The sequence below is a fragment of the Oncorhynchus keta genome, chromosome 3 (assembly GCF_023373465.1).
Source record: "Oncorhynchus keta strain PuntledgeMale-10-30-2019 chromosome 3, Oket_V2, whole genome shotgun sequence".
NCBI classification, from domain to species: Eukaryota; Metazoa; Chordata; class Actinopteri; order Salmoniformes; family Salmonidae; genus Oncorhynchus; species Oncorhynchus keta.
In genome coordinates, this window is record NC_068423.1 from 32887819 (window position 1) to 33031997 (window position 144179).

General features: G+C 48.0%; 1 protein-coding gene and 1 pseudogene across 1 annotated transcript; both read right to left on the reverse strand.

Moving 5' to 3' along the window:
* Positions 1-2996: 2996 nt before the first annotated feature.
* On the reverse strand, positions 2997-7243 carry LOC127915910 (interferon regulatory factor 2-binding protein 2-A-like; annotated as a pseudogene).
* A 28716-nt stretch (positions 7244-35959) lies between these two features.
* LOC127915974 (salivary glue protein Sgs-4-like) lies at positions 35960-107183 on the reverse strand. The gene is made up of 5 exons (XM_052497066.1): positions 107148-107183; positions 106904-106978; positions 106155-106256; positions 36926-37526; positions 35960-36792 (listed from the first exon to the last, which is right to left on the reverse strand). Exons 1-5 carry the CDS (start codon positions 107181-107183, stop codon positions 36749-36751), a joined length of 858 nt encoding a protein of 285 aa, XP_052353026.1. The 3' UTR covers positions 35960-36748.
* Between the last annotated feature and the right edge of the window lie 36996 nt (positions 107184-144179).

Genomic DNA, 144179 nt, shown 5'->3' on the forward strand with positions numbered 1-144179 from the left:
CCGACTCCACCCCCTTCTCTCTGACCGACTCCACCCCCTTCTCTCTGACCGACTCACTGACTGAATAACTTGCATGCTTCCTCCGTATACTGTACATGTCTGCATCCCAAATGGTACCATATCCCCTATATAACGCACTACTTTTGACCAGGACCCAATGGTTGAGCACTACAGGAAATAAGGTCCCATTGGGGACATATCAGACCATGTGCTGCTGACTGCTGAACACACAAACATCAGATCAGACCACAGATAGACGACAAAACAGGGACACGTGGTTGCATTGTAGACGAACAGACATACTGCCTAGGCTATTATCAAGCACGTGCGCCACAAAAGAAGGTCATTGCTCAAGGCATATGAGGAAACAAGCTGCATTATCAGCAAATACCAACTGAAAGATAGTTAGAACAGGATGTCAGAGAGAGAGATCTCTACTGAGAGAATCGGTGTAGTTGGAGCAGGATGTCAGAGAGAGAGAGAGATCTCTACTGAGAGGATCTCTGAAGTTGGAGCAGGATTTCAGAGAGAGAGAGAGATCTCTACTGAGAGGATTGGTGTAGTTAGAGCAGGATTTCAGAGAGAGAGAGAGAGATCTCTACCGAGAGGATCTCTGAAGTTGGAGCAGGATTTCAGAGAGAGAGAGAGATCTCTACTGAGAGGATTGGTGTAGTTAGAGCAGGATTTCAGAGAGAGAGAGAGAGATCTCTACCAAGAGGATCTCTGAAGTTGGAGCAGGATTTCAGAGAGAGAGAGAGAGATCTCTACCGAGAGGATCTCTGAAGTTGGAGCAGGATTTCAGAGAGAGAGAGAGAGAGATCTCTACCGAGAGGATCTCTGAAGTTGGAGCAGGATTTCAGAGAGAGAGATCTCTACCGAGAGGATCTCTGAAGTTGGAGCAGGATTTCAGAGAGAGAGAGAGAGAGAGAGAGATTCTCGAGAGGATCTCTGAAGTTGGAGCAGGATTTCAGAGAGAGAGAGAGAGAGAGATCTCTACTGAGAGGATCTCTGAAGTTGGAGCAGGATTTCAGAGAGAGAGAGAGAGAGATCTATACTGAGAGGATTGGTGTAGTTAGAGCAGGATTTCAGAGAGAGAGAGAGATCTCTACTGAGAGGATCTCTGAAGTTGGAGCAGGATTTCAGAGAGAGAGAGAGAGAGAGAGATCTCTACTGAGGGGATCTCTGAAGTTGGAGCAGGATTTCAGAGAGAGAGAGAGAGAGATCTCTACTGAGAGGATCTCTGAAGTTGGAGCAGGATTTCAGAGAGAGAGAGAGAGATCTCTACTGAGAGGATTGGTGTAGTTAGAGCAGGATTTCAGAGAGAGAGAGAGAGATCTCTACTGAGAGGATCTCTGAAGTTGGAGCAGGATTTCAGAGAGAGAGAGAGAGAGAGATCTCTACTGAGAGGATCTCTGAAGTTGGAGCAGGATTTCAGAGAGAGAGAGAGAGATCTCTACTGAGAGGATCTCTGAAGTTGGAGCAGGATTTCAGAGAGAGAGAGAGAGAGATCTCTACTGAGAGGATCTCTGAAGTTGGAGCAGGATTTCAGAGAGAGAGAGAGAGAGATATCTCTACTGAGAGGATCTCTGAAGTTGGAGCAGGATTTCAGAGAGAGAGAGAGAGAGATCTCTACTGAGAGGATCTCTGAAGTTGGAGCAGGATTTCAGAGAGAGAGAGAGAGATCTCTACCGAGAGGATCGGTGTAGTTAGAGCAGGAGGTCAGGGAGAGAGATCTCTACTGAGAGGATTGGTGTAGTTAGAGCAGGAGGTCAGGGAGAGAGATCTCTACTGAGAGGATTGGTGTAGTTAGAGCAGGAGGTCAGGGAGATAGATCTCTACCGAGAGGATCTCTGAAGTTAGAGCAGGAGGTCAGGGAGAGAGATGTGTACTTGTCTGCTCTGTTATCTCGACTTTAGTATGAACAAGTTTGTCCTTGTGCAGAATACAGAAAACATGCCGCGTTGCAATTCTAGTTTGGCAGCGGTGTGACTGACAACCCAGATCAGTGTGTCATTACACTTGAATGTAAATTGTGGGACTTTATATAAGAATAAGGTGCCATTTATCCACTTCACAAAGTGGTTTCTCAACGGTAACCCTTTAAAGAAAGCAGACACTTAGTTCTTCATACAAGATCACAAATTGTATTTTGGCAATTTTTTTTTTTTTTTTTAAACAAGTGCATATACACATTACAGTTAAATGATTTCAGTTGGATGCTAAGTGTTCACAGACAGAGAGAGGGAGAGGGAGAGAGAGAGAGAGAGAGAGAGAGAGAGAGAGAGAGAGAGAGAGAGAGAGAGAGAGAGAGAGAGAGAGAGAGAGAGAGAGAGAGAGAGAGAGAGAGAGAGAGAGAGAGAGAGGCTAGTCATCATCAGTCACATTCTAACGTTTTGAAAAGGAACTGCTGTCAGACAGGTCACGTCCCAAACAACCACCCTGTGACCTTACATAGAGCACTAGTCTTGACCAGAGAGCCCTATGGGTTTTCCCCTAGGGGGATTCTGGTTAAAAAGTAGTGCATTGCAATAGGGAATAGGGTGCCATTTGAGATGTAAACTTAGAAGTACATCAACAAAGAGGGACCAAGAAGAGTCCTATTTTATTATGATTACATACCTTCATCTTCAAAAATATACAAACACAATGTATTCCCAAAAAAATCTAAAAACATTACAGTCATGTTTTACTGAAGTATGCAGTCGTCCCTTCGGTTTGGGTCCACTATGTACATAGTCCATTAGTTTGCTTGGATGGTATACAGTCGTCCCTTCGGTTTGGGTCCACTATGTACATAGTCCATTAGTTTGCTTGGATGGTATGCAGTCCTCCCTTCGGTTTGGGTCCACTATGTACATAGTCCATTAGTTTGCTTGGATGGTATGCAGTCCTCCTTCGGTTTGGGTCCACTATGTACATAGTCCATGAGTTTGCTTGGATGGTATGCAGTAGGTATGTGGTATTTGTATATTTATATAGCTGTATTTAACCCCCACAACAATCCCTTCCCCATGTTGAAAATGGAAATCAAGTATCCCTCTCTTTTTTTACTTTGACTTCCCCTGCAAGGATGGTAGCGATTTCTCCTTGCATGAAAGCCCACGGTACGTTAGAGCCGACCAACGGGCACTTCTCCCCGCTGGGACAGTACACCTCCCCGGTGGATCCTTGTTGTTTGATGCTCTGCCGCGAACACGGGAAGCAGAACTTGTGCGAGGGAACCGACGGACACTGAACAAAGTGCGTGTCCTCTAACCTCTCGTGACAGAGCGTGCAGCAGAGGGGTACGCTCTCCCGGGTACTGACGGGTCCGGAATGCTTTGAGGTCCGTGCCCTTGGTCCACGCCTCCTCCTGACACATGAGTTGTCCCCGCGCCACCAGTACCATCTCTCCCCTGTCCAAGCCGCGGTTCTGGTTCATGGAGGAGGGCGAGAGCGGGCTGCTGCTGTTGCGCCGCGTGGTGGAATGGACCTGGTTCCCGTCTTTGGGCGAGCTGTTCCCGCCACCTCCGGCGTTGTCTGCCGCGAGGATCAGCGCCGCCATGGGGGACTGGCCGTTCTGCGCAGCTTCCGGTGGGGTGGTGCGTGAGTGGGGGGATATGGTGGGGACGGAGGAGAAGCTTGGTGGTGGTCCCGGGGGCATTTTATGTCCGTCACGGTCAGACAGTGGACCCGGTAACCACTGCTGTCTGTCTCTCCGTTATGCTTGGCGGCGGTTCCCCTCTCTCTCCCTCCGGTTCCGGCGATGCTTTCCTCTTCATGGTCCGCGGGTGTTTTCCCTGTCTGGAGGAAGGAAAGGGTTAAACGTGAAGAAGGCTGAGTTAGAGACACAACATGCTGATCAATACTGAGAATAAACACTTCCCTTGTTGCACAAACACTAAATAATACAAACAACAACACCATATTATTCAGTAGTAGGAGAGTCATTCTTCTATGATTAAAAAAAAAAAAATATGAACCTTTATTTAACCAGGCGAACCTAGATAAATAAAGGCACATAAAATAAACACACACACAGAGACACGTAAAAAGGCACTCGTATGCGTGTTAAAATGGACTCGTGGCTGAGTTTGTGTCATGAGACATGGAAATGTAATCTATCTACTTCAGTGTCTAAATCTCTGACACGTGAAACACTTTCCATCGGCTGAAGCATATCAGGCGACGCACGACTTGTGTCATGACAAAATGCTACATGTAATTCTACATCACGTATAATAAGTAAGTTGCAAAACGTTCGTTAATTAACAGGCAGAATTCTCTCTCGGCTGTATGCAGGCTAGGTTACTGTACTGCTCCATTTAATAGAAAAACAACCCCAGCCATCCAGCCAGCCATCCAGTCAGCCAGCCATCCAGCCATCCAGCCAGTCAGCCAGCCAGCCATCCAGCCATCCATCCATCCATCCATCCAGCCAGCCATCCAGCCAGCCAGCCAGCCAGCCATCCAGCCAGCCAGCCAGCCAGCCAGCCAGCCATCCATCCATCCATCCATCCATCCAGCCATCCAGCCAGCCAGCCAGCCAGCCATCCAGTCAGCAATCCAGCCAGCCAGTCAGCTATCCAGTCAGTCAGCAATCCAGCCAGTCATCCAGCCATTCACCCATCCAGCCAGTCAGTCAGTCAGTCAGCCAGCCAGTCAGTCATCCATCCATCCATCCATCCATCCATCCATCCAGTCAGTCAGCCAGCCAGCCAGCCATCCAGCCATTCATCCATCCAGCCAGCCATTCATCCATCCATCCAGCCAGCCAGCCAGCCAGCCAGCCAGCCAGCCAGCCAGCCATTCATCCATCCATCCATCCAGCCAGCCAGCCAGCCATCCATCCAGCCAGCCAGCCAGCCAGCCAGCCAGCCAGCCAGCCAGCCATTCATCCATCCAGCCAGTCAGTCAGCCAGCCAGCCATCCAGCCATTCATCCATCCAGCCAGTCAGTCAGCCAGCCAGCCAGCCATTCATCCATCCAGCCAGTCAGTCAGCCAGCCAGCCATCCAGCCATTCATCCATCCATCCAGCCAGTCAGTCAGTCAGTCAGTCAGTCAGTCAGTCAGTCAGTCAGCCAGCCATCCATCCATCCAGCCAGCCAGCCAGCCAGCCAGCCAGCCAGCCATTCATCCATCCAGCCAGTCAGTCAGCCAGCCAGCCATCCAGCCATCCATCCATCCATCCAGCCAGTCAGTCAGTCAGTCAGCCAGCCAGCCATCCATCCAGCCATTCATCCATCCATCCATCCATCCATCCAGCCAGCCAGTCAGTCAGTCAGTCATCCAGCCATTCATCCATTCACCCAGTCAGTCAGTCAGCCAGCCAGCCATTCATCCATCCATCCAGTCAGTCAGTCAGTCAGTCAGCCAGTCAATCAGCCAGCCAGCCATCCAGCCATTCATCCATCCATCCGGCCAGCCAGTCAGTCAGTCATCCAGCCATCCAGCCATTCATCCATCCAGCCAGTCAGTCAGTCAGTCAGTCAGTCAGTCAGTCAGTCAGTCAGCCAGTACCAACCTGATTTAGAAGCTGCGGCGTTCTGTTGTTGCTCATAGCCCATCACCCTCTGTTGCATGGAGACAGGATCCTTCTTGAACCTGTTGTCGAAGGTATGGAGAGCCATCAAGTCCCTGACCGTTTTCCCCTTGTTCATCCAGTCATCCGTCCTTTGTTTGTGGTTCTCCATCTCCGGCGTCAGGCTGTCCGGTCTGTGCTTATCCTTCTCGTGTTGCTCGATGCTGGAGAACGAGGCCGGGCGCTTACCGCCGTGCCCGTTGGGGCTACCAGCCATCAAACCTGACCCCGGGTGCCCCATCGGTCGGCCGTTAACGGCGTGCACGGAGGACATGTTCCCGTTCACCAAAGGCACTAGATTAGGGGGAACCGTGTTATTCCTGCGCGGGTTTGGGCTCTGCCGGTTAAGCTCTGGTGGATCGTCCGGTTTAGGAAATCCATTAGGTACCGGAATGCCGTTAGCCTGTCTCCCAGACTGGTACTCCGGCCCCAGCCGCGGAGGACGGTCCGAGGTGGAGAGGGGGTAGCGGTCAAGGGGCTGAGGTGGTCGGGAACCGTTGTCTCCTCCAGACCCGTGGTGATTAGCATGGATTTCTTTCCCCGAGCTGCTGCTGTTTAGCGGGCCCCGGAGATCTCCCCTCCTGTAAACCGTGAGCCCGCTTCAGCTGCCGGGCTGTCTCAATCACAAACTCGATCCGGTCAGCTCCTTCGTAGTTGACACATCCCCTGCAGATGGACTCGGTAAAATCCCAGATCATAGCCCAGGCATGCGGGGCAGGTCGCATAAATAACAAGACTGCCTTCTTGAAGCAGCTACCGTCGCGGACGACATAGCTTCCCTTTCACCGAAAAACGACGTTAAATCTCTCTCTAACCCAGGTCTCTGTGTGTGGATATCTCCTAGTCCTTTTTAGAAATCAGACACAGGTCCTTCCGTCTCTCAAAAGAATAATACGTCCTCTACTCCTCTCCGTCGGTCTCCTGACTATAGCAACAAACAATTAAGTTACAAATAGAAGTGCATGACAGCAGGGAGGATGTTTTTAGACTACTACGACTGACGCGTCCTCTATCTGTCTCTCTTACTGCCTCGCCTACAGCCTCCGCTCAGCCCAGTCCCGGTGTGGAGAGGTGACGTCACCGCCCGGGCACCGACAACATTCTATTTACTTCATTCTTCGACGGCAGCCCCCTCAAGCGCATGCTCAGTCACGCCAGTCTCCGTCGCCCCCATTTTTATTTTATTTAATTTAATCACTACTTGAACCTTTGCCAAGAAGGTTACAACCAACCAGCCACTGCCAGATCGGGGGTGGGAGAGACGGGAACAGTGTGGTTTTTGCCTTCTGCTTCAATTTAAAACGGAAAAGATATCCACGATAAATATCCTCTTTTCTCCTCTCTTTTCTAAAGAATATTCGAGTCGAAATATGCTGGATATTGTGGCAGAGAGGCCAGTGTGTTTTGTGCATTAGAGATATGTCTAAAAGATACCATTCTGCACTCTGTTTAGGCTCTATTAGAACCCAACAGTGTGTTACAACACAACATTTTCTTCAATATCAACATAATTTGGATGATAAATATAATAGAAAAGGCTACTATTGGAATGTTGGAAATATTCGAAGGTGTATTTTTCACAATAAATATATATATATTTTTTTATGCGTTTGTAATGTGGTATAGGAAATCACCTTTCCCCGATTACAGCAACTACAGCCAGACCCTTTCGATGCGTAAAATGTTCCTAAATCCCGACTATTAGGCACAATCGTTCAGTAGCTGCAACAAAGTAACACGTCCACATTTCATCCGTAGGCGCTCCGCGTCATACCAAACCCGTAGCCTCGTCGTTACCGCAGCCTAATTCTACTCATGAATATTCACGAGCATGCAAAAGGTTGAAAGGGTTTCATTTTCGTCAGCTTTCAGTGTGCAAATGTCATATTCTAACCGTTGATCTTTCGCATAGGCTACAGTAAAAAACAGGGCGGTTGTTTACTGTCCTCTGCACAGCGTACAGGCTGTTCCAGTAAACGCTATACTGTAGATGTGGGGATTTCCAGACTTGCGAAATTGGACCATAACCGGATAGCCCACTTTATCCAAGTAGGTTATAACAGGCACTGCGACATCACGTCACATCTGATGCATTTTGATGCTAACTATTGGTAAGTGGGTGGGTAAGCTACGGAAATAAACGATTAATGAACCGTCAACTACACCAGTCACTCAATAAACCTAAATATTAAATATTATAATAATTTGCCTATTCGAATATGTCTGAAAAGCTTATCACTGAATACACTCCTGTGTAAAAGTCAAGAACATGTGCATAAAAGGTTCTTAAAAGGACAGTAAAGTTTCATGAATTCAAAAGTAGAATTCCAGTGCTCTCCAGCAGTTGAAGAAGTGGGTGGCAGGAGGGGAGGAGTATTTTGTTTTGTCATTCCACATGAGGCAGGGTTGAATCCATTCCAACAGATGCTTAGCTGGAGGGTGAGGCAATAAGCAACTGACTGAAGCCTAGCAGCTGCCAACACAGTGTGTGTGTGTGTGTGTGTGTGTGTGTGTGTGTGTGTGTGTGTGTGTGTGTGTGTGTGTGTGTGTGTGTGTGTGTGTGTGTGTGTGTGTGTGTGTGTGTGTGTGTGTGTGTGTGTGTGTGTAGACAAAAAAGCAGGATATATTTGTGCCACCGTGACGTTCCAAAGAGGAACTAAGATGTTTAGTCACGTACTGACCTTAAATCAAATCAAATCAAATCAAATGTATTTATAAAGCCCTTCGTACATCAGCTGATATCTCAAAGTGCTGTACAGAAACCCAGCCTAAAACCCCAAACAGCAAGCAATGCAGCTGTAGAAACACGGTGGCTAGGAAAAACTCCAGAGAAAGGCCAAAACCTAGGAAGAAACCTAGAGAGGAACCAGGCTATGTGGGGTGGCCAGTCCTCTTCTGGCTGTGCCGGGTGGAGATTATAACAGAACATGGCCAAGATGTTCAAATGTTCATAAATGACCAGCATGGTCGAATAATAATAAGGCAGAAAAGTTGAAACTGGAGCAGCAGCACGGCCAGGTGGACTGGGGACAGCAAGGAGTCATCATGTCAGGTCGTCCTGGGGCATGGTCCTAGGGCTCAGGTCCTCCGAGAGAGAGAAAGAAAGAAGGAGAGAATTAGAGAACGCACACTTAGATTCACACAGGACACAGAATAGGACAGGAGAAGTACTCCAGATATAACAAACTGACCCTAGCCCCCCGACACAAACTACTGCAGCATAAATAATGGAGGCTGAGACAGGAGGGGTCAGGAGACACTGTGACCCCATCCGAGGACACCCCCGGACAGGGCCAAACAGGAAGGATATAACCCCACCCACTTTGCCAAAGCACAGCCCCCACACCACTAGAGGGATATCTTCAACCACCAACTTACCATCCTGAGACAAGGCTGAGTATAGCCCACAAAGATCTCCGCCACGGCACAAACCAAGGGGCGCCAACCCAGACAGGATGACCACAACAGTGAATCAACCCACTCAGGTGACGCACCCCCTGCAGGGACGGCATGAGAGAGCCCCAGTAAGCCAGTGACTCAGCCCCTGTAATAGGGTTAGAGGCAGAGAATCCCAGTGGAAAGAGGGGAACCGGCCAGGCAGAGACAGCAAGGGCTGACTCGAATATTCTTTTTTGGTTCGTTGCTCCAGAGCCTTTCCGTTCACCTTCCCACTCCTGGGCCAGACTACACTCAATCATATGACCCACTGAAGAGATGAGTCTTCAGTAAAGACTTAAAGGTTGAGACCGAGTTTGCGTCTCTGACATGGGTAGGCAGACCGTTCCATAAAAATGGAGCTCTATAGGAGAAAGCCCTGCCTCCAGCTGTTTGCTTAGAAATTCTAGGGACAATTAGGAGGCCTGCGTCTTGTGACCGTAGCGTACGTGTAGGTATGTACGGCAGGACCAAATCAGAGAGATAGGTAGGAGCAAGCCCATGTAATGCTTTGTAGGTTAGCAGTAAAACCTTGAAATCAGCCCTTGCTTTGACAGGAAGCCAGTGTAGAGAGGCGAGCACTGGAGTAATATGATCAAATTCTTTGGTTCTAGTCAGGATTCTAGCAGCCGTATTTAGCACTAACTGAAGTTTATTTAGTGCTTTATCCGGGTAGCCGGAAAGTAGAGCATTGCAGTAGTCTAACCTAGAAGTGACAAAAGCATGGATTAATTTTTCTGCATCATTTTTTGGACAGAAAGTTTCTGATTTTTGCAATATTACGTAGATGCAAAAAGCTGTCCTCGAAATGGTCTTGATATGTTCTTCAAAAGAGAGATCAGGGTCCAGAGTAACACCGAGGTCCTTCACAGTTTTATTTGAGACGACTGTACAACCATTAAGCTTAATTGTCAAATTCAACAGAAGATCTCTTTGTTTCTTGGGACCTAGAACAAGCATCTCTGTTTTGTCTGAGTTTAATAGTAGAAAGTTTGCAGCCATCCATTTACATTTACATTTACATTTAAGTCATTTAGCAGACGCTCTTATCCAGAGCGACTTACAAATTGGTGCATACACCTTATGACAACCAGTGGAACAGCCACTTGCATCTAAATCTTGTTGGGGGGAGAGAAGGATTACTTACCCTTACTTACCCTGTCCTAGGTATTCCTTGAAGAGGTGGGGTTTCAGGTGTCTCCGGAAGGTGGTGATTGACTCCGCTGTCCTGGCGTCGTGAGGGAGTTTGTTCCACCATTGGGGGCCAGAGCAGCGAACAGTTTTGACTGGGCTGAGCGGGAACTGTACTTCCTCAGTGGTAGGGAGGCGAGCAGGCCAGAGGTGGATGAACGCAGTGCCCTTGTTTGGGTGTAGGGCCTGATCAGAGCCTGGAGGTACTGAGGTGCCGTTCCCCTCACAGCCCGTAGGCGAGCACCATGGTCTTGTAGCGGATGCGAGCTTCAACTGGAAGCCAGTGGAGAGAGCGGAGGAGCGGGGTGACGTGAGAGAACTTGGGAAGGTTGAACACCAGACGGGCTGCGGCGTTCTGGATGAGTTGTAGGGGTTTAATGGCACAGGCAGGGAGCCCAGCCAACAGCGAGTTGCAGTAATCAAGACGGGAGATGACAAGTGCCTGGATTAGGACCTGCGCCGCTTCCTGTGTGAGGCAGGGTCGTACTCTGCGGATGTTGTAGAGCATGAACCTACAGGAACGGGACACCGCCTTGATGTTAGTTGAGAACGTCAGGGTGTTGTCCAGGATCACGCCAAGGTTCTTAGCGCTCTGGGAGGAGGACACAATGGAGTTGTCAACCGTGATGGCGAGATCATGGAACGGGCAGTCCTTCCCGGGAGGAAGAGGAGCTCCGTCTTGCTGAGGTTCAGCTTGAGGTGGTGATCCGTCATCCACACTGATATGTCTGCCAGACATGCAGAGATGCGATTCGCCACCTGGTCATCAGAAGGGGAAAGGAGAAGATTAATTGTGTGTCGTCTGCATAGCAATGATAGGAGAGACCATGTGAGGTTATGACAGAGCCAAGTGACTTGGTGTATAGCGAGAATAAGAGAGGGCCTAGAACAGAGCCCTGGGGACACCAGTGGTGAGAGCGCGTGGTGAGGAGACAGATTCTCGCCACGCCACCTGGTAGGAGCGACCTGTCAGGTAGGACGCAATCCAAGCGTGGGCCGCGCCGGAGATGCCCAACTCGGAGAGGGTGGGAGAGGAGGATCTGATGGTTCACAGTATCGAAGGCAGCCGATAGGTCTAGAAGGATGAGAGCAGAGGAGAGAGAGTTAGCTTTAGCAGTGCGGAGCGCCTCCGTGATACAGAGAAGAGCAGTCTCAGTTGAATGACTAGTCTTGAAACCTGACTGATTTGGATCAAGAAGGTCATTCTGAGAGAGATAGCGGTAGAGCTGGCCAAGGACGGCACGCTCAAGAGTTTTGGAGAGAAAAGAGAGAAGGGATACTGGTCTGTAGTTGTTGACATCGGAGGGATCGAGTGTAGGTTTTTTCAGAAGGGGTGCAACTCTCGCTCTCTTGAAGACGGGAGGGACGTAGCCAGCGGTCAGGGATGAGTTGATGAGCGAGGTGAGGTAAGGGAGAAGGTCTCCGGAAATGGTCTGGAGAAGAGAGGAGGGGATAGGGTCAAGCGGGCAGGTTGTTGGGTGGCCGGCCGTCACAAGACGCGAGATTTCATCTGAGAGAGAGGGGAGAAAGAGGTCAGAGCATAGGGTAGGGCAGTGTGGGCAGAACCAGCAGTGTCGTTTGACTTAGCAAACGAGGATCGGATGTCATCGACCTTCTTTTCAAAATGGTTGACGAAGTCATCTGCAGAGAGGGAGGAGGGAGGGGGGAGGATTCAGGAGGGAGGAGAAGGTGGCAAAGAGCTTCCTAGGGTTAGAGGCAGATGCTTGGAATTTAGAATGGTAGAAAGTGGCTTTAGCAGCAGAGACAGAGGAGGAAAATGTAGAGAGGAGGGAGTGAAAGGATGCCAGGTCCGCAGGGAGGCGAGTTTTCCTCCATTTCCGCTCGGCTGCCCGGAGCCCTGTTCTGTGAGCTCGCAATGAGTCGTCGAGCCACGGAGCGGGGGGGAGGACCGAGCCGGCCTGGAGGATAGGGGACATAGGGAGTCAAAGGATGCAGTAAGGGAGGAGAGGAGGGTTGAGGAGGCAGAATCAGGAGATAGGTTGGAGAAAGTTTGAGCAGAGGGAAGAGAAGATAGGATGGAAGAGGAGAGAGTAGCGGGGAGAGAGAGCGAAGGTTGGGACGGCGCGATACCATCCAGTAGGGGCAGTGTGGGAAGTGTTGGATGAGAGCGAGAGGGAAAAGGATACAAGGTAGTGGTCGGAGACTTGGAGGGAGTTGCAATGAGGTTAGTGGAAGAACAGCATCTAGTAAAGATGAGGTCAAGCGTATTGCCTGCCTTGTGAGTAGGGGGAAGGTGAGAGGGTGAGGTCAAAAGAGGAGAGGAGTGGAAAGAAGGAGGCAGAGAGGAATGAGTCAAAGGTAGACGTGGGGAGGTTAAAGTCGCCCAGAACTGTGAGAGGTGAGCCGTCCTCAGGAAAGGAGCTTATCAAGGCATCAAGCTCATTGATGAACTCTCCGAGGAACCTGGAGGGCGATAAATGATAAGGATGTTAAGCTTGAAAGGGCTGGTAACTGTGACAGCATGGAATTCAAAGGAGGCAATGGACAGATGGGTAAGGGGAGAAAGAGAGAAAGACCACTTGGGAGAGATGAGGATCCGGTGCCACCACCCCGCTGACCAGAAGCTCTCGGGGTGTGCGAGAACACGTGGGCGGACGAGGAGAGAGCAGTAGGAGTAGCAGTGTTATCTGTGGTGATCCATGTTTCCGTCAGTGCCAAGAAGTCAAGGACTGGAGGGAGGCATAGGCTGAGATGAACTCTGCCTTGTTGGCCGCAGATTGGCAGTTCCAGAGGCTACCAGAGACCTGGAACTCCACGTGGGTCGTACGCGCTGGGACCACCAGGTTAGGTGGTCGCGGCCACGCGGTGTGGAGCGTTTGTATGGTCTGTGCAGAGAGGAGAGAACAGGGATAGACAGACACATAGTTGACAGGCTACAGAAAAGGCTACGCTAATGCAAGGAAATTGGAATGACAAGCGGACTACACGTCTCGAATGTTCAGAAAGTTAAGCTTACGTAGCAAGAATCTTATTGACTAAAATGATTAAAATGATACAGTACTGCTAAAGTAGGCTAGCTGGCAGTAGCTGCGTTGTTGACACTACACTAATCAAGTCGTTCCGTTGAGTGTAATAATTTCTACAGTGCTGCTATTCGGGGCTAGCTGGCTAGCTAGCAGTGTTGTTTACGTTACGTTGAGTTAAAGAACGACAATAGCTGGCTAGCTAACCTAGGAAATCGGTCTAGACTACACAATTATCTTTGAAACAAAGACGGCTATGTAGGTAGCTACGATCAAACAAATCAAACCGTTGTACTGTAATGAAATGAAAATGTGATACTACCTGTGAATGCGACCGGTTGTTGAGTTCTATTCAGTAGACGTTGGCTAGCTGTTAGCTGTTGGCTAGCTAGCAGAGTCTCCTACGTTAAGGACGACAAATAGCTGGCTAGCGAACCTCAGTGAATTAAGATAATCACTCCAAGGCTACACACACTAAACTACACAATTATCTTGGAAACAAAGACAGCTATGTAGCTAGCTAACACTGAACTAATCAAGTCGTACAGTTGAGTGAATGGCACTACAGTGATGCTAATCTGTGTGCGTTAGCTAGCGTTGCTAGCTCCTGGGCGAATAGCAGTGAAGGCTACGTTAGGGCGACGAAATACGAAATACGATAATTAATGCAATTATCTCTGATACAAGGACGGCTATGTAGCTAGCTAAGAAGAATGGCTAAGATTATGTAGCTAGCTAACAGTAAACTAATCAAGTCGTACAGTTGAGTGAATAGCACTACAGTGATGCTAATCTGTGTGCGTTAGCTAGCGTTTGCTAGCTCCTGGGCGAATAGCAGTGAAGGCTACGTTAGGGCGACGAAATACGATAATTATGCAATTATCTCTGATACAAGGACGGCTATGTAGCTAGCTAAGAAGAATTGCTAAGATTAGACAAATCAACCGTTGTACTATAATGAAATGTAATGAAAAAGTTATACAACCTGCAGAGCGAAGTGCGAATGCGACCGCCGCTCCAACCGGAACCGGAAGACCATCCACTTCCTTATGTCTGAAACACATTCTTCTAGCGAGGGCAATTTTGGGGCTTCACCATGTTTCATTGAAATGTACAGCTGTGTGTCATCCGCATAGCAGTGAAAGTTAACATGTTTTCGAATAACATCCCAAGAGGTAAAATGTATAGTGAAAACAATAGTGGTCCTAAAACGGAACCTTGAGGAACACGGAAATTTACAGTTGATTTGTCAGAGGACAAACCATTCACAGAGACAAACTGATATCTTTCCGACAGATAAGATCTAAACCAGGCCAGAACATGTCCGTGTAGACCAATTTGGGTTTCCAATCTCTCCAAAAGAATGTGGTGATCGATGGTATCAAAAGCAGCACTAAGGTCTAGGAGCACGAGGACAGATGCAGAGCCTCGGTCCGATGCCATTAAAATGTCATGTACCACCTTCACAACCTTACACCTCGGCTCTACCCGCCAACCAATCCGCCTTGTGCCCCGCCCGGCCCTACCCGCCAACCAATCCGCCGTGCGCCCTGCCTCGGCCCTCCCAGCAACCAATCCGCCTACGCCCGCCTCGGCCCTGCCCGCCAACCAATCCGCTTTGCGCCCCTCCCCTCCCCGCCAACCAATCTGCCTTGCCCCCTCCCCTCCCCGCCAACCAATCTGCCTTGCCCCCTCCTCGGCCCTACCTGCCAACCAATCCGCCTACGCCCCGCCTCGGCCCTGCCCGCCAACCAATCTGCCTTGCCCCCTCCTCGGCCCTACCTGCCAACCAATCCGCCTTGCGCCCCTCCCCTCCCCGCCAACCAATCTGCCTTGCCCCCTCCTCGGCCCTACCTGCCAACCAATCCGCCTTGCACCCCTCCCTCGTCCTGCCACTACCCGCCAACCATCCACCTTGTGCCCCACCTCGTCTCACCCATCCAGGAACCCTGGTTCCCAGCCAGCCTGCTGTGGAAATTGATGGTCTGTAGAGGACATTATGATGGTCTGACATTATGATGGCCTGTAGAGGACATTATGATGGTCTGACATTATGATGGTCTGACATTATGATGGTCTATAGAGGACATATGATGTTCTGACATTATGATGTTCTGTAGAGGACATTATGATGGTCTATAGAGGACATTATGATGGTCTGTAGAGGACATTATGATGGTCTATAGAGGACATTATGATGGTCTATAGAGGACATTATGATGGTCTATAGAGGACATTATGATGTTCTGTAGAGGACATTATGATGGTCTGTAGAGGACATTATGATGCTCTATAGAGGACATTATGATGGTCTATAGAGGACATTATGATGGTCTATAGAGGACATTATGATGTTCTGTAGAGGACATTATGATGGTCTGTAGAGGACATTATGATGGTCTATAGAGGACATTATGATGGTCTGTAGAGGACATTATGATGGTCTGACATTATGATGGTCTGACATTATGATGGTCTATAGAGGACATTATGATGGTCTGACATTATGATGGTCTATAGAGGACATTATGATGGTCTATAGAGGACATTATGATGGTCTGACATTATGATGGTATATAGAGGACATTATGATGGTCTGTAGAGGACATTATGATGGTCTGAAATTATGATGGTCTATAGAGGACATTATGATGATCTGACATTATGATGGTCTGTAGAGGACATTATGATGGTCTATAGAGGACATTATGATGGTCTGTAGAGGACATTGTGATGGTCTATAGAGGACATTGTGATGGTCTATAGAGGACATTATGATGGTCTATAGAGGACATTATGATGGTCTGTAGAGGACATTATGATGGTCTATAGAGGACATTATGATGGTCTGTAGAGGACATTATGATGGTCTATAGAGGACATTATGATGGTCTATAGAGGACATTATGATGGTCTGTAGAGGACATTATGATGGTCTATAGAGGACATTATGATGGTCTATAGAGGACATTATGATGGTCTGTAGAGGACATTATGATGGTCTATAGAGGACATTATGATGGTCTATAGAGGACATTATGATGGTCTATAGAGGACATTATGATGGTCTATAGAGGACATTATGATGGTCTATAGAGGACATTATGAAGGTCTGACATTATGATGGTCTATAGAGGACATTATGAAGGTCTGACATTATGATGGTCTGTAGAGGACATTATGATGGTCTGTAGAGGACATTATGATGGTCTATAGAGGACATTATGATGGTCTATAGAGGACATTATGATGGTCTATAGAGGACATTATGATGGTCTGACATTATGATGGTCTATAGAGGACATTATGATGGTCTGACATTATGATGGTCTGTAGAGGACATTATGATGGTCTATAGAGGACATTATGATGGTCTATAGAGGACATTATGATGGTCTATAGAGGACATTATGATGGTCTGACATTATGATGGTCTATAGAGGACATCATGATGGTCTGTAGAGGACATTATGGTGGTCTATAGAGGACATTATGATGGTCTGACATTATGATGGTCTATAGAGGACATTATGATGGTCTGACATTATGTTGGTCTATAGAGGACATTATGATGGTCTATAGAGGACATTATGATGGTCTGACATTATGATGGTCTGTAGAGGACATTATGATGGTCTGTAGAGGACATTATGATGGTCTATAGAGGACATTATGATGGTCTATAGAGGACATTATGATGGTCTGTAGAGGACATTATGATGGTCTGTAGAGGACATCATGATGGTCTGACATTATGATGGTCTATAGAGGACATTATGATGGTCTGACATTATGATGGTCTGTAGAGGACATTATGATGGTCTATAGAGGACATTATGATGGTCTGTAGAGGACATTATGATGGTCTATAGAGACATTATGATGGTCTGACATTATGATGGTCTATAGAGGACATTATGATTGTCTATAGAGACATTATGATGGTCTGACATTATGTTGGTCTATAGAGGACATTATGATGGTCTATAGAGGACATTATGATGGTCTGACATTATGATGGTCTGTAGAGGACATTATGATGGTCTGTAGAGGACATTATGATGGTCTATAGAGGACATTATGATGGTCTATAGAGGACATTATGATGGTCTGTAGAGGACATTATGATGGTCTGTAGAGGACATTATGATGGTCTATAGAGGACATTATGATGGTCTATAGAGGACATTATGATGGTCTGACATTATGATGGTCTGTAGAGGACATTATGATGGTCTATAGAGGACATTATGATGGTCTATAGAGGACATTATGATGGTCTGACATTATGATGGTCTGTAGAGGACATTATGATGGTCTATAGAGGACATTATGATGGTCTATAGAGGACATTATGATGGTCTGACATTATGATGGTCTATAGAGGACATTATGATGGTCTGACATTATGTTGGTCTATAGAGGACATTATGATGGTCTGACATTATGATGGTCTGTAGAGGACATTATGATGGTCTATAGAGGACATTATGATGGTCTATAGAGGACATTATGATGGTCTGACATTATGATGGTCTATAGAGGACATTATGATGGTCTGACATTATGATGGTCTGTAGAGGACATTATGATGGTCTATAGAGGACATTATGATGGTCTGTAGAGGACATTATGATGGTCTATAGAGGACATTATGATGGTCTGACATTATGATGGTCTATAGAGGACATTATGATGGTCTGACATTATGATGGTCTGTAGAGGACATTATGATGGTCTATAGAGGACATTATGATGGTCTGTAGAGGACATTATGGTGGTCTATAGAGGACATTATGATGGTCTGACATTATGATTGTCTATAGAGGACATTATGATGGTCTGTAGAGGACATTATGATGGTCTATAGAGGACATTATGATGTTCTGACATTATGATGGTCTGTAGAGGACATTATGATGGTCTATAGAGGACATTATGATGGTCTGACATTATGATGGTCTATAGAGGACATTATGATGGTCTATAGAGGACATTATGATGGTCTATAGAGGACATTATGATGGTCTGACATTATGATGGTCTGTAGAGGACATTATGATGGTCTATAGAGGACATTATGATGGTCTATAGAGGACATTATGATGGTCTATAGAGGACATTATGATGGTCTATAGAGGACATTATGATGGTCTATAGAGGACATTATGATGGTCTATAGAGGACATTATGATGGTCTGTAGAGGACATTATGATGGTCTATAGAGGACATTATGATGGTCTATAGAGGACATTATGATGGTCTGTAGAGGACATTATGATGGTCTATAGAGGACATTATGATGGTCTGACATTATGATGGTCTATAGAGGACATTATGATGGTCTGTAGAGGACATTATGATGGTCTGACATTATGATGGTCTGTAGAGGACATTATGATGGTCTGTAGAGGACATTATGGTGGTCTATAGAGGACATTATGATGGTCTGACATTATGATGGTCTATAGAGGACATTATGATGGTCTGTAGAGGACATTATGATGGTCTATAGAGGACATTATGATGGTCTATAGGAGGACATTATGATGGTCTGACATTATGATGGTCTGACATTATGATGGTCTGTAGAGGACATTATGATGGTCTATAGAGGACATTATGATGGTCTATAGAGGACATTATGATGGTCTATAGAGGACATTATGATGGTCTGACATTATGATGGTCTGTAGAGGACATTATGATTGTCTATAGAGGACATTATGATGGTCTATAGAGGACATTATGATGGTCTGTAGAGGACATTATGATGGTCTATAGAGGACATTATGATGGTCTGTAGAGGACATTTATGATGGTCTATAGAGGACATTATGATGGTCTATAGAGACATTATGATGTTCTGTAGAGGACATTATGATGGTCTGTAGAGGACATTATGATGGTCTATAGAGGACATTATGATGGTCTGTAGAGGACATTATGATGGTCTGTAGAGGACATTATGATGGTCTATAGAGGAATTATGATGGTCTATAGAGGACATTATGATGGTCTGACATTATGATGGTCTATAGAGGACATTCTGATGGTCTATAGAGGACATTATGATGGTTTGACATTATGATGGTCTATATAGGACATTATGATGGTCTGTAGAGGACATTATGATGGTCTATAGAGGACATTATGATGGTCTATAGAGGACATTATGATGGTCTGTAGAGGACATTATGATGGTCTGTAGAGGACATTATGATGGTCTATAGAGGACATTATGATGGTCTGACATTATGTTGGTCTATAGAGGACATTATGATGGTCTGACATTATGATGGTCTATAGAGGACATTATGATGGTCTGTAGAGGACATTATGATGGTCTATAGAGGACATTATGATGGTCTATAGAGGACATTATGATGGTCTGTAGAGGACATTATGATGGTCTGACATTATGATGGTCTATAGAGGACATTATGATGGTCTATAGAGGACATTATGATGGTCTGTAGAGGACATTATGATGGTCTATAGAGGACATTATGATGGTCTATAGAGGACATTATGATGGTCTGACATTATGATGGTCTGTAGAGGACATTATGATGGTCTGACATTATGATGGTCTATAGAGGACATTATGATGGTCTGACATTATGATGGTCTATAGAGGACATTATGATGGTCTGTAGAGGATATTTAACCACAGCAAGGTGGTTGAATACTAACAGTATAATTTTTCCCTCTGCAACCAAACAGAGACAAAGTGGTGTCGTAATTCAACGGCTCAGACAGGAGGCATATGTGGTCTACAGACAATCACAGATTATAGAGGGAAAACCAGCCATGTCGCGGACACTGACTTCTTGCTCCCAGACAAGCTAAACACCTTCTTCGCTCGCTTTGAGGAAAACACAGTGCCAACGACATGGCTCGCTACCAAGGACTGTGGGTTCTCGTTCTCCATGGCCGACGTGAGTAAGACATTTAAGCTTGTTATTAACCCTCGCAAGGTTGCTGGCCCAGATGGCATCCCTATCCGTGTCCTCAGAGCATGCGCAGACCAGCTGGCTGGAGTGTTTACCAACATATTCAATCTCTCCCTGTCCCAGTCTGCTGTCCCCACATGCTTCAAGATGGCCACCATTGTCCCTGTACCCAAGAATGGAAAGGTAACTGAACTAAATGACTATCGCCACCTGGCACTCACTTCTGTCATCATGAAGTGCTTTGAGAGGATCATATCACCTCCACCTCCCCATGTCACCCTAGACCCACTCCAATTTGCATACCGCCCCAATATATCCACAGACGATGCAATCGCCATCGCACTGCACACTGCCCTATCCCACCTGGACAAGAGGAATGCCTACGTGAGAATGCTGTTCATTGACTATTGCTCAGCCTTCAACACCATAGTACCCTCCAAACACATCATTGAGCTCGGGGCCCTGGGAACTGAACCCCTCCCCCCTCCCCCCGTGCAACTGGATCCTGGGCTTCCTGACCCCCCCACTACAATACCTCCACTACGCTGATGCTCGACACCTACAACAACCCGATGTCACAGGAAGGTCAACAAGATCATCGAGGACAGCGACCACCCGAGCCACTGCCTGTTCACCCCGCTATCATCCAGAAGGCGAGGTCAGTAGTGGTGCATCTTAGCTGGGACTGAGAGACTGAAAAACAGCTTCTATCTCAAGGCCATCAGACTGTTAAACAGCCACCACTAACATACCACTTTAAACAATGCTAGTGGTGCATCTTAGCTGGGACCGAGAGACTGAAAAACAGATTCAATCTCAAGACCACCAGGTTATATTATTTAAAACCTCTATTACAGAGACATAATACTAGGCCAGTAGGTAGCCTAGTGGCTAGAGGGGAGGGCCAGTAGGTAGCCTAGTGGCTAGAGGGGAGGGTCGGCAGGTAGCCTAGTGGCTAGAGGGGAGGGGCGGCAGGTAGCCTAGTGGCTAGAGGGGAGGGGCGGCAGGTTATATCCTTATTTAAAACCTCTATTACAGAGACATTAATACTAGGCCAGTAGGTAGCCTAGTGGCTAGAGGGGAGGGCCAGTAGGTAGCCTAGTGGCTAGAGGGGAGGGCCAGTAGGTAGCCTAGTGGCTAGAGGGGAGGGCCAGTAGGTAGCCTAGTGGTTAGAGGGGAGGGCCAGTAGGTAGCCTAGTGGCTAGAGGGGAGGGCCAGTAGGTAGCCTAGTGGCTAGAGGGGAGGGGTGGCAGGTAGCCTAGTGGCTAGAGGGGAGGGGCGGCAGGTAGCCTAGTGGTTAGAGGGGAGGGGCGGCAGGTAGCCTAGTGGCTAGAGTGTAGGGACGGTAGGTAGCCTAGTGGTTAGAGGGGAGGGGCGGCAGGTAGCCTAGTGGTTAGAGGGGAGGGCCAGTAGGTAGCCTAGTGGCTAGAGGGGAGGGCCAGTAGGTAGCCTAGTGGTTAGAGGGGAGGGCCAGTAGGTAGCCTAGTGGCTAGAGGGGAGGGGCGGCAGGTAGCCTAGTGGTTAGAGTGTAGGGCCAGTAGGTAGCCTAGTGGTTAGAGGGGAGGGGCGGCAGGTAGCCTAGTGGTTAGAGTGTAGGGCCAGTAGGTAGCCTAGTGGTTAGAGGGGAGGGGCGGCAGGTAGCCTAGTGGCTAGAGGGGAGGGGCAGTAGGTAGCCTAGTGGTTAGAGGGGAGGGGCGGCAGGTAGCCTAGTGGTTAGAGGGGAGGGCCAGTAGGTAGCCTAGTGGTTAGAGGGGAGGGGCGGCAGGTAGCCTAGTGGCTAGAGGGGAGGGGCGGCAGGTAGCCTAGTGGTTAGAGGGGAGGGCCGGCAGGTAGCCTAGTGGTTAGAGGGGAGGGGCGGCAGGTAGCCTAGTGGTTAGAGAGTTGGCCAGTAGGTAGCCTAGTGGTTAGAGGGGAGGGGCGGCAGGTAGCCTAGTGGTTAGAGTGTAGGGCCAGTAGGTAGCCTAGTGGCTAGAGGGGAGGGGCTGCAGGTAGCCTAGTGGTTAGAGGGGAGGGCCAGTAGGTAGCCTAGTGGTTAGAGGAGGGAGGTAGCCAGTGGTAGAGGTAGCCTAGTAGGTGGTTAGAGGAGGGCGGCAGGTAGCCTAGTGGTTAGAGTGAGGGCCAGTAGGTAGCCCAGTGGTTAGAGGGGAGGGGCGGCAGGTAGCCTAGTGGTTAGAGGGGAGGGCCAGTAGGTAGCCTAGTGGCTAGAGGGGAGGGCCAGCAGGTAGCCTAGTGGTTAGAGGGGAGGGGTGGCAGGTAGCCTAGTGGCTAGAGGGGAGGGCGGCAGGTAGCCTAGTGGTTAGAGGGGAGGGGCGGCAGGTAGCCTAGTGGCTAGAGTGTAGGGACGGTAGGTAGCCTAGTGGTTAGAGGGGAGGGGCGGCAGGTAGCCTAGTGGTTAGAGGGGAGGGCCAGTAGGTAGCCTAGTGGCTAGAGGGGAGGGCGGCAGTAGGTAGCCTAGTGGTTAGAGGGGAGGGCCAGTAGGTAGCCTAGTGGTTAGAGGGGAGGGCGGCAGGTAGCCTAGTGGTTAGAGTGTAGGGCCAGTAGGTAGCCTAGTGGTTAGAGGGGAGGGGCGGCAGGTAGCCTAGTGGTTAGAGTGTAGGGCCAGTAGGTAGCCTAGTGGTTAGAGGGGAGGGGCGGCAGGTAGCCTAGTGGCTAGAGGGGAGGGGCAGTAGGTAGCCTAGTGGTTAGAGGGGAGGGGCGGCAGGTAGCCTAGTGGTTAGAGGGGAGGGCCAGTAGGTAGCCTAGTGGTTAGACGGGAGGGGCGGCAGGTAGCCTAGTGGCTAGAGGGGAGGGGCGGCAGGTAGCCTAGTGGTTAGAGGGAGGGCCGACAGGTAGCCTAGTGGTTAGAGGGGAGGGCGGCAGGTAGCCTAGTGGTTAGAGAGTTGGCCAGTAGGTAGCCTAGTGGTTAGAGGGGAGGGCGGCAGGTAGCCTAGTGGTTAGAGTGTAGGGCGGTAGGTAGCCTAGTGGCTAGAGGGGAGGGGCGGCAGGTAGCCTAGTGGTTAGAGGGAGGGCCAGTAGGTAGCCTAGTGGTTAGAGGAGGGCGGCAGGTAGCCAGTGGCTAGGTAGCCTAGTGGTTAGAGGAGGGGGCGGCAGGTAGCCTAGTGGTTAGAGTGGAGGGCAGTAGGTAGCCTAGTGGTTAGAGGGGGGCGGCAGGTAGCCTAGTGGCTAGAGGGGAGGGGCAGTAGGTAGCCTAGTGGTTAGAGGGGAGGGGCGGCAGGTAGCCTAGTGGTTAGAGGGGAGGGCCAGCAGGTAGCCTAGTGGTTAGAGGAGGGCGGCAGGTAGCCTAGTGGCTAGAGGAGGGGCGGCAGGTAGCCTAGTGGTTAGAGAGGGCCGGCAGGTAGCCTAGTGGTTAGAGGAGGGGCGGCAGGTAGCCTAGTGGTTAGAGTGTAGGGGCAGCAGGTAGCCTAGTGGTTAGAGGGGAGGGGCGGCAGGTAGCCTAGTGGTTAGAGAGTTGGCCAGTAGGTAGCCTAGTGGCTAGAGGGGAGGGGCGGCAGGTAGCCTAGTGGTTAGAGTGTAGGGGCGGCAGGTAGCCTAGTGGTTAGAGCGTTGGCCGGCAGGTAGCCTAGTGGTTAGAGTGTGGGGCGGCAGGTAACCTAGTGGTTAGAGTGTTGGGACGGTAGGTAACCTAGTGGTTAGAGTGTAGGGCGGCAGGTAGCCTAGTGGCTAGAGGTTGGGGCGGCAGGTAGCCTAGTGGTTAGAGTGTAGGGGCGGCAGGTAGCCTAGTGGCTAGAGGGGAGGGGCGGCAGGTAGCCTAGTGGTTAGAGAGTTGGGGCGGCAGGTAGCCTAGTGGCTAGAGCGTTGGGCGGCAGGTAGCCTAGTGGTTAGAGGGGTGGGGCGGCAGGTAGCCTAGTGGCTAGAGGGGAGGGGCGGCAGGTAGCCTAGTGGTTAGAGTGTAGGGACGGCAGGTAGCCTAGTGGCTAGAGCGTTGGGGCGGCAGGTAGCCTAGTGGTTAGAGAGTGGTTAGAGTGGGCAGGTAGCTGGCAGGTAGCCTAGTGGTTAGAGGGGGAGGGCGGCAGGTAGCCTAGTGGTTAGAGTGTAGGGGCGGCAGGTAGCCTAGTGGCTAGAGCGTTGGGGCGGCAGGTAGCCTAGTGGTTAGAGAGTTGGCTGGCAGGTAGCCTAGTGGTTAGAGGGGAGGGGCGGCAGGTAGCCTAGTGGTTAGAGTGTTGGGGCGGCAGGTAGCCTAGTGGCTAGAGCGTTGGGGCGGCAGGTAGCCTAGTGGTTAGAGAGTTGGGGCGGCAGGTAGCCTAGTGTCTAGAGCGTAGGCCGGTAGGTAGCCTAGTGGTTAGAGCGTTGGGGGCGGCAGGTAGCCTAGTGGTTAGAGAGTTGGGGCGGCAGGTAGCCTAGTGGTTAGAGAGTTGGGGCGGCAGGTAGCCTAGTGGCTAGAGCGTTGGGGCGGCAGGTAGCCTAGTGGTTAGAGCAGGTAGCCTAGTGGCTAGAGCGTTGGGCGGCAGGTAGCCTAGTGGTTAGAGAGTTGGGGCGGCAGGTAGCCTAGTGGCTAGAGCGTTGGGCGGCAGGTAGCCTAGTGGTTAGAGGGGAGGGGCGGCAGGTAGCCTAGTGGTTAGAGAGTTGGGGCGGCAGGTAGCCTAGTGGTTAGAGTGTAGGGACGGCAGGTAGCCTAGTGGCTAGAGCGTTGGGGCGGCAGGTAGCCTAGTGGTTAGAGGGGAGGGGCGGCAGGTAGCCTAGTGGTTAGAGAGTTGGGGCGGCAGGTAGCCTAGTGGTTAGAGTGTAGGGACGGCAGGTAGCCTAGTGGCTAGAGCGTTGGGGCGGCAGGTAGCCTAGTGGTTAGAGAGTTGGGGCGGCAGGTAGCCTAGTGGCTAGAGCGTTGGGCGGCAGGTAGCCTAGTGGTTAGAGGGGAGGGGCGGCAGGTAGCCTAGTGGTTAGAGCGTTGGGGCGGCAGGTAGCCTAGTGGTTAGAGAGTTGGGGCGGCAGGTAGCCTAGTGTCTAGAGCGTAGGCGGTAGGTAGCCTAGTGGCTAGAGCGTTGGGCGGCAGGTAGCCTAGTGGTTAGAGAGTTGGGCGGCAGGTAGCCTAGTGGTTAGAGAGTTGGGGCGGCAGGTAGCCTAGTGGCTAGAGAGTTGGGCGGCAGGTAGCCTAGTGGTGGTTAGAGAGTTGGGGGCGGCAGGTAGCCTAGTGGTTAGAGTGTAGGGACGGCAGGTAGCCTAGTGGCTAGAGCGTTGGGCGGCAGGTAGCCTAGTGGTTAGAGAGTTGGGCGGCAGGTAGCCTAGTGGTTAGAGCGTTGGGCGGCAGGTAGCCTAGTGGTTAGAGGGGAGTGGGGCGGCAGGTAGCCTAGTGGTTAGAGAGTTGGGGCGGCAGGTAGCCTAGTGGTTAGAGTGTAGGGGCGGCAGGTAGCCTAGTGGCTAGAGCGTTGGGGCGGCAGGTAGCCTAGTGGCTAGAGCGTTGGGCGGCAGGTAGCCTAGTGGTTAGAGAGTTGGGGCGGCAGGTAGCCTAGTGGTTAGAGAGTTGGGGCGGCAGGTAGCCTAGTGGCTAGAGAGTTGGGCGGCAGGTAGCCTAGTGGTTAGAGAGTTGGGGCGGCAGGTAGCCTAGTGGCTAGAGCGTTGGGCGGCAGGTAGCCTAGTGGTTAGAGAGTTGGGGCGGCAGGCAGCCTAGTGGTTAGAGCGTTGGGCGGCAGGTAGCCTAGTGGTTAGAGAGTTGGGGCGGCAGGTAGCCTAGTGGCTAGAGCGTTGGCTGGCAGGTAGCCTAGTGGTTAGAGAGTTGGGGCGGCAGGTAGCCTAGTGGCTAGAGCGTTGGGCGGCAGGTAGCCTAGTGGTTAGAGAGTTGGGGCGGCAGGTAGCCTAGTGGCTAGAGCGTTGGCCGGCAGGTAGCCTAGTGGTTAGAGAGTTGGGGCGGCAGGTAGCCTAGTGGCTAGAGCGTTGGGCGGCAGGTAGCCTAGTGGTTAGAGGGGAGGGGCGGCAGGTAGCCTAGTGGTTAGAGCGTTGGGGCGGCAGGTAGCCTAGTGGTTAGAGAGTTGGGGCGGCAGGTAGCCTAGTGTCTAGAGCGTAGGCCAGTAGGTAGCCTAGTGGCTAGAGCGTTGGGCGGCAGGTAGCCTAGTGGTTAGAGAGTTGGGGCGGCAGGTAGCCTAGTGGTTAGAGAGTTGGGGTGGCAGGTAGCCTAGTGGCTAGAGAGTTGGGCGGCAGGTAGCCTAGTGGTTAGAGAGTTGGGGCGGCAGGTAGCCTAGTGGTTAGAGTGTAGGGGCGGCAGGTAGCCTAGTGGCTAGAGCGTTGGGGCGGCAGGTAGCCTAGTGGTTAGAGAGTTGGGGCGGCAGGTAGCCTAGTGGCTAGAGCGTTGGGCGGCAGGTAGCCTAGTGGTTAGAGGGGAGGGGCGGCAGGTAGCCTAGTGGTTAGAGCGTTGGGGCGGCAGGTAGCCTAGTGGTTAGAGAGTTGGGGCGGCAGGTAGCCTAGTGTCTAGAGCGTAGGCCAGTAGGTAGCCTAGTGGCTAGAGCGTTGGGCGGCAGGTAGCCTAGTGGTTAGAGAGTTGGGGCGGCAGGTAGCCTAGTGGTTAGAGAGTTGGGGCGGCAGGTAGCCTAGTGGCTAGAGAGTTGGGCGGCAGGTAGCCTAGTGGTTAGAGAGTTGGGGCGGCAGGTAGCCTAGTGGCTAGAGCGTTGGGCGGCAGGTAGCCTAGTGGTTAGAGAGTTGGGGCGGCAGGTAGCCCAGTGGCTAGAGAGCGTTGGGCGGCAGGTAGCCTAGTGGTTAGAGAGTTGGGCGGCAGGTAGCCTAGTGGTTAGAGTTGGGGCGGCAGGTAGCCTAGTGGCTAGAGCGTTGGGCGGCAGGTAGCCTAGTGGTTAGAGAGTTGGGGGCGGCAGGTAGCCTAGTGGTTAGAGCGTTGGGCGGCAGGTAGCCTAGTGGTTAGAGAGCGTTGGGCGGCAGGTAGCCTAGTGGTTAGAGAGTTGGGGCGGCAGGTAGCCTAGTGGTTAGAGCGTTGGGCGGCAGGTAGCCAGTGGTTAGTGGTTAGGTAGCCTAGTGGTTAGAGAGTTGGGGCGGCAGGTAGCCTAGTGGCTAGAGCGTTGGGCGGCAGGTAGCCTAGTGGTTAGAGAGTTGGGGCGGCAGGTAGCCTAGTGGCTAGAGCGTTGGGCGGCAGGTAGCCTAGTGGTTAGAGAGTTGGGGCGGCAGGTAGCCTAGTGGCTAGAGCGTTGGGCGGCAGGTAGCCTAGTGGTTAGAGAGTTGGGGCGGCAGGTAGCCTAGTGGCTAGAGCGTTGGGCGGCAGGTAGCCTAGTGGTTAGAGGGGAGGGGCGGCAGGTAGCCTAGTGGTTAGAGCGTTGGGGCGGCAGGTAGCCTAGTGGTTAGAGAAGGGGGCGGCAGGTAGCCAGTAGCCTAGTGGCGTAGTTGGGGGCAGCAGGTAGCCTAGTGGCTAGAGCGTTGGGCGGCAGGTAGCCTAGTGGTTAGAGAGTGGGGCGGCAGGTAGCCTAGTGGTTAGAGAGTTGGGCGGGGGCAGTGGCAGGTAGCCTAGTGGCTAGAGAGTTGGGCGGCAGGTAGCCTAGTGGTTAGAGAGTTGGGGGCGGCAGGTAGCCTAGTGGTTAGAGTGTTAGGGCGGCAGGTAGCCTAGTGGCTAGAGTGTTGGGCGGCAGGTAGCCTAGTGGTTAGAGAGTTGGGGGCGGCAGGTAGCCTAGTGGCTAGAGCGTTGGGCGGCAGGTAGCCTAGTGGTTAGAGAGTTGGGGTGGTTAGAGGGAGGGGCGGCAGGTAGCCTAGTGGTTAGAGCGTTGGGGGCGGCAGGTAGCCCAGTGGTTAGAGAGTTGGGGCGGCAGGTAGCCTAGTGTTAGAGCGTAGGGCGGCAGGTAGCCCAGTGGCTAGAGCGTTGGGCGGCAGGTAGCCTAGTGGTTAGAGAGTTGGGGCGGCAGGTAGCCTAGTGGTTAGAGAGTTGGGGCGGCAGGTAGCCTAGTGGTTAGAGAGGGGCAGGGCGGCAGGTAGCCTAGTGGTTAGAGCGTTGGGGCGGCAGGTAGCCTAGTGGTTAGAGCGTTGGGCGGCAGGTAGCCTAGTGGTTAGAGAGTTGGGGCGGCAGGTAGCCTAGTGGTTAGAGCGTTGGGCGGCAGGTAGCCCAGTGGTTAGAGAGTTGGGGCGGCAGGTAGCCTAGTGGTTAGAGTTGGGGGCGGCAGGTAGCCTAGTGGCTGGGGCAGGTAGCCTAGTGGTTAGAGTAGTGGGGCGGCAGGTAGCCTAGTGGCTAGAGCGTGGGGCGGCAGGTAGCCTAGTGGTTAGAGAGTTGGGGCGGCAGGTAGCCCAGTGGCTAGAGCGTTGGGCGGCAGGTAGCCTAGTGGTTAGAGAGTTGGGGCGGCAGGTAGGTAGCCAGTGGTTAGAGCGTTGGGCGGCAGGTAGCCTAGTGGTTAGAGAGTTGGGGCGGCAGGTAGCCTAGTGGTTAGAGCGTTAGGAGTTGGGCGGCAGGCAGTGGTTAGAGAGTTGGGTGCGGCAGATAGCCTAGTGGTTAGAGAGTTGGGCGGCAGGTAGCTTAGTGGTTAGAGAGTTGGGCGGCAGGTAGCCTAGTGGTTAGAACCTAGTGGTTAGAGTGTTGGGACGGCAGGTAGCCTAGTGGTTAGAGTGTTGGGCGGCAGGTAGCCTAGTGGTTAGAACCTAGTGGTTAGAGTGTTGGGACGGCAGGTAGCCTAGTGGCTAGAGCGTTGGGCGGCAGGTAGCCTAGTGGTTAGAGAGTTGGGCGGCAGGTAGCCTAGTGGTTAGAGTTGGCGGGATACGGCAGTGGGTAGAGAGTGGTTAGGTAGCTTAGTGGTTAGTTGGGCGGCAGGTAGCCTAGTGGTTAGAGTGTTAGTGTTGGGCGGCAGGTAGCCTAGTGGTTAGAGTGTTGGGCGGCAGGTAGCCTAGTGGTTAGAACCTAGTGGTTTGAGTGTAGGGACGGCAGGTAGCCTAGTGGTTAGAGTGTTGGGGCGGCAGGTAGCCTAGTGGTTAGAGTGTTGGGAGGCAGGTAGCCTAGTGGTTAGAGTGTTGGGCGGCAGGTAGCCTAGTGGTTAGAGTGTTGGGAGGCAGGTAGCCTAGTGGTTAGAGTGTTGGGCGGCAGGTAGCCTCGTGGTTAGTGGTTAGAGTGTTGGGGCGGCAGGTAGCCTAGTGGTTAGAGTGTTGGGAGGCAGGTAGCCTAGTGGTTAGAGTGTTGGGCGGCAGGTAGCCTAGTGGTTAGAGTGTTGGGGCGGCAGGTAGCCTAGTGGTTAGAGTGTTGGGCTAGTAACTGAAAGGTTGCTGGATCAAATCCCCGAGCTGACAAGGTACAAATCTGTCATTCTGCCCCTGAACAAGGCAGTTAACCCACTGTTCCTAGACCATTGTAAATAAGAATATGTTCTTAACTGACTTGCCTAGTTAAATAAAATAAAAAAATAAAAAATATAATATATATATATATATAAAACCTGAACATAATACTGTGGAGATATCCTCATGCGAAACCTCTCGTACAGAGACATGGTAGTTTCAGTAGGTGTTTAGTGGTTGAAATGTATGTGAAGAGTTGTTCTGAGTCAGACTGAGGCAGGAAAGAATATATAGACTGACTGTGATCATGATGTGTGTTGTTAAGGCGCTTGGGAAATACCCAGCATGTGATTTTCTTCTCTCTAGATGAGCTGACGTCATGTCTGTTTCAACACATTCTGAGCCAGCCTGTTCATTTTTTTGATTGTGTCGGCCCATAGGGCTCTGGTCGACAGTAGTGCACTATATAGGGAATAAGGCTCTGGTCAACAGTAGTGTTCTATATAGGGAATAGGGCCCTGGTCAACAGTAGTGTTCTATATAGGGAATAGGGCTCTGGTCAACAGTAGTGTTCTATATAGGGAATAAGGTCTGGTCAACAGTAGTGCACTATATAGGGAATAAGGCTCTGGTCAACAGTAGTGTTCTATATAGGGAATAGGGCCCTGGTCGACAGTAGTGCACTATATAGGGAATACGGCTCTGGTCAACAGTAGTGTTCTATATAGGGAATAGGGCTCTGGTCAACAGTAGTGTTCTATATAGGGAATAGGGCTCTGGTCAACAGTAGTGTTCTATATAGGGAATAAGGCTCTGGTCAACAGTAGTGTTCTATATAGGGAATAGGGCTCTGGTCAACAGTAGTGTTCTATATAAGGAATAGGGCTCTGGTTAACAGTAGTGTTCTATATAGGGAATAAGGCTCTGGTCAACAGTAGTGCACTATATAGGGAATAAGGCTCTGGTCAACAGTAGTGTTCTATATAGGGAATAGGGCCCTGGTCGACAGTAGTGCACTATATAGGGAATACGGCTCTGGTCAACAGTAGTGTTCTATATAGGGAATACGGCTCTAGTCAACAGTAGTGTTCTATATAGGGAATAGGGCTCTGGTCAACAGTAGTGTTCTATATAGGGAATAGGGCTCTGGTCAACAGTAGTGTTCTATATAGGGAATAGGGCTCTGGTCAACAGTAGTGTTTTATATAGGGAATAGGGCCCTGGTCGACAGTAGTGTACTATATAGGGAATAGGGCCCTGGTCGACAGTAGTGCACTATATAGGGAATAGGGCCCTGGTCGACAGTAGTGCACTATATAGGGAATAGGGCCCTGGTCAACAGTAGTGCATTATATATGGAATAGGGCCCTGGTCAACAGTAGTGCACTATATAGGGAATAGGGCTCTGGTCAACAGTAGTGCATTATATATGGAATAGGGCTCTGGTCAACAGTAGTGCATTATATATGGAATAGGGCTCTGGTCAACAGTAGTGCATTATATATGGAATAGGGCCCTGGTCAACAGTAGTGCACTATATAGGGAATAGGGCTCTGGTCAATAGTAGTGTACTAGGTAGGGTATAGGGTGCCATTTGGGGTGTTGCCTGGGAATGATATTTGATTCAGCCTGAGATCCACATTCCCTCTGAAGGCAGATTGGCGATTATGTTTTATTTTCTCGTTCCCACGATAACAACAGATGTAGTTGTTACGTAACCCTGCTATTACAACCGCTGCAGAAGAGAGGGAGAATAAAGACTACCATAAAGGAGATTACTATCCAGATATTAATTTTTACATCATTTTTATGAAAATAAATAAATAAATACACAGTTGTTTAAACTCACGCATAGTTTAGATGAACGTTATGGCGACTGGAATAAAATAGACTGTCCAATCAGTCAACAACATGATGGTTATAATCAGTCAACAACATGATGGTTATAATCAGTCAACAACATGATGGTTATAATCAGTCAACAACATGATGGTTATAATCAGTCAACAATCAGTCAACAATGGTTATAATCAGTCAACACGATGGTTATAAACACGATGGTTATAATCAGTCAACAACATGATGGTTATAATCAGTTAACAACATGATGGTTATAATCAGTCAACAACATGATGGTTATAATCAGTCAACAACACATGATGGTTATAATCAGTCAACAACATGATGGTTATAATCAGTCAACAACATGATGGTTATAATCAGTCAACAACATGATGGTTATAATCAGTTAACAACATGATGGTTCTAATCAGTCAACAACACGATGGTTATAATCAGTCAACAACATGATGGTTATAATCAGTCAACAACACGATGGTTATAATCAGTCAACAACATGATGGTTATAATCAGTCAACAACATGATGGTTATAATCAGTCAACAACATGATGGTTATAATCAGTCAACAACATGATGGTTATAATCAGTCAACAACATGATGGTTATAATCAGTTAACAACATGATGGTTATAATCAGTCAACAACATGATGGTTATAATCAGTCAACAACATGATGGTTATAATCAGTCAACAACATGATGGTTATAATCAGTCAACAACATGATGGTTATAATCAGTCAACAACATGATGGTTATAATCAGTCAACAACATGATGGTTATAATCAGTTAACAACATGATGGTTATAATCAGTCAACAACATGATGGTTATAATCAGTCAACAACATGATGGTTATAATCAGTCAACAACATGATGGTTATAATCAGTCAACAACATGATGGTTATAATCAGTCAACAACACGATGGTTATAATCAGTCAACAACATGATGGTTATAATCAGTCGATGGTTATAATCAGTCAACAACATGATGGTTATAATCAGTCAACAACATGATGGTTATAATCAGTCAACAACACGATGGTTATAATCAGTCAACAACATGATGGTTATAATCAGTCAACAACACGATGGTTATAATCAGTCAACAACACGATGGTTATAATCAGTCAACAACACGATGGTTATAATCAGTCAACAACATGATGGTTATAATCAGTCAACAACACGATGGTTATAATCAGTCAACAACACGATGGTTATAATCAGTCAACAACATGATGGTTATAATCAGTCAACAACATGATGGTTCTAATCAGTCAACAACACGATGGTTATAATCAGTCAACAACATGATGGTTATAATCAGTCAACAACATGATGGTTATAATCAGTCAACAACATGATGGTTCTAATCAGTCAACAACATGATGGTTATAATCAGTCAACAACATGATGGTTATAATCAGTCAACAACATGATGGTTATAATCAGTCAACAACATGATGGTTATAATCAGTCAACAACATGATGGTTATAATCAGTCAACAACATGATGGTTATAATCAGTCAACAACACGATGGTTATAATCAGTCAACAACACGATGGTTATAATCAGTCAACAACATGATGGTTATAATCAGTCAACAACATGATGGTTATAATCAGTCAACAACATGATGGTTATAATCAGTCAACAACATGATGGTTATAATCAGTCAACAACATGATGGTTATAATCAGTCAACAACATGATGGTTATAATCAGTCAACAACACGATGGTTATAATCAGTCAACAACATGATGGTTATAATCAGTCAACAACACGATGGTTATAATCAGTCAACAACACGATGGTTATAATCAGTCAACAACACGATGGTTATAATCAGTCAACAACATGATGGTTATAATCAGTCAACAACATGATGGTTATAATCAGTCAACAACATGATGGTTATAATCAGTCAACAACATGATGGTTATAATCAGTCAACAACATGATGGTTATAATCAGTCAACAACATGATGGTTATAATCAGTCAACAACATGATGGTTATAATCAGTCAACAACATGATGGTTATAATCAGTCAACAACATGATGGTTATAATCAGTCAACAACATGATGGTTATAATCAGTCAACAACATGATGGTTATAATCAGTCAACAACATGATGGTTATAATCAGTCAACAACATGATGGTTATAATCAGTCAACAACATGATGGTTATAATCAGTCAACAACACGATGGTTATAATCAGTCAACAACATGATGGTTATAATCAGTCAACAACATGATGGTTATAATCAGTCAACAACATGATGGTTATAATCAGTCAACAACACGATGGTTATAATCAGTCAACAACACGATGGTTATAATCAGTCAACAACACGATGGTTATAATCAGTCAACAACATGATGGTTATAATCAGTCAACAACATGATGGTTATAATCAGTCAACAACACAACATGATGGTTATAATCAGTCAACAACACGATGGTTATAATCAGTCAACAACATGATGGTTATAATCAGTCAACAACATGATGGTTATAATCAGTCAACAACATGATGGTTATAATCAGTCAACAACATGATGGTTATAATCAGTCAACAACACGATGGTTATAATCAGTCAACAACATGATGGTTATAATCAGTCAACAACATGATGGTTATAATCAGTCAACAACATGATGGTTATAATCAGTCAACAACACGATGGTTATAATCAGTCAACAACATGATGGTTATAATCAGTCAACAACATGATGGTTATAATCAGTCAACAACATGATGGTTATAATCAGTCAACAACATGATGGTTATAATCAGTCAACAACATGATGGTTATAATCAGTCAACAACATGATGGTTATAATCAGTCAACAACATGATGGTTATAATCAGTCAACAACATGATGGTTATAATCAGTCAACAACATGATGGTTATAATCAGTCAACAACATGATGGTTCTAATCAGTCAACAACACGATGGTTATAATCAGTCAACAACATGATGGTTATAATCAGTCAACAACATGATGGTTATAATCAGTCAACAACATGATGGTTATAATCAGTCAACAACATGATGGTTATAATCAGTCAACAACATGATGGTTATAATCAGTCAACAACATGATGGTTATAATCAGTCAACAACATGATGGTTATAATCAGTCAACAACATGATGGTTATAATCAGTCAACAACATGATGGTTATAATCAGTCAACAACATGATGGTTATAATCAGTCAACAACACGATGGTTATAATCAGTCAACAACACGATGGTTATAATCAGTCAACAACATGATGGTTATAATCAGTCAACAACATGATGGTTATAATCAGTCAACAACATGATGGTTATAATCAGTCAACAACAACGATGGTTATAATCAGTCAACACGATGGTTATAATCAGTCAACAACACGATGGTTATAATCAGTCAACAACACGATGGTTATAATCAGTCAACAACATGATGGTTATAATCAGTCAACAACATGATGGTTATAATCAGTCAACAACATGATGGTTCTAATCAGTCAACAACATGATGGTTCTAATCAGTCAACAACATGATGGTTCTAATCAGTCAACAACATGATGGTTATAATCAGTCAACAACATGATGGTTATAATCAGTCAACAACATGATGGTTCTAATCAGTCAACAACATGATGGTTATAATCAGTCAACAACACGATGGTTATAATCAGTCAACAACACGATGGTTATAATCAGTCAACAACATGATGGTTATAATCAGTCAACAACATGATGGTTATAATCAGTCAACAACATGATGGTTATAATCAGTCAACAACATGATGGTTATAATCAGTCAACAACATGATGGTTATAATCAGTCAACAACATGATGGTTATAATCAGTCAACAACATGATGGTTCTAATCAGTCAACAACATGATGGTTATAATCAGTCAACAACATGATGGTTATAATCAGTCAACAACATGATGGTTATAATCAGTCAACAACATGATGGTTATAATCAGTTAACAACATGATGGTTATAATCAGTCAACAACATGATGGTTCTAATCAGTCAACAACATGATGGTTATAATCAGTCAACAACATGATGGTTATAATCAGTCAACAACACGATGGTTATAATCAGTCAACAACACGATGGTTATAATCAGTCAACAACATGATGGTTATAATCAGTCAACAACATGATGGTTATAATCAGTCAACAACATGATGGTTATAATCAGTCAACAACACGATGGTTATAATCAGTTAACAACATGATGGTTATAATCAGTCAACAACACGATGGTTATAATCAGTCAACAACACGATGGTTATAATCAGTCAACAACATGATGGTTCTAATCAGTCAACAACATGATGGGGTCATGTTATAATATTGACTAGACGGGATGAGGTGGAGGTAAACAGCGTTGTTGGCTCAGAGACAGACAGTTGTCGGTAATATATGACCTTTTTTTCTCCCTCTTCATTGGTTGTGTTTCATACAGGAAACAGTAACCGTGGCAACCACCCACAGTACCCAGGATCACCCCTGTGACCAGTCACTTCCTGTTTCCTGTTTACACTGTTCTACAATCTATTTTCACATATTTTATTTGGTGGGGGGGGCTCTGGTTTCTGGTGGGGGGGCTCTGGTTTCTGGTGGGGGGGGCTCTGGTTTCTGGTGGGGGGGCTCTGGTTTCTGGTGGGGGGGCTCTGGCTCTGGTTTCTGGTGGGGGCTCTGGTTTCTGGTGGGGGGGGCTCTGGTTTCTGGTGGGGGGGCTCTAGTTTCTGGTGGGGGGGCTCTGGTTTCTGGTGTGAAGAGCTACGTAGCGGCGGAGAACACTGGACAGCTGGAAAATATTATTTACCAATCTTTTGAAAATAGCTTTTACTTCTTTTTTTTTTAAACAACTTCCTTGTTTGACTCACTCCCATTTATTTAGCTTTTTCACTGATTGACAAATAGCTTTAAAAGGCATTGCACTGAGACTAAGTGTAGTAAATAGCATTTTCGGGCTTATATTATACAGATGGGTCTCTTTATGCAGTGCATGACTCTGAGTCCATAATAAGTGTCCTCGTATGAATCCGTCATATTCCTCCTGTATTGGACGTGAATCACCATGGCAACAATGTTTTACAACTCAATGTCGTTCCTCTGCCTTGACCCCTTCTTTTAGCTTCACGTCTTTCACGAGAAACTGTGTGTAAAGATAACCAACGTGAGGAAATTAACAACTATTAAACAGATGTGCTGAATTGTCACGTTCTGACCTTTATTTCCTGTGTTTTGTATTTAGTTAGTATGGTCAGGGCGTGAGTTGGGTGGGCAGTCTATGTTTGTTTTTCTATGATTTGGGTATTTCTATGTTTCGGCCTAGTATGGTTCTCAATCAGAGGCAGGTGTCATTAGTTGTCTCTGATTGAGAATCATACTTAGGTAGCCTGGGTTTCACTGTGTGTTTGTGGGTGATTGTTCCTGTCTCTGTCTTTGTACCAGATAGGACTGTTTTGAGTTTTCACATTTCTTGTTTTTTGTAGTCAGTTGTTCATGTGTACCTTAACGTATTAAAAAGAACCATGGACACTTACCACGCCGCGTATTGGTCCTCTGATCCGTTTCGCCTCTCCTCTTCGGAAGAAGAGGAGGAAATTCATTGCATGAATTCAGATTCGTTGTTGTGTAGTATTAGTATTTAGTATTTTCTGTTTGGCTTTATGGATCGTCTTTAATTAATCGACTTTCTACAAACACAGCAATTTACGTTTCAAGTCAAGCAACCTCTCTGGAATCTGGTGGCTGGAATCTGATGGCTGGAATCTGGTGGCTGGAATCTGGTGGCTGGAATCTGGTGGCTGGAATCTGGTGGCTGGAATCTGGTGGCTGGAATCTGGTGGCTGGAATCTGATGGCTGGAATCTGATGGCTGGAATCTGATGGCTGGAATCTGGTGGCTGGAATCTGGTGGCTGGAATCTGGTGGCTGGAATCTGGTGGCTGGAATCTGATGGCTGGAATCTGATGGCTGGAATCTGGTGGCTGGAATCTGGTGGCTGGAATCTGGTGGCTGGAATCTGGTGGCTGGAATCTGATGGCTGGAATCTGATGGCTGGAATCTGATGGCTGGAATCTGGTGGCTGGAATCTGATGGCTGGAATCTGGTGGCTGGAATCTGGTGGCTGGAATCTGGTGGCTGGAATCTGGTGGCTGGAATCTGGTGGCTGGAATCTGGTGGCTGGAATCTGATGGCTGGAATCTGATGGCTGGAGGCTGCAGAGGTGATGTCATTGGACCAGAACAGCAGAGAGTCGACCGACTGACCGACCCAGAGAAAAACAAGCCTCTGGGATGCGTACCAAATGCCACCCTATTCCCTATATAGTGCACTACTAAGTGGACCCATAGGCCTCTTCCTCAATAGGTCTCTGGTCAAAAACAGTGGCCTATATAGTGAAACGGGTGACATTTGGGATGCTTAAATTTCTTTATCCTGATCCTCTTTGCAGCCCCAGCGTGTGTGTGTGTGTGTGTGTGTGTGTGTGTGTGTGTGTGTGTGTGTGTGTGTGTGTGTGTGTGTGTGTGTGTGTGTGTGTGTGTGTGTGTGTGTGTGTGTGTGTGTGTGTGTGTGTGTGTGTGTTTTTCTGTGAGTGTGTGTGTGTGTGTTTTTCTGTGAGTGTGCTAGCTGACCTGGTGGGCTGCCAAAGCGGAGGCTGCTGGGAATTGGTGCTTCATGCCAAGCGGGCAGGGCAGCAGGGAGGTTCGGCGGCCAACATTAGAAGCTCACATCTTTGTTCCCTGAAAGCTGGTGTTCTGCCAGAGGCCTCATTTCAGCTCTGTGGCATGATTACACTGGATTGAAGCCAACTACTGAGAGCAAAGATTGCTCTGCTCTCACTCTCTCTCTCCCACTCTCTCTCCCTGTCTTTCCCTCTCTCTTTCTGTCTCTGTCTCTCTGTCGCTCTCTCCCTCCATCTCTCTCTCCCTCTCTGTCTTACTCTCTGTCTTTCTCCCTGTCTCTCTCTCTGTCTCTCTCTCTGTCTCTCTCTCTCTCTCTCTCTCTCTCTCTCTCTCTCTCTCTCTCGGTCTCTCTCTCTCTCTTTTTCCACTGCCCTCAAAGGCATTATGCCAAACATGCAGCAGTTGCCATGGCTGCAGAGAGTAACTACAACAGTAGAGAGAGGGGGGAGGGGGAGAGTAGTGAGTCAGACGAGAACAGAGATGTGCCACATGTGCATTGAGCGGTTTAGACAAACAAGATGGTAGCTAGAACATCCCCTTAATCTGCCCTGCCTGTCGGAGAAGAAGAGAGGGGGAGGGAGGAGAGATTACAAAACAACAAGGGAAAATAAGTTGAAAACAATCTGGAATTACCCAGCCTGTACATAATGTGAAAGTAGAACATAGTTGTATTATTTACCAGTTATAAAAAAATAAAATAAAATTATATTTGAAGAGGCAGAGAATATGGTTACTTTAGTACATGGTTAGTTTAGTACATGGTTAGTTTAGTACAGGGTTAGTTTAGTACAGGGTTAGTTTAGTACATGGTTAGTTTAGTACAGGGTTAGTTTAGTACAGGGTTAGTTTATAACAGGGTTAGTTTAGTAGATGGTTAGTTTAGTACAGGGTTAGTTTAGTACATGGTTAGTTTAGTACAGGGTTAGTTTAGTACAGGGTTAGTTTAGTACATGGTTAGTTTAGTACAGGGTTAGTTTAGTACAGGGTTAGTTTATAACAGGGTTAGTTTAGTACATGGTTAGTTTAGTACAGGGTTAGTTTAGTACAGGGTTAGTTTATAACAGGGTTAGTTTAGTACATGGTTAGTTTAGTACAGGGTTAGTTTAGTACAGGGTTAGTTTAGTACATGGTTAGTTTAGTAGATGGTTAGTTTAGTACATGGTTAGTTTAGTACAGGGTTAGTTTAGTACAGGGTTAGTTTAGTACAGGGTTAGTTTAGTACAGGGTTAGTTTAGTACAGGGTTAGTTTAGTACAGGGTTAGTTTAGTACATGGTTAGTTTAGTACAGGGTTAGTTTAGTACAGGGTTAGTTTATAACAGGGTTAGTTTAGTACATGGTTAGTTTAGTACAGGGTTAGTTTAGTACAGGGTTAGTTTAGTACATGGTTAGTTTAGTACATGGTTAGTTTAGTACAGGGTTAGTTTAGTACAGGGTTAGTTTAGTACAGGGTTAGTTTAGTACAGGGTTAGTTTAGTACATGGTTAGTTTAGTACAGGGTTAGTTTAGTACAGGGTTAGTTTATAACAGGGTTAGTTTAGTACATGGTTAGTTTAGTACAGGGTTAGTTTAGTACAGGGTTAGTTTATAACAGGGTTAGTTTAGTACATGGTTAGTTTAGTACAGGGTTAGTTTAGTACAGGGTTAGTTTAGTACATGGTTAGTTTAGTAGATGGTTAGTTTAGTACATGGTTAGTTTAGTACAGGGTTAGTTTAGTACAGGGTTAGTTTAGTACATGGTTAGTTTAGTACAGGGTTAGTTTAGTACAGGGTTAGTTTATAACAGGGTTAGTTTAGTACATGGTTAGTTTTATTTAGTACAGGGTTAGTTTAGTACAGGGTTAGTTTAGTACATGGTTAGTTTAGTAGATGGTTAGTTTAGTACAGGGTTAGTTTAGTACAGGGTTAGTTTAGTACAGGGTTAGTTTAGTACATGGTTAGTTTAGTAGATGGTTAGTTTAGTACAGGGTTAGTTTAGTACAGGGTTAGTTTAGTACATGGTTAGTTTAGTAGATGGTTAGTTTAGTACGGGGTTAGTTTAGTACAGGGTTAGTTTAGTACATGGTTAGTTTAGTAGATGGTTAGTTTAGTACAGGGTTAGTTTAGTACAGGGTTAGTTTAGTACATGGTTAGTTTAGTAGATGGTTAGTTTAGTACAGGGTTAGTTTAGTACAGGGTTAGTTTAGTACAGGGTTAGTTTAGTACATGGTTAGTTTAGTAGATGGTTAGTTTAGTACAGGGTTAGTTTAGTACAGGGTTAGTTTAGTACATGGTTAGTTTAGTAGATGGTTAGTTTAGTACGGGGTTAGTTTAGTACAGGGTTAGTTTAGTACATGGTTAGTTTAGTAGATGGTTAGTTTAGTACAGGGTTAGTTTAGTACAGGGTTAGTTTAGTACATGGTTAGTTTAGTACAGGGTTAGTTCAGTAGATGGTTAGTTTAGTACAGGGTTAGTTTAGTACAGGGTTAGTTTAGTACAGGGTTAGTTTAGTACATGGTTAGTTTAGTACATGGTTAGTTTAGTAAAGGGTTAGTTTAGTACAGGGTTAGTTTAGTACAGGGTTAGTTTAGTACATGGTTAGTTTAGTAGATGGTTAGTTTAGTAGATGGTTAGTTTAGTACAGGGTTAGTTTAGTACAGGGTTAGTTTAGTACAGGGTTAGTTTAGTAGATGGTTAGTTTAGTAGATGGTTAGTTTAGTACAGGGTTAGTTTAGTACATGGTTAGTTTAGTAGATGGTTAGTTTAGTACGGGGTTAGTTTAGTACAGGGTTAGTTTAGTACAGGGTTAGTTTAGTACATGGTTAGTTTAGTACATGGTTAGTTTAGTAAAGGGTTAGTTTAGTACAGGGTTAGTTTAGTACAGGGTTAGTTTAGTACATGGTTAGTTTAGTAGATGGTTAGTTTAGTAGATGGTTAGTTTAGTACAGGGTTAGTTTAGTAGATGGTTCGTTTTGTACATGGTTAGTTTAGTACAGGACCCGCTTTGGAATGCGGATACAGATTGGAAAAGGACCCGCTTTGGAATGCGGATACAGATTGGAAAAGGACCCGCTTTGGAATGCGGATACAGATACCCGCTTTGGAAGGATACAGATTGGAAAAGGACCGCTTTGGAATGCGGATACAGATTGGTTTAAAAGGACCCGCTTTGGAATGCGGATACAGTTTGAGGAAAAGGACCCGCTTTGGAATGCGGATACAGAGAGGAAAAGGACCCGCTTTGGAATGCGGATACAGATGGACAGGACCCGCTTTGGAATGGATAAGAGAGGAAAAGGACCCGCTTTGGAATGCGGATACAGAGAGGAAAAGGACCCGCTTTGGAATGCGGATACAGAGAGGAAAAGGACCCGCTTTGGAATGCGGATACAGAGAGGAAAAGGACCCGCTTTGGAATGCGGATACAGAGAGGAAAAGGACCCGCTTTGGAATGCGGATACAGAGAGGAAAAGGACCCGCTTTGGAATGCGGATACAGAGAGGAAAAGACCCGCTTTGGAATGCGGATACAGAGAGGGACCCCTTTGGAACGTGGATACAGAGAGGAAAAGGACCCGCTTTGGAATGCGGATACAGAGAGGAAAAGGACTTTGGAATGCGGATACAGAGGAAAAGGACCCGCTTTGGAATGCGGATACAGATTGAAAAAGGACCCGCTTTGGAATGCGGATACAGAGAGGTACTTTGGAACGTGGATACAGAGAGGAAAAGGAGTTTGGAATGCGGATACAGAGGAAAAGGACCCGCTTTGGAATGCGGATACAGAGAGGAAAAGGACCCGCTTTGGAATGCGGATACAGAGAGAAAAGGACCCGCTTTGGAATGCGGATACAGAGAGGAAAAGGACCCGCTTTGGAATGCGGATACAGAGAGGAAAAGGACCCGCTTTGGAATGCGGATACAGATTGGAAAAGGACCCGCTTTGGAATGCGGATACAGATTGGAAAAGGACCCGCTTTGGAATGCGGATACAGAGAGGAAAAGGACCCGCTTTTTGGAATGCTTTGGAATACAGATTGGAAAAGGACCCGCTTTGGAATGCAGATACAGAGAGGAAAAGGACCCGCTTTGGAATGCGGATACAGAGATTAGGAAAAGGACCCGCTTTGGAATGCGGATACAGAGAGGAAAAGGACCCGCTTTGGAATGCGGATACAGAGAGGAAAAGGACCCGCTTTGGAATGCGGAAAAGGACCCAGAATGCGGATACAGATTGGAAAAGGACCCGCTTTGGAATGCGGATACAGATTGGAAAAGGACCCGCTTTGGAATGTGGATACAGGAAAAGGACCCGCTTTGGAATGCGGATACAGAGAGGAAAAGGACCCGGATACTTGGAATGCGGATACAGGTGGAAAAGGACCCGCTTTGGAATGCGGATACAGATTGGAAAAGGACCCGCTTTGGAATGCGGATACAGAGAGGAAAAGGACCCGCTTTGGAATATGTGGATACACAGAGGAAAAGGACCCGCTTTGGAATGCGGATACAGAGAGGAAAAGGACCCGCTTTGGAATGCGGATACAGAGAGGAAAAGGACCCGCTTTGGAATGCGGATACAGAGAGGAAAAGGACCCGCTTTGGAATGCGGATACAGAGAGGAAAAGGACCCGCTTTGGAATGCGGATACAGAGAGGAAAAGGACCCGCTTTGGAATGCGGATACAGAGAGGAAAAGGACCCGCTTTGGAATGCGGATACAGAGAGGAAAAGGACCCGCTTTGGAAAGGAAAAGGACCCGCTTTGGAATGCGGATACAGAGAGGAAAAGGACCCGCTTTGGAATGCGGATACAGAGAGGAAAAGGACCCGCTTTGGAATGCGGATACAGAGAGGAAAAGGACCCGCTTTGGAATGCGGATACAGAGAGGAAAAGGACCCGCTTTGGAATGCGGATACAGATTGGAAAAGGACCCGCTTTGGAATGCGGATACAGAGAGGAAAAGGACCCGCTTTGGAATGCGGATACAGAGAGGAAAAGGACCCGCTTTGGAATGCGGATACAGAGAGGAAAAGGACCCGCTTTGGAATGCGGATACAGAGAGGAAAAGGACCCGCTTTGGAATGCGGATACAGAGAGGAAAAGGACCCGCTTTGGAATGCGGATACAGAGAGGAAAAGGACCCGCTTTGGAATGCGGATACAGAGAGGAAAAGGACCCGCTTTGGAATGCGGATACAGATTGGAAAAGGACCCGCTTTGGAATGCGGATACAGAGAGGAAAAGGACCCGCTTTGGAATGCGGATACAGAGAGGAAAAGGACCCGCTTTGGAATGTGGATACAGAGAGGAAAAGGACCCGCTTTGGAATGCGGATACAGAGAGGAAAAGGACCCGCTTTGGAATGCGGATACAGAGAGGAAAAGGACCCGCTTTGGAATGCGGATACAGAGAGGAAAAGGACCCGCTTTGGAATGCGGATACAGAGAGGAAAAGGACCCGCTTTGGAATGCGGATACAGAGAGGAAAAGGACCCGCTTTGGAATGCGGATACAGAGAGGAAAAGGACCCGCTTTGGAATGCGGATACAGAGAGGAAAAGGACCCGCTTTGGAATGCGGATACAGAGAGGAAAGGAAGGATACAGAGAGGAAAAGGACCCGCTTTGGAATGCGGATACAGAGAGGAAAAGGACCCGCTTTGGAATGCGGATACAGAGAGGAAAAGGACCCGCTTTGGAATGCGGATGGAAAAGGACCCGCTTTGGAATGCGGATACAGACCCGCTTTGGAATGGAAAAGGACCCGCTTTGGAATGCGGATACAGAGAGGAAAAGGACCCGCTTTGGAATGCGGATACAGAGAGGAAAAGGACCCGCTTTGGAATGCGGATACAGAGAGGAAAAGGACCCGCTTTGGAATGCGGATACAGAGAGGAAAAGGACCCGCTTTGGAATGCGGATACAGAGAGGAAAAGGACCCGCTTTGGAATGCGGATACAGAGAGGAAAAGGACCCGCTTTGGAATGCGGATACAGAGAGGAAAAGGACCCGCTTTGGAATGCGGATACAGAGAGGAAAAGGACCCGCTTTGGAATGCGGATACAGATTGGAAAAGGACCCGCTTTGGAATGCGGATACAGAGAGGAAAAGGACCCGCTTTGGAATGCGGATACAGAGAGGAAAAGGACCCGCTTTGGAATGCGGATACAGAGAGGAAAAGGACCCGCTTTGGAATGCGGATACAGATTGGAAAAGGACCCGCTTTGGAATGCGGATACAGAGAGGAAAAGGACCCGCTTTGGAATGCGGATACAGAGAGGAAAAGGACCCGCTTTGGAATGCGGATACAGAGAGGAAAAGGACCCGCTTTGGAATGCGGATACAGATTGGAAAAGGACCCGCTTTGGAATGCGGATACAGAGAGGAAAAGGACCCGCTTTGGAATGCGGATACAGAGAGGAAAAGGACCCGCTTTGGAATGCGGATACAGATTGGAAAAGGACCCGCTTTGGAATGCGGATACAGAGAAAAAGGAAAAGGACCCGCTTTGGAATGCGGATACAGAGAGGAAAAGGACCCGCTTTGGAATGCGGATACAGAGAGGAAAAGGACCCGCTTTGGAATGCGGATACAGAGAGGAAAAGGACCCGCTTTGGTATGCGGATACAGAGAGGAAAAGGACCCGCTTTGGAATGTGGATACAGAGAGGAAAAGGACCCGCTTTGGAATGCGGATACAGAGAGGAAAAGGACCCGCTTTGGAATGCGGATACAGAGAGGAAAAGGACCCGCTTTGGAATGCGGATACAGATTGGAAAAGGACCCGCTTTGGAATGCGGATACAGAGAGGGAAAAGGACCCGCTTTACACAGATTGGAAAAGGACCCGCTTTGGAATGCGGATACAGAGAGGAAAAGGACCCGCTTTGGAATGCGGATACAGATTTTGGAATGCGGATACAGAGAGGAAAAGGACCCGCTTTGGAATGCGGATACAGAGAAAAGGAGCTTTGGAAAAGGGACCCGCTTTGGAATGCGGATACAGAGAGGAAAAGGACCCGCTTTGGTATGCGGATACAGAGAGGAAAAGGACCCGCTTTGGAATGCGGATACAGAGAGAGGAAAAGGACCCGCTTTGGAATGCGGATACAGAGAGGAAAAGGACCCGCTTTGGAATGCGGATACAGAGAGGAAAAGGACCCGCTTTGGAATGCGGATACAGATTGGAAAAGGACCCGCTTTGGAATGCAGATACAGAGAGGAAAAGGACCCGCTTTGGATTGCGGATACAGATTGGAAAAGGACCCGCTTTGGAATGCGGATACAGAGAGGAAAAGGACCCGCTTTGGAATGCGGATACAGATTGGAAAAGGACCCGCTTTGGAATGCGGATACAGAGAGGAAAAGGACCCGCTTTGGAATGCGGATACAGAGAGGAAAAGGACCCGCTTTGGAATGCGGATACAGAGAGGAAAAGGACCCGCTTTGGAATGCGGATACAGAGAGGAAAAGGACCCGCTTTGGAATGCGGATACAGAGAGGAAAAGGACCCGCTTTGGAATGCGGATACAGAGAGGAAAAGGACCCGCTTTGGAATGCGGATACAGAGAGGAAAAGGACCCGCTTTGGAATGCAGATACAGAGAGGAAAAGGACCCGCTTTGGAATGCGGATACAGAGAGGAAAAGGACCCGCTTTGGAATGCGGATACAGAGAGGAAAAGCACCCACTTTGGAATGCGGATACAGAGAGGAAAAGGGCCCGCTTTGGAATGTGGATACAGAGAGGAAAAGGGCCCGCTTTGGAATGCGGATACAGATTGGAAAAGGACCCGCTTTGGAATGCGGATACAGAGAGGAAAAGGACCCGCTTTGGAATGCGGATACAGAGAGGAAAAGGACCCGCTTTGGAATGCGGATACAGAGAGGAAAAGGACCCGCTTTGGAATGTGGATACAGAGAGGAAAAGGACCCGCTTTGGAATGCGGATACAGAGAGGAAAAGGACCCGCTTTGGTATGCGGATACAGAGAGGAAAAGGACCCGCTTTGGAATGTGGATACAGAGAGGAAAAGGACCCGCTTTGGTATGCGGATACAGAGAGGAAAAGGACCCACTTTGGAATGCGGATACAGAGAGGAAAAGGACCCGCTTTGGAATGCGGATACAGAGAGGAAAAGGACCCGCTTTGGAATGCAGATACAGAGAGGAAAAGGACCCGCTTTGGAATGCGGATACAGAGAGGAAAAGGACCCGCTTTGGAATGCGGATACAGAGAGGAAAAGCACCCACTTTGGAATGCGGATACAGAGAGGAAAAGGACCCGCTTTGGAATGCGGATACAGAGAGGAAAAGGACCCGCTTTGGAATGCGGATACAGATTGGAAAAGGACCCGCTTTGGAATGCGGATACAGAGAGGAAAAGGACCCGCTTTGGAATGCGGATACAGAGAGGAAAAGGACCCGCTTTGGAATGCGGATACAGAGAGGAAAAGGACCCGCTTTGGAATGCGGATACAGAGAGGAAAAGGACCCGCTTTGGAATGCGGATACAGAGAGGAAAAGGACCCGCTTTGGAATGCGGATACAGAGAGGAAAAGGACCCGCTTTGGAATGCGGATACAGAGAGGAAAAGGACCCGCTTTGGAATGCGGATACAGAGAGGAAAAGGACCCGCTTTGGAATGCGGATACAGATTGGAAAGGGACCCGCTTTGGAATGCGGATACAGAGAGGAAAAGGACCCGCTTTGGATTGCGGATACAGATTGGAAAAGGACCCGCTTTGGATTGCGGATACAGAGAGGAAAAGGACCCGCTTTGGAATGCGGATACAGATTGGAAAAGGACCCGCTTTGGAATGCGGATACAGAGAGGCAAAGGACCCGCTTTGGAATGCGGATACAGAGAGGAAAAGGACCCGCTTTGGAACGCGGATACAGAGAGGAAAAGGACCCGCTTTGGTATGCGGATACAGAGAGGAAAAGGACCCGCTTTGGAATGCGGATACAGAGAGGAAAAGGACCCGCTTTGGAATGCGGATACAGAGAGGAAAAGGACCCGCTTTGGAATGCGGATACAGAGAGGAAAAGCACCCACTTTGGAATGCGGATACAGATTGGAAAAGGACCCGCTTTGGAATGCGGATACAGAGAGGAAAAGCACCCGCTTTGGAATGCGGATACAGAGAGGAAAAGGACCCGCTTTGGAATGCGGATACAGATTGGAAAAGGACCCGCTTTGGAATGCGGATACAGAGAGGAAAAGGACCCGCTTTGGAATGCGGATACAGAGAGGAAAAGGACCCGCTTTGGAATGCGGATACAGAGAGGAAAAGGACCCGCTTTGGAATGCGGATACAGAGAGGAAAAGGACCCGCTTTGGAATGCGGATACAGAGAGGAAAAGGACCCGCTTTGGAATGCGGATACAGAGAGGAAAAGGACCCGCTTTGGAATGCGGATACAGAGAGGAAAAGGACCCGCTTTGGAATGCGGATACAGAGAGGAAAAGGACCCGCTTTGGAATGCGGATACAGATTGGAAAAGGACCCGCTTTGGAATGCAGATACAGAGAGGAAAAGGACCCGCTTTGGATTGCGGATACAGATTGGAAAAGGACCCGCTTTGGATTGCGGATACAGAGAGGAAAAGGACCCGCTTTGGAATGCGGATACAGAGAGGAAAAGGACCCGCTTTGGAATGCGGATACAGAGAGGAAAAGGACCCACTTTGGAATGCGGATACAGAGAGGAAAAGGACCCGCTTTGGAACGCGGATACAGAGAGGAAAAGGACCTGCTTTGGTATGCGGATACAGAGAGGAAAAGGACCCGCTTTGGAATGCGGATACAGAGAGGAAAAGGACCCGCTTTGGAATGCGGATACAGAGAGGAAAAGGACCCGCTTTGGAACGCGGATACAGAGAGGAAAAGGAACCGCTTTGGTATGCGGATACAGATTGGAAAAGGACCCGCTTTGGAATGCAGATACAGAGAGGAAAAGGACCCGCTTTGGATTGCGGATACAGATTGGAAAAGGACCCGCTTTGGATTGCGGATACAGAGAGGAAAAGGACCCGCTTTGGAATGCGGATACAGATTGGAAAAGGACCCGCTTTGGAATGCGGATACAGAGAGGAAAAGGACCCGCTTTGGAATGCGGATACAGAGAGGAAAAGGACCCGCTTTGGAACGCGGATACAGAGAGGAAAAGGACCCGCTTTGGTATGCGGATACAGAGAGGAAAAGGACCCGCTTTGGAATGCGGATACAGAGAGGAAAAGGACCCGCTTTGGAATGCGGATACAGAGAGGAAAAGGACCCGCTTTGGAATGCGGATACAGAGAGGAAAAGGACCCGCTTTGGAATGCGTATACAGAGAGGAAAAGGACCCGCTTTGGAATGCGGATACAGAGAGGAAAAGGAACCCGCTTTGGAATGCGGATACAGAGAGGAAAAGGACCCGCTTTGGAATGCGGATACAGAGAGGAAAAGGACCCGCTTTGGAATGCGGATACAGAGAGGAAAAGGACCCGCTTTGGAATGCGGATACAGAGAGGAAAAGGACCCGCTTTGGAATGCGGATACAGAGAGGAAAAGGACCCGCTTTGGAATGCGGATACAGAGAGGAAAAGGACCCGCTTTGGAATGCGGATACAGAGAGGAAAAGGACCCGCTTTGGAATGCGGATACAGATTGGAAAAGGACCCGCTTTGGAATGCAGATACAGAGAGGAAAAGGACCCGCTTTGGATTGCGGATACAGATTGGAAAAGGACCCGCTTTGGAATGCGGATACAGAGAGGAAAAGGACCCGCTTTGGAATGCGGATACAGAGAGGAAAAGGACCCGCTTTGGAATGCGGATACAGAGAGGAAAAGGACCCACTTTGGAATGCGGATACAGAGAGGAAAAGGACCCGCTTTGGAATGCGGATACAGAGAGGAAAAGGACCTGCTTTGGTATGCGGATACAGAGAGGAAAAGGACCCGCTTTGGAATGCGGATACAGAGAGGAAAAGGACCCGCTTTGGAATGCGGATACAGAGAGGAAAAGGACCCGCTTTGGAATGCGGATACAGAGAGGAAAAGGACCCGCTTTGGTATGCGGATACAGATTGGAAAAGGACCCGCTTTGGAATGCAGATACAGAGAGGAAAAGGACCCGCTTTGGATTGCGGATACAGATTGGAAAAGGACCCGCTTTGGATTGCGGATACAGAGAGGAAAAGGACCCGCTTTGGAATGCGGATACAGATTGGAAAAGGACCCGCTTTGGAATGCGGATACAGAGAGGAAAAGGACCCGCTTTGGAATGCGGATACAGAGAGGAAAAGGACCCGCTTTGGAATGCGGATACAGAGAGGAAAAGGACCCGCTTTGGAATGCGGATACAGAGAGGAAAAGGACCCGCTTTGGAATGCGGATACAGAGAGGAAAAGGACCCGCTTTGGAATGCGGATACAGAGAGGAAAAGGACCCGCTTTGGAATGCGGATACAGAGAGGAAAAGGACCCGCTTTGGAATGCGGATACAGAGAGGAAAAGGACCCGCTTTGGAATGCGGATACAGAGAGGAAAAGGAACCCGCTTTGGAATGCGGATACAGAGAGGAAAAGGACCCGCTTTGGAATGCGGATACAGAGAGGAAAAGGACCCGCTTTGGAATGCGGATACAGAGAGGAAAAGGACCCGCTTTGGAATGCGGATACAGAGAGGAAAAGGACCCGCTTTGGAATGCGGATACAGAGAGGAAAAGGACCCGCTTTGGAATGCGGATACAGATTGGAAAAGGACCCGCTTTGGAATGCGGATACAGAGAGGAAAAGGACCCGCTTTGGATTGCGGATACAGATTGGAAAAGGACCCGCTTTGGATTGCGGATACAGAGAGGAAAAGGACCCGCTTTGGAATGCGGATACAGATTGGAAAAGGACCCGCTTTGGAATGCGGATACAGAGAGGAAAAGGACCCGCTTTGGAATGCGGATACAGAGAGGAAAAGGACCCGCTTTGGAATGCGGATACAGAGAGGAAAAGGACCCGCTTTGGAATGCGGATACAGAGAGGAAAAGACCCACTTTGGAATGCGGATACAGATTGGAAAAGGACCCGCTTTGGAATGCGGATACAGAGAGGAAAAGCACCCACTTTGGAATGCGGATACAGAGAGGAAAAGGACCCGCTTTGGAATGCGGATACAGATTGGAAAAGGACCCGCTTTGGAATGCGGATACAGAGAGGAAAAGGACCCGCTTTGGAATGCGGATACAGAGAGGAAAAGGACCCGCTTTGGAATGCGGATACAGAGAGGAAAAGGACCCGCTTTGGAATGCGGATACAGAGAGGAAAAGGACCCGCTTTGGAATGCGGATACAGAGAGGAAAAGGACCCGCTTTGGAATGCGGATACAGAGAGGAAAAGGACCCGCTTTGGAATGCGGATACAGAGAGGAAAAGGACCCGCTTTGGAATGCGGATACAGAGAGGAAAAGGACCCGCTTTGGAATGCGGATACAGAGAGGAAAAGGACCCGCTTTGGAATGCGGATACAGAGAGGAAAAGGACCCGCTTTGGAATGCGGATACAGAGAGGAAAAGGACCCGCTTTGGAATGCGGATACAGAGAGGAAAAGGACCCGCTTTGGAATGCGGATACAGATTGGAAAAGGACCCGCTTTGGAATGCGGATACAGAGAGGAAAAGGACCCGCTTTGGATTGCGGATACAGATTGGAAAAGGACCCGCTTTGGATTGCGGATACAGAGAGGAAAAGGACCCGCTTTGGAATGCGGATACAGATTGGAAAAGGACCCGCTTTGGAATGCGGATACAGAGAGGAAAAGGACCCGCTTTGGAATGCGGATACAGAGAGGAAAAGGACCCGCTTTGGAATGCGGATACAGAGAGGAAAAGGACCCGCTTTGGAATGCGGATACAGAGAGGAAAAGGACCCACTTTGGAATGCGGATACAGATTGGAAAAGGACCCGCTTTGGAATGCGGATACAGAGAGGAAAAGCACCCACTTTGGAATGCGGATACAGAGAGGAAAAGGACCCGCTTTGGAATGCGGATACAGATTGGAAAAGGACCCGCTTTGGAATGCGGATACAGAGAGGAAAAGGACCCGCTTTGGAATGCGGATACAGAGAGGAAAAGGACCTGCTTTGGTATGCGGATACAGAGAGGAAAAGGACCCGCTTTGGAATGCGGATACAGAGAGGAAAAGGACCCGCTTTGGAATGCGGATACAGAGAGGAAAAGGACCCGCTTTGGAATGCGGATACAGAGAGGAAAAGGAACCGCTTTGGTATGCGGATACAGATTGGAAAAGGACCCGCTTTGGAATGCAGATACAGAGAGGAAAAGGACCCGCTTTGGATTGCGGATACAGATTGGAAAAGGACCCGCTTTGGATTGCGGATACAGAGAGGAAAAGGACCCGCTTTGGAATGCGGATACAGATTGGAAAAGGACCCGCTTTGGAATGCGGATACAGAGAGGAAAAGGACCCGCTTTGGAATGCGGATACAGAGAGGAAAAGGACCCGCTTTGGAACGCGGATACAGAGAGGAAAAGGACCCGCTTTGGTATGCGGATACAGAGAGGAAAAGGACCCGCTTTGGAATGCGGATACAGAGAGGAAAAGGACCCGCTTTGGAATGCGGATACAGAGAGGAAAAGGACCCGCTTTGGAATGCGGATACAGAGAGGAAAAGGACCCGCTTTGGAATGCGGATACAGAGAGGAAAAGGACCCGCTTTGGAATGCGGATACAGAGAGGAAAAGGAACCCGCTTTGGAATGCGGATACAGAGAGGAAAAGGACCCGCTTTGGAATGCGGATACAGAGAGGAAAAGGACCCGCTTTGGAATGCGGATACAGAGAGGAAAAGGACCCGCTTTGGAATGCGGATACAGAGAGGAAAAGGACCCGCTTTGGAATGCGGATACAGAGAGGAAAAGGACCCGCTTTGGAATGCGGATACAGAGAGGAAAAGGACCCGCTTTGGAATGCGGATACAGAGAGGAAAAGGACCCGCTTTGGAATGCGGATACAGATTGGAAAAGGACCCGCTTTGGAATGCAGATACAGAGAGGAAAAGGACCCGCTTTGGATTGCGGATACAGATTGGAAAAGGACCCGCTTTGGATTGCGGATACAGAGAGGAAAAGGACCCGCTTTGGAATGCGGATACAGAGAGGAAAAGGACCCGCTTTGGAATGCGGATACAGAGAGGAAAAGGACCCACTTTGGAATGCGGATACAGAGAGGAAAAGGACCCGCTTTGGAACGCGGATACAGAGAGGAAAAGGACCTGCTTTGGTATGCGGATACAGAGAGGAAAAGGACCCGCTTTGGAATGCGGATACAGAGAGGAAAAGGACCCGCTTTGGAATGCGGATACAGAGAGGAAAAGGACCCGCTTTGGAACGCGGATACAGAGAGGAAAAGGAACCGCTTTGGTATGCGGATACAGATTGGAAAAGGACCAGCTTTGGAATGCAGATACAGAGAGGAAAAGGACCCGCTTTGGATTGCGGATACAGATTGGAAAAGGACCGGCTTTGGATTGCGGATACAGAGAGGAAAAGGACCCGCTTTGGAATGCGGATACAGAGTGGAAAAGGACCCGCTTTGGAATGCGGATACAGAGAGGAAAAGGACCCGCTTTGGAATGCGGATACAGAGAGGAAAAGGACCCGCTTTGGAATGCGGATACAGAGAGGAAAAGGACCCGCTTTGGTATGCGGATACAGAGAGGAAAAGGACCCGCTTTGGAATGCGGATACAGAGAGGAAAAGGACCCGCTTTGGAATGCGGATACAGAGAGGAAAAGGACCCGCTTTGGAATGCGGATACAGAGAGGAAAAGGACCCGCTTTGGAATGCGGATACAGAGAGGAAAAGGACCCGCTTTGGAATGCGGATACAGAGAGGAAAAGGAACCCGCTTTGGAATGCGGATACAGAGAGGAAAAGGACCCGCTTTGGAATGCGGATACAGAGAGGAAAAGGACCCGCTTTGGAATGCGGATACAGAGAGGAAAAGGACCCGCTTTGGAATGCGGATACAGAGAGGAAAAGGACCCGCTTTGGAATGCGGATACAGAGAGGAAAAGGACCCGCTTTGGAATGCGGATACAGATTGGAAAAGGACCCGCTTTGGAATGCGGATACAGAGAGGAAAAGGACCCGCTTTGGATTGCGGATACAGATTGGAAAAGGACCCGCTTTGGATTGCGGATACAGAGAGGAAAAGGACCCGCTTTGGAATGCGGATACAGATTGGAAAAGGACCCGCTTTGGAATGCGGATACAGAGAGGAAAAGGACCCGCTTTGGAATGCGGATACAGAGAGGAAAAGGACCCGCTTTGGAATGCGGATACAGAGAGGAAAAGGACCCGCTTTGGAATGCGGATACAGAGAGGAAAAGCACCCACTTTGGAATGCGGATACAGATTGGAAAAGGACCCGCTTTGGAATGCGGATACAGAGAGGAAAAGCACCCACTTTGGAATGCGGATACAGAGAGGAAAAGGACCCGCTTTGGAATGCGGATACAGATTGGAAAAGGACCCGCTTTGGAATGCGGATACAGAGAGGAAAAGGACCCGCTTTGGAATGCGGATACAGAGAGGAAAAGGACCCGCTTTGGAATGCGGATACAGAGAGGAAAAGGACCCGCTTTGGAATGCGGATACAGAGAGGAAAAGGACCCGCTTTGGAATGCGGATACAGAGAGGAAAAGGACCCGCTTTGGAATGCGGATACAGAGAGGAAAAGGACCCGCTTTGGAATGCGGATACAGAGAGGAAAAGGACCCGCTTTGGAATGCGGATACAGAGAGGAAAAGGACCCGCTTTGGAATGCGGATACAGAGAGGAAAAGGACCCGCTTTGGAATGCGGATACAGAGAGGAAAAGGACCCGCTTTGGAATGCGGATACAGAGAGGAAAAGGACCCGCTTTGGAATGCGGATACAGAGAGGAAAAGGACCCGCTTTGGAATGCGGATACAGATTGGAAAAGGACCCGCTTTGGAATGCGGATACAGAGAGGAAAAGGACCCGCTTTGGATTGCGGATACAGATTGGAAAAGGACCCGCTTTGGATTGCGGATACAGAGAGGAAAAGGACCCGCTTTGGAATGCGGATACAGATTGGAAAAGGACCCGCTTTGGAATGCGGATACAGAGAGGAAAAGGACCCGCTTTGGAATGCGGATACAGAGAGGAAAAGGACCCGCTTTGGAATGCGGATACAGAGAGGAAAAGGACCCGCTTTGGAATGCGGATACAGAGAGGAAAAGCACCCACTTTGGAATGCGGATACAGAGAGGAAAAGGACCCGCTTTGGAATGCGGATACAGACCCCACTTTGGAAGGAAAAGGACCCGCTTTGGAATGCGGATACAGAGAGGAAAAGGACCCGCTTTGGAATGCGGATACAGAGAGGAAAAGGACCCGCTTTGGAATGCGGATACAGAGAGGAAAAGGACCCGCTTTGGAATGCGGATACAGAGAGGAAAAGGACCCGCTTTGGAATGCGGATACAGAGAGGAAAAGGACCCGCTTTGGAATGCGGATACAGAGAGGAAAAGGACCCGCTTTGGAATGCGGATACAGAGAGGAAAAGGACCCGCTTTGGAATGCGGATACAGAGAGGAAAAGGACCCGCTTTGGAATGCGGATACAGAGAGGAAAAGGACCCGCTTTGGAATGCGGATACAGAGAGGAAAAGGAAAAGGACCCGCTTTGGAATGCGGATACAGAGAGGAAAAGGACCCGCTTTGGAATGCGGATACAGAGAGGAAAAGGACCCGCTTTGGAATGCGGATACAGAGAGGAAAAGGACCCGCTTTGGAATGCGGATACAGAGAGGAAAAGGACCCGCTTTGGAATGCGGATACAGAGAGGAAAAGGACCCGCTTTGGAATGCGGATACAGAGAGGAAAAGGACCCGCTTTGGAATCAGGAAGTTCATTCAACTGTCACCCGGAGATCATGATGACTCAGCAGTGTCCTGTTTAACTCATGACTTCCTATCTCACGTCTGTCTGTCTGTCTGTCTGTCTGTCTGTCTGTCTGTCTGTCTGTCTGTCTGTCTGTCTGTCTGTCTTTTTCAATGTTAGCAAACATTTTATACAAAATGCCAACTGATACAGATCAAGTAGAATATGCAGGTTTGGATGCTTGAGGAGGCTGTTCAGTGTGTGCATCCTGAATGGCACCCCATTCCCTATGGGCCCAGTTGAAGAGTGTATGTGTGTGTGTATGTATGTACTCATATTATTGTACTGCTCTCGGGATGTGTCACGTTTTCTCCCTCTCCGTCCTCTAAGCCATCAGGCCTCTGATCATCCCGCACACCTGTCACCATCGTCTCGCGCACCTGCACCTCATGACACTCACCTGGACCCCATCACCACCTTGATTATCTTCCCTCTATCTGTCACTCACCTGGACTCCATCACCTCCTTGATTATCTTCTCTATATCTGTCACTCACCTGGACTCCATCACCTCCTTGATTATCTTCTCTATATCTGTCTCTCACCTGGACTCCATCACCTCCTTGATTATCTTCTCTATATCTGTCTCTCACCTGGACTCCATCACCTCCTTGATTATCTTCCCTCTATCTGTCACTCACCTGGACTCCATCACCTCCTTGATTATCTTCCCTATATCTGTCACTCACCTGGACTCCATCACCTCCTTGATTATCTTCTCTATATCTGTCACTCACCTGGACTCCATCACCTCCTTGATTATCTTCTCTATATCTGTCACTCACCTGGACTCCATCACCTCCTTGATTATCTTCTCTATATCTGTCTCTCACCTGGACTCCATCACCTCCTTGATTATCTTCCCTCTATCTGTCACTCACCTGGACTCCATCACCTCCTTGATTATCTTCCCTATATCTGTCACTCACCTGGACTCCATCACCTCCTTGATTATCTTCTCTATATCTGTCTCTCACCTGGACTCCATCACCTCCTTGATTATCTTCCCTCTATCTGTCACTCACCTGGACTCCATCACCTCCTTGATTATCTTCCCTATATCTGTCACTCACCTGGACTCCATCACCTCCTTGATTATCTTCTCTATATCTGTCACTCACCTGGACTCCATCACCTCCTTGATTATCTTCTCTATATCTGTCACTCACCTGGACTCCATCACCTCCTTGATTATCTTCCCTCTATCTGTCACTCACCTGGACTCCATCACCTCCTTGATTATCTTCCCTCTATCTGACACTCACCTGGACTCCATCACCTCCTTGATTATCTTGTCTATATCTGTCTCTCCTCTTGGTTCTTTCCTCAGGTGTTATTGCCTCTGTTTCCATGTCGGTGCGTTTGTTTGTGTGTTTGTGTTTGATTTGTTTATTTATTAAAACACTCACTCCCTGAACTTGCTTCCTGACTCTCAGCGCACATCGTTAGAGGATGTAATTTACTATTATGTACTGATTTGGAATTTTAAGTCTTTATGTGATGTACAATGTAGAAATACACCGGAAGAAAAATTATCATTGATTTACCACAGTGAATTATTGTCATGTTTGTTTGTGTCAATTAAGGGATGGGTTGACAATTGGAGATTTGACACAAAAATAAAATGTAATTCTTTCAGTCAGAGGCCTTTCACGCACAGTCACACACACACACACACACACACACACACACACACACACACACACACACACACACACACACACACACACACACACACACACACACACACACACACACACACACACACACACACACACACACACACACACACACACACACACTGCAGTGGGCTGGGATGTGGGTTAGGGACTACTGCCTTCCTTTCCTCTTCAACAAACTACTGCCTTCCTTTCCTCTTCAACAAACTACTGCCTCGAGGGTTCACTCAAAGTACAACGCTTGTCAGAAGAGAAAAAAATGTGTTGGTAGACAACTTCAGAGCTTTGATTTCCAAGAAATCAGAGCAGTGATTATGATTCAGTGTCCAGAGTACAGGACTGAAGTAAGAATAGAGTAGAGGAGAAAGCCTTGTGATTGGAAAAGCCAAGTAGTTAGGGTTCTAATGTCTTCGTGTTGAATGAGATTATAAACAGAGCAGAGAGACACGAGATGGACACACAGAGCAGAGAGACACGACACACACACAGAGCAGAGAGACACGAGATGGACACACAGAGCAGAGAGACACGACACACACACACACACACACACACAAAGCAGAGAGACACGAGATGGACACACAGATCAGAGAGACACGACACACACACAGAGCAGAGAGACACGAGATGGACACACAGAGCAGAGAGACACGACACACACACAGAGCAGAGAGACACGACACACACACACACACACACACACACACACACACACACACACAGAGCAGAGAGACACGAGATGGACACACAGATCAGAGAGAAACGACACACACACAGAACAGAGAGACACGACACACACACACACATCTGCTGTAGAGGATAAGTAGTCTAGTCTGGTCTGGTGAGAATACAGATATAATAGCATGCTACACAGATGTTCTGGTTTGGTTGGAAACAGGGACTTGGAAACAGTGGTCGTCAGTCAGTCACATTCTACCTGCACCCAAGATGTTTCCTATTCACTATCGTGGATCCAAAATGGCTCCCTATTCACTATCGTGGATCCAAAATGGCTCCCTATTTACTATAGTGGCTCCAAAATGGCTCCCTATTCACTATGGTGCATCCAAAATGGCTCACTATTCACTATAGTGCATCCAAAATGGCTCACTATTCACTATAGTGGATCCAAAATGGCTCCCTATTCACTATAGTGCATCCAAAATGGCTCCCTATTCACTATAGTGCATCCAAAATGGCTCACTATTCACTATAGTGGATCCAAAATGGCTCCCTATTCACTATTGTGCATCCAAAATGGTTCACTATTCACTATAGTGGATCCAAAATGGCTCCCTATTCACTATAGTGGATCCAAAATGGCTCCCTATTCACTATCGTGCATTCAAAATGGCTCCCTATTCACTATAGTGGATCCAAAATGGCTCCCTATTCACTATAGTGGATCCTAAATGGCTCCCTATTCACTATTCACCGTAGTGCATCCAAAATGGATTCATATTCACTATTCACTATAGTGCATCCAAAATGGCTCCCTATTCACTATAGTGCATCCAAAATGGATTCCTATTCACTATTCACTATAGTGCATCCAAAATGGATTCCTATTCACTATTCACTATAGTGCATACAAAATGGCTCCCTATTCACTATAGTGCATCCAAAATGGCTCCCTATTCACTATAGTGCATCCAAAATGGCTCCCTATTCACGATAGTGGATCCAAAATGGCTCCCTATTCACTATAGTGGATCCAAAATGGATTCCTATTCACTATAGTGCATCCAAAATGGCTCCCTATTCACTATAGTGCATCCAAAATGGATTACTATTCAATATTCACTATAGTGCATCCAAAATGACTCCCTATTCACTATAGTGCATCAAAAATTGCTCCCTATTCACTATAGTGGATCCAAAATGGCTCCCTATTCACTATAGTGCATCCAAAATGGCTCCCTATTCACTATAGTGCATCCAAAATGGCTCACTATTCACTATAGTGGATCCAAAATGGCTCCCTATTCACTATAGTGCATCCAAAATGGATTCCTATTCACTATTCACTATAGTGCATCCAAAATGGCTCCCTATTCACTATTCACTATAGTGCATCCAAAATGGCTCCCTATTCACTATAGTGCATCCACAATGGATTCCTATTCACTATTCACAATAGTGCATCCAAAATGGACTCCTATTCACTATTCACTATAGTGCATCCAAAATGGCTCCCTATTCACTATAGTGCATCCAAAATGGATTCCTATTCAATATTCACTATAGTGCATCCAAAATGGATTACTATTCAATATTCACTATAGTGCATCCAAAATGACTCCCTATTCACTATAGTGCATCAAAAATTGCTCCCTATTCACTATAGTGGATCCAAAATGGCTCCCTATTCACTATAGTGCATCCAAAATGGCTCCCTATTCACTATAGTGCATCCAAAATGGCTCACTATTCACTATAGTGGATCCAAAATGGCTCCCTATTCACTATAGTGCATCCAAAATGGATTCCTATTCACTATTCACTATAGTGCATCCAAAATGGCTCCCTATTCACTATTCACTATAGTGCATCCAAAATGGCTCCCTATTCACTATTGTGCATCCAAAATGGCTCTATATTCACTATAGTGGATCCAAAATGGCTCCCTATTCACTATAGTGCATCCAAAATGGATTCCTATTCAATATTCACTATTGTGCATCCGAAATGGCTCCCCATTCACTATAGTGTGCATCCAAAATGGCTCCCTATTCACTATAGTGGATCCAAAATGGCTCCCTATTCACTATAGTGGATCCTAAATGGCTCCCTATTTACTATAGTGGATCCAAAATGGCTCCCTATTCACTATAGTGCATCCAAAATGGCTCCCTATTCACTATAGTGCATCCAAAATGGCTCCCTATTCACTATAGTGGATCCCAAATGGCTCCCTATTCACTATTGTGCATTCAAAATGGCTCCCTATTCACTATAGTGGATCCAAAATGGCTCCCTATTCACTATAGTGGATCCAAAATGGCTCCCTATTCACTATCGTGCATCCAAAATGGCTCCCTATTCACTATAGTGCATCCAAAATGGATTCATATTCACTATAGTGGATCCAAAATGGCTCCCTATTCACTATAGTGCATCCAAAATGGATTCCTATTCACTATTCACTATAGTGCATCCAAAATGACTCCCTATTCACTATTGTGCATCCAAAATTGCTCCCTATTCACTATAGTGGATCCAAAATGGCTCCCTATTCACTATAGTGCATCCAAAATGGCTCCCTATTCACTATTCACTATAGTGCATCCAAAATGGCTCCATATTCACTATAGTGCATCCAAAATGGATTCCTATTCACTATTCAATATAGTGCATCCAAAATGGATTCCTATTCAATATTCACTATAGTGCATCCAAAATGGGTTCCTATTCAATATTCACTATTGTGCATCCAAAATGGCTCCCTATTCACTATAGTGGATCCAAAATGGCTCCCTATTCACTATAGTGCATCCAAAATGGATTCCTATTCAATATTCACTATAGTGTGCATCCAAAATGGCTCCCTATTTACTATAGTGGATCCAAAATGGCTCCCTATTCACTATAGTGGATCCTAAATGGCTCCCTATTTACTATAGTGGATCCAAAATGGCTCCCTATTCACTATAGTGCATCCAAAATGGCTCCCTATTCACTATAGTGCATCCAAAATGGCTCCCTATTCACTATAGTGGATCCCAAATGGCTCCCTATTCACTACTGTGCATTCAAAATGGCTCCCTATTCACTATAGTGGATCCAAAATGGCTCCCTATTCACTATAGTGGATCCAAAATGGCTCCCTATTCACTATCGTGCATCCAAAATGGCTCCCTATTCACTATAGTGCATCCAAAATGGATTCATATTCACTATAGTGGATCCAAAATGGCTCCCTATTCACTGTAGTGCATCCAAAATGGATTCCTATTCACTATTCACTATAGTGCATCCAAAATGACTCCCTATTCACTATAGTGCATCCAAAATTGCTCCCTATTCACTATAGTGGATCCAAAATGGCTCCCTATTCACTATAGTGCATCCAAAATGGCTCCCTATTCACTATTCACTATAGTGCATCCAAAATGGCTCCATATTCACTATAGTGCATCCAAAATGGATTCCTATTCACTATTCAATATAGTGCATCCAAAATGGACTCCTATTCACTATTCACTATAGTGCATCCAAAATGGCTCCCTATTCACTATTCACTATAGTGCATCCAAAATGGCTCCCTATTCACTATAGTGCATCCAAAATGGCTCCCTATTCACTATAGTGCATCCAAAATGGATTCCTATTCACTATTCACTATAGTGCATCCAAAATGACTCCCTATTCACTATAGTGCATCAAAAATGTCTCCCTATTCACTATAGTGTATCCAAAATGACTCCCTATTCAATATAGTGCATCCAAAATGGCTCCCTATTCACTATAGTGCATCCAAAATGGCTCACTGTTCACTATAGTGGATCCAAAATGCCTATCTATTCACTATAGTGCACCCAAAATGGATTCCTATTCAATATTCACTATAGTGCATCCAAAATGGGTTCCTATTCAATATTCACTATTGTGCATCCAAAATGGCTCCCTATTCACTATAGTGGATCCAAAATGGCTCCCTATTCACTATAGTGCATCCAGAATTGCTCCCGATTCACTGTAGTGGATCCAAAATGGCTCCCTATTCACTATAGTGGATCCAAAATGGCTCCCTAGTCACTATAGTGCATCCAAAATGGCTCCCTATTCCCAAAAGTGCATCCAAAATGGCTCACTATTCACTATAGTGGATCCAAAATGGCTCCCTATTCACTATAGTGGATCCAAAATGGCTCCCTATTCACTATCGTGCATCCAAAATGGCTCCCTATTCACTATAGTGCATCCAAAATGGATTCATATTCACTATAGTGAATCCAAAATGGCTCCCTATTCACTATAGTGCATCCAAAATGGATTCCTATTCACTATTCACTATAGTGCATCCAAAATGACTCCCTATTCACTATTGTGCATCCAAAATTGCTCCCTATTCACTATAGTGGATCCAAAATGGCTCCCTATTCACTATAGTGCATCCAAAATGGCTCCCTATTCACTATTCACTATAGTGCATCCAAAATGGCTCCATATTCACTATAGTGCATCCAAAATGGATTCCTATTCACTATTCAATATAGTGCATCCAAAATGGATTCCTATTCAATATTCACTATAGTGCATCCAAAATGGGTTCCTATTCAATATTCACTATTGTGCATCCAAAATGGCTCCCTATTCACTATAGTGGATCCAAAATGGCTCCCTATTCACTATAGTGCATCCAAAATGGATTCCTATTCAATATTCACTATAGTGTGCATCCAAAATGGCTCCCTATTTACTATAGTGGATCCAAAATGGCTCCCTATTCACTATAGTGGATCCTAAATGGCTCCCTATTTACTATAGTGGATCCAAAATGGCTCCCTATTCACTATAGTGCATCCAAAATGGCTCCCTATTCACTATAGTGCATCCAAAATGGCTCCCTATTCACTATAGTGGATCCCAAATGGCTCCCTATTCACTACTGTGCATTCAAAATGGCTCCCTATTCACTATAGTGGATCCAAAATGGCTCCCTATTCACTATAGTGGATCCAAAATGGCTCCCTATTCACTATCGTGCATCCAAAATGGCTCCCTATTCACTATAGTGCATCCAAAATGGATTCATATTCACTATAGTGGATCCAAAATGGCTCCCTATTCACTGTAGTGCATCCAAAATGGATTCCTATTCACTATTCACTATAGTGCATCCAAAATGACTCCCTATTCACTATAGTGCATCCAAAATTGCTCCCTATTCACTATAGTGGATCCAAAATGGCTCCCTATTCACTATAGTGCATCCAAAATGGCTCCCTATTCACTATTCACTATAGTGCATCCAAAATGGCTCCATATTCACTATAGTGCATCCAAAATGGATTCCTATTCACTATTCAATATAGTGCATCCAAAATGGACTCCTATTCACTATTCACTATAGTGCATCCAAAATGGCTCCCTATTCACTATTCACTATAGTGCATCCAAAATGGCTCCCTATTCACTATAGTGCATCCAAAATGGCTCCCTATTCACTATAGTGCATCCAAAATGGATTCCTATTCACTATTCACTATAGTGCATCCAAAATGACTCCCTATTCACTATAGTGCATCAAAAATGTCTCCCTATTCACTATAGTGTATCCAAAATGACTCCCTATTCAATATAGTGCATCCAAAATGGCTCCCTATTCACTATAGTGCATCCAAAATGGCTCACTGTTCACTATAGTGGATCCAAAATGCCTATCTATTCACTATAGTGCACCCAAAATGGATTCCTATTCAATATTCACTATAGTGCATCCAAAATGGGTTCCTATTCAATATTCACTATTGTGCATCCAAAATGGCTCCCTATTCACTATAGTGGATCCAAAATGGCTCCCTATTCACTATAGTGCATCCAGAATTGCTCCCGATTCACTGTAGTGGATCCAAAATGGCTCCCTATTCACTATAGTGGATCCAAAATGGCTCCCTAGTCACTATAGTGCATCCAAAATGGCTCCCTATTCCCAAAAGTGCATCCAAAATGGCTCACTATTCACTATAGTGGATCCAAAATGGCTCCCTATTCACTATAGTGCATCCAAAATGGATTCCTATTCACTATTCACTATAGTGCATCCAAAATGGATTCATATTCACTATAGTGGATCCAAAATGGCTCCCTATTCACTGTAGTGCATCCAAAATGGATTCCTATTCACTATTCACTATAGTGCATCCAAAATGACTCCCTATTCACTATAGTGCATCCAAAATTGCTCCCTATTCACTATAGTGGATCCAAAATGGCTCCCTATTCACTATAGTGCATCCAAAATGGCTCCCTATTCACTATTCACTATAGTGCATCCAAAATGGCTCCATATTCACTATAGTGCATCCAAAATGGATTCCTATTCACTATTCAATATAGTGCATCCAAAATGGACTCCTATTCACTATTCACTATAGTGCATCCAAAATGGCTCCCTATTCACTATTCACTATAGTGCATCCAAAATGGCTCCCTATTCACTATAGTGCATCCAAAATGGCTCCCTATTCACTATAGTGCATCCAAAATGGATTCCTATTCACTATTCACTATAGTGCATCCAAAATGACTCCCTATTCACTATAGTGCATCAAAAATGTCTCCCTATTCACTATAGTGTATCCAAAATGACTCCTATTCAATATAGTGCATCCAAAATGGCTCCCTATTCACTATAGTGCATCCAAAATGGCTCACTATTCACTATAGTGGATCCAAAATGCCTCCCTATTCACTATAGTGCACCCAAAATGGATTCCTATTCAATATTCACTATAGTGCATCCAAAATGGGTTCCTATTCAATATTCACTATTGTGCATCCAAAATGGCTCCCTATTCACTATAGTGGATCCAAAATGGCTCCCTATTCACTATAGTGCATCCAGAATTGCTCCCGATTCACTGTAGTGGATCCAAAATGGCTCCCTATTCACTATAGTGGATCCAAAATGGCTCCCTAGTCACTATAGTGCATCCAAAATGGCTCCCTATTCCCAAAAGTGCATCCAAAATGGCTCACTATTCACTATAGTGGATCCAAAATGGCTCCCTATTCACTATAGTGCATCCAAAATGGATTCCTATTCACTATTCACTATAGTGCATCCAAAATGGATTCCTATTCACTATTCACTATAGTGCATCCAAAATGGCTCCCTATTCACTATAGTGCATCCAAAATGGATTCCTATTCACTATTCACTATAGTGCATCCAAAATGGATTCCTATTCACTATTCACTATAGTGCATCCAAAATGGCTCCCTATTCACTATAGTGCATTCAAAATTGCTCCCTATTCACTATAGTGCATCCAAAATGGCTCCCTATTCACTATAGTGCATCCAAAATGGCTCCCTATTCACGATAGTGGATCCAAAATGGCTCCCTATTCACTATAGTGGATCCAAAATGGATTCCTATTCACTATAGTGCATCCAAAATGGCTCCCTATTCACTATAGTGCATCCACAATGGCTCCCTATTCACTATTCACTATAGTGCATCCAAAATGGCTCCCTATTCACTATAGTGCATCCACAATGGATTCCTATTCACTATTCACAATAGTGCATCCAAAATGGACTCCTATTCACTATTCACTATAGTGCATCCAAAATGGCTCCCTATTCACTATAGTGCATCCAAAATGGATTCCTATTCAATATTCACTATAGTGCATCCAAAATGGATTACTATTCAATATTCACTATAGTGCATCCAAAATGACTCCCTATTCACTATAGTGCATCAAAAATAGCTCCCTATTCACTATAGTGGATCCAAAATGGCTCCCTATTCACTATAGTGCATCCAAAATGGCTCCCTATTCACTATAGTGCATCCAAAATGGCTCACTATTCACTATAGTGGATCCAAAATGGCTCCCTATTCACTATAGTGCATCCAAAATGGATTCCTATTCACTATTCACTATAGTGCATCCAAAATGGCTCCCTATTCACTATTCACTATAGTGCATCCAAAATGGCTCCCTATTCACTATTGTGCATCCAAAATGGCTCTCTATTCACTATAGTGGATCCAAAATGGCTCCCTATTCACTATAGTGCATCCAAAATGGATTCCTATTCAATATTCACTATTGTGCATCCGAAATGGCTCCCCATTCACTATAGTGTGCATCCAAAATGGCTCCCTATTCACTATAGTGGATCCAAAATGGCTCCCTATTCACTATAGTGGATCCTAAATGGCTCCCTATTTACTATAGTGGATCCAAAATGGCTCCCTATTCACTATAGTGCATCCAAAATGGCTCCCTATTCACTATAGTGCATCCAAAATGGCTCCCTATTCACTATAGTGGATCCCAAATGGCTCCCTATTCACTATTGTGCATTCAAAATGGCTCCCTATTCACTATAGTGGATCCAAAATGGCTCCCTATTCACTATAGTGGATCCAAAATGGCTCCCTATTCACTATCGTGCATCCAAAATGGCTCCCTATTCACTATAGTGCATCCAAAATGGATTCATATTCACTATAGTGGATCCAAAATGGCTCCCTATTCACTATAGTGCATCCAAAATGGATTCCTATTCACTATTCACTATAGTGCATCCAAAATGACTCCCTATTCACTATAGTGCATCCAAAATTGCTCCCTATTCACTATAGTGGATCCAAAATGGCTCCCTATTCACTATAGTGCATCCAAAATGGCTCCCTATTCACTATTCACTATAGTGCATCCAAAATGGCTCCATATTCACTATAGTGCATCCAAAATGGATTCCTATTCACTATTCACTATAGTGCATCCAAAATGGATTCCTATTCAATATTCACTATAGTGCATCCAAAATGGGTTCCTATTCAATATTCACTATTGTGCATCCAAAATGGCTCCCTATTCACTATAGTGCATCCAAAATGGATTCCTATTCAATATTCACTATTGTGCATCCAAAATGGCTCCCTATTTACTATAGTGGATCCAAAATGGCTCCCTATTCACTATAGTGGATCCTAAATGGCTCCCTATTTACTATAGTGGATCCAAAATGGCTCCCTATTCACTATAGTGCATCCAAAATGGCTCCCTATTCACTATAGTGCATCCAAAATGGCTCCCTATTCACTATAGTGGATCCCAAATGGCTCCCTATTCACTACTGTGCATTCAAAATGGCTCCCTATTCACTATAGTGGATCCAAAATGGCTCCCTATTCACTATAGTGGATCCAAAATGGCTCCCTATTCACTATCGTGCATCCAAAATGGCTCCCTATTCACTATAGTGCATCCAAAATGGATTCATATTCACTATAGTGGATCCAAAATGGCTCCCTATTCACTATAGTGCATCCAAAATGGATTCCTATTCACTATTCACTATAGTGCATCCAAAATGACTCCCTATTCACTATAGTGCATCCAAAATTGCTCCCTATTCACTATAGTGGATCCAAAATGGCTCCCTATTCACTATAGTGCATCCAAAATGGCTCCCTATTCACTATTCACTATAGTGCATCCAAAATGGCTCCATATTCACTATAGTGCATCCAAAATGGATTCCTATTCACTATTCAATATAGTGCATCCAAAATGGACTCCTATTCACTATTCACTATAGTGCATCCAAAATGGCTCCCTATTCACTATTCACTATAGTGCATCCAAAATGGCTCCCTATTCACTATAGTGCATCCAAAATGGCTCCCTATTCACTATAGTGCATCCAAAATGGATTCCTATTCACTATTCACTATAGTGCATCCAAAATGACTCCCTATTCACTATAGTGCATCAAAAATGTCTCCCTATTCACTATAGTGTATCCAACATGACTCCCTATTCAATATAGTGCATCCAAAATGGCTCCCTATTCACTATAGTGCATCCAAAATGGCTCACTATTCACTATAGTGGATCCAAAATGCCTCCCTATTCACTATAGTGCACCCAAAATGGATTCCTATTCAATATTCACTATAGTGCATCCAAAATGGGTTCCTATTCAATATTCACTATTGTGCATCCAAAATGGCTCCCTATTCACTATAGTGGATCCAAAATGGCTCCCTATTCACTATAGTGCATCCAGAATTGCTCCCGATTCACTGTAGTGGATCCAAAATGGCTCCCTAGTCACTATAGTGCATCCAAAATGGCTCCCTATTCCCAAAAGTGCATCCAAAATGGCTCACTATTCACTATAGTGCATCCAAAATGGCTCCCTATTCACGATAGTGGATCCAAAATGGCTCCCTATTCACTATAGTGGATCCAAAATGGATTCCTATTCACTATAGTGCATCCAAAATGGCTCCCTATTCACTATAGTGCATCCACAATGGATTCCTATTCACTATTCACTATAGTGCATCCAAAATGGACCCCTATTCACTATTCACTATAGTGCATCCAAAATGGCTCCCTATTCACTATAGTGCATCCAAAATGGATTCCTTTTCACTATTCACTATAGTGCATCCAAAATGGATTCCTATTCACTATTCACTATCGTGCATCCAAAATGGCTCCCTATTCACTATAGTGGATCCAAAATGGCTCCCTATTCACTATATTGGATCCAAAATGGCGCCCTATTCACTATAGTGCATCCAAAATGGCGCCCTATTCACTATAGTGCATCCAAAATGGCTCCCTATTCACTATAGTGGATCCAAAATGGCTCCCTATTCACTATAGTGGATCCAAAATGGCTCCCTATTCAATATAGTGGATCCAAAATGGCTCCCTATTCACTATAGTGCATCCAAAATGGATTCATATTCACTATAGTGCATCCAAAATGGCTCCCTATTCGCTATAGTGCATCCAAAATGGATTCCTATTCACTATTCACTATAGTGCATCCAAAATGACTCCCTATTCACTATAGTGCATCCAAAATTGCTCCCTATTCACTATAGTGGATCCAAAATGGCTCCCTATTCACTATAGTCCATCCAAAATGGCTCCCTATTCACGATAGTGCATCCAAAATGGCTCACTATTCACTATAGTGGATCCAAAATGGCTCCCTATCCACTATAGTGCATCCAAAATTGATTCCTATTCACTATTCACTATAGTGCATCCAAAATGGACTCCTATTCACTATTCACTATAGTGCATCCAAAATGGCTCCCTATTCACTATTCACTATAGTGCATCCAAAATGGCTCCCTGTTCACTATAGTGCATCCAAAATGGATTCCTATTCACTATTCAATATAGTGCATCCAAAATGGACTCCTATTCACTATTCACTATAGTGCATCCAAAATCGCTCCCTATTCACTATTCACTATAGTGCATCCAAAATGGCTCCCTATTCACTATAGTGCATCCAAAATGGATTCATATTCACTATTCACTATAGTGCATCCAAAATGGCTCCCTATTCACTATAGTGCATCCAAAATGGATTCCTATTCACTATTCACTATAGTGCATCCAAAATGACTCCCTATTCACTATAGTGCATCAAAAATGGCTCCCTATTCACTATAGTGCATCCAAAATGGATTCCTATTCACTATTCACTATAGTGCATCCAAAATGGCTCCCTATTCACTATAGTGCATCCAAAATGGCTCACTATTCACTATAGTGGATCCAAAATGGCTCCCTATTCACTATAGTGCATCCAAAATTGCTCCCTATTCACTATAGTGGATCCAAAATGGCTCCCTATTCACTAAGGTGCATCCAAAATGGCTCCCTATTCACTATAGTGCATCCAAAATGGATTCATATTCACTATAGTGGATCCAAAATGGCTCCCTATTCACTATCGTGCATCCAAAATGGCTCCCTATTCACTATAGTGCATCCAAAATGGATTCATATTCACTATAGTGGATTCAAAATGGCTCCCTATTCACTATAGTGCATCCAAAATGGATTCCTATTCACTATTCACTATAGTGCATCCAAAATGACTCCCTATTCACTATAGTGTATCCAAAATGACTCCCTATTCAATATAGTGCATCCAAAATGGCTCCCTATTCACTATAGTGCATCCAAAATGGCTCACTATTCACTATAGTGGATCCAAAATGCCTCCCTATTCACTATAGTGCATCCAAAATGGATTCCTATTCAATATTCACTATAGTGCATCCAAAATGGGTTCCTATTCAATATTCACTATTGTGCATCCAAAATGGCTCCCTATTCACTATAGTGGATCCAAAATGGCTCCCTATTCACTATAGTGCATCCAGAATTGCTCCCGATTCACTGTAGTGGATCCAAAATGGCTCCCTATTCACTATAGTGGATCCAAAATGGCTCCCTAGTCACTATAGTGCATCCAAAATGGCTCCCTATTCCCAAAAGTGCATCCAAAATGGCTCACTATTCACTATAGTGGATCCAAAATGGCTCCCTATTCACTATAGTGCATCCAAAATGGATTCCTATTCACTATTCACTATAGTGCATCCAAAATGGATTCCTATTCACTATTCACTATAGTGCATCCAAAATGGCTCCCTATTCACTATAGTGCATTCAAAATGGCTCCCTATTCACTATAGTGCATCCAAAATGGATTCCTATTCACTATTCACTATAGTGCATCCAAAATGGATTCCTATTCACTATTCACTATAGTGCATCCAAAATGGCTCCCTATTCACTATAGTGCATCCAAAATGGATTCCTATTCACTATAGTGCATCCAAAATGGATTCCTATTCACTATTCACTATAGTGCATCCAAAATGGCTCCCTATTCACTATAGTGCATTCAAAATTGCTCCCTATTCACTATAGTGCATCCAAAATGGCTCCCTATTCACTATAGTGCATCCAAAATGGCTCCCTATTCACGATAGTGGATCCAAAATGGCTCCCTATTCACTATAGTGGATCCAAAATGGATTCCTATTCACTATAGTGCATCCAAAATGGCTCCCTATTCACTATAGTGCATCCACAATGGATTCCTATTCACTATTCACTATAGTGCATCCAAAATGGACTCCTATTCACTATTCACTATAGTGCATCCAAAATGGCTCCCTATTCACTATAGTGCATCCAAAATGGATTCCTTTTCACTATTCACTATAGTGCATCCAAAATGGATTCCTATTCACTATTCACTATCTTGCATCCAAAATGGCTCCCTATTCACTATAGTGGATCCAAAATGGCTCCCTATTCACTATATTGGATCCAAAATGGCACCCTATTCACTATAGTGCATCCAAAATGGCGCCCTATTCACTATAGTGCATCCAAAATGGCTCCCTATTCACTATAGTGGATCCAAAATGGCTCCCTATTCACTATAGTGGATCCAAAAATGGCTCCCTATTCACTATAGTGGATCCAAAATGGCTCCCTATTCACTATAGTGGATCCAAAATGGCTCCCTATTCACTATAGTGGATCCAAAATGGCTCCCTATTCACTATAGTGGATCCAAAATGGCTCCCTATTCACTATAGTGCATCCAAAATGGATTCATATTCACTATAGTGCATCCAAAATGGCTCCCTATTCGCTATAGTGCATCCAAAATGGATTCATATTCACTATTCACTATAGTGCATCCAAAATGACTCCCTATTCACTATAGTGGATCCAAAATGGCTCCCTATTCACTATAGTCCATCCAAAATGGCTCCCTATTCACTATAGTGCATCCAAAATGGCTCACTATTCACTATAGTGGATCCAAAATGGCTCCCTATTCACTATAGTGCATCCAAAATTGATTCCTATTCACTATTCACTATAGTGCATCCAAAATGGACTCCTATTCACTATTCACTATTGTGCATCCAAAATGGCTCCCTATTCACTATTCACTATTGTGCATCCAAAATTGATTCCTATTCACTATTCATTATAGTGCATCCAAAATGGACTCCTATTCACTATTCACTATAGTGCATCCAAAATGGCTCCCTATTCACTATAGTGCATCCAAAATGGCTCCCTATTCACTAGGGTGCGCTACTATGAATACTGCCCTCCATGACTCCCTACCTCCAACAAAGTTGAATTAGTTCTAAATAAAAAAGCAACAGCTTGTCTCGGGAATGATCATAAAGTCAAGTATTTCTCCTGCTGAGATTCAGAAATCCATAAATTCAACACATGCTAAACTCTCTCTCCTCTCTCTCTCTTCTCCTCTCTCTCTCCTCACTCTCATTATCTCTCCTTTCCTCTCTCTCTCCTTACTATCCTTTCCTCTCTCTCTCCTTGCTCTCTCTCTCTCCTCACTCTCCTGTCCTCTCTCTCCCCTCACTCTCCTTTCCTCTCCCACCCTCCTTCCAACCTCCCAGGGTCTCCCACCCTCCTTCCAACCTCCCAGGGTCTCCCACCCTCCTTCCAACCTCCCAGGGTCTCCCACCCTCCTTCCAACCTCCCAGGCTCTCCCACCCTCCTTCCAACCTCCCAGGCTCTCCCACCCTCCTTCCAACCTCCCAGGGTCTCCCACCCTCCTTCCAACCTCCCAGGGTCTCCCACCCTCCTTCCAACCTCCCAGGCTCTCCCACCCTCCTTCCAACCTCCCAGGCTCTCCCACCCTCCTTCCAACCTCCCAGGCTCTCCCACCCTCCTTCCAACCTCCCAGGGTCTCCCACCCTCCTTCCAACCTCCCAGGGTCTCCCACCCTCCTTCCAACCTCCCAGGCTCTCCCACCCTCCTTCCAACCTCCCAGGCTCTCCCACCCTCCTTCCAACCTCCCAGGCTCCCACCACCAGAGAGAGAGAGAGAGAGAGAGAGAAAGAGAACAAAAGAGAGAGAGAGTGAGAGAGGTAAAGACATGGGGAGAGGGGGGGGGGGTTGAGAGCTGTCCACAGCCACCAGGGCCATCTGTCACCTAACCACCACCACCCCACCCCTCCACCTCCAACCTGCCTCCCACAGATACATCAATGCCTGTATTTAGCACCCAGTGGCATCAGACTAGAGAAGGTAACCAGAAAGGCTGTATTTGGGATGATAAGGAGGACAACAGGTAATACAGGCCAAAGCAGAGCTACAGTCGTCTGGTCCCAGATCTGTTTGTGCTGTCCTGCCATCTCCTATGTCTTTATAGAGCATGTCAGGTCGTCTGGTCCCAGATCTGTTTGTCCTGACATCTCCTATGTCTTTATAGAGCATGTCAGGTCGTCTGGTCCCAGATCTGTTTGTCCTGACATCTCCTATGTCTTTATAGAGCATGTCAGGTCGTCTGGTCCCAGATCTGTTTGTCCTGCCATCTCCTATGTCTTTATAGAGCATGTCAGGTCGTCTGGTCCCAGATCTGTTTGTGCTGTCCTGACATCTCCTATGTCTTTATAGAGCATGTCAGGTCGTCTGGTCCCAGATCTGTTTGTGCTGTCCTGACATCTCCTATGTCTTTATAGAGCATGTCAGGTCGTCTGGTCCCAGATCTGTTTGTGCTGTCCTGACATCTCCTATGTCTTTATAGAGCATGTCAGGTCGTCTGGTCCCAGATCTGTCTGTCCTGCCATCTCCTATGTCTTTATAGAGCATGTCAGGTCGTCTGGTCCCAGATCTGTTTGTGCTGACATCTCCTATGTCTTTATAGAGCATGTCAGGTCGTCTGGTCCCAGATCTGTTTGTCCTGACATCTCCTATGTCTTTATAGAGCATGTCAGGTCGTCTGGTCCCAGATCTGTTTGTCCTGACATCTCCTATGTCTTTATAGAGCATGTCAGGTCGTCTGGTCCCAGATCTGTTTGTGCTGTCTTGCCATTGGCAACTTGTACTTAATGAGGGAAAAACAAAAAATATGTTGTCCTGATTCACACAAAAATGTCTCATTTGGACTACATATGATCTCATTGGAGGATGATCTCATCAAGCATTTGGACTGATAAAGATCTAACATTTAAAAACATAAGGGAGATGTTAGATCTTGCTTCTCTCTAAACAGCAGGAAGCAGATTGTACAATCAACTTTCCTGCCAGTTCTGGATTATGGGAACAACATTTATTAAAATGCAGAAGACTCTAAAGGTTGGGATGCACACTTTGTTTTAATCGGGTTTCATCCTGTATCAGAAGGTCGACCGGTCCTTCGCTAAAATCCTGTAAATCATATCTCTTTTTTTTTGTTTACAAAGCTCTGCTGAAAAAAAGGTTCCAACCAAACGACACACACACAAAACCCACAAGGTAATAGCTGGGATAGAGCACCTGGGGCTGGGTGTAGAGGGCTGAGGGGTTAGGGGCTGGGTGTAGAGGGCTGGGGTAGAGCACCTGGGGCTGGGTGTAGAGGGCTGAGGGGTTAGGGGCTGGGGGGTTAGGGGCTGGGTGTAGAGGGCTGGGGTAGAGCACCTGGGGCTGGGTGTAGAGTGCTGAGGGTTAGGGGCTGGGGGTTAGGGGCTGGGTGTAGAGGGCTGGGGTAGAGCACCTGGGGCTGGGTGTAGAGTGCTGAGGGGTTAGGGGCTGGGGGTTAGGGGCTGGGTGTAGAGGGCTGAGGGTTAGGGGCTGGGTGTAGAGGGCTGAGGGGTTAGGGGCTGGGTGTAGAGGGCTGGGGTAGAGCACCTGGGGCTGGGTGTAGAGGGCTGAGGGGTTAGGGGCTGGGGGTTAGGGGCTGGATGTAGAGGGGTGGGGGTTAGGGGCTGGGTGTAGAGGGCTGGGGTAGAGCACCTGGGGCTGGGTGTAGAGGGCTGAGGGGTTAGGGGCTGGGTGTAGAGGGCTGGGGTAGAGCACCTGGGGCTGGGTGTAGAGGGCTGAGGGGTTAGGGGCTGGGGGTTAGGGGCTGGGTGTAGAGGGCTGGGGTAGAGCACCTGGGGCTGGGTGTAGAGTGCTGAGGGGTTAGGGGCTGGGGGTTAGGGGCTGGGTGTAGAGGGCTGGGGTAGAGCACCTGGGGCTGGGTGTAGAGTGCTGAGGGTTAGGGGCTGGGGGTTAGGGGCTGGGTGTAGAGGGCTGAGGGTTAGGGGCTGGGTGTAGAGGGCTGGGGTAGAGCACCTGGGGCTGGGTGTAGAGGGCTGAGGGTTAGGGGCTGGGGGTTAGGGGCTGGATGTAGAGGGGTGGGGGTTAGGGGCTGGGTGTAGAGGGCTGGGGTAGAGCACCTGGGGCTGGGTGTAGAGGGCTGAGGGGTTAGGGGCTGGGGGTTAGGGGCTGGGTGTAGAGGGGTGGGGGTTGGGGGCGGGTGTAGAGGGCTGGGGTAGAGCACCTGGGGCTGGGTGTAGAGTGCTGAGGGGTTAGGGGCTGGGGGTTAGGGGCTGGGTGTAGAGGGGTGGGGGTTAGGGGCTGGGTGTAGAGGGCTGGGGTAGAGCACCTGGGGCTGGGTGTAGAGGGCTGAGGGGTTAGGGGCTGGGGGTTAGGGGCTGGGTGTAGAGGGCTGGGGTAGAGCACCTGGGGCTGGGTGTAGAGGGGTGGGGGTTAGGGGGTGGGTGTAGAGGGCTGGGGAGTTAGGGGCTGGGTGTAGAGGGGTGGGGGGTTGGGGGCTGGGTGTAGAGGGCTGGGGGTTAGGGGTGGGTGTAGAGGGGTGGGATAGAGCACCTGGGGCTGGGTGTAGAGGGCTGTGGTTTGGGGCTGGGTGTAGAGGGCTGGGGGTTTAGGGGTGTAGAGGGGTGGGGGTTAGGGGTGGGTGTAGAGGGCTGGGTGTAGAGGGCTGGGTGGTAATGGGCTGGGTGTTGAGGGCTGGGGGTTAGGGGCTGGGTGTAGAGGGCTGAGGGGTTAGGGGCTGGGTGTAGAGGGCTGGGGGTTAGGGTCTCGGTGTAGAGAGGTGGGGGTTAGGGGCTGGGTGTAGAGGGCTGGGTGTAGAGGGATGGGTGGTTAGGGGCTGGGTGTTGAGGGGTTGGGAGTTATGGGCTGGGTGTAGAGGGGTGGGGGTTAGGGGCTGGGTGTAGAGGGGTGGGTGTAGAGCGGTGGGGGGTTAGGGGCTGGGTGTAGAGGGGTGGGGGGTTAGGGGCTGGGTGTAGAGGGCTGGGGAGTTAGGGGCTGGGTGTAGAGGGCTGAGGGGTTAGGGGCTGGGTGTAGAGGGGTGGGGGGTTAGGGGCTGGGTGTAGACGGGTGGGGGTTAGGGGCTGGGTGTAGAGGGGTGGGTTGTTAGGGGCTAGGTGTAGAGGGGTGGGTTGTTAGGGGCTGGGTGTAGAGGGGTGGGTTGTTAGGGGCTGGGTGTAGAGGGGTGGGTGTAGAGGGGTGGGGGGTTAGGGGCTGGGTGTAGAGGGGTGGGGGGTTAGGGGCTGGGTGTAGAGGGGTGGGTTGTTAGGCGCTGGGTGTAGGGTGGGGGTAGGGGGGTTAGGGGCTGGGTGTAGAGGGCTGGGTGTAGAGGGGTAGGGGGGGGTTAGGGGCTGGGTATAGAGGGCTGGGTGTAGAGGGGTGGGGGTTAGGGGCTGGGTATAGAGGGCTGGGTGTAGAGGGCTGGGTGTAGAGGGGTGGGGGTTAGGGGCTGGGTGTAGAGGGCTGAGGGGTTAGGGGCTGGGTGTATAGGGCTGGGGGTTAGGGGCTGGGTGTAGAGGGCTGGGGGTTAGGGGCTGGGTGTAGAGGGCTGGGGGTTGGGGGTTAGGGGCTGGGTATAGAGGGCTGGGGGTTAGGGGCTGGGTGTAGAGGGCTGAGGGGTTAGGGGCTGGGTGTATAGGGCTGGGGTGTTAGGGGCTGGGTGTAGAGGGCTGGGGGTTAAGGGCTGGGTGTAGAGGGCTGGGGGTTGGGGGTTAGGGGCTGGGTATAGAGGGCTGGGGAGTTAGGGGCATGTGACAAGAGTGAACTAAACAATACAAAATGTACAGTAAACATTACACTCACAAAAGTTCCAAAGAATAAAGACATTTCAAATGTCATATTATGTCTATATACAGTGTCAACATAAATATAGGTTGTATTTACAATGGTGTTTGTTCTTCAATGGTTGCCCTTTTCTTGTGGCAACAGGTCACACATCTTGGAATTTCACCCAGTAGACATGGGAGTTTATCAAAATTCTATTTCTTTTCGAATTCTTTGTGGGTCTGTGTAATCTAATATATCTCTGGTCATACATTTGGCAGGAGGAAGTGTTGCTCAGTTTCCACCTCATTGTGTGGGCAGTGAGCACATAGCCTGTCTTCTCTTGAGAGCCATGTCTGCCTACGGCGGCCTTTCTCAATAGCAAGGCTATGCTCACTGAGTCTGTACATTGTCAAAGCATTCCTTAAGTTTGAGTCAGTCACGGTGGTCAGGTATTCTGACACTGTGGAGGGGTGGGGGGTTAGGGGCTGGGTGTAGAGGGCTGGGGGGTTAGGGTCTGGGTGTAGAGGGGTGGGGGGTTAGGGGCTGGGTGTAGAGGGCTGAGGGGTTAGGGGCTGGGTGTAGAGGGCTGGGGGGTTAGGGTCTGGGTGTAGAGGGGTGGGGGGTTAGGGGCTGGGTGTAGAGGGCTGGGGGGTTAGGGGCTGGGGGTTAGGGGCTGGGGGTAGAGGGGTGGGGGTTAGGGGCTGGGTGTTGAGGGCTGGTTGAAGAGGGATGGGTGTAGAGGGCTGGGTGGTTAGGGGCTGGGTGTTGAGGGCTGAGGGGTTAGGGGCTGGGTGTAGAGGACTGAGGGGTTAGGGTCTGGGTGTAGAGGGGTGGGGAGTTAGGGGCTGGGTGTAGAAGGGTGGGGGTTAGGGGCTGGGTGTAGAGGGGTGGGGGTTAGGGGCTGGGGGTTAGGGGCTGGATGTAGAGGGGTGGGGGTTAGGGGCTGGGTGTAGAGGGCTGGGGTAGAGCACCTGGGGCTGGGTGTAGAGGGCTGAGGGGTTAGGGGCTGGGGGTTAGGGGCTGGATGTAGAGGGGTGGGGGTTAGGGGCTGGGTGTAGAGGGCTGGGGTAGAGCACCTGGGGCTGGGTGTAGAGGGCTGAGGGGTTAGGGGCTGGGGGTTAGGGGATGGGTGTAGAGGGGTGGGGGGTTGGGGGCTGGGTGTAGAGGGCTGGGGTAGAGCACCTGGGGCTGGGTGTAGAGTGCTGAGGGGTTAGGGGCTGGGGGTTAGGGGCTGGGTGTAGAGGGGTGGGGGTTAGGGGCTGGGTGTAGAGGGCTGGGGTAGAGCACCTGGGGCTGGGTGTAGAGTGCTGAGGGGTTAGGGGCTGGGGGTTAGGGGCTGGGTGTAGAGGGCTGAGGGGTTAGGGGCTGGGTGTATAGGGCTGGGGGGTTAGGGGCTGGGTGTAGAGGGCTGGGGGGTTAGGGGCTGGGTGTAGAGGGCTGGGGGGTTGGGGGGTTAGGGGCTGGGTATAGAGGGCTGGGGGGTTAGGGGCTGGGTAAGGAGGGCTGAGGGGTTAGGGGCTGGGTGTATAGGGCTGGGGTGTTAGGGGCTGGGTGTAGAGGGCTGGGGGGTTAGGGGCTGGGTGTAGAGGGCTGGGGGTTGGGGGTTAGGGGCTGGGTATAGAGGGCTGGGGAGTTAGGGGCATGTGACAAGAGTGAACTAAACAATACAAAATGTACAGTAAACATTACACTCACAAAAGTTCCAAAAGAATAAAGACATTTCAAATGTCATATTATGTCTATATACAGTGTCAACATAAATATAGGTTGTATTTACAATGGTGTTTGTTCTTCAATGGTTGCCCTTTTCTTGTGGCAACAGGTCACACATCTTGGAATTTCACCCAGTAGACATGGGAGTTTATCAAAATTCTATTTCTTTTCGAATTCTTTGTGGGTCTGTGTAATCTAATATATCTCTGGTCATACATTTGGCAGGAGGAAGTGTTGCTCAGTTTCCACCTCATTGTGTGGGCAGTGAGCACATAGCCTGTCTTCTCTTGAGAGCCATGTCTGCCTACGGCGGCCTTTCTCAATAGCAAGGCTATGCTCACTGAGTCTGTACATTGTCAAAGCATTCCTTAAGTTTGAGTCAGTCACGGTGGTCAGGTATTCTGACACTGTGGAGGGTGGGGGTTAGGGGCTGGGTGTAGAGGGCTGGGGGTTAGGGTCTGGGTGTAGAGGGGTGGGGGTTAGGGGCTGGGTGTAGAGGGCTGAGGGGTTAGGGGCTGGGTGTAGAGGGCTGGGGGTTAGGGTCTGGGTGTAGAGGGGTGGGGGTTAGGGGCTGGGTGTAGAGGGCTGAGGGTTAGGGGCTGGGGGTTAGGGGCTGGGTGTAGAGGGGTGGGGGTTAGGGGCTGGGTGTTGAGGGCTGGTTGAAGAGGGATGGGTGTAGAGGGCTGGGTGGTTAGGGGCTGGGTGTTGAGGGCTGAGGGTTAGGGGCTGGGTGTAGAGGACTGAGGGGTTAGGGTCTGGGTGTAGAGGGGTGGGGAGTTAGGGGCTGGGTGTAGAAGGGTGGGGGGTTAGGGGCTGGGTGTAGAGGGGTGGGGGTTAGGGGCTGGGGGTTAGGGGCTGGATGTAGAGGGGTGGGGGTTAGGGGCTGGGTGTAGAGGGCTGGGGTAGAGCACCTGGGGCTGGGTGTAGAGGGCTGAGGGGTTAGGGGCTGGGGGTTAGGGGCTGGATGTAGAGGGGTGGGGGTTAGGGGCTGGGTGTAGAGGGCTGGGGTAGAGCACCTGGGGCTGGGTGTAGAGGGCTGAGGGTTAGGGGCTGGGGGTTAGGGGATGGGTGTAGAGGGTGGGGGTTGGGGGCTGGGTGTAGAGGGCTGGGGTAGAGCACCTGGGGCTGGGTGTAGAGTGCTGAGGGTTAGGGGCTGGGGGTTAGGGGCTGGGTGTAGAGGGGTGGGGGTTAGGGGCTGGGTGTAGAGGGCTGGGGTAGAGCACCTGGGGCTGGGTGTAGAGTGCTGAGGGTTAGGGGCTGGGGGTTAGGGGCTGGGTGTAGAGGGCTGAGGGGTTAGGGGCTGGGTGTATAGGGCTGGGGGTTAGGGGCTGGGTGTAGAGGGCTGGGGGTTAGGGGCTGGGTGTAGAGGGCTGGGGGTTGGGGGTTAGGGGCTGGGTATAGAGGGCTGGGGGTTAGGGGCTGGGTAAGGAGGGCTGAGGGTTAGGGGCTGGGTGTATAGGGCTGGGGTGTTAGGGGCTGGGTGTAGAGGGCTGGGGGTTAGGGGCTGGGTGTAGAGGGCTGGGGGGTTGGGGGGTTAGGGGCTGGGTATAGAGGGCTGGGGAGTTAGGGGCATGTGACAAGAGTGAACTAAACAATACAAAATGTACAGTAAACATTACACTCACAAAAGTTCCAAAAGAATAAAGACATTTCAAATGTCATATTATGTCTATATACAGTGTCAACATAAATATAGGTTGTATTTACAATGGTGTTTGTTCTTCAATGGTTGCCCTTTTCTTGTGGCAACAGGTCACACATCTTGGAATTTCACCCAGTAGACATGGGAGTTTATCAAAATTCTATTTCTTTTCGAATTCTTTGTGGGTCTGTGTAATCTAATATATCTCTGGTCATACATTTGGCAGGAGGAAGTGTTGCTCAGTTTCCACCTCATTGTGTGGGCAGTGAGCACATAGCCTGTCTTCTCTTGAGAGCCAAGTCTGCCTACGGCGGCCTTTCTCAATAGCAAGGCTATGCTCACTGAGTCTGTACATTGTCAAAGCATTCCTTAAGTTTGAGTCAGTCACGGTGGTCAGGTATTCTGACACTGTGGAGGGGTTGGGGGTTAGGGGCTGGGTGTAGAGGGCTGGGGGGTTAGGGTCTGGGTGTAGAGGGGTGGGGGGTTAGGGGCTGGGTGTAGAGGGCTGAGGGTTAGGGGCTGGGTGTAGAGGGCTGGGGGTTAGGGTCTGGGTGTAGAGGGTGGGGGTTAGGGGCTGGGTGTAGAGGGCTGAGGGGTTAGGGGCTGGGGGTTAGGGGCTGGGTGTAGAGGGGTGGGGGTTAGGGGCTGGGTGTTGAGGGCTGGTTGAAGAGGGATGGGTGTAGAGGGCTGGGTGGTTAGGGGCTGGGTGTTGAGGGCTGAGGGGTTAGGGGCTGGGTGTAGAGGACTGAGGGGTTAGGGTCTGGGTGTAGAGGGGTGGGGAGTTAGGGGCTGGGTGTAGAAGGGTGGGGGTTAGGGGCTGGGTGTAGAGGGTGGGGGTTAGGGGCTGGGGGTTAGGGGCTGGATGTAGAGGGGTGGGGGTTAGGGGCTGGGTGTAGAGGGCTGGGGTAGAGCACCTGGGGCTGGGTGTAGAGGGCTGAGGGGTTAGGGGCTGGGGGTTAGGGGCTGGATGTAGAGGGTGGGGGTTAGGGGCTGGGTGTAGAGGGCTGGGGTAGAGCACCTGGGGCTGGGTGTAGAGGGCTGAGGGGTTAGGGGCTGGGGGTTAGGGGCTGGGTGTAGAGGGGTGGGGGTTGGGGGCTGGGTGTAGAGGGCTGGGGTAGAGCACCTGGGGCTGGGTGTAGAGTGCTGAGGGGTTAGGGGCTGGGGGTTAGGGGCTGGGTGTAGAGGGGTGGGGGTTAGGGGCTGGGTGTAGAGGGCTGGGGTAGAGCACCTGGGGCTGGGTGTAGAGGGCTGAGGGGTTAGGGGCTGGGGGTTAGGGGCTGGGTGTAGAGGGCTGGGGTAGAGCACCTGGGGCTGGGTGTAGAGGGTGGGGGGTTAGGGGGTGGGTGTAGAGGGCTGGGGAGTTAGGGGCTGGGTGTAGAGGGGTGGGGGTTGGGGGCTGGGTGTAGAGGGCTGGGAGGTTAGGGGGTGGGTGTAGAGGGGTGGGATAGAGCACCTGGGGCTGGGTGTAGAGGGCTGTGGTTTGGGGCTGGGTGTAGAGGGCTGGGGTTTAGGGGTGTAGAGGGTGGGGGTTAGGGGGTGGGTGTAGAGGGCTGGGTGTAGAGGGCTGGGTGGTAATGGGCTGGGTGTTGAGGGCTGGGGGGTTAGGGGCTGGGTGTAGAGGGCTGAGGGGTTAGGGGCTGGGTGTAGAGGGTTGGGGGTTAGGGTCTCGGTGTAGAGAGGTGGGGGGTTAGGGGCTGGGTGTAGAGGGCTGGGTGTAGAGGGGTGGGTGGTTAGGGGCTGGGTGTTGAGGGGTGGGGAGTTATGGGCTGGGTGTAGAGGGGTGGGGGGTTAGGGGCTGGGTGTAGAGGGCTGGGTGTAGAGGGGTGGGGGGTTAGGGGCTGGGTGTAGAGGGGTGGGGGTTAGGGGCTGGGTGTAGAGGGCTGGGGAGTTAGGGGCTGGGTGTAGAGGGCTGAGGGGTTAGGGGCTGGGTGTAGAGGGTGGGGGTTAGGGCTGGGTGTAGACGGGTGGGGGGTTAGGGGCTGGGTGTAGAGGGGTGGGTTGTTAGGGGCTAGGTGTAGAGGGTGGGTTGTTAGGGGCTGGGTGTAGAGGGGTGGGTTGTTAGGGGCTGGGTGTAGGGGTGGGTGTAGAGGGGTGGGGGTTAGGGGCTGGGTGTAGAGGGGTGGGTTGTTAGGCGCTGGGTGTAGAGGGGTGGGGGTTAGGGGCTGGGTGTAGAGGGCTGGGTGTAGAGGGGTGGGGGGTTAGGGGCTGGGTGTAGAGGGGTGGGGGGTTAGGGGCTGGGTATAGAGGGCTGGGTGTAGAGGGGTGGGGGGTTAGGGGCTGGGTATAGAGGGCTGGGTGTAGAGGGCTGGGTGTAGAGGGGTGGGGGTTAGGGGCTGGGTGTAGAGGGCTGAGGGTTAGGGGCTGGGTGTATAGGGCTGGGGGTTAGGGGCTGGGTGTAGAGGGCTGGGGGTTAGGGGCTGGGTGTAGAGGGCTGGGGGTTGGGGGTTAGGGGCTGGGTATAGAGGGCTGGGGGGTTAGGGGCTGGGTGTAGAGGGCTGAGGGTTAGGGGCTGGGTGTATAGGGCTGGGGTGTTAGGGGCTGGGTGTAGAGGGCTGGGGGGTTAAGGGCTGGGTGTAGAGGGCTGGGGGGTTGGGGGGTTAGGGGCTGGGTATAGAGGGCTGGGGAGTTAGGGGCATGTGACAAGAGTGAACTAAACAATACAAAATGTACAGTAAACATTACACTCACAAAAGTTCCAAAAGAATAAAGACATTTCAAATGTCATATTATGTCTATATACAGTGTCAACATAAATATAGGTTGTATTTACAATGGTGTTTGTTCTTCACTGGTTGCCCTTTTCTTGTGGCAACAGGTCACACATCTTGGAATTTCACCCAGTAGACATGGGAGTTTATCAAAATTCTATTTCTTTTCGAATTCTTTGTGGGTCTGTGTAATCTAATATATCTCTGGTCATACATTTGGCAGGAGGAAGTGTTGCTCAGCTTCCACCTCATTTTGTGGGCAGTGAGCACATAGCCTGTCTTCTCTTGAGAGCCATGTCTGCCTACGGCGGCCTTTCTCAATGGCAAGACTATGCTCACTGAGTCTGTACATAGTCAAAGCTTTCCTTAAGTTTGAGTCAGTCACGGTGGTCAGGTATTCTGACACTGTAGAGGGGTGGGGGGTTAGGGGCTGGGTGTAGAGGGCTGGGGGGTTAGGGTCTGGGTGTAGAGGGTGGGGGTTAGGGGCTGGGTGTAGAGGGCTGAGGGTTAGGGGCTGGGTAAGGAGGGCTGGGGGTTAGGGTCTGGGTGTAGAGGGGTGGGGGTTAGGGGCTGGGTGTAGAGGGGTGGGGGTTAGGGGCTGGGTGTAGAGGGCTGAGGGGTTAGGGGCTGGGGGTTAGGGGCTGGGTGTAGAGGGGTGGGGGTTAGGGGCTGGGTGTTGAGGGCTGGTTGAAGAGGGATGGGTGTAGAGGGCTGGGTGGTTAGGGGCTGGGTGTTGAGGGCTGAGGGGTTAGGGGCTGGGTGTAGAGGACTGAGGGGTTAGGGGCTGGGTGTAGAGGGGTGGGAGTTAGGGGCTGGGTGTAGAAGGGTGGGGGTTAGGGGCTGGGTGTAGAGGGGTGGGGGTTAGGGGCTGGGTGTAGAAGGGCTGAGGGTTAGGGGCTGGGTGTAGAGGGGTGGGGGTTAGGGGCTGGGTGTAGAGGGCTGGGGGTTAGGGGCTGGGTGTAGAGGGGTGGGGGTTAGGGGCTGGGTGTAGAGGGCTGAGGGGTTAGGGGCTGGGTGTAGAGGGCTGGGGGTTAGGGTCTGGGTGTAGAGGGTGGGGGTTAGGGGCTGGGTGTAGAGGGCTGAGGGTTAGGGGCTGGGGGTTAGGGGCTGGGTGTAGAGGGGTGGGGGGTTAGGGGCTGGGTGTTGAGGGCTGGTTGAAGAGGGATGGGTGTAGAGGGCTGGGTGGTTAGGGGCTGGGTGTTGAGGGCTGAGGGTTAGGGGCTGGGTGTAGAGGACTGAGGGGTTAGGGGCTGGGTGTAGAGGGGTGGGAGTTAGGGGCTGGGTGTAGAAGGGTGGGGGTTAGGGGCTGGGTGTAGAGGGGTGGGGGTTAGGGGCTGGGTGTAGAAGGGTTGGGGGTTAGGGGCTGGGTGTAGAAGGGTGGGGGGTTAGGGGCTGGGTGTAGAGGGCTGGGTGGTTAGGGGCTGGGTGTAGAGGGCTGGGGGGTTAGGGGCTGGGTGTAGAGGGCTGAGGGGTTAGGGGCTGGGTGTAGAGGGCTGAGGGGTAAGGGGCTGGGTGTAGAGGGCTGGGGGTTAGGGTCTGGGTGTAGAGGGGTGTGGGGTTAGGGGCTGGGTGTAGAAGGCTGGGTGGTTAGGGGCTGGGTGTAGAGGGCTGGGTGTTGAGGGCTGGTTGTAGAGGGATGGGTGTAGAGGGGTGGGGGTTAGGGGCTGGGTGTAGAGGGCTGAGGGGTTAGGGGCTGGGTGTAGAGGGGTGGGGGTTAGGGGCTGGGTATAGAGGGCTGGGGGTTAGGGGCTGGGTGTAGAGGGCAGGTACAGCTACGTCCTTGGGGGAGAAAACATGACAGGCCTGGGGCTAAACCAGCCAGAATGCTCAGCTGTGTTATGTCTTGTCAGTACTACAGTACACCTGTTACATGGTCTGGTATGCCCTCTCTCTCTCTCTCTCTCTCTCTCTCTCTCTCTCTCTCTCTCTCTCTCTCTCTCTCTCTCTCTCTCTCTCTCTCTCTCTCTCTCTCTCTCTCTCTCTCTCTCTCTCTCTCTCTCTCTCTCTCTCTCTCTCTCTCTCTCTCTCTCTCTCTCTTTATTGTCATTTGAAAGAAATGTTTACATTGCCAAAGCATGTGACAAGAGTGAACCAAACAATACAAAATGTACAGTAAACATTACACTCACAAAAGTTCCAAAAGAATAAAGACATTTCAAATGTCATATTATGTCTATATACAGTGTCAACATAAATATAGGTTGTATTTACAATGGTGTTTGTTCTTCAATGGTTGCCCTTTTCTTGTGGCAACAGGTCACACATCTTGGAATTTCACCCAGTAGACATGGGAGTTTATCAAAATTCTATTTCTTTTCGAATTCTTTGTGGGTCTGTGTAATCTAATATATCTCTGGTCATACATTTGGCAGGAGGAAGTGTTGCTCAGTTTCCACCTCATTTTGTGGGCAGTGAGCACATAGCCTGTCTTCTCTTGAGAGCCATGTCTGCCTGCGGCGGCCTTTCTCAATGGCAAGACTATGCTCACTGAGTCTGTACATAGTCAAAGCTTTCCTTAAGTTTGAGTCAGTCACGGTGGTCAGGTATTCTGACACTGTAGAGGGGTGGGGGGTTAGGGGCTGGGTGTAGAGGGCTGGGGGGTTAGGGTCTGGGTGTAGAGGGGTGGGGGGTTAGGGGCTGGGTGTAGAGGGCTGAGGGGTTAGGGGCTGGGTGTAGAAGGGTGGGGGTTAGGGGCTGGGTGTAGAAGGGTGGGGGTTAGGGGCTGGGTGTAGAGGGCTGGGTGGTTAGGGGCTGGGTGTAGAGGGCTGGGTGGTTAGGGGCTGGGTATAGAGGGCTGGGGGTTAGGGGCTGGGTGTAGAGGGCTGGGGGTTAGGGGCTGGGTATAGAGGGCTGGGGGTTAGGGGCTGGGTGTAGAGGGCTGGGGGTTAGGGGCTGGGTGTAGAGGGCTGGGGGTTAGGGGCTGGGTATAGAGGGCTGAGGGGTTAGGGGCTGGGTGGTTAGGGGCTGGGTGTAGAGGGCTGAGGGGTTAGGGGCTGGGTGTAGAGGGCTGGGGGTTAGGGGCTGGGTGTAGAGGGCTGGGGGTTAGGGGCTGGGTGTAGAGGGCTGGTACAGCTACGTCCTTGGGGGAGAAAACATGACAGGCCTGGGGCTAAACCAGCCAGAATGCTCAGCTGTGTTATGTCTTGTCAGTACTACAGTACACCTGTTACATGGTCTGGTATGCTCTCTCTCTCTCTCTCTCTCTCTCTCTCTCTCTCTCTCTCTCTCTCTCTCTCTCTCTCTCTCTCTCTCTCTCTCTCTCTCTCTCTCTCTCTCTCTCTCTCTCTCTCTCTCTCTCTCTCTCTCTCTCTCTCTCTCTCTCTCTCTCTCTCTCTCTCTCTCTCTCTCTCTCTCTCTCTCTCTCTCTCTCTCTCTCTCTCTCTCTCTCTCTCTCTCTCTCTCTCTCTCTCTCTCTCTCTCTCTCTCTCTCTCTCAAGAAATGTTTACATTGCCAAAGCATGTGACGAGTGAACTAAACAATACAAAATGTACAGTAAACATTACACTCACAAAAGTTCCAAAAGAATAAAGACATTTCAAATGTCATATTATGTCTATATACAGTGTCAACATAAATATAGGTTGTATTTACAATGGTGTTTGTTCTTCACTGGTTGCCCTTTTCTTGTGGCAACAGGTCACACATCTTGGAATTTCACCCAGTAGACATGGGAGTTTATCAAAATTCTATTTCTTTTCGAATTCTTTGTGGGTCTGTGTAATCTAATATATCTCTGGTCATACATTTGGCAGGAGGAAGAGTTGCTCAGTTTCCACCTCATTGTGTGGGCAGTGAGCACATAGCCTGTCTTCTCTTGAGAGCCATGTCTGCCTGCGGCGGCCTTTCTCAATGGCAAGACTTTGCTCACTGAGTCTGTACATTGTCAAAGCTTTCCTTAAGTTTGAGTCAGTCACGGTGGTCAGGTATTCTGACACTGTAGAGGGAGGGGGTTAGGGGCTGGGTGTAGAGGGCTGGGGGTTAGGGTCTGGGTGTAGAGGGGTGGGGGTAAGGGGCTGGGTGTAGAGGGCTGGGGGTTAGGGTCTGGGTGTAGAGGGGTGGGGGTAAGGGGCTGGGTGTAGAGGGCTGAGGGGTTAGGGGCTGGGTGTAGAGGGCTGAGGGGTTAGGGGCTGGGTGTAGAGGGCTGAGGGGTAAGGGGCTGGGTGTAGAGGGCTGGGGGTTAGGGTCTGGGTGTAGAGAGGTGGGGGTTAGGGGCTGGGTGTAGAAGGCTGGGTGGTTAGGGGCTGGGTGTAGAGGGCTGGGTGTTGAGGGCTGGTTGTAGAGGGATGGGTGTAGAGGGGTGGGGGGTTAGGGGCTGGGTGTAGAGGGCTGAGGGGTTAGGGGCTGGGTGTAGAGGGGTGGGGGGTTAGGGGCTGGGTATAGAGGGCTGGGGGTTAGGGGCTGGGTGTAGAGGGCTGGTACAGCTACGTCCTTGGGGGAGAAAACATGACAGGCCTGGGGCTAAACCAGCCAGAATGCTCAGCTGTGTTATGTCTTGTCAGTACTACAGTACACCTGTTACATGGTCTGGTATGCCCTCTCTCTCTCCTGTGTCGACTCTCTCTCTCTCTCTCTCTCTCTCTCTCTCTCTCTCTCTCTCTCTCTCTCTCTCTCTCTCTCTCTCTCTCTCTCTCTCTCTCTCTCTCTCTCTCTCTCTCTCTCTCTCTCTCTCTCTCTCTCTCTCTCTCTCTCTCTCTCTCTCTCTCTCTCTCTCTCTCTCTCTCTGGCTTTATTGTCATTTGAAAGAAATGTTTACATTGCCAAAGCATGTGACAAGAGTGAACTAAACAATACAAAATGTACAGTAAACATTACACTCACAAAAGTTCCAAAAGAATAAAGACATTTCAAATGTCATATTATGTCTATATACAGTGTCAACATAAATATAGGTTGTATTTACAATGGTGTTTGTTCTTCACTGGTTGCCCTTTTCTTGTGGCAACAGGTCACACATCTTGGAATTTCACCCAGTAGACATGGGAGTTTATCAAAATTCTATTTCTTTTCGAATTCTTTGTGGGTCTGTGTAATCTAATATATCTCTGGTCATACATTTGGCAGGAGGAAGTGTTGCTCAGTTTCCACCTCATTTTGTGGGCAGTGAGCACATAGCCTGTCTTCTCTTGAGAGCCATGTCTGCCTACGGCGGCCTTTCTCAATGGCAAGACTTTGCTCACTGAGTCTGTACATAGTCAAAGCTTTCCTTAAGTTTGAGTCAGTCACGGTGGTCAGGTATTCTGACACTGTAGGGGGTGGGGGTTAGGGGCTGGGTGTAGAGGGCTGGGGGGTTAGGGTCTGGGTGTAGAGGGGTGGGGGTTAGGGGCTGGGTGTAGAGGGCTGAGGGGTTAGGGGCTGGGTGTAGAGGGCTGGGGGTTAGGGTCTGGGTGTAGAGGGGTGGGGGTTAGGGGCTGGGTGTAGAGGGCTGAGGGGTTAGGGGCTGGGGGTTAGGGGCTGGGTGTAGAGGGGTGGGGGTTAGGGGCTGGGTGTTGAGGGCTGGTTGAAGAGGGATGGGTGTAGAGGGCTGGGTGGTTAGGGGCTGGGTGTTGAGGGCTGAGGGGTTAGGGGCTGGGTGTAGAGGGCTGGGTGTTGAGGGCCGGTTGTAGAGGGATGGGTGTAGAGGGGTGGGGGGTTAGGGGCTGGGTGTAGAGGGCTGAGGGGTTAGGGGCTGGGTGTAGAAGGGTGGGGGGTTAGGGGCTGGGTGTAGAAGGGTGGGGGGTTAGGGGCTGGGTGTAGAGGGCTGGGTGGTTAGGGGCTGGGTGTAGAGGGCTGAGGGGTTAGGGGCTGGGTGTAGAGGGCTGAGGGGTTAGGGGCTGGGTGTAGAGGGCTGAGGGGTAAGGGGCTGGGTGTAGAGGGCTGGGGGGTTAGGGTCTGGGTGTAGAGAGGTGGGGGGTTAGGGGCTGGGTGTAGAAGGCTGGGTGGTTAGGGGCTGGGTGTAGAGGGCTGGGTGTTGAGGGCTGGTTGTAGAGGGATGGGTGTAGAGGGGTGGGGGTTAGGGGCTGGGTGTAGAGGGCTGGTACAGCTACGTCCTTGGGGGAGAAAACATGACAGGCCTGGGGCTAAACCAGCCAGAATGCTCAGCTGTGTTATGTCTTGTCAGTACTACAGTACACCTGTTACATGGTCTGGTATGCCCTCTCTCTCTCTCTCTCTCTCTCTCTCTCTCTCTCTCTCTCTCTCTCTCTCTCTCCCTCTCTCTCTCTCTCTCTCTCTACTCTCCACTCTCTCTCTCTCTCTCTCTCTCTCTCTCTCTCTCTCTCTCTCTCTCTCTCTCTCTCTCTCTCTCTACTCTCCACTCTCTCTCTCTCTCTCTCTCTCTCTCTCTCTCTCTCTCTCTCTCTCTCTCTCTCTCTCTCTCTCTCTCTCTCTGGCTTTATTGTCATTTGAAAGAAATGTTTACATTGCCAAAGCATGTGACAAGAGTGAACCAAACAATACAAAATGTACAGTAAACATTACACTCACAAAAGTTCCAAAAGAATAAAGACATTTCAAATGTCATATTATGTCTATATACAGTGTCAACATAAATATAGGTTGTATTTACAATGGTGTTTGTTCTTCACTGGTTGCCCTTTTCTTGTGGCAACAGGTCACACATCTTGGAATTTCACCCAGTAGACATGGGAGTTTATCAAAATTCTATTTCTTTTCGAATTCTTTGTGGGTCTGTGTAATCTAATATATCTCTGGTCATACATTTGGCAGGAGGAAGTGTTGCTCAGTTTCCACCTCATTTTGTGGGCAGTGAGCACATAGCCTGTCTTCTCTTGAGAGCCATGTCTGCCTACGGCGGCCTTTCTCAATGGCAAGACTTTGCTCACTGAGTCTGTACATAGTCAAAGCTTTCCTTAAGTTTGAGTCAGTCACGGTGGTCAGGTATTCTGACACTGTGTACTCTCTGTTTAGGACCAAATAGCATTCTAGTTTGCTCAGTTTTTTTGTTAATTATTTCCAATGTGTCAAGTAATTATCATTTTGTTTTCTCGTGATTTGGTTGGGTTTAATTGTGTTTCTGTCCTGGGGCTCTGTGGGGTGTGTTTGTGTTTGTGAACAGAGCCCCAGGACCAACTTGCTTAGGGGACTCTTCTCCAGGTTCATCTCTCTGTAGGTGATGGCTTTGTTATGGAAGGTTTGGTTTGGGAATTGCTTTGTCCCATTTTGTGATTGTTTTGGTTGGTGAGTGGACCCCAGACCAAACAGCAATGAAGGGCAATGGGTTCTATAACTGATTATTTTGCCACATTCTAATTGGTATTTCAAATTTGATGTTCCTTTTGATGGTGTAGAAGGTCCTTCTTGCCTTGTCTCTCAGATCGTTCACGGCTTTGTGGAAGTTACCTGTGGCGCTGATGTTTAGGCCGAGGTAGCTATCGTTTTTTGTATGCTCTAGGGCAACGGTGTCTAGATGGAATTTGTATTTGTGTACCTGGCAACTGGACCTGTTTTGGAACACCGTTAATTTTGTCTTACTGAGATTTACTGTCAGGGACCAGGTCTATCAGAATCTGTGCAGAAGATCTAGATGCTGCTGTAGGCCCTCCTTGGTTGGTGACAGAAGCACCAGATCATCAGAAAACAGTAGACATTTTACTTCAGATTCTAGTAGGGTGAGGTCGGGTGCTGCAGACTGTTCTTGTTCCCTCGCCAATTCGTTGAATAGGGTGGGGCTTAAGCTGCATCCCTGTCTCACCCCACGACCCTGTGTGAAAAATGTGTTTTTTGACAATTTTAACCGCACACTTGTTGTTTGTGTACATGGATTTTATAATGTTTCTCTCTCTCTCAGGTTTTTAGTCATTTTTGCAAATGTATTAAAAATAAAAAACTGAAATGTCACATTACCATAAGTATACAGACCCTTAACTCAGTACTTTTTTGAAGCACCTTTGGCAGTGATTACAGCCTCGAGTCTTCTTGGGTATGATCGGGTTCAAGTCCGGGCTCTGGCTGGGCCACTCAAGGACATTCAGAGACTTGTTCCAAAGCCACTCTTGCGTGGTCTTGGCTGTGTGTTTAGGGTCGTTGTCCTGTTGGAAGGTGAACCTTCAGCCCAGTCTGAGGTCCTGAGTGCTCTGGAGCAGGTTTTAATCAAGGATCTCTCTGTACTTTTCTCTGTTCATCTTTCCCTCGATCCTGACTAGTCTCCCAGTCCCTGCCGCTGAAAAACATCCCCACGGCATAATGCTGCCACCACCATGCTTCACCGTAGGGATGGTATTGGCCAGGTGATGAGCAGTGCCTGTTTTCTTCCAGACATGACACTTGACATTCAGGCCAAATAGTTCAATCTTGGTTTCATCAGACCAGAGAATCTTGTTTCTCATAGTCTGAGAGTAAGTGATTTTTGCTAAACTCCAAGCGGACTGTCATCTTCCTATTACTGAGGAGTGGCTTCCGTCTGGCCACTCTACCATAAAGCCCTTATTGGTGGAGTGCTGCAGAGATGGTTGTCCTTCTGGAAGTTTCTCCCATCTTGACAGAGAACATCTCTGGAGCACTGTCAGAGTGACCATCGGGTTCTTGGTCACCTACCTGACTAAGGACCAAGGACCAAGGTCCCCTGATCCTTCTCCCCCGATTGCTCGGAGGAGTCTTGGTGGTTCCAAATTTCTTCCATTTAAGAATGTTGGAGGCCACTGTGTTCTTGGGGACCTTCAATGCTGAATAAATGTTTTGGTACCCTTCCCCAGGGTTTTGTGCCTCGACACAATCCTGTCTCGGAGTTCAACAGATAAATTCTACGACCTCATGACTTGGTTTTTGCTCTGACATGCACTGTCAACTGTGGGACCTTATATAGACAGGTGTGTGCCAAATCATGTCTAATCACTTGAATTTACCACAGGTGGACTCCAATCAAGTTGTAGAAACAGCTCAAGGATAATCAATGAAAACAGGATGCATCTGAGCTCCATTTCGAGTCTCATAGCAAAGGGTTCGACTACTTATGTAAATAAGATATTTCTGTTTTTTTATTTGTAAGAAATTTGCAAACATTTCTAAAAAACTTTTTTCACGTTGTCATTGTGGTGTATTGTGTGTAGATTGAGGAGGCAGGGTAGCCTAGTGGTTAGAGCGTTGGACTAGTAACCGCAAGTTCAAATCCCCGAGCTGACAAGGTACAAATCTGTCGTTCTGCCCCTGAACAGCCAGTTAACCCACTGTTCCTAGGCCGTCATTGAAAATAAGAATTTGTTCTTTAACTGACTTTCCTAGTTAAATAAAGGTTTTTAAAAAAAAATGAATTTAATCAATTTTAGAATAAGGTTGAAACGAAACAAACAAACAAAAAGTGAAGTGTCTGTATACTTTCCGAATGTAAATGTTGAAGAGGATGGGGCTCAAGCTGCATCCCTGTCTTACCCCACGGCCCAGTGGAAAGAAATGTGTCTGTTTTTTTTGCCAATTTAACACTTGATGTTTGTATACATCGTTTTTTTATAATGTTGTATGTTTTCCCCTTAACAAAAAAAGAAGCCATCCATCAGTTTGTATAGCAGACCCTCAGACCATCACCTCCTTTTTTTCAATCAACAAAGCATGCAAAGAGTTTGCCTTTGTTTTGATTGGTTTGTTTGTCAATTAGGGTGTGCAGGGTAAATACTGTCGTACGGTAATTTGTACATTGTTTTCACTGAGGATGTTAGTTGCTTGTGTCAGCACAGTTCTCATTGTAGCTTTGCGGTCGTTATTCGTTTATTGTTTTGTATAGTTTGTATTCAGTGTTCAGTGCTTTCTTTAATTAACAATCATCATGAACACATACCACGCTGCATTTTGGTCCGCTCCTTACGACGATCGTGACAGAATCACCCACCACAACAGGACCAAGCGGCGTGGTGACAGGCAGCGGCAGCAGGAGCAGCGCAAGGAGGACTGGACATGGGAGGAAATCCACGACGGGAGAGGACCCTGGGCAAAGCCAGGAGAATATCGCCGCCCCAAATAAGAGCTGGAGGCAGCACGGCTGCATGGATGGAAGCCTGAGAGTCAGCCCCAAAAATTTCTTGGGAGGGGCACACAGGGAGTATGGCGAAGCCAAGTAGGAGACCTGCGCCAACTTCCTGTGCTTACCGGAGAGCGAGAGAGACCAGGCAGGCAACGTGTTATGCTGTGGAGCGCACGGTGTCCTGCCAGAGCTGCCATTCAGCCAGGATCCGCCAGAGCCGCCAGTCAGCCAGGATCTGCCAGAGCCGCCAGTCAGCCAGGCTCCGCCAGAGCCGCCAGTCAGCCAGGACTCCGCCAGAGCCGTCAACCTGCCTGAGCTATCGCTTAGTCCTGAGCTACCTCTCAGTCCTGAGCTACCCCTCAGTCCTGAGCTAATGAGTAATGAGGTACCCCTCAGTCCAGGTGGGCCCTTTGTTAGGGTTACTAGGACAAGGTCGGCGGTGAGGGTCGCCACTCAAAGGACGCTAAGTAAGCGGACTAAGACTATTGTGGGGTGGGGTCCACGTCCCGCACCAGAGCCGCCACCGCGGACAGACGCCCACCCAGACCCTCCCCTATGGGTTTAGGTGTGCGGCCGGGAGTCCGCACTTTTGGGGGGGTACTGTCACGCCCTGGCCTTAGTATTCTGTGTTTTCTTTATTATTGTGGTTAGGCCAGGGTGTGACATGGGTGATTATGTGTTTGTCTTGTCTAGGGGTTTTGTAGATTGATGGGGTTGTGTTCAATGTAGTATTCTAGGTAAGTCTATGGTTGCCTAGAGTGGTTCTCAATCAGAGGCAGGTGTTTATCGTTGTCTCTGATTGGGAACCATATTTAGGCAGCCATTTCTTTGGGTATTTCGTGGGTGATTGTTTCCTGTCTCTGTGTTTTGCACCAGTTGGGACTGTTTCGGTTTTTCCACGTTTTCTTATTTTGTATATGTATATTGTTCACGTTATCATCTTTATTAAAGATGTCCAACCATAACCACGCTGCATTTTGGTCCTCCTCTCCTTCCCAGGAAGAAAACCGTAACAACCAGAAATATTCCAAAATGAACGAAAATCTTTTCTCTCTCAATTTTTGTGCACAAATTTGTTTACACCCCTGTTAGTGAGCATTTATTTTTTTCTCAAGTTAATCCATCCAATTGACAGGTGTGGCATATCAAGAATGTGATTAAACAGCACGATCATTACACAGGTGCACCTTGTGCTGGGGACAATAAAAGGCCACTCTAAAATCTTCAGTTTTGTCACAAAAAACAATGCCACAGATGTCTCAATGTCCACCAGAGCTGTTGCCAGATAATTTAATGTTCATTTTTCTACCATAAGCCGCCTCCAACGTTATTTTAGAGAATTTTTCAGTACGTCCAACCGGCCTCACAACCACAGACCACGTGTAACCATGCCAGCCCAAGACCTCCACATCCGGCTTCTTTATCGTCTGAGACCAGCCACCCAGACAGATGATGAAACTGAGGAGAGTTTCTGTCTCTAATAAAGCCCTTTTGTGGGGAAAAACTCATTCTGATTGGCTCCCCAGTAGGGCCTGGCTCCCAAGTGGGTGGGCCTATGACAACCATGGCTGCACCCCTGCCCAGTCATGTGAAATCCATAGTTCCATAGATCCATAGATAAATCCATAGATTAGTGCCTAATTAATTATTTCAATTGACTGATTTCCTTATATGAACTGGTTGAAATTGTTGCATGTTGCGTTTATATTTTTCTTCAGTTTTAATTCATATAGTTTGTATATTAACCAATCTCCAACAGTCACTGGGGTTCAACAAAGGACACATTGACTTGTTTACTGGCCCAAGGTGCAGTGTACTGTAAATAGATAGGCCACGCACCCAGCAGCCTTTTATCTCTGTAAAGCTTCAGGGCTTTTCCACTGTTCACCCATTCATCTATTTAACACCATTTTGTACATTGGTGCCCGACTTGCATGTCAATGTGTATTTTACAGTATGTACGTGTTTTATTCATGTGTGTATTTTACAGTATCTACTTGTGTTAATGTGTATTTTACAGTATGTACTTGTGTTAATGTGTATTTTACAGTATGTACTTGTGTTAATGTGTATTTTACAGTATGTACTTGTGTTAATGTGTATTTTACAGTATGTTCTTGTGTTTATGTGTATTTTACAGTATGCACTTGTTTTAGTGTGTATTTTACAGTATGTACTTGTGTTAATGTGTATTTTACAGTATGTACTTGTGTTAATGTGTATTTTACAGTATGTATGTGTTTTATTAACGTGTATATTTTACAGTATGTACTTGTGTTAATGTGTATTTTACAGTATGTACTTGTGTTAATGTGTATTTTACAGTATGTATGTGTTTTATTAACGTGTATATTTTACAGTATGTTCTTGTGTTAATGTGTATTTTACAGTCATTATATTATAACTAAGGTAGGACAGACAACCACATATCAGTCATTATATTATAACTAAGGGAGGACAGACAACCACATATCAGTCATTACATTACAACTAAGGTAGGATAGACAACCACATATCATATCATACTCATTGAGCTGTTCCAGTAGCAGTAACACGATAGCGGCTTAAGAATTCCAGGAAACAAACACTGGCCATGTCGGAAATCTCTAACTTCCTCCCTGTAAAGCTGTGCTGAGCTGGGATCACTCAGACTGTCTGACTGACTAGAGTACACGCACACGCACACGCACACGGACACGCTACACAACTCCCTGTAAAGCTGTGCTGAGCTGGGATCACTCAGACTGTCTGACTGACTAGAGTACACGCACACGGACAAGCAACACGGACACGCTACACAACTCCCTGTAAAGCTGTGCTGAGCTGGGATCACTCAGACTGTCTGACTGACTAGAGTACACGCACACGCACACGCTACACGGACACGCTACACAACTCCCTGTAAAGCTGTGCTGAGCTGGGATCACTCAGACTGTCTGACTGACTAGAGTACACGCACACGCAAACGCACACGCACACGCACACGGACACGCTACACAACTCCCTGTAAAGCTGTGCTGAGCTGGGATCACTCAGACTGTCTGACTGACTAGAGTACACGCACACGCACACGCACACGCACACACACACGGACACGGACACGCTACACAACTCCCTGTAAAGCTGTGCTGAGCTGGGATCACTCAGACTGTCTGACTGACTAGAGTACATGCACACGCACACGCACACGCACACGCTACACAACTCCCTGTAAAGCTGTGCTGAGCTGGGATCACTCAGACTGTCTGACTGACTAGAGTACATGCACACGCACACACACACGGACACGCTACACAACTCCCTGTAAAGCTGTGCTGAGCTGGGATCACTCAGACTGTCTGACTGACTAGAGTACACGCACACGCACACGCACACGCACACGCACACACACACGCTACACAACTCCCTGTAAAGCTGTGCTGAGCTGGTATCACTCAGACTCTCTGACTGACTAAAGTGTGTATGTATACACACACACACACACACACACACACACACACACACACACACACACACACACACACACACGCTACACAACTCTCTGTAAAGCTGTGCTGAGCTATGAGTTGTGATCTGTCTGACTTACTGGCAAGAGTAGTAGGACGTTTGACTGAATGCTGAGGAGTAAACAGGGAATGAGTCGAGGACAGTACACAGTGAATGCTGAGGAGTAAACAGGGAATGAGTCGAGGACAGTACGCAGTGAATGCTGAGGAGTAAACAGGGAATGAGTCGAGGACAGTACACAGTGAATGTTGAGGAGTAAACAGGGAATGAGTCGAGGACAGTACACAGTGAATGCTGAGGAGTAAACAGGGAATGAGTCAAGGACAGTACACAGTGAATGCTGAGGAGTAAACAGGGAATGAGTCGAGGACAGTACACAGTGAATGCTGAGGAGTAAACAGGGAATGAGTCGAGGACAGTACACAGTGAATGCTGAGGAGTAAACAGGGAATGAGTCGAGGACAGTACGCAGTGAATGCTGAGGAGTAAACAGGGAATGAGTCGAGGACAGTACACAGTGAATGCTGAGGAGTAAACAGGGAATGAGTCGAGGACAGTACGCAGTGAATGCTGAGGAGTAAACAGGGAATGAGTCGAGGACAGTACGCAGTGAATGCTGAGGAGTAAACAGGGAATGAGTCGAGGACAGTACACAGTGAATGCTGAGGAGTAAACAGGGAATGAGTCGAGGACAGTACGCAGTGAATGCTGAGGAGTAAACAGGGAATGAGTCGAGGACAGTACGCAGTGAATGCTGAGGAGTAAACAGGGAATGAGTCGAGGACAGTACGCAGTGAATGCTGAGGAGTAAACAGGGAATGAGTCGAGGACAGTACACAGTGAATGCTGAGGAGTAAACAGGGAATGAGTCGAGGACAGTACACAGTGAATGCTGAGGAGTAAACAGGGAATGAGTCGAGGACAGTACACAGTGAATGCTGAGGAGTAAACAGGGAATGAGTCGAGGACAGTACACAGTGAATGCTGAGGAGTAAACAGGGAATGAGTCGAGGACAGTACGCAGTGAATGCTGAGGAGTAAACAGGGAATGAGTCGAGGACAGTACGCAGTGAATGCTGAGGAGTAAACAGGGAATGAGTCGAGGACAGTACACAGTGAATGCTGAGGAGTAAACAGGGAATGAGTCGAGGACAGTACACAGTGAATGCTGAGGAGTAAACAGGGAATGAGTCGAGGACAGTACACAGTGAATGCTGAGGAGTAAACAGGGAATGAGTCGAGGACAGTACACAGTGAATGCTGAGGAGTAAACAGGGAATGAGTCGAGGACAGTACACAGTGAATGCTGAGGAGTAAACAGGGAATGAGTCGAGGACAGTACACAGTGAATGCTGAGGAGTAAACAGGGAATGAGTAGAGGACAGTACACAGTGAATGCTGAGGAGTAAACAGGGAATGAGTCGAGGACAGTACACAGTGAATGCTGAGGAGTAAACAGGGAATGAGTCGAGGACAGTACACAGTGAATGCTGAGGAGTAAACAGGGAATGAGTCGAGGACAGTACACAGTGAATGCTGAGGAGTAAACAGGGAATGAGTCGAGGACAGTACGCAGTGAATGCTGAGGAGTAAACAGGGAATGAGTCGAGGACAGTACGCAGTGAATGCTGAGGAGTAAACAGGGAATGAGTCGAGGACAGTACGCAGTGAATGCTGAGGAGTAAACAGGGAATGAGTCGAGGACAGTACACAGTGAATGCTGAGGAGTAAACAGGGAATGAGTCGAGGACAGTACGCAGTGAATGCTGAGGAGTAAACAGGGAATGAGTCGAGGACAGTACGCAGTGAATGCTGAGGAGTAAACAGGGAATGAGTCGAGGACAGTACGCAGTGAATGCTGAGGAGTAAACAGGGAATGAGTCGAGGACAGTACGCAGTGAATGCTGAGGAGTAAACAGGGAATGAGTCGAGGACAGTACACAGTGAATGCTGAGGAGTAAACAGGGAATGAGTCGAGGACAGTACACAGTGAATGCTGAGGAGTAAACAGGGAATGAGTTGAGGACAGTACACAGTGAATGCTGAGGAGTAAACAGGGAATGAGTCGAGGACAGTACACAGTGAATGCTGAGGAGTAAACAGGGAATGAGTCGAGGACAGTACGCAGTGAATGCTGAGGAGTAAACAGGGAATGAGTCAAGGACAGTACGCAGTGAATGCTGAGGAGTAAACAGGGAATGAGTCGAGGACAGTACGCAGTGAATGCTGAGGAGTAAACAGGGAATGAGTCGAGGACAGTACGCAGTGAATGCTGAGGAGTAAACAGGGAATGAGTCGAGGACAGTACACAGTGAATGCTGAGGAGTAAACAGGGAATGAGTCGAGGACAGTACACAGTGAATGCTGAGGAGTAAACAGGGAATGAGTCGAGGACAGTACACAGTGAATGCTGAGGAGTAAACAGGGAATGAGTCGAGGACAGTACACAGTGAATGCTGAGGAGTAAACAGGGAATGAGTCGAGGACAGTACACAGTGAATGCTGAGGAGTAAACAGGGAATGAGTCGAGGACAGTACACAGTGAATGCTGAGGAGTAAACAGGGAATGAGTCGAGGACAGTACACAGTGAATGCTGAGGAGTAAACAGGGAATGAGTCGAGGACAGTACGCAGTGAATGCTGAGGAGTAAACAGGGAATGAGTCGAGGACAGTACACAGTGAATGCTGAGGAGTAAACAGGGAATGAGTCGAGGACAGTACACAGTGAATTGAGTTGAGGTGTTGAGGTCAGGGCTCTGTGCAGGCCAGTCAAGTTCTTCCACACCGATCTCGACAAACTATTTCTGTATGGACATCGATTTGTGCATGAGGGCGTTGTCATGCTGAAACAGGAAAGGGCTTTCCCCAAACTGTTAACACAAAGTTGGAACACAGAATCGTCTAGAATGTCATTGTATGCTGTAGCGTTAAGATTTCCCTTCACTGGAACTAAGGGGCTCGAACCATGAAAAACAGACCCAGACCATTATTCCTCCTCCACCAAACTTTACAGTTGGCACTATGCATTGGAGCAGGTAGCATCCGCCCAAACCCTGATTCGTCCATTAGACTGCCAGATGGTTTATAGCCCAATAGCTGCGAGTTTTAAAACCACTCCAGCGTTTGGCATCGTGCATGGTGATCTTATGGAAACTCATTTTATTAAGCTCCAGACGAACAGTTATTGTGCTGACTTTGCTTCCAGATACAGTTTGGAACTGGGTTGTGGGTGTTGCAACTGAGGACAGATGATTTTAACACGGTACGGACTTCAGCACTCAGAGTCACATTCTGTGAGTTTGTGTGGCCTACCACTTTCGCGGCTGAGCCGTTGATGCTCCTAGACGTTTCCACTTCACAATTACAGCACTTACAGTTGACCAGGGCAGCTCTAGCAGGGCAGAAATTTGATTAACAGACTTGTTGGAAAGGTGGCATCCTATGTAAGGGAAGACCCCCCTGTATTGGACAAAAATGAATGGGAAGTCATTGGCATCGGACAAACCATATACACATTGTCCAATACCACCCAATTCGGCGTTGATTCATGCAAAGTGTATTGCAAATGCCATATGGCAATTGCCAGTTGTAACACTTTAAAAATTCAACAGGTGGCGAATCCGCTCCACCATGGTTTTTCATATTGGAAATGTAACCCAAGTCAACCTCCAAAAGCAAAATTTTGAAAAAATTATTTTTTTGTCAAAAACTTATCACCCCTTAAAAAAGTGCTTTCTGGACCGTTTTTCGAAATTCTTTCAATTTTTTTGTCAATTACACATGTGTAAGAACTGTATGAATATACTTTTGTCCAATTTTATTATCATATTTTTTTTTTTTTTTTACATGCGCATAAGGAATATGTTTTGTCCAATTCCAATATGATTTCATAGGAAGTCAAAAGTCAAAAGTCAAAAATGTCAAAATTTTGTCAAAAACTTCACAGACCCTTAAAAAAGTGCTTTCTGGACCGTTTTTCGAAATTCTTTCGAATTTTGTGTCAATTACACACGTATAAGAACTGTATCAACATACTTTAGTTGTATTTTATTATCATTATTTTTTATATATTTTTTTACTTGTGCATAAGGAATATGATTTGTCCATTTACAATATGATTTAATAGGAAGTCAAAAGTCAAAGTCAAAAGTCACTTTTTGGGGGGGCCAAATGCCATAAGAAATTTGACATGCTCAAAAATCCTGCAGAAATGCAAAATTGACTGGCCTGATGAACACAGGATGGCCGAGCAGTGATAGTTGAACCATTCCATCACTAATTGTGTTGATTTCATCATGTCCATTTGGTGATGTTTTTTCACTATAGAATCATATTGCAAGTGCACGTGCATTTGCAATATGGTTCAATGGGCAGGTACCATCACGAATTTGTCATGCTATAAAAATCCTGCAGGAATGTGAAATTGACTGGCCCGATGAACTCGGGATGGCTGGGCAGTGATTCTGGTTCATCTCAAAGGCTCGTTAGGGTTGATTTCAGAATGTCACTTTGGTGATGGTACCTCACTGTTTAAACATATTGTAACTGGACAAGAGTCACCAGCAAGTCACCGTCCATCAGTCAATTAGATATCATTCTGACACCAAACTGATACAAACTGACACCAAACCCACTTTTTCCAACTCGTTTAGTAGCCAACTATCACATACAATACACACACAATCTCTCTCTGTCTGCCAGGGCAATATATAATTAGGACTCTGAGAGCATGTGAGTTCACTGGCTGGAAGCATTACATGATGTTGCCAGATTCAACCTGTGTGTGTGTTTGTTTGTGTGTGTGCATCCTACCGTGTGTGTGTGTGTTCATGCTACCATGTATGCGTGTGTGTGTGTGTGTGTGTGTGTGTGTGTGTGTGTGTGTGTGTGTGTGTGTGTGTGTGTGTGTGTGTGTGTGTGTGTGTGTGTGTGTGTGTTCATGCTACCATGTATGTGTGTGTGTGTGTGTGTGTGTGTGTGTGTGTGTGTGTGTGTGTGTGTGTGTGTGTGTGTGTGTGTGTGTGTGTGTGTGTGTGTGTGTGTGTGTGTGTGTGTGTGTGTGTGTGTGTGTGTGTGTGTGTGTGTGTGCGTGTGCGTGTGCGTGTGTGTGTGTGAGCATGCTACCGTGTGTGTGCGTGCTACCGTGTGTGCGCATATGTGTGTGTGTGTGTGTGTCTGACAGATTTATCTACACAATGAATTTAGAGACTTGGGATTGGCTGGCGTGGTAAAATGGACGTGTCTCTGTTTTGTTAATCCTGTCTAAGTCCCTCCCAACCACACTCTCCCACCCTGCCTCCTCCACTTTCTGTGTAACAAAGGCAGAATGTGTCCTAATCTACAGTACTTGTTTAGATTTAGCAGTAATGTTAGTAAATAAAACAGAGCAGCGATGATGAAAACAGAACAAAGAAACTCCTGACCTTGTCACAAAAAAAGCATACTGCTCTCCTTTGTCTCATAGTTCTCTCCCTAGCATCATAGTGCTCCCCTTAGCTTCATAGTGCTCCCCCTAGAATCATACTGCTCTCCCGAGCCTCATAGCGCTCTCCCTAGTCTCATAGTGCTCTCCCTAGTCTCATAGTGCTCTCCCTAGAATCATAGTGCTCTCCCTAGCCTCATAGCGCTCTCCCTAGTCTCATAGTGCTCTCCCTAGAATCATAGTGCTCCCCCTAGCCTCATAGCGCTCCCCCTAACCTCACAGTGCTCCCCCTAGAATCATAGTGCTCTCCCTAGAATCATAGTGCTCTCCCTAGAATCATAGTGCTCTCCCTAGAATCATAGTGCTCTCCCTAGAATCATAGTGCTCTCCATAGAATCGTAGTGCTCTCCCTGGAATCATAGTGCTCTCCCTAGAATCATAGTGCTCTACCTAGCCTCATAGTGCTCTCCCTAGCCTCATAGTCCTCTCCCTAGAATCATAGTGCTCTCCCTAGAATCATAGTGCTCTCCCTAGAATCATAGTGCTCTCCCTAGCCTCATAGTGCTCTCCCTAGATTCATAGTGCTCTCCCTAGCCTCATAGTGCTCTCCCTAGCCTCGTAGTGCTCCACCTAGCCTCATAGTGCTCTCCCTAGCCTCATAGTGCTCCCCCTAGCCTCATGGTTCTCTCCCTAGCCTCATAGTTCTCTCCCTAGCCTCATAGTGCTCTCCCTAGCCTCATAGTGCTCCCCCTAGCCTCATAGTTCTCTCCCTAGCCTCATAGTTCTCTCCCTAGCCTCATAGTGCTCTCCCTAGCCTCATAGTTCTCTACCTAGCCTCATAGTGCTCCCCCCAGCCTCATAGTGCTCCCCTTAGCGTCATAGTTCTCTCCCTAGCCTCATAGTTCTCTCCCTAGCCTCATAGTTCTCCCCCCAGCCTCATAGTGCTCCACTTAGGGTCATAGTTCTCTCCCTAGCCTCATAGTTCTCCAATTAGCCTCATTGTTCTTTCCCTAGCCTCACAGTGCTCCCCCTAGCCTCATAGTGCTCCACTAAGCCTCATAGTGCTCTCCACTTAGCCTCATAGTGCTCTCCACTTAGCCTCATAGCTCTCCCACTAGACTCATAGAGCTCACCTAGCCTCATAGTGCTCTCCCTAGTCTCATAGTGCTCCACTTAGCCTCATAGTGCTCTCCCTAGCCTCATAGTGCTCCACTTAGCCTCATAGTGCTCTCCCTAGCCTCATATTGCTCCCCCTATCCTCATAGTTCTCCACTTAGCTTCATAGTGCTCTCCCTAGTCTCATAGTGCTCCACTTAGCCTCATAGTGCTCTCCCTAGCCTCATATTGCTCCCCCTATCCTCATAGTGCTCCCCTAGCCTCATAGTGCTCCCCCTAGCCTCATAGTTCTCTCCCTAGCCTCATAGTTCTCTCCCTAGCCTCATAGTGCTCTCCCTAGCCTCATAGTGCTCCCCTTAGCGTCATAGTTCTCTCCCTAGCCTCATAGTTCTCTCCCTAGCCTCATAGTTCTCCCCCCAGCCTCATAGTGCTCCACTTAGGGTCATAGTTCTCTCCCTAGCCTCATAGTTCTCCAATTAGCCTCATTGTTCTTTCCCTAGCCTCACAGTGCTCCCCTTAGCGTCATAGGTCTCTCCTAGCCTCATAGTTCTCTCCCTAGCCTCATAGTTCTCCCCCAGCCTCATAGTGCTCCACTTAGGGTCATAGTTCTCTCCCTAGCCTCATAGTTCTCCACTTAGCTTCATAGTGCTCTCCCTAGCCTCATATTGCTCCCCCTATCCTCATAGTGCTCCCCTAGCCTCATAGTGCTCCCCCTAGCCTCATAGTGCTCTCCCTAGCCTCATAGTTCTCCACCTAGCCTAATAGTGCTCCACCTAGCCTCATAGTGCTCCCCTAGTCTCAAAGTGCTCCCCTAGCCTCATATTGCTCTCCCAAGTCTCATAGTGCTCTCCCTAGTCTCATAGTGCTCTCCCTAGCCTCATAGTTCTCCACTTAGCCTCATAGTGCTCTCCCTAGCCTCATACTGCTCCACTTAGCCTCATAGTGCTCTCCCAAGTCTCATAGTGCTCTCCCAAGTCTCATAGTGCTCTCCCTAGCCTCATAGTACTCTCCATAGCCTCATAGTGCTCTCCCTATTCTCATAGTGCTCTCTCTAGCCTCATAGTGCTCTCCCTGGCCTCATAGTGCTCTCCCTGGCCTCATAGTGCTCTCACTGGCCTCATAGTGCTCTCCATAGCCTCATAGTGCTCTCCATAGCCTCATAGTGCTCTCCCTAGCCTCATTGCTTTATCTCTCTCAGAATCATGCAAAACAGCGCACCTCCCTAACCCACATCCCAGCCCACTGCAGTGTGTGTGTGTGTGTGTGTGTGTGTGTGTGTGTGTGTGTGTGTGTGTGTGTGTGTGTGTGTGTGTGTGTGTGTGTGTGTGTGTGTGTGTGTGTGTGTGTGTGTGTGTGAGTGTGTGAGAGAGAGAGAGAGAGAGAGAGAGAGAGAGAGAGAGAGAGAGAGAGAGAGAGAGAGAGAGAGAGAGAGAGAGAGAGAGAGTGGAGGCAGGGGCGGTTTGGGACACACACTCATACTGCATCAGGCTGGCTGGGATGTGTTTCAGTCATGGTCAGTGATTCAGACTGGAGCTATGCTGACTCAGCACCCTACTAAAGCTTAGCACCGTTCAGGCTTTATTAAACACACACAGTCAGACGCACGCACGCACACAATACACATGAGCACACACGGATTCTCAGCTAGCTTCCTGTCTCTGTCAGACCGATGAGAGAGAGAGAGAGAGAGAGAGAGAGAGAGAGAGAGAGAGAGAGACGGAGTCAAAATAAGAAATTCCATTTTAGTTTTGATGATCTAAGTCACTGCCATCTCAGCTGACAGACAGATAGACAGACAGGCAGGCAGACAGACAGACAGACGGACGGACGGACGGACCAACAGAGGGTCAGACAGACAGACCAACAAACGGTCAGACAGACATGCAGACAGACATGCAGGCAGACAGGGAGAGAGGCAGGCAGACAGATCGACTGTGTCTGTCAGTCAGGCAGGCCTGTCTGCACACACACTGTAACTATATACTGCCTGCCTAGACAGACAGACAGACAGACAGACAGACAGACAGACAGACAGACAGACAGACAGACAGACAGACAGACAGACAGACAGACAGACAGACAGACAGACAGACAGACAGACAGACAGACAGACAGACAGACAGACAGACAGACAGACAGACAGACAGACAGACAGACAGACAGACAGACAGACAGACAGACAGACAGACAGACAGACAGACAGACAGACAGTATATAGTTACAGTGTGTGTGCTTTGGTCGTATCAGAAATACTCGTCCACAAGCATTCAGCAACCTAACGTTCCACATCCCGTTGCATAGCCTGAATCTATTCTGTAGTTACAGTCATTTTATTAATATATGTTTTCTGTTGAGTAATTACGTTATATCAGGAGCGGAAGGCTGAGGAAGTATATGGTCAGGAACCAGTTACACTTCAGTTTGGTCACATTGATTAGGTCAGCATCATATCACTTGGCTGTCCTGGAATTCACCTTACCACCATTAAAGATGTCATTAGTGCTGTAACATCTCTACCTCTCCCTACACCTGGAGGACAGGAGAGATGGTTTATCATGGAGTCCCCTGACTAACAGACAGGTTGATACCATCTCTCCTCTCTTATTTCCATGATCGTAATTAAATAATGATATAATTAAATAATCATTTTGGACGGATCAATGGCGATATTTTAAAATACATGCATTTGAACATCAGAGCAACCTTAAGGGAATCTTATTTGAGTCGGATAATGATGTTCATATGCTAGGTACACTATGCTAGTTATGTTCTAGTTTCCACCTGTAGGGATATTAGTTATGTTCTAGTCTATACCTGTAGGGATATTAGTTCATCTAGTCTACACCTGTAGGGATATTAGTTATGTTCTAGTCTACACCTGTAGGGATATTAGTTATGTTCTAGTCTATACCTGTAGGGATATTAGTTCATCTAGTCTACACCTGTAGGGATATTAGTTATGTTCTAGTCTACACCTGTAGGGATATTAGTTATGTTACGCCTCCAGAGTTACGCCTCCAGAGACGGTCTACAGTCCAGAGCCTCCAGAGACAGTCTGCAGTCCAGAGCCTCCAGAGACGGTTCCCAGTCCGGAGCCTCCAGCGACGGTCTGCAGTACAGAGCCTCCAGAGACGGTTCCCAGTCCGGAGCCTCCAGAGACAGTCTGCAGTCCAGAGCCTCCAGCGACGGTCTGCAGTCCAGAGCCTCCAGAGACGGTCTGCAGTCCAGAGCCTCCAGAGACGGTCTGCAGTCCAGAGCCTCCAGAGACAGTCTGCAGACCAGAGCCTCCAGAGACGGTTCCCAGTCCGGAGCCTCCAGCAACGGTCTGCAGTCCAGAGCCTCCAGAGACGGTCTGCAGTCCAGAGCCTCCAGAGACAGTCTGCAGACCAGAGCCTCCAGAGACGGTTCCCAGTCCGGAGCCTCCAGCAACGGTCTGCAGTACAGAGCCTCCAGAGACGGTTCCCAGTCCGGAGCCTCCAGCAACGGTCTGCAGTACAGAGCCTCCAGAGACGGTTCCCAGTCCGGAGCCCCCAGAGACGGTATGCAGTCCAGAGCCTCCAGAGACAGTCTGCAGACCAGAGCCTCCAGAGACAGTTCCCAGTCCCGGAGCCTCCAGCAACGGTCTGCAGTACAGAGCCTCCAGAGACGGTTCCCAGTCCGGAGCCTCCAGCAACGGTCTGCAGTACAGAGCCTCCAGAGACGGTTCCCAGTCCGGAGCCCCCAGAGACGGTATGCAGTCCAGAGCCTCCAGAGACGGTCTGCAGACCAGAGCCTCCAGAGACGGTTCCCAGTCCGGAGCCTCCAGCAACGGTCTGCAATACAGAGCCTCCAGAGACGGTTCCCAGTCCGGAGCCTCCAGCGACGGTCTGCAGTCCAGAGCCTCCAGAGACAGTCTGCAGTCCAGAGCCTCCAGAGACGGTTCCCAGTCCGGAGCCTCCAGCGACGGTCTGCAGTACAGAGCCTCCAGAGACGGTTCCCAGTCCGGAGCCTCCAGCGACGGTCTGCAGTCCAGAGCCTCCAGCGACGGTCTGCAGTCCAGAGCCTCCAGCAACGGCCTGCAGTCCAGAGCCTCCAGCGACGGTCTGCAGTCCGGAGCCTCCTATCGACGGTCTCCAGTGATGATCCGAGTCCCGAAGCCTCTAGTGATGATCCGAGTCCCGGAGCCTCCAGTGTCCCCTGCAACGATCTACGGTGAGGTTCCGCCGGCGACGATCTACGGTCCGGTACCTCCGGCGATGAGCCACGGTCCGGAGTCCCCGGCGACGATCCACGGTCCGGCACTTCCGGCGACGATCCCCGCACCAGAGGCACCACCGAAGTTGGCGGATCCTCGTGCGGAACAGGGGGGGTTACTTTTTAGCCCTACAAAGCTGTACGTTTCGTTTTGTTACTCTTGTTTTGTGCCGGTTATCATAAATAAGAATGATTCATCTACCCAACGCTGCATCTTGGTCCGACCATCCTTCCAACAACGATCATTACACTTGTAAAAACTCCCTCAAAAGGCAGGAACGTAGGAAGAAATGATTATCCAATCCTCTTTTGGCTGTGCTGGGTGGAGATTATAACAGAACATGGCCAAGTTGTTCAAACGTTCATAGATGACCAGCAGGGTCAAATAATAATAATCACAGGGGTTGTAGAGGGTGCAACAGGTCAGCACCTCAGGAGTAAATGTCAGTTGGCTTTTCATAGTCGAGTTCGAGAGAGCAGGTGCGGTAGAGAGAGAGAGAGAGATAGTCGAAAACAGCAGGTCTGGGACAGGTAGCACTTCCGGTGAACAGGTCAGGGTTCTATAGCCGCAGGCTGAAGAGTTGAAACTGGAGCAGCAGCAGGTGGACTGGGGACAGCAAGGAGCCATCAGGCCAGGTAGTCCTGAGACATGGTCCTCGGGCTCAGGTTCTCCGAGAGAAGAGAGAGAGAAAGAAAATTAGAGGGTTAAGGTTAGGGTTATACTCCACAGAGCTGGGCTTTACATTGATGACATCCTCATCGTCTCCTGCTCCCCACAAGAACACATGCTCCACGTCTGGCAGGTTCTCCAGCGCCTTCTGGAGAACCAGTTAAGGCGGAAATGTGCGAGTTTCATCACTCCACTATTCCCTTTCTGGGCTACATCATCTCTGCTGGGATTGTCCAGTTGGATCCCGAGAAGGTGAGATTTTATCGTTGCTTTATTAGGGGTTACAGCACCCTGGCTTCCCCCCTGTTTGCACTCACCTCTACCAAGGTTCCGTTCACGTGGTCCTCTGGCATTCCGGGACCTTAAACACCGCTTCACCACTGCTCCTTCCCTACTCCTTCCCTACCCGTCGGCTGTTCTGTCCCAACGTTCTGCCCTGGACCTTAAACTGCATCCCTGCGCCTTCTTCTCCCACCGCCTCACCAGTGAAGATGTCATTGGAGGAATGGAGGCACTGGTTAGAAGGGGCGGAACATCCGTTCATTGTGTGGACCGACCACGAAAACCTGGAGAATCTCTGCACCATCATGCGCTTCAACTTCAGGCAGGTGAAATGGGCCCTGCTGTTTACCTGGTTCAACTTTTCCCTCTCCTACCGGTCGGGTTCTAATACGTCAATCCGGATCCCCTGTCTTGCCGCTATAACCCCACTGAGCCCGAGACCATCCTTCCCACCTCGTTCCTGTCACCCAGGCTCTCGTCAGTCCCTGGCCTTCGTGCAACAACGCTTTTGGTGGCCTACTATGACTCCGGATGTTGCCTTATTTGTTGCTGCCTGCACGGTCTGCGCACAGAACAAGACTCCACGGCTGGTCTTCTCCAACCACAGCCTGTCCCTCACCGTCCCTGGTCCCATATCCCCGGATTTCGTCAACATTGCCATCCTGACTGTGGTCAACCGGTTTTACAAAGCCGCCCACAACATTCCTCTCCCCAAATGTCCCTCGGCCAAGGAGACGACCCAGCTTAAGGTGCAGAACGTCTTCCGGATCAGCGGACTCCCGGTGGACATGGTCTCTGACCGGGGTCTTCAGTTCTCGACCCGGTTCTTGAATGCGTTCAAGACTCTCATTGCACTCTCATTGGGTCATCGGCCAGCCAGTCCTCAAGATTCCACCTCCAGTCCAACAGCCAGTAAGGGGCGAGCCAACCAGGACTTAGAGACATTTACATTTTTACATTTAAGTCTTATCCAGAGCGACTTACAAATTGGTGCATTCACCTTATGACATCGAGTGGAACAGCCACTTTACAATAGTGCATCTAAATCTTTTAAGGGGGGGGGTGAGAAGGATTACTTTATCCTATCCTAGGTATTCCTTAAAGAGGTGGGGTTTCAGGTGTCTCCGGAAGGTGGTGATTGACTCCGCTGTCCTGGCGTCGTGAGGGAGTTTGTTCCACCATTGGGGGCCAGAGCAGCGAACAGTTTTGACTGGGCTGAGCGGGAACTGTACTTCCTCAGTGGTAGGGAGGCGAGCAGGCCAGAGGTGGATGAACGCAGTGCCCTTGTTTGGGTGTAGGGCCTGATCAGAGCCTGGAGGTACTGAGGTGCCGTTCCCCTCACAGCTCCGTAGGCAAGCACCATGGTCTTGTAGCAGATGCGAGCTTCAACTGGAAGCCAGTGGAGAGAGCGGAGGAGCGGGGTGACGTGAGAGAACTTGGGAAGGTTGAACACCAGACGGGCTGCGGCGTTCTGGATGAGTTGTAGGGGTTTAATGGCACAGGCAGGGAGCCCGGCCAACAGCGAGTTGCAGTAGTCCAGACGGGAGATGACAAGTGCCTGGATTAGGACCTGCGCCGCTTCCTGTGTGAGGCAGGGTCGTACTCTGCGGATGTTGTAGAGCATGAACCTACAGGAACGGGCCACCGCCTTGATGTTAGTTGAGAACGACAGGGTGTTGTCCAGGATCACGCCAAGGTTCTTAGCGCTCTGGGAGGAGGACACAATGGAGTTGTCAACCGTGATGGCGAGATCATGGAACGGGCAGTCCTTCCCCGGGAGGAAGAGCAGCTCCGTCTTGCCGAGGTTCAGCTTGAGGTGGTGATCCGTCATCCACACTGATATGTCTGCCAGACATGCAGAGATGCGATTCGCCACCTGGTCATCAGAAGGGGGAAAGGAGACGACTTTTCGCTGCCTCGTCTCCGCCAACCCTACCACCTGGAGTCTGCAACTGGTATGGGTTGAGAACGCTCGCAAAACCCTTCCTTGCTCTGCCACGGGTCTCTCGCCCTTCAAGTGTGCCTTGGGATATCAGCTTCTGCTTTTCCCCGGGCCGCTCGGGTGAAGACCACTTCCAGGTATCGGCGACAAGCGGATCATCACCAGACCCTTGCTCCACGATATCGTCTCAGGCAGAGGGAATGTCGAACCACCTGGGACCTGCCACTCCGGGTGGAGTCCCGTAACCCCCCTTTTCATCGATGGCCTTCCGACATACACATTGAGACGCCTCCTGAGTGTTCAACCATGGGGTAGGGGTTTCCAGTACCTGGTTGACTGGGAAGGTTATGGCCCGGAGGAGAGATCCTGGACCCTCATTGCCGACTTCCACCACCGGCACCCCGGTCAACCAGGTATGCGTCCAGGAAGGATGCCAGGTGGCGCCCCTAGAGGGGGGTACTGTCACACCCTGATCTTTTTCCCCTGTCTGTGTGATTGTCTCCAACCCCCTCCAGGTGTCGCCCGTGTATTTATACCTGTGTTCTCTGTTTGTCTGTTGCCAGTTTGTCTTGTTTGACAAGTCAACCAGCGTTTTTGTTCTCAGCACACCCTGCTTTTCCCAGTCTCTCTTTTTCTCACCCTCCTGGTTTTGACCCTTGCCTGTCCTGACTCTGAACCCACCTGCATGACTACTCTGCCTGACCTTGAGCCTGCCTTCCTTGACCTGTCTATTGTCCCTGTTGCATTATTCAACCATTGTCTGCATCTGGGTCTTACCTTCATACCTGATACTAGCTAGAGGGATGTATGGGTTTGGTTTTCCTCAAGGTTTACAGATCCCCCTAACTAGCTCTAAGTGGTCAGCAATGGGATAGTTTGTGATGATGAAGCTGATGCTGTTGCCCCCTTTCCTTTCTAAACTGTACTAATTTGCATATAGAAGGCTTTTTTTGATGCCTTTATCTAGTGTTAATGTTAATGATGCTGTGGATGGAATCTCAGTATACATCCCAAATGGCTCCCTGTCCACTGCACTACTTTTGACCAGACTTCTATGGATCCTGGTCAAAAGTAGAGCCCTATAAAGGGACCGGTGTGCCAATTGGGACGCAGCCTCTGAAATAGACAGCGTACAGTGCTGAACGTTACAGAACGTTTGATGACTTGATCTGCATACCTGACATACTGTCTGAATTTCATGTTCTTAAGAGATGATTAATGAATCAATTAGTGGATGCTGCATATCATCTACGGGTGACATCAGCAAAATGTTGACAGCTAAGCTTCGAAACGGAGAAGCACATTGACGCCCTGTGTAGCTGTGAGAATTGAACTATAAACGCATGGAATAATTAAACTACTATATCAGGTCATATGAGGTCGGTCTCTAAGGAACGTGTGGGAGCCTTCAGAAGATATTTATTTTATTCCACATTGTGTTACAGGCAGCCTGAATTCAAAGTGGATTACTTTTTTTCTCACCAATCTACAGACCCCCGTAGCGACAAAGTGAAAAGATTTGCAAATTTATTGAAAATGAAATACAGAAATCTAATTTACATAAGTATTCACAACCCTGAGTCAATATTTTGTAGAGGCATCTTTGGCAGAGATTATAGCTGTGAGTCTTTCTGGGTAAGTGTCCAAGAGCTTTCCACACCTGGATTGTGCAATATTTTCCTATTATTTTCAAAATTCTTAAAACTCTGTCAAATTGGTTGTTGATCATCGTTAGAGAACCATTTTCAGGTCGATTCAAGTCAAAACTCTAACTCGGCTATTCACTGTCTTCTTGGTAAGCAGCTCCAGTGTAGATTTGGACTTTTGTTTTAGATTATTGTCCTGCTGAAAGGTGGATAAATCACAAACTGAACCCGGTTTTCCTCAAGGATTTTGCATTCGCATTGCTCCATTCAGTTTATTTTTTGTTCAATCAAATCAAATCACATTTATTTATATAGCCCTTCTGTCAGGACTCGGTTACGAACCCGTGTCTCCGGAGTGAGAACCAGTCACTTAACCAACTGAGCCACGAATAGTCGGCAGAACCCAGAAGATGAGGCAGACACAGCAGTACTTGAGACAGTGTATTTAATGAAGTAAAAAGTGAAGTTCTTCAGGAAAACATGTAACTCAACATCCTCAAAAGGAATTCCACAAGAACAAAGGTAATCCTCCAAGACAAAAAGGTAAATCCACAAGGTGGAAGGTATAGCACAAAAAGCCTCAAAAGATACTCAAAAACAAACAAACAAGAACAAAAAACTGAATTCCACAAGAGAGTCCACCGGGATCAACAAGAGTTCACAGAGTACTAGGGCTGGGTGCTAACATACAAACACAGAGCAAAGAACTGAGGAAAACAATGGGTTATAATACAATCAGGGAAAACGAGGCATAGGTGCAAATAATAATGGGGATCAAGGGAAAACAAAAGGTCAAAAGGCACAATGGGGGCATCTAGTGAACCAAAAACCGGAACAACCCTGGCCAAATCCTGACAGAATCGCCCCCCTAGGAACGGCTCCTGACGTTCCTACCAGCTCTCTCAGGGTAGAGGGCCCTGAACTGACGAATGAGGTCATGGTCCAGTATGTCTTTGGCAGGAACCCAGGAGCGCTCCTCGGGACCGTAGCCTTCCCAGTCCACCAGATACTGCCAGGACCGCTGCACCCGGCGGGAATCCAGTATCCGATGGACGTTATAAGCCGGCTGGCCTCCAATGACACGAGGCGGAGGGGGAGGTCTGTCTGTCGGGACAAGGGGAGAAAAAACAACAGGTTTTAATAAGGAAATGTGAAACGTGGGATTAATCTTAAGGGATCTGGGTAAGTGTAGGCGATAAGAAACTGGGTTAACTCTCCTGGCAACCTTAAAGGGACCGATGTATTTTTGGGACAGCTTGCGAGATTCCACCCGTAGTGGTAAGTCTCTTGTGGAGAGCCAGACTCTCTGGCCGGGGCGCAGGGTAGGCCCGGGACGGCGACGTCTGTTGGCTTGTTGTTGGTACCTCTGTGAGGAACGCATAAGATTAAGACGGGTCTTCCTCCACATAAGCCGACAGTGTCTGACGAACTTCAAGGCTGAAGGCACTCTGACTTCTGCCTCCTGGTCCGGGAACAATGGAGGGGCATAGCCAAACTGACACTCGTATAATAATATAATATATGCCATTTAGCTGACGCTTTTATCCAAAGCGACTTACAGTCATGTGTGCATACATTCTACGTATGGGTGGTCCCGGGAATCGAACCCACTACCCTGGCGTTACAAGCGCCATGCTCTACCAACTGAGCCACAGAAGGACCACTCGTGCGGGGACATACCAGTGGAGGAGGAGCGCAAGGTGTTGTGCGCGTATTCGGCCCAAACAATGAAGGACGACCATGTGGACGGGTTGTTACGAGTCATACATCGGAGGGTGGTTTCCAGCTCTTAATTCATCCTCTCAGTTTGGCCGTTGGACTCCGGATGGTACCCTGAAGATAGACTGGCAGAAGCCCCCATAAGTTGGCAGAAGGCCTTCCAAAACCTAGAGGCGAACTGGGGACCTCTGTCAGAAACCATATCTTGAGGAATGCCGAAGATTCGGAACACATGATTAATTACCAACTCAGCCGTTTCCTTGGCAGAAGGTAACTTAGTCAGAGGGACGAACCTGGCCGCCTTTGAAAACCTGTCGATAATGACTAGGATAGTAGTATTGCCATGGGATGGAGGAAGTGGATGAACTCCAAGGTGCGACCTACGCCCGGGTGACAGGTGAGGCGAGAGGAGTGCCCCCACAGAAGGACCTGAGTCCTCACTGCCTTGGGGACAAACAACCGATTGGCAGGACCTCCTTTCGGGTCCGATTCAATAGCTTGAGCTCGTCTCACGGTATCCTCAACTCGCCACGAGATCGGAGCCACGATCTTAGCAGCAGGAAGGACAGGCATGTCCGTGTCATCTCGAATGGCAGGAGCGTAGACTCGGGACATGGCATCCGGTTTGAGATTCTACGACCCGGGCCGATAGGTGAGGATAAACTGGAATCGATTGAAGAAAAGAGACCATCTAGCTTGTCTAGAGTTCAACCGCTTCGCCTGTTGGATATACTCCAGATTTTTGTGGACCGTAAGCACTTGAAACGGGTGAGAAGCCCCCTCGAGCCAGTGTCTCCATTCCTTCAATGCCATCTTAACCGCTAGGAGTTCACGATCCCCCACATCGTAGTTCCTCTCAGCCGGGGTAAGCCGGTGTGAGAAGAAAGCGCACGGATGAAGCTTCTTGCCTTCACCCCTCTGAGACAGGACAGCTCCAACACCAACCTCTGAGGCGTCTACCTCCACCACAAACGGTTCATCCGTAGTCGGTAGTATCAGGATGGGAGCAGAGAGGACACGCTGCTTGAGTCCTTGGAAGGCCGTCTCAGCTTCTCTTCCCCACAAAAACCTTGCATTGCCACCCTTGGTTAAAGCTGAGAGAGGGGCTGCCACCAAGCTGAAGTTCTTGATGAACTTGCGGTAAAAGTTAGTGAAGCCCAGGAAACGCTGAACTTCCTTAACGGATTTGGGGGTGGGCTAATCCGCTACCGCCCCTACCTTCCTGGGGTCCATTTGGACTCGACCGGGTTCCACTACAAATCCCAGGAATGGTACTCGGGATGAATGGAATTCACATTTTTCCGGCTTAACGTACAGATGGCTGTCTAGGAGGCGTTTGAGTACTTGTCTGACATGCTTTGTGTGTTCTTGAAGAGCTCGAAAAGATGAGGATGTCATCCAAGTAAACAAACACAAATATGTTAAGCATATCCCTAAGCACATCGTTTATGAGCGCTTGGAACACCGCTGGGGCGTTGGTCAGGCCGAAGGGCATCACCAAGTATTCATAGTGACCAGTAGGCGTGTTGAAAGCGGTCTTCCACTCGTCACCAGGTCTGATCCGCACAAGATGGTATGCGTTCCGCAGGTCAAGCTTAGTGAAAACAACTGCTTCCTGGAGCAGCTCGAAGGCTGTGGCCATAAGGGGTAGCGGGTAACGGTTACGGACGGTTATGGCATTGAGTCCCCGGGAGTAGAACTTGGGGAATTCGGGAAAATACAAGTAGCTTGGCACGTAGGACCCCACTGCTTGATAGTGCCCACAGACCAGTTGATGTGAGGGTTATGGCTGTGAAGCCAGGGGTATCCAAGGACGAGAGGGAACTCGGAACAGGAGATCAAATGAAAGTTCTTCAATTCCTGGTGTTGTGAAACTGAAAGTCGCAAGGAGGTAGTGACATGAGTGACAAGTCCAGATCCCAAAGGGCTTCCATCCAATGTAGTAACCCTCATGGGGTCACTTAGAGGTTCAGAGGGAACGCCATTCTCCTTCGCCCAGACACCATCCATGAAGTTACCTGCGGCTCCAGAGTCTACCAAGGCTTGAAGGTGAAGCTTGTGGTTGTCCCAGGAAAGGGTGACTGGAATGAGCAGACGGGAGTTGGACGGATGGGAGGAGGTTATGTTTCCCGTTACAGTTCCCCCCCGGTCTGTACGGGACAGAGCGTTTCCCTGGAGCCCGGGACACGTGGAACGGAAATGGCCCAGTTTGCCGCAATATAGACAGCGTCGCTCCCTCATCCGGCGGTCTCTCTCAGCCTGGGAGATGCGTCCAATCTGCATGGGTTCCGGTGGAGCCAGCGAGGATAAAGGTGGGGACTCGGAGCTGGGACTGATAGGGGCTAGAGGTCTACGGTTGAGTTCTCTCTCTCTTAGACGCTGGTCAATGCGTGAGGCCAACTTGATCAGGGACTCGAGATTGTCCGGTGGTTCCCGAGTGGCCAGTTCATCTTGGATAGTGTCGGAAAGGCCTTTCAGAAAGCACACTGTGAGCGCCTCGTTGTTCCAGCCACTCGCTGCTACCACCGTGCGGAACTGGATGGCATAGTCCGTCACGCTGCGCTGACCTTGGTAGAGAGTCAGGAGCTGTTTGGCTGAGTCAGGACCACTGCTTGGGCCTTGAAACACTCGTTTGAATTCCTCAGCAAAGGCAGAGTAGCTGGCACAGCAGGAACTATGGGCATCGCACACAGCAGTAGCCCAGGCCAGGGCTTTTTCCGACAGCAGGGTGATGATATATGCGATCTTAGACCGGTCGGTGGGGAACGACGAGGGTTGCAGCTCGAAGGAGCGAGAACATTGGGTGAGAAACCCTTTACAAGCACTTGGATCACCTGAGAACCGTTGGGGAGGTGGAAGACGAGGTTCAGCCAGGGGGTTAACTGCCATGGGTACGTGAATCTGAGGTACTGGGACGTGAACTGTTGCCGGGGTAAGTCGATCAGATATCTGCTTTATGGAAGTCAGCATCTCCGACAGAAGATGAGAATGTCCAGCAATTAAGGCCTCTTGCTGAACCAGGGCGGCTTCGTGGCGTTGGACAGTCTCCTGGTGGTGGGACAGCATGGCAACAAGGTCCTGGGAACTGGCTGCCTCTGGGTTCATTTTTGGCTCTGTGTTTCTGTCAGGACCCGGTTACGAACCCGGGTCTCCGGAGTGAGAAACAGTCACTTAACCAACTGAGCCACGAATAGTCGGCAGAACCCAGAAGATGAGGCAGACACAGCAGTACTTGAGACGGTGTATTTAATGAAGTAAAAAGTGAAGTTCTTCAGGAAAACATGTAACTCCACAACCTCAAAAGGAATTCCACAAGAACAAAGGTAATCCTCCAAGACAAAAAAGGTAAATCCACAAGGTGGAAGGTATAGCACAAAAAGCCTCAAAAGATACTCAAAAACAAATAAACAAGAACAAAGCAAAGAACTGAGGAAAACAATGGGTTTAAATACAATCAGGGAAAACGAGGCACAGGTGCAAATAATAATGGGGATCAAGGGAAAACAAAAGGTCAAAAGGCACAATGGGGGCATCTAGTGACCAAAGACCGGAACAACCCTGGCCAAATCCTGACACCTTCTTACATCAGCTGATATCTCAAAGTGCTGTACAGAAACCCAGCCTAAAACCCCAAACAGCAAGCAATGCAGGTGTAGAAGCACGGTGGCTAGGAAAAACTCCCTAGGAAGGCCAAAACCTAGGAAGAAACCTAGAGAGGAACCAGGCTATGTGGGGTGGCCAGTCCTCTTCTGGCTGTGCCGGGTGGAGATTTTAACAGAACATGGCCAAGATGTTCAAATGTTCGTAAATGACCAGCATGGTCAAATAATAATAATCACAGTAGTTGTTGAGGGTGCAGCAAGTCAGCACCTCAGGAGTAAATATCAGTTGGCTTTTGATAGGCGATCATTAAGAGTATCTCTACCACTCCTGCTGTCTCTAGAGAGTTGAAAACAGCAGGTCTGGGACAGGTAGCACCTCCAGTGAACAGGTCAGGATTCCATAGCTGCAGGCAGAACAGTTGAAACTGGAGCAGCAGCACGGCCAGGTGGACTGGGGACAGCAAGGAGTCGTCATGCCAGGTAGTCCTGAGGCATGGTACTAGGGTTCAGGTCCTCCGAAAGAGAGAAAGAGAGTATTAGAGAGGGCATACTTAAATTCAAACAGGACACCGGATAAGACAGGAGAAATACTCCAGATATAACAAACTGACCCTATCCCCCCGACACATAAACTTATAAACTTTATCCTGAAAAAGGATTACAAGCATACCCATAACATGATGCAGACACCGCTTTGCTTGAAAATATGGAGAGTGGTACTGAGTAATGTGTTGACTTTGCCCCAAAAATAACACTTTGTATTCAGGGCCAAAAGCTTAATTTTTTACCAATTTCTTGCAGTATTGCTTTTGTGTTGCAAACAGTGTTGCGCAATATTGTTGATCCATCCTCAGTTATCTCCTGTCACAGCCATTAAATTTTGTAACTGTTTAAATTCACCATTGGCCTCATGGTGAAATCCCTGAGCGGTTTCTTTCCTCTCCGGCAACTGAGTTACGAAGGACGCCTGTATCTTTGTAGTGACTGGGTGTATTGATAAGTGTAATTAATAAGTCAACGGAATATTTAATGTTAGATGTTTTTTGTATTTTTACCCATCTACCTATAGGTACCCTTCTTTGAAAGGGATTGGAAAACCTCCCTGGTCTGTGGTTGAATCTGTGTTTGAAATTCACTACTCAGCTGAGGGATCTTACAGATAATTGTATGTGTGGGGAAACTTATGTGACATGTTAAGCACATTTTTACTCCTGAATTTATTTAGCCTTGCCATAACAAAGCGTCCCAAATAATTGTCAAATTCTCCAGTCACCCAAGTCATAGACTGTTCTCTCTGTTAGCGCACGGCAAGCGGTACCAGAGCGTCAAGTCAAGGTCCAAAAGGCTCCTTAAGAGCTTCTACCTCCATTAAACTGCTGAACAGTTTAAGAAATGGCCACCCATACTATTTGCATAGACAACATCCCCCCTGTTTATTATCTATGTCACTTTTTAATCCTACCTACATGTACAAATGTTCTCGACTATCCTGTACCCACACACATTGACTCTGTACCGGTACCCCCTGTATATAGCCTCCACATTGACTCTGTACTGGTACACCCTGTATATAGCCTCTGCATTGACTCTGTACCGTAACACCCTGTATATAACCTCCACATTGACTCTGTACCGTAATACCCTGTATATAGCCTCCACATTGACTCTGTACTGGTACACCCTGTATATAGCCTCCACATTGACTCTGTACCGTAATACCCTGTATATAACCTCCACATTGACTCTGTACCGGTACCCCCTGTATATAGCCTCCACATTGACTCTGTACCGGTGACTCCCCCTGTATATAGCCTCCACATTGACTCTGTCTGTACCCTGTATATACACATTGACTCTGTACCGTAATACCCTGTATATAGCCTCCACATTGACTCTGTACCGTAATACCCTGTATATAGCCTCCACATTGACTCTGTACCGTAATACCCTGTATATAGCCTCCACATTGACTCTGTACCGTAATACCCTGTATATAGCCTCCACATTGACTCTGTACCGTAATACCCTGTATATAGCCTCCACATTGACTCTGTACCGTAATACCCTGTATATAGCCTCCACATTGACTCTGTACCGTAATACCCTGTATATAGCCTCCACATTGACTCTGTACCGTAATACCCTGTATATAGCCTCCACATTGACTCTGTACCGTAATACCCTGTATATAGCCTCCACATTGACTCTGTACCGTAATACCCTGTATATAGCCTCCACATTGACTCTGTAACCGTAATACCCTGTATATAGCCTCCACATTGACTCTGTACCGTAATACCCTGTATATAGCCTCCACATTGACTCTGTTAATACCCTGTATATAGCCTCCACATTGACTCTGTACCGTAATACCCGTATATAGCCTAGCCACATTGACTCTGTACCGTAATACCCTGTATATAGCCTCCACATTGACTCTGTACCGTAATACCCTGTATATAGCCTCCACATTGACTCTGTACCGTAATACCCTGTATATAGCCTCCACATTGACTCTGTACCGTAATACCCTGTATATAGCCTCCACATTGACTCTGTACCGTAATACCCTGTATATAGCCTGACTCACATACGCTGACTCTCTTACCGTAATACCCTGTATATAGCCTCCACATTGACTCTGTACCGTATATAGCCTATTGATACCCTGTATATAGCCTCCACATTGACTCTGTACCGTAACACCCTGTATATAGCCTCCACATTGACTCTGTACCGTAATACCCTGTATATAGCTTCCACATTGACTCTGTACCGTAATACCCTGTATATAGCCTCCACATTGACTCTAATACCTGTATATAGCCCACATTGACTCTGTATATACCCTGTATATAGCCTACATTGACTCTGTAATACCCTGTAATACCCTACATTGAGAGAGCTGTATGAGAGAGCCCCAGTAAGCCAGTGACTCAGCCCCTGTCATAGGGTTAGAGGCAGAGAATCCCAGTGGAAAGAGGGGAACTGGCCAGGCAGAGACAGCAAGGGCGGTTCGTTGCTCCAGAGCCTTTCCGTTCACCTTCCCACTCCTGGGCCAGACTACACTCAATCATATGACCCACTGAAGAGATGAGTCTTCAGTAAAGACTTAAAGGTTGAGACCGAGTTTGCGTCTCTGACATGGGTAGGGAGACCGTTCCATAAAAATGGAGCTCTATAGGAGAAAGCCCTGCCTCCAGCTGTTTGCTTAGAAATTCTAGGGACAATTAGGAGGCCTGCGTCTTGTGACCGTAGAGTATGTGTAGGTATGTATGGCAGGACCAAATCAGAGAGATAGGTAGGAGCAAGCCCATGTAATGCTTTGTAGGTTAGCAGTAAAACCTTGAAATCAGCCCTTGCTTTGACAGGAAGCCAGTGTAGAGAGGCTAGCACTGGAATAATATGATCAAATTTTTTGGTTCTAGTCAGGATTCTAGCAGCCGTATTTAGCACTAACTGAAGTTTATTTAGTGCTTTATCCGGGTAGCCGGAAAGTAGAGCATTGCAGTAGTCTAACCTAGAAGTGACAAAAGCATGGATTAATTTTTCTGCATCATTTTTGGACAGAAAGTTTCTGATTTTTGCAATATTACGTAGATGGAAAAAAGCTGTCCTCGAAATGGTCTTGATATGTTCTTCAAAAGAGAGATCAGGGTCCAGAGTAACGCCGAGGTCCTTCACAGTTTTATTTGAGACGACTGTACAACCATTAAGATTAATTGTCAGATTCAACAGAAGATCTCTTTGTTTCTTGGGACCTAGAACAAGCATCTCTGTTTTGTCTGAGCTTAATAGTAGAAAGTTTGCAGCCATCCACTTCCTTATGTCTGAAACACATGCTTCTAGCGAGGGCAATTTTGGGGCTTCACCATGTTTCATTGAAATGTACATCCGTGTGTCATCCGCATAGCAGTGGAAGTTAACATTATGTTTTCGAATAACATCCCCAAGAGGTAAAATGTACAGTGAAAACAATAGTGGTCCTAAAACAGAACCTTGAGGAACACCGAAATTTGTATAAGACAGTAGTTTTGGAATTGTTAGTTAGATTACTTGTTGGTTATCACTGCATTGTCGGAACTAGAAGCACAAGCATTTCGCTACACTCGCATTTAACATCTGCTAACCATGTGTATGTGACAAATAAAATTTGATTTGATTTTGATTTGATTTGTCCCAGACCTATTATTTGACCATGCTGGTCATTTATGAACATTTTAACATCTTGGCCATGTTCTGTTATAATCTCCACCCTGCACAGCCAGAGGAGGACTGGCCACCCCTCATAGCCTGGTTCATCTCTAGGTTTCTTCCTAGGTTTTGGTCTTTCTTGGGAGTTTTTCCTAGCCAACACCTGCATTGTTTGCTGTTTGGGGTTTTAGGCTGGGTTTCTGTACAGCACTTTGAGATATCAGCTGATGTACGAAGGGCTATATAAATACATTTGATTTGAAAGCTGTAGATGAGCGAGAGACAAGGCAAGAAGAGAGACAAGGCAAGAAGGGCCTTCTATGTCATCAAAAGAAGAGAGAGAAAGAGAGAGAGAGAGGAGGGAGAGAGAGAGAGAGAGACTGAGAGAGAAAGATATGGGGGGAGAGAGAATGCCATCCTCCCTCCTGCAGTTTGTTGACATCCATTAGCAGGTTTCCCAGTATGCCACTGGGCCAGACCAGGAAGTCAGCCTAATGATGTCAACATGTCATCGCCAGGGAGACGAACATGAAAATGTCCAACCCTCCCATCAGCTAATGTCATCCTTTTAACGAGAAAACATTTGACCATCATCTTTTATCTGCCTTTTCCTTTTCTCCTCACCCCGTCTTTCTGTCTCAGTGAAATAGCCCTCCTGCATCTCCCTGTCTCTCTGTCTCTCTGAAATAGCCCTCCTCCATCTCCCTGTCTCTCTGTCTCTCTGAAATAGCCCTCCTCCATCTCCCTGTCTCTCTGTCTCTCTGAAATAGCCCTCCTCCATCTCCCTGTCTCTCTGTCTCTCTGAAATAGCCCTCCTCCATCTCCCTGTCTTTCTGTCTCAGTGAAATAGCCCTCCTCCATCTCCCTGTCTTTCTGTCTCTATGAAATAGCCCTCCTCCATCTCCCTGTCTTTCTGTCTCTATGAAATAGCCCTCCTCCATCTCCCTGTCTTTCTGTCTCTATGAAATAGCCCTCCTCCATCTCCCTGTCTTTCTGTCTCTATGAAATAGCCCTCCTCCATTTCCCTGTCTTTCTGTCTCTATGAAATAGCCCTCCTCCATCTCCCTGTCTTTCTGTCTCTCTGAAATAGCCCCCTCCATCTCCATCTCCCTGTCTCTCTGAAATAGCCCTCCTCCATCTCCCTGTCTCTCTGTCTCTCTGAAATAGCCCTCCTCCATCTCCCTGTCTCTCTGTCTCTCTGAAATAGCCCTCCTCCATCTCCCTGTCTCTCTGTCTCTCTGAAATAGCCCTCCTCCATCTCCCTGTCTCTCTGTCTCTCTGAAATAGCCCTCCTCCATCTCCCTGTCTCTCTGTCTCTCTGAAATAGCCCTCCTCCATCTCCCTGTCTCTCTGTCTCTCTGAAATAGCCCTCCTCCATCTCCCTGTCTCTCTGTCTCTCTGAAATAGCCCTCCTCCATCTCCCTGTCTCTCTGTCTCTCTGAAATAGCCCTCCTCCATCTCCCTGTCTCTCTGTCTCTCTGAAATAGCCCTCCTCCATCTCCCTGTCTCTCTGTCTCTCTGAAATAGCCCTCCTCCATCTCCCTGTGCCTCCGGGGAATAGGCCCTGGCCAGGTTCGCATCGAAATTGTCACTCCAGACACTCCATATTTAGTGCCCTACTTATTTAGTACCCTACATATTTAATGCCCTACATATTTAGTACCCTACATATTTAGTGCCCTACATATTTAGTACCCTACATATTTAGTGCCCTACATATTTAATGCCCTACATTTGACCAGGTTCATCTCCGGCGCCGACAGAGATGGCCGCCTCGCTTCGCGTTCCTAGGAAACTATGCAGTTTTTTGTTTTTTTACGTGTTATTTCTTACATTAGTACCCCAGGTCATCTTAGGTTTCATTACATACAGTCGAGAAGAACTACTGAATATAAGATCAGCGTCAACTCACCATCAGTACGACCAAGAATATGTTTTTCGCGACGCGGATCCTGTGTTCTGCCTTACAATCAGGACAACGGAATGGATCGCATGCAGCGACCCAAAAAAACGACTCTGAAAAAGAGGGAAACGAGGCGGTCTTCTGTTCAGACTCCGGAGACGGGCACACCGTGCACCACTCCCTAGCATTCTTCTTGCCAATGTCCAGTCTCTTGACAACAAGGTTGATGAAATCCGAGCAAGGGTAGCATTCCAGAGGGACATCAGAGACTGTAACGTTCTGTGCTTCACGGAAACATGGCTCACTGGAGAGACGCTATCCGAAGCGGTGCAGCCAACGGGTTTCTCCACGCATCGCGCCGACAGAAACAAACACCTTTCTGGTAAGAAGAGGGGCGGGGGCGTATGCCTTATGGCTAACGAGACATGGTGTGATGAAAGAAACATACAGGAACTCAAATCCTTCTGTTCACCTGATTTAGAATTCCTCACAATCAAATGTAGACCGCACTATCTACCAAGAGAATTCTCTTCGATTATAATCACAGCCGTATATATCCCCCCCAAGCAGACACATCGATGGCTCTGAACGAACTTTATTTAACTCTTTGCAAACTGGAAACCATTTATCCGGAGGCTGCATTCATTGTAGCTGGGGATTTTAACAAGGCTAATATGAAAACAAGACTCCCTAAATTTTATCAGCATATCGATTGCGCAACCAGGGGTGGAAAAACCTTGGATCATTGTTACTCTAACTTCCGCGACGCATATAAGGCCCTGCCCCGACCCCCTTTCGGAAAAGCTGATCACGACTCCATTTTGCTGATCCCTGCCTACAGACAGAAACTAAAACAAGAGGCTCCCACGCTGAGGTCTGTCCAACGCTGGTCCGACCAATCTGACTCCACACTCCAAGACTGCTTCCATCACGTGGACTGGGATATGTTTCGTATTGCGTCAGATAATAACATTGACGAATACGCTGATTCGGTGTGCGAGTTCATTAGAACGTGCGTTGAAGATGTCGTTCCCATAGCAACGATAAAAACATTCCCTAACCAGAAACCGTGGATTGATGGCAGCATTCGCGTGAAACTGAAAGCGCGAACCACTGCTTTTAATCAGGGCAAGGTGTCTGGTAACATGACCGAATACAAACAGTGCAGCTATTCCCTCCGCAAGGCTATCAAACAAGCTCAGTACAGAGACAAAGTAGAATCTCAATTCAACGGCTCAGACACAAGAGGCATGTGGCAGGGTCTACAGTCAATCACGGACTACAGGAAGAAATCCAGCCCAGTCACGGACCAGGATGTCTTGCTCCCAGGCAGACGAAATAACTTTTTGCCCGCTTTGAGGACAATACAGTGCCACTGACACGGCCTGCAACGAAAACATGCGGTCTCTCCTTCACTGCAGCCAAGGTGAGTAAGACATTTAAACGTGTTAACCCTCGCAAGGCTGCAGGCCCAGACGGCATCCCCAGCCGCGCCCTCAGAGCATGCGCAGACCAGCTGGCCGGTGTGTTTACGGACATATTCAATCAATCCCTATACCAGTCTGCTGTTCCCACATGCTTCAAGAGGGCCACCATTGTTCCTGTTCCCAAGAAAGCTGAGGTAACTGAGCTAAACGACTACCGCCCGTAGCACTCACTTCCGTCATCATGAAGTGCTTTGAGAGACTAGTCAAGGACCATATCACCTCCACCCTACCTGACACCCTAGACCCACTCCAATTTGCTTACCGCCCAAATAGGTCCACAGACGATGCAATCTCAACCACACTGCACACTGCCCTAACCCATCTGGACAAGAGGAATACCTATGTGAGAATGCTGTTCATCGACTACAGCTCGGCATTCAACGCCATAGTGCCCTCCAAGCTCGTCATCAAGCTCGAGACCCTGGGTCTCGACCCCGCCCTGTGCAACTGGGTACTGGACTTCCTGACGGGACGCCCCAGGTGGTGAGGGTAGGTAACAACATCTCCTCCCCGCTGATCCTCAACACTGGGGCCCCACAAGGGTGCGTTCTGAGCCCTCTCCTGTACTCCCTGTTCACCCACGACTGCGTGGCCACACACGCCTCCAACTCAATCATCAAGTTTGCGGACGACACGTCCCTTCCGTCTTCAAGAGAGCGAGAGTTGCACCCCTTCTGAAAAAACCTACACTCGATCCCTCCGATGTCAACAACTACAGACCAGTATCCCTTCTTTCTTTTCTCTCCAAAACTCTTGAACGCGCCGTCCTTGGCCAGCTCTCCCGCTATCACTCTCAGAATGACCTTCTTGATCCAAATCAGTCAGGTTTCAAGATTAGTCATTAAACTGAGACTGCTCTTCTCTGTATCACGGAGGCGCTCCGCACTGCTAAAGCTAACTCTCTCTCCTCTGCTCTCATCCTTCTAGACCTATCGGCTGCCTTCGATACTGTGAACCATCAGATCCTCCTCTCCACCCTCTCCGAGTTGGGCATCTCCGGCGCGGGCCACGCTTGGATTGCGTCCTACCTGACAGGTCGCTCCTACCAGGTGGCGTGGCGAGAATCTGTCTCCTCACCACGCGCTCTCACCACTGGTGTCCCCCAGGGCTCTGTTCTAGGCCCTCTCCTATTCTCGCTATACACCAAGTCACTTGGCTCTGTCATAACCTCACATGGTCTCTCCTATCATTGCTATGCAGACGACACACAATTAATCTTCTCCTTTCTCCCTTCTGATGACCAGGTGGCGAATCGCATCTCTGCATGTCTGGCAGACATATCAGTGTGGATGACGGATCACCACCTCAAGCTGAACCTCGGCAAGACGGAGCTGCTCTTCCTCCCGGGGAAGGACTGCCCGTTCCATGATCTCGCCATCACGGTTGACAACTCCATTGTGTCCTCCTCCCAGAGCGCTAAGAACCTTGGCGTGATCCTGGACAACACCCTGTCGTTCTCAACTAACATCAAGGCGGTGGCCCGTTCCTGTAGGTTCATGCTCTACAACATCCGCAGAGTACGACCCTGCCTCACACAGGAAGCGGCGCAGGTTATTAATCCAGGCACTTGTCATCTCACGTCTGGATTACTGCAACTCGCTGTTGGCTGGGCTCCCTGCCTGTGCCATTAAACCCCTACAACTCATCCAGAACGCCGCAGCCCGTCTGGTGTTCAACCTTCCCAAGTTCTCTCACGTCACCCCGCTCCTCCGCTCTCTCCACTGGCTTCCAGTTGAAGCTCGCATCCGCTACAAGACCATGGTGCTTGCCTACGGAGCTGTGAGGGGAACGGCACTTAGGACCTCCAGGCTCTGATCAGGCCCTACACCCAAACAAGGGTACTGCGTTCATCCACCTCTGGCCTGCTCGCCTCCCTACCACTGAGGAAGTACAGTTCCCCGCTCAGCCCAGTCAAAACTGTTCGCTGCTCTGGCCCCCAATGGTGGAACAAACTCCCTCACGACGCCAGGACAGTGGAGTCAATCACCACCTTCCGGAGACACCTGAAACCCCACCTCTTTAAGGAATACCTAGGATAGGATAAAGTAATCCTTCTCACCCCCCTTAAAAGATTTAGATGCACTATTGTAAAGTGGCTGTTCCACTGGATGTCATAAGGTGAATGCACCAATTTGTAAGTCGCTCTGGATAAGAGCGTCTGCTAAATGACTTAATTGTAAATGTAACAGTGGTAGGCTTGATTACCAACAACGACGAGACGGCCTACAGGGAGGAGGTGAGGGCCCTCGGAGTGTGGTGTCAGGAAAATAACCTCACACTCAACGTCAACAAAACTAAGGAGATGATTGTGGACTTCAGGAAACAGCAGAGGGAACACCCCCCTATCCACATCGATGGAACAGTAGTGGAGAGGGTAGCAAGTTTTAAGCATACACATCACAGACAAACTGAATTGGTCCACTCACACAGACAGCATCGTGAAGAAGGCGCAACAGCGCCTCTTCAACCTCAGGAGGCTGAAGAAATTCGGCTTGTCACCAAAAGCACTCACAAACTTCTACAGATGCACAATCGAGAGCATCCTGGCAGGCTGTATCACCGCCTGGTACGGCAACTGCTCCGCCCTCAACCGTAAGGCTCTCCAGAGGGTAGTGAGGTCTGCACAACGCATCACCGGGGGCAAACTACCTGCCCTCCAGGACACCTACACCACCCGATGTTACAGGAAGGCCATAAAGATCATCAAGGACATCAACCACCCGAGCCACTGCCTGTTCACCCCGCTATCATCCAGAAGGCGAGGTCAGTACAGGTGCATCAAAGCTGGGACCGAGAGACTGAAAAACAGCTTCTATCTCAAGGCCATCAGACTGTTAAACAGCCACCACTAACATTGAGTGGCCGCTGCCAACACACTGACACTGACTCAACTCCAGCCACTTTAATAATGGGAATTGATGGGAAATGATGTAAATATATCACTAGCCACTTTAAACAATGCTACCTTATATAATGTTACTTACCCTACATTACTCATCTCATATGCATACGTATATACTGTACTCTATATCATCGACTGCATCCTTATGTAATACATGTATCACTAGCCACTTTAACTATGCCACTTTGTTTACATACTCATCTCATATGTATATACTGTACTCGATACCATCTACTGTATGCTGCCCCGTACCATCACTCATTCATATATCTTTATGTACATATTCTTTATCCCCTTACACTTGTGTCTATAAGGTAGTAGTTTAGGAATTGTTAGTTAGATTACTTGTTGGTTATTACTGCATTGTCGGAACTAGAAGCACAAGCATTTCGCTACACTCGCATTAACATCTGCTAACCATGTGTATGTGACAAATAAAATTTGATTTGATTTGATTTGGGGTGTACACCATATCTGGTCTAGAGCCACAGGACTACAGACAGGCAGCCACAGGAAAACAGATAGACAGCTACAGGACTACAGATAGACAGCTATAGGACTACAGACAGGCAGCCACAAGACTAAAGACAGACAACTACAGGACTACAGACAGACAGCCACAGGACTACAGACAGGCAGCTACAGGACTACAGACAGGCAACTACAGGACTACAGACAGGCAGCCACAGGACTACAGACAGGCAGCTACAGGACTACAGACATGCAGCTACAGGAAAACAGATAGACAGCTACAGGACTACAGACAGACAGCTACAGGAAAACAGATAGACAGCTACAGGACTACAGACAGACAGCTACAGGACTACAAACAGGCAACTACAGGACTACAGACAGGCAGCTACAGGACTACAGACATGCAGCTACAGGAAAACAGATAGACAGCTACAGGACTACAGACAGGCAGCTACAGGAAAACAGATAGACAGCTACAGGACTACAGACAGGCAGCTACAGGAAAACAGATAGACAGCTACAGGACTACAGACAGGCAGCTACAGGACTACAGACAGACAGCTACAGGACTACAGACAGGCAGCTACAGGACTACAGACAGACAGCTACAGGACTACAGACAGGCAGCCACAGGACTACAGACAGGCAGCTACAGGACTACAGACAGGCAACTACAGGACTACAGACAGGCAGCTACAGGACTACAGACAGACAGCCACAGGACTACAGATAGACAGCTACAGGACTACAGACAGGCAGCTACAGGAAAACAGATAGACAGCTACAGGACTACAGACAGACAGCTACAGGACTACAGACAGGCAGCTACAGGACTACAGACAGACAGCTACAGGACTACAGACAGACAGCTACAGGACTACAGACAGACAGCTTCAGGACTACAGACAGGCAGCCACAGGACTACAGACAGACAGTGTAGTGGCCAATCGATTCAAACATGAGAAGACCAAGAACTTTGAATTCAACGATAGACTTTTAATACACCCGTATCATAAGTCGGAGAGCCCCGCGGGACCCACGGGACCCACGCTTTTCCAGAGCCCTGGCTCCAGTATTTATCCACATATTACATATAAGCCCATCCCACATGTAAATTACGTTACATTCCAATCCGTGCATCCTGTTTGTTCAGACCAGTAACGCCCACATCTGCTTTCAGCCAGATTATATAATGTCAAGACCCTTCCTTTGACCTAAAGATAATATACATCCCCCCTTCCTGTGACCTGTGCTCAGACCCTGTAATTAACCCCATGTGTCCTTTAACACTAGTTTTTAGTGTGTTCAGTTGCCCTGGTCGCCTTCTCTCCATATGGTTGTCTAAGATTAAACAGACTTGTTTCCCCTGTGATGCAATTTATGTCTGCAATCCATCAGTTGGTCATTTGGCTGACCCCGTCCTTAGACAACCTCTGACCTTTGTATGCCCAGCTGGTCTAGGAATGTTTCTCAGCTGTCCTGGCAGCTATGTCACCTTTCCTTCATGTAGTCTGTTTTTAGTGTTCAACTATTCTATATATCTTATGCATTTGTCTATGTGTTATACCTGCAACCACAACAGCCACAGGACTACAGACAGGCAACTACAGGAAAACAGACAGACAGCTACAGGACTACAGACAGACAGCTACAGGACTACAGACAGGCAACTACAGGACTACAGACAGGCAGCCACAGGACTACAGACAGGCAACTACAGGACTACAGACAGGCAACTACAGGAAAACAGACAGACAGCCACAGGACTACAGACAGACAGCTACAGGAAAACAGACAGACAGCTACAGGACTACAGACAGACAGCTACAGGACAACAGACAGACAGCTACAGGACTACAGACAGGCATCTACAGGACTACAGACAGGCAACTACAGGACTACAGACAGGCAACTACAGGAAAACAGACAGACAGCCACAGGACTACAGACAGGCAGCTACAGGAAAACAGACAGGCAGCTACAGGAAAACAGACAGACAGCTACAGGACTACAGACAGACAGCTACAGGACTACAGACAGGCAACTACAGGAAAACAGACAGACAGCTACAGGAAAACAGACAGACAGCTACAGGACTACAGACAGGCAACTACAGGAAAACAGACAGACAGCTACAGGACTACAGACAGACAGCTACAGGACTACAGACAGGCAACTACAGGAAAACAGACAGACAGCTACAGGAAAACAGACAGACAGCTACAGGACTACAGACAGGCAACTACAGGAAAACAGACAGACAGCTACAGGACTACAGACAGACAGCTTCAGGACTACAGACAGACAGCTACAGGACTACAGACAGACAGCTACAGGACTACAGACAGGCAGCTACAGGAAAACAGACAGACAGCTACAGGACTACAGACAGACAGCTACAGGAAAACAGACAGACAGCTACAGGACTACAGACAGACAGCTACAGGACTACAGACAGCTACAGGACTACAGACAGGCAGCTACAGGACTACAGACAGCTACAGGACAAGACAGGCTGCAACAGGACTACAGACAGCCACAGGACGACAGATAGACAGCAACATGACTACAGATAGACAGCCACAGGACTACAGATAGACAGCAACATGACTACAGATAGACAGCCACAGGACTACAGATAGACAGCCACAGGACTACAGATAGACAGCCACAGGACTACAGACTACAGATATACAGCCACAGGACTACAGATAGACAGCTACAGGACTGCAGACAGCCATGAATATAGGGGAGATCATCAGTCCCCTTCCCAGGGCCTACAGTATGTGGCTATGTGTGTCAGCATACATGTTCTCTCTATTTTAAATGCAGACTGATGCTAATTCATCTGGTCTGTTACTACAAAGCCTTTGACAAGCATTTCACTACACCCGCACTAACATCTGCTAAATATGTGTGTGAGACCAATAAAATGTGATTTGATTTGATGTTGACAAACCCCAAGCAAACACACACACCACATTACACACCGCGTGGACGCACACCCCCTCAACCCACTCGTTCCTCCACCCCAAGCCGACACAGCCCTGGGTGGAAAGGCCTTACGTTTACTGACAGAATAGGAATGATCTCCTCCATGTTGTCCTGTTGCATATGTCTGTCTGGGTCAACAGACTAAATAACAACAGCCATCACTTGTCTGGTGAATAGAGATAAAACAACTCCGATGTCTCTAACAACAGGATGTCTCTAACAGCAGGATGTCTCTAACAGCAGGATGTCTCTAACAGCAGGATGTCTCTAACAGCAGGATGGATGTCTCTAACAGCAGGATGTCTCTAACAGCAGGATGTCTCTAACAGCAGGATGTATCTAACAGCAGGATGTCTCTAACAACAGGATGGATGTCTCTAACAACAGGATGTCTCTAACAGCAGGATGTCTCTAACAGCAGGATGGATGTCTCTAACAGCAGGATGGATGTCTCTAACAGCAGGATGTCTCTAACAACAGGATGGATGTCTCTAACAGCAGGATGGATGTCTCTAACAGCAGGATGGATGTCTCTAACAGCAGGATGGATGTCTCTAACAGCAGGATGTCTCTAACAGCAGGATGGATGTCTCTAACAGCAGGATGGATGTCTCTAACAGCAGGATGTCTCTAACAGCAGGATGTCTCTAACAGCAGGATGTCTCTAACAGCAGGATGGATGTCTCTAACAGCAGGATGGATGTCTCTAACAACAGGATGGATGTCTCTAACAACAGGATGTCTCTAACAGCAGGATGTCTCTAACAACAGGATGGATGTCTCTAACAACAGGATGTCTCTAACAGCAGGATGTCTCTAACAGCAGGATGTCTCTAACAGCAGGATGTCTCTAACAACAGGATGTCTCTAACAGCAGGATGTCTCTAACAGCAGGATGGATGTCTCTAACAACAGGATGTCTCTAACAGCAGGATGTCTCTAACAACAGGATGGATGTCTCTAACAGCAGGATGTCTCTAACAGCAGGATGGATGTCTCTAACAGCAGGATGTCTCTAACAGCAGGATGTCTCTAACAGCAGGATGGATGTCTCTAACAGCAGGATGGATGTCTCTAACAGCAGGATGTCTCTAACAGCAGGATGTCTCTAACAGCAGGATGTCTCTAACAGCAGGATGGATGTCTCTAACAGCAGGATGTCTCTAACAACAGGATGGATGTCTCTAACAGCAGGATGTCTCTAACAGCAGGATGTCTCTAACAGCAGGATGGATGTCTCTAACAGCAGGATGGATGTCTCTAACAGCAGGATGTCTCTAACAGCAGGATGGATGTCTCTAACAGCAGGATGGATGTCTCTAACAGCAGGATGTCTCTAACAACAGGATGGATGTCTCTAACAGCAGGATGGATGTCTCTAACAACAGGATGGATGTCTCTAACAGCAGGATGTCTCTAACAACAGGATGGATGTCTCTAACAGCAGGATGGATGTCTCTAACAGCAGGATGGATGTCTCTAACAGCAGGATGTCTCTAACAGCAGGATGGATGTCTCTAACAGCAGGATGGATGTCTCTAACAGCAGGATGTCTCTAACAGCAGGATGGATGTCTCTAACAGCAGGATGTCTCTAACAGCAGGATGTCTCTAACAACAGGATGGATGTCTCTAACAGCAGGATGGATGTCTCTAACAGCAGGATGGATGTCTCTAACAGCAGGATGGATGTCTCTAACAGCAGGATGTCTCTAACAGCAGGATGGATGTCTCTAACAGCAGGATGGATGTCTCTAACAGCAGGATGTCTCTAACAGCAGGATGTCTCTAACAGCAGGATGTCTCTAACAGCAGGATGTCTCTAACAGCAGGATGGATGTCTCTAACAGCAGGATGGATGTCTCTAACAACAGGATGGATGTCTCTAACAACAGGATGTCTCTAACAGCAGGATGTCTCTAACAGCAGGATGGATGTCTCTAACAGCAGGATAACAGCAGGATGTCTCTAACAGCAGGATGTCTCTAACAGCAGGATGTCTCTAACAACAGGATGTCTCTAACAGCAGGATGTCTCTAACAGCAGGATGGATGTCTCTAACAGCAGGATGTCTCTAACAACAGGATGAATGTCTCTAACAACAGGATGGATGTCTCTAACAGCAGGATGTGTCTAACAGCAGGATGGATGTCTCTAACAGCAGGATGTCTCTAACAGCAGGATGTCTCTAACAGCAGGATGGATGTCTCTAACAGCAGGATGTCTCTAACAGCAGGATGTCTCTAACAGCAGGATGGATGTCTCTAACAGCAGGATGGATGTCTCTAACAGCAGGATGGATGTCTCTAACAACAGGACGTCTCTAACAGCAGGATGTCTCTAACAGCAGGATGTATGTCTCTACCAGCAGGATGGATGTCTCTAACAGCAGGATGTCTCTAACAGCAGGATGTCTCTAACAGCAGGATGTCTCTAACAGCAGGATGGATGTCTCTAACAGCAGGATGTCTCTAACAGCAGGATGTCTCTAACAGCAGGATGTCTCTAACAGCAGGATGGATGTCTCTAACAGCAGGATGGATGTCTCTAACAAAAGGATGGATGTCTCTAACAAGGATGGATGTCTCTAACAGCAGGATGTCTCTAACAACAGGATGGATGTCTCTAACAACAGGATGGATGTCTCTAACAGCAGGATGTCTCTAACAGCAGGATGTCTCTAACAGCAGGATGTCTCTAACAGCAGGATGTCTCTAACAGCAGGATGTCTCTAACAGCAGGATGTCTCTAACAGCAGGATGGATGTCTCAACAGGATGGATGTCTCTAACAACAGGATGAATGTCTCTAACAGCAGGATGGATGTCTCTAACAGCAGGATGGATGTCTCTAACAGCAGGATGGATGTCTCTAACAGCAGGATGGATGTCTCTAACAGCAGGATGGATGTCTCTAACAACAGGATGGATGTCTCTAACAGCAGGATGTCTCTAACAACAGGATGTCTCTAACAGCAGGATGTCTCTAACAGCAGGATGTCTCTAAAAGCAGGATGTCTCTAACAACAGGATGTCTCTAACAGCAGGATGTCTCTAACAGCAGGATGGATGTCTCTAACAGCAGGATGTCTCTAACAGCAGGATGTCTCTAACAGCAGGATGTCTCTAACAGCAGGATGGATGTCTCTAACAGCAGGATGGATGTCTCTAACAACAGGATGGATGTCTCTAACAGCAGGATGTCTCTAACAGCAGGATGTCTCTAACAGCAGGATGTCTCTAACAGCAGGATGTCTCTAACAGCAGGATGTCTCTAAAAGCAGGATGTCTCTAACAACAGGATGTCTCTAACAGCAGGATGTCTCTAACAGCAGGATGGATGTCTCTAACAGCAGGATGTCTCTAACAACAGGATGGATGTCTCTAACAGCAGGATGGATGTCTCTAACAGCAGGATGTCTCTAACAGCAGGATGGATGTCTCTAACAACAGGATGGATGTCTCTAACAGCAGGATGGATGTCTCTAACAGCAGGATGGATGACTCTAACAGCAGGATGTCTCTAACAGCAGGATGTCTCTAACAACAGGATGGATGTCTCTAACAGCAGGATGGATGTCTCTAACAGCAGGATGGATGTCTCTAACAGCAGGATGTCTCTAACAGCAGGATGGATGTCTCTAACAACAGGATGTCTCTAACAGCAGGATGTCTCTAACAGCAGGATGGATGTCTCTAACAACAGGATGGATGTCTCTAACAGCAGGATGTCTCTAACAGCAGGATGGATGTCTCTAACAGCAGGATGGATGTCTCTAACAGCAGGATGGATGTCTCTAACAACAGGATGGATGTCTCTAACAGCAGGATGGATGTCTCTAACAGCAGGATGGATGACTCTAACAGCAGGATGTCTCTAACAGCAGGATGTCTCTAACAACAGGATGGATGTCTCTAACAGCAGGATGGATGTCTCTAACAGCAGGATGGATGTCTCTAACAGCAGGATGTCTCTAACAACAGGATGTCTCTAACAGCAGGATGTCTCTAACAACAGGATGTCTCTAACAGCAGGATGGATGTCTCTAACAACAGGATGGATGTCTCTAACAGCAGGATGTCTCTAACAACAGGATGGATGTCTCTAACAGCAGGATGTCTCTAACAGCAGGATGTCTCTAACAGCAGGATGTCTCTAACAGCAGGATGGATGTCTCTAACAGCAGGATGTCTCTAACAGCAGGATGTCTCTAACAGCAGGATGGATGTCTCTAACAGCAGGATGGATGTCTCTAACAGCAGGATGTCTCTAACAGCAGGATGTCTCTAACAGCAGGATGGATGTCTCTAACAGCAGGATGTCTCTAACAGCAGGATGGATGTCTCTAACAACAGGATGGATGTCTCTAACAGCAGGATGTCTCTAACAGCAGGATGTCTCTAACAGCAGGATGGATGTCTCTAACAGCAGGATGTCTCTAACAGCAGGATGTCTCTAACAGCAGGATGGATGTCTCTAACAACAGGATGTCTCTAACAGCAGGATGTCTCTAACAGCAGGATGGATGTCTCTAACAGCAGGATGGATGTCTCTAACAGCAGGATGTCTCTAACAACAGGATGTCTCTAACAGCAGGATGTCTCTAACAACAGGATGTCTCTAACAGCAGGATGTCTCTAACAGCAGGATGGATGTCTCTAACAACAGGATGGATGTCTCTAACAGCAGGCAACAGGATGGATGTCTCTAACAACAGGATGGATGTCTCTAACAGCAGGATGTCTCTAACAACAGGATGGATGTCTCTAACAGCAGGATGGATGTCTCTAACAGCAGGATGGATGTCTCTAACAGCAGGATGTCTCTAACAACAGGATGGATGTCTCTAACAGCAGGATGGATGTCTCTAACAGCAGGATGGATGTCTCTAACAGCAGGATGTCTCTAACAGCAGGATGTCTCTAACAGCAGGATGGATGTCTCTAACAGCAGGATGGATGTCTCTAACAGCAGGATGTCTCTAACAGCAGGATGGATGTCTCTAACAGCAGGATGTCTCTAACAACAGGATGTCTCTAACAGCAGGATGTCTCTAACAACAGGATGTCTCTAACAGCAGGATGTCTCTAACAGCAGGATGGATGTCTCTAACAACAGGATGGATGTCTCTAACTGCATGGGATGGATGTCTCTAACAGCAGGATGGATGTCTCTAACAGCAGGATGTCTCTAACAGCAGGATGGATGTCTCTAACAGCAGGATGTCTCTAACAGCAGGATGTCTCTAACAGCAGGATGGATGTCTCTAACAAGCAGGATGGATGTCTCTAACAGCAGGATGGATGTCTCTAACAGCAGGATGTCTCTAACAGCAGGATGTCTCTAACAGCAGGATGGATGTCTCTAACAGCAGGATGGATGTCTCTAACAGCAGGATGTCTCTAACAGCAGGATGGATGTCTCTAACAACAGGATGTCTCTAACAGCAGGATGTCTCTAACAACAGGATGGATGTCTCTAACAGCAGGATGGATGTCTCTAACAACAGGATGTCTCTAACAGCAGGATGTCTCTAACAGCAGGATGTCTCTAACAGCAGGATGTCTCTAACAACAGGATGGATGTCTCTAACAGCAGGATGTCTCTAACAGCAGGATGGATGTCTCTAACAGCAGGATGTCTCTAACAGCAGGATGTCTCTAACAGCAGGATGGATGTCTCTAACAGCAGGATGTCTCTAACAGCAGGATGGATGTCTCTAACAGCAGGATGGATGTCTCTAACAACAGGATGTCTCTAACAGCAGGATGTCTCTAACAGCAGGATGGATGTCTCTAACAGCAGGATGTCTCTAACAACAGGATGGATGTCTCTAACAGCAGGATGTCTCTAACAGCAGGATGTCTCTAACAACAGGATGAATGTCTCTAACAACAGGATGTCTCTAACAGCAGGATGGATGTCTCTAACAACAGGATGTCTCTAACAACAGGATGAATGTCTCTAACAGCAGGATGTCTCTAACTAAAGCAGGATGGATGTCTCTAACAGCAGGATGTCTCTAACAGCAGGATGTCTCTAACAGCAGGATGTCTCTAACAGCAGGATGGATGTCTCTAACAGCAGGATGTCTCTAACAGCAGGATGGATGTCTCTAACAGCAGGATGTCTCTAACAGCAGGATGTCTCTAACAGCAGGATGGATGTCTCTAACAGCAGGATGGATGTCTCTAACAGCAGGATGGATGTCTCTAACAGCAGGATGGATGTCTCTAACAGCAGGATGTCTCTAACAGCAGGATGTCTCTAACAGCAGGATGGATGTCTCTAACAGCAGGATGTCTCTAACAACAGGATGTCTCTAACAGCAGGATGGATGTCTCTAACAGCAGGATGGATGTCTCTAACAGCAGGATGTCTCTAACAGCAGGATGGATGTCTCTAACAGCAGGATGGATGTCTCTAACAGCAGGATGTCTCTAACAGCAGGATGGATGTCTCTAACAGCAGGATGTCTCTAACAGCAGGATGTCTCTAACAGCAGGATGTCTCTAACAGCAGGATGGATGTCTCTAACAGCAGGATGGATGTCTCTAACAGCAGGATGTCTCTAACAGCAGGATGGATGTCTCTAACAGCAGGATGTCTCTAACAGCAGGATGGATGTCTCTAACAGCAGGATGGATGTCTCTAACAGCAGGATGTCTCTAACAGCAGGATGTCTCTAACAGCAGGATGTCTCTAACAGCAGGATGTCTCTAACAGCAGGATGGATGTCTCTAACAGCAGGATGGATGTCTCTAACAACAGGATGGATGTCTCTAACAACAGGATGTCTCTAACAGCAGGATGTCTCTAACAACAGGATGGATGTCTCTAACAGCAGGATGTCTCTAACAGCAGGATGTCTCTAACAGCAGGATGTCTCTAACAGCAGGATGTCTCTAACAACAGGATGTCTCTAACAGCAGGATGTCTCTAACAGCAGGATGGATGTCTCTAACAGCAGGATGTCTCTAACAACAGGATGAATGTCTCTAACAACAGGATGGATGTCTCTAACAGCAGGATGTCTCTAACAGCAGGATGGATGTCTCTAACAGCAGGATGTCTCTAACAGCAGGATGTCTCTAACAGCAGGATGTCTCTAACAGCAGGATGGATGTCTCTAACAGCAGGATGTCTCTAACAGCAGGATGTCTCTAACAGCAGGATGGATGTCTCTAACAGCAGGATGGATGTCTCTAACAGCAGGATGGATGTGTCTAACAGCAGGATGTCTCTAACAGCAGGATGTCTCTAACAGCAGGATGGATGTCTCTAACAGCAGGATGGATGTCTCTAACAGCAGGATGTCTCTAACAGCAGGATGTCTCTAACAGCAGGATGTCTCTAACAGCAGGATGGATGTCTCTAACAGCAGGATGTCTCTAACAGCAGGATGTCTCTAACAGCAGGATGTCTCTAACAGCAGGATGGATGTCTCTAACAGCAGGATGGATGTCTCTAACAACAGGATGGATGTCTCTAACAACAGGATGTCTCTAACAGCAGGATGTCTCTAACAACAGGATGGATGTCTCTAACAACAGGATGTCTCTAACAGCAGGATGTCTCTAACAGCAGGATGTCTCTAACAGCAGCATGTCTCTAACAGCAGGATGTCTCTAACAACAGGATGTCTCTAACAGCAGGATGTCTCTAACAGCAGGATGGATGTCTCTAACAGCAGGATGTCTCTAACAACAGGATGAATGTCTCTAACAGCAGGATGGATGTCTCTAACAGCAGGATGGATGTCTCTAACAGCAGGATGGATGTCTCTAACAGCAGGATGGATGTCTCTAACAGCAGGATGGATGTCTCTAACAACAGGATGGATGTCTCTAACAGCAGGATGTCTCTAACAACAGGATGTCTCTAACAGCAGGATGTCTCTAACAGCAGGATGTCTCTAAAAGCAGGATGTCTCTAACAACAGGATGTCTCTAACAGCAGGATGTCTCTAACAGCAGGATGGATGTCTCTAACAGCAGGATGGATGTCTCTAACAGCAGGATGTCTCTAACAGCAGGATGTCTCTAACAGCAGGATGTCTCTAACAGCAGGATGGATGTCTCTAACAGCAGGATGGATGTTTCTAACAACAGGATGGATGTCTCTAACAGCAGGATGTCTCTAACAGCAGGATGTCTCTAACAGCAGGATGTCTCTAACAGCAGGATGTCTCTAACAGCAGGATGTCTCTAAAAGCAGGATGTCTCTAACAACAGGATGTCTCTAACAGCAGGATGTCTCTAACAGCAGGATGGATGTCTCTAACAGCAGGATGTCTCTAACAAAAGGATGGATGTCTCTAACAACAGGATGGATGTCTCTAACAGCAGGATGTCTCTGGATGATGTCTCTAACAGCAGGATGGATGTCTCTAACAACAGGATGGATGTCTCTAACAGCAGGATGGATGTCTCTAACAGCAGGATGGATGACTCTAACAGCAGGATGTCTCTAACAGCAGGAGGATGTCTCTAACAACAGGATGGATGTCTCTAACAGCAGGATGGATGTCTCTAACAGCAGGATGGATGTCTCTAACAGCAGGATGTCTCTAACAGCAGGATGGATGTCTCTAACAAGGAGGATGTCTCTAACAGCAGGATGTCTCTAACAACAGGATGGATGTCTCTAACAACAGGATGGATGTCTCTAACAGCAGGATGTCTCTAACAGCAGGATGGATGTCTCTAACAGCAGGATGGATGTCTCTAACAACAGGATGAATGTCTCTAACAGCAGGATGGATGTCTCTAACAGCAGGATGGATGTCTCTAACAGCAGGATGGATGTCTCTAACAGCAGGATGTCTCTAACAGCAGGATGTCTCTAACAGCAGGATGGATGTCTCTAACAGCAGGATGGATGTCTCTAACAGCAGGATGGATGTCTCTAACAGCAGGATGTCTCTAACAACAGGATGTCTCTAACAGCAGGATGTCTCTAACAACAGGATGTCTCTAACAGCAGGATGGATGTCTCTAACAACAGGATGGATGTCTCTAACAGCAGGATGTCTCTAACAACAGGATGGATGTCTCTAACAGCAGGATGTCTCTAACAGCAGGATGTCTCTAACAGCAGGATGTCTCTAACAGCAGGATGGATGTCTCTAACAGCAGGATGTCTCTAACAGCAGGATGTCTCTAACAGCAGGATGGATGTCTCTAACAGCAGGATGGATGTCTCTAACAGCAGGATGTCTCTAACAGCAGGATGGATGTCTCTAACAGCAGGATGTCTCTAACAGCAGGATGTCTCTAACAGCAGGATGGATGTCTCTAATAACAGGATGGATGTCTCTAACAGCAGGATGTCTCTAACAGCAGGATGTCTCTAACAGCAGGATGGATGTCTCTAACAGCAGGATGTTTCTAACAGCAGGATGTCTCTAACAGCAGGATGGATGTCTCTAACAACAGGATGTCTCTAACAGCAGGATGTCTCTAACAGCAGGATGGATGTCTCTAACAGCAGGATGGATGTCTCTAACAGCAGGATGTCTCTAACAACAGGATGTCTCGAACAGCAGGATGTCTCTAACAACAGGATGTCTCTAACAGCAGGATGTCTCTAACAGCAGGATGGATGTCTCTAACAACAGGATGGATGTCTCTAACAGCAGGATGTCTCTAACAACAGGATGGATGTCTCTAACAGCAGGATGTCTCTAACAGCAGGATGGATGTCTCTAACAGCAGGATGGATGTCTCTAACAGCAGGATGGATGTCTCTAACAGCAGGATGTCTCTAACAGCAGGATGGATGTCTCTAACAGCAGGATGGATGTCTCTAACAGCAGGATGGATGTCTCTAACAACAGGATGTCTCTAACAGCAGGATGTCTCTAACAGCAGGATGGATGTCTCTAACAGCAGGATGGATGTCTCTAACAGCAGGATGTCTCTAACAGCAGGATGGATGTCTCTAACAGCAGGATGTCTCTAACAACAGGATGTCTCGAACAGCAGGATGTCTCTAACAACAGGATGTCTCTAACAGCAGGATGTCTCTAACAGCAGGATGGATGTCTCTAACAACAGGATGGATGTCTCTAACTGCAGGATGGATGTCTCTAACAGCAGGATGGATGTCTCTAACAGCAGGATGTCTCTAACAGCAGGATGGATGTCTCTAACAGCAGGATGTCTCTAACAGCAGGATGGATGTCTCTAACAACAGGATGGATGTCTCTAACAGCAGGATGGATGTCTCTAACAGCAGGATGTCTCTAACAGCAGGATGTCTCTAACAGCAGGATGGATGTCTCTAACAGCAGGATGGATGTCTCTAACAGCAGGATGTCTCTAACAGCAGGATGGATGTCTCTAACAACAGGATGTCTCTAACAGCAGGATGTCTCTAACAACAGGATGGATGTCTCTAACAGCAGGATGGATGTCTCTAACAACAGGATGTCTCTAACAGCAGGATGTCTCTAACAGCAGGATGTCTCTAACAGCAGGATGTCTCTAACAGCAGGATGGATGTCTCTAACAGCAGGATGTCTCTAACAGCAGGATGGATGTCTCTAACAGCAGGATGGATGTCTCTAACAGCAGGATGGATGTCTCTAACAGCAGGATGGATGTCTCTAACAACAGGATGTCTCTAACAGCAGGATGGATGTTTCTAACAACAGGATGTCTCTAACAGCAGGATGTCTCTAACAGCAGGATGGATGTCTCTAACAGCAGGATGTCTCTAACAACAGGATGGATGTCTCTAACAGCAGGATGGATGTCTCTAACAGCAGGATGTCTCTAACAGCAGGATGGATGTCTCTAACAGCAGGATGTCTCTAACAGCAGGATGGATGTCTCTAACAACAGGATGTCTCTAACAACAGGATGAATGTCTCTAACAGCAGGATGTCTCTAACAACAGGATGGATGTCTCTAACAGCAGGATGTCTCTAACAGCAGGATGTCTCTAACAGCAGGATGTCTCTAACAGCAGGATGGATGTCTCTAACAGCAGGATGTCTCTAACAGCAGGATGGATGTCTCTAACAGCAGGATGTCTCTAACAGCAGGATGTCTCTAACAGCAGGATGGATGTCTCTAACAGCAGGATGGATGTCTCTAACAGCAGGATGGATGTCTCTAACAGCAGGATGGATGTCTCTAACAGTAGGATGTCTCTAACAGCAGGATGTCTCTAACAGCAGGATGGATGTCTCTAACAGCAGGATGTCTCTAGCAACAGGATGTCTCTAACAACAGGATGGATGTCTCTAACAGCAGGATGGATGTCTCTAACAGCAGGATGTCTCTAACAGCAGGATGGATGTCTCTAACAGCAGGATGGATGTCTCTAACAGCAGGATGTCTCTAACAGCAGGATGGATGTCTCTAACAGCAGGATGTCTCTAACAGCAGGATGTCTCTAACAGCAGGATGGATGTCTCTAACAGCAGGATGTCTCTAACAGCAGGATGTCTCTAACAGCAGGATGGATGTCTCTAACAGCAGGATGTCTCTAACAGCAGGATGGATGTCTCTAACAGCAGGATGTCTCTGACAGCAGGATGGATGTCTCTAACAACTAAAATAAGTAAATAAATAATAAATAATAAATAAATAAGGGCGGTATGATTAGATGTAAATAAGGGCGGTATGATTAGACGTAAATAAGGGCGGTATGATTAGATGTAAATAAGGGCGGTATGATTAGATGTAAATAAGGGCGGTATGATTAGACGTAAATAAGGGCGGTATGATTAGATGTAAATAAGGGCGGTATGATTAGGAGAGAGGAGAGAAAGGGGAGAGGAGAGAGGGGGTAGGGAGGATAACAGAGGAGAGAAAGGGGAGAGGAGAGAGGGGGTAGGGAGGAGAACAGAGGAGAGAAAGGGGAGAGGAGAGGGGGTAGGGTGGAGAACAGAGGAGAGATAAAGGATAGAGAGGAGGGGGAGGGAGGGAGGGAGGGAGGGAGGGAGGGAGGGAGGGAGGGAGGGAGGGAGGGAGGGAGGGACAAAGGGAGGGAGGGAGAACAAAGGAGAGAGGAGAGAAGAGAGGGAGGAGGGTAGCACCTCGTTCAATAATGAATCAATTGATCCCTCTGCGGGCGGATGAGGGATCAAGTTGCCATGACAACCGTTGCAGATCTCTGCAACCCAAGACAGGCAGCCGTGGAGTAGGAGAGATATCTACTTGTACTGAAAGAGGAGAGGTGCATTGATTGAATGAGGGTCCGTCTAACTGCATGTTAGGCAGCCGGAGTGGAAGACAGTGTTGACATGTTTAGGAATACTTTCTGATCTGATCAACAAGAACGTGTCATAACATTACATCATCACAATATTGTATCACATTGCCAAAAAAAACAGCAATACTACATTTTCATGAATGTAAATAAATACATATGATAGACAGCTTAATAAATACTGAACACTACAGGGTTATATTGGGCCTGTAGAAATACTGAACACTACAGGGTTATATTGGGCCTGTAGAAATACTGAACACTACAGGATTATATTGGGCCTGTAGATATACTGAACACTACAGGGTTATATTGGGCCTGTAGATATACTGAACACTACAGGGTTATATTGGGCCTGTAGAAATACTGAACACTACAGGGTTATATTGGGTCTGTAGAAATACTGAACACTACAGGGTTATATTGGGTCTGTAGAAATACTGAACACTGCAGGGTTATATTGGGCCTGTAGAAATACTGAACACTACAGGGTTATATTGGGTCTGTAGAAATACTGAACACTACAGGGTTATATTGGGCCTGTAGAAATACTGAACACTACAGGATTATATTGGGCCTGTAGAAATACTGAACACTACAGGGTTATATTGGGCCTGTAGATATACTGAACACTACAGGGTTATATTGGGCCTGTAGAAATACTGAACACTACAGGGTTATATTGGGCCTGTAGAAATACTGAACACTACAGGGTTATATTGGGCCTGTAGAAATACTGAACACTACAGGGTTATATTGGGCCTGTAGAAATACTGAACACTACAGGGTTATATTGGGTCTGTAGAAATACTGAACACTACAGGGTTATATTGGGCCTGTAGAAATACTGAACACTACAGGGTTATATTGGGCCTGTAGAAATACTGAACACTACAGGGTTATATTGGGCCTGTAGAAATACTGAACACTACAGGGTTATATTGGGCCTGTAGATATACTGAACACTACAGGGTTATATTGGGCCTGTAGATATACTGAACACTACAGGGTTATATTGGGCCTGTAGAAATACTGAACACTACAGGGTTATATTGGGCCTGTAGAAATACTGAACACTACAGGGTTATATTGGGCCTGTAGAAATACTGAACACTACAGGGTTATATTGGGCCTGTAGAAATACTGAACACTACAGGGTTATATTGGGCCTGTAGAAATACTGAACACTACAGGGTTATATTGGGCCTGTAGAAATACTGAACACTACAGGGTTATATTGGGCCTGTAGAAATACTGAACACTACAGGGTTATATTGGGCCTGTAGATATACTGAACACTACAGGGTTATATTGGGCCTGTAGATATACTGAACACTACAGGGTTATATTGGGCCTGTAGATATACTGAACACTACAGGGTTATATTGGGCCTGTAGAAATACTGAACACTACAGGGTTATATTGGGCCTGTAGAAATACTGAACACTACAGGGTTATATTGGGCCTGTAGAAATACTGAACACTACAGGGTTATATTGGGCCTGTAGAAATACTGAACACTACAGGGTTATATTGGGCCTGTAGAAATACTGAACACTACAGGGTTATATTGGGCCTGTAGAAATACTGAACACTACAGGGTTATATTGGGCCTGTAGATATACTGAACACTACAGGGTTATATTGGGCCTGTAGAAATACTGAACACTACAGGGTTATATTGGGCCTGTAGATATACTGAACACTACAGGGTTATATTGGGCCTGTAGAAATACTGAACACTACAGGGTTATATTGGGCCTGTAGAAATACTGAACACTACAGGGTTATATTGGGCCTGTAGAAATACTGAACACTACAGGGTTATATTGGGCCTGTAGATATACTGAACACTACAGGGTTATATTGGGCCTGTAGAAATACTGAACACTACAGGGTTATATTGGGCCTGTAGATATACTGAACACTACAGGGTTATATTGGGCCTGTAGATATACTGAACACTACAGGGTTATATTGGGCC

Coding starts and splice junctions, on each gene's coding strand:
- LOC127915974 (XM_052497066.1), bottom strand. CDS start 107,183: ATGCCAGAGGACCACGTGAACGGAACCTTGGTAGAG. Junction 106,979..107,147: donor TGAACGGAACCTTGGTAGAG/GTGAGTGCAAAC, acceptor CTGGTTCTCCAG/AAGGCGCTGGAGAACCTGCC. Junction 36,793..36,925: donor GAGGTTGCTTGACTTGAAAC/GTAAATTGCTGT, acceptor CTTCTTCCGAAG/AGGAGAGGCGAAACGGATCA.